Raw genomic sequence first — 121,896 nt, forward strand, 5'->3', positions numbered from 1 at the left:
ACACAGGTTGGAGGGGGTGGAGCTGGGATGGAACCCAGGCTTCTGGGTCTACCCTCATTTAACAGGCTTTTCCTGGGATTCAGTGAGCAAGGTGCTGCATTGGTTCTTGGGAGACCTGGTCTCAGTGCTGGTGACTCTGTCTGCAGTTGAGCAGCTCATCTTCATTATGTGGGACTCACTTTTCCCACCACACAGTGGGAAAGTATCCCTGCTGCATCCTGCCCACTTTACAGGGCTATCATGGACCTTAAATACCTCATGTCCATCGAGTGCAAAAGTGCCTGAATGCAGTGCTTGGGAACTGAGGCTCCAGAGACCTGCACAGCCAGGCTTCTCGGTGGGATCCTGGGCTCAGCAGTGAGGGGCTGCATCCCTCTGATCAGAATGGAGCCGTCACAAGTCTGACCCAGATCTGGGGACCTCCTCAGTCAGTCCTGGCTCCTCTTAGCTGAAGGAGTTAAAGCTCTTCTGTCATCACAGAACACGGGTGGGGGATCCTGTAATGCCACTTGAGGATCCAGCCCTGACTTTTTCATGGAGGGGTCTTTGAGGTTCAGCAAATCCCCTGGAAATTGTTTACGCAATGTTCTGCCTCTGGGAAAGAGAATTGTGTCTTTCATCAGATTCCCAAAGGGGTCCTCAGCCTGTGAGAGCTTTGGACTCTAATCTACGCCCACTCTGTTTCTGTGGCTAGGCTGAGGTGTAGAGACTGGAAGAGGTTTGCCCGGCTTTCCTGGCCCCAGGCCTGCTCAGGGAGGCAGTACCATCCAACAGCGGCGAGCCTGGCCTCTGGCGTCCAACCTGCTGCCTTCCATTGGTTGTGTGGTTTTGGACTAATCTGTGAACTTTTCTGGCCTCGAAGCCCCTCCTTCGTGGTATGGATGTGACAGTCACAAGCTACCTTCTATGGCAAGCTCTCAGTAATGACTGGGAGTGGGTACTGAATTTGGGATCAGAGGGCAGTGGCTGCCCCTTCTGAACTGGGGTGAGGTCAGCTCCTCCTTAGCCCCCTTTAGTAGCCACAGTTTGGCTCAGTTCGTTGCTCTGCTGAAGTCATGGGCTGCTTAGTTAGGGGGACTTCTAGCCTCTTGGGACCCCTGGGCAGGAGAAACCTGGTAGGCCATCTGACGTTTTCAGAGCCTGGACTTTGGAGCCAGGCCATGTTTCCAACCTCCTGAGCCTCAGTTTCACCATCTGTCCATTGGGGCTAAAGTCGCACCTGCCCTTGCCTGCACCCCAGGGTCTTGAGGATATACTCTCCTGTGGTTGTAAAAGTCTGATTGTGCCAGGTCTGTCTGCTGTTCTGTCCTCCCTGTCCTGGCTTGAGAGGCAGCGAGAGTTTTCCAGGGCGCCTGGAGCCCCAGCACCTCCCACCAGCTTGGTCTGGGCTGGGAGTTTCAGACAGAATTTCTCCCTCAGAGCTCCAAGCCCAGAGTCCCCTGCCCGGCCCCACACCCTTGGTCCTCACCCAGTCCTCACGCACTGCTGACATGGAATGATGGGGATGGGGGTGGGGGGGCGGACAGGCAGGGGGCAGGATCGGGCACCTGGGTGGCCTACCTCCTCCCATGCCCTGGTGAGGCTTGGCTCCTAAACCCCTCCAAGCTTTCCTCGTGGTATTTTACAATTTCCTGAAGAGCCCATGAGACTCTCATTCTGTGGGTTGTTGGTGCAATAAAAACTTTAAACAATGACCCTGTGATCTTTGTATTTTATTTTAAAGAAACACCCCAAACTTCATTGTCAGAAAAAATGAGCTTTTATTTTGTGACTGATCGCTCATTGCTGGAATTTCCCTCCCTTTTGTGACTCCAAGTGTGACACATGTCATGTCAGGGTGGCAGGAATGTGAAATGTAGTGGGGAAACCTGTGTTTTCCCGTTCCCTGGCTGGGCCTCAGTTTCCCCAGCTGTCATGTGAGGAGTTAGACTAGATCAGCTCTAGGGGTGGTTTCACACCGAGCCTGGCAGGGCTTTGGGTGCCCTTTGGAGACTGTTGGAGACCAGCTGGGGGATGGAGGGCCCAGAAGGTGGAGTTCCGACCCCTGTGACCCCATCAGCTTACCCTTTGTCTAAGTTTCATCTACTGAATTTCCTTGTAAGATATTATTTGGAGAAGGGGTCTTAGTGATTAGACAGACAAATAAGTTAACACCCTTTGAGTTGTACTGGGGACAGGGTTGTGTCTGCCACAGAAGTCCTCAACAAGTGTTTGCTGAGTGAATGAATTCTTCTCTTAACATTCCTTGATTCTGGATCTAAGCCACCTCCAGTCAGTCCGTGTGCTTGTCTCTCACCGTGCATGTGTGCGTGTGTGTGTGTGGTCACGAGGCGGGGATGGGGGCAGAGGCCCTGCCTTTCAAGGAGGGTAGGGAAGGGAAGTTGCTGCAACCCAGGTTCCAGTCACTGAGCTGAGAGGGTTAGTGGGGACTTGGGTTTTTATCCAACTCTGGCTCAGAGTGGTGATTCCCTGCTGGGTGGTCACTTAACCTCTCCCGAGGTGACCAGCTGGCTATTGACAGGGCATTGTCCCCTGGCCTCTCTTCCTGACTGTCTAGGGTCTGAGCCGACCCTGGCAAACCTCAGCATTCCCAGCACCCCTTCTCCACAGGAGCCTGGGCTTGGCCTGCCATCCAATGCCCAGGTGAAGGAACGGACCCCAGAAGGCAGGCACAGAGGCCTGGACTGGGCTGTACCACAGCCATGTTCTTCCCTACGTCTTGTCATCACTGTCTGATGTCGCTGCCTGTGCTTCAGTTTCCCTGTCTGGATTGGAGGGAGAAGATTAGATCAAGGGGAGACTGATGTGTGCTGAGCCTCTCTTCTGTGCTGGGTGCTGCTGGGGCTGACCTTCCCCTTTCTTATCCCACCTGCTTGAGTGTGGGGCTTGGTGCCCAGTCTGGACTATCAAATACGTATTTTCAATCCTGGAATGTCTGTGCTGAAAGGCCCCATGGAAATGGCCTGGTCCTGTGGTTCTTATTTCTAGAGTCCTGGGATTTGGTGAAGGAGTTTCAGATGAAGTTTCAGGGGGAGGTTGGAGTAAGGCCCTGGGACACCCCCCGCCCTTTGCTTCAATCAGGTTTTATCTGCTTTGGATTTGGGAAAACTGGTTTTGCCACTGAAAAGATGTGATCTTCTCCAGGTTTCCCATTGGGTGATGTAGAGTCAGAGGCAGCTTTCTCAAAGCCACAAAGACAGCCCATAGCAAATAATAACAACCACCTTTATTGAGGACGGACTCTGCTAGGCGTGGTGTGTGTATGCTCTCTTTCCCCCAATAACCACCAAGTAATAATGATTTTTATGCCCATTTGACAGATGAAAAAACTTAGGCACGAGAGTGAAAGGATTACAGACCTAGGAAATGACGGAGCAGGGCTTTGAACTTTTTTTTTTTTTTTTTTGAGATGGCATCTCACTGTGTTGCCCATGCTGGGATGCAGTGGTGCAATCATGGCTCACTGCAGCCTCAACATCCCTGGCTCAAACAATCCTCCCCGATCAGCCTTCCAAGTAGGTGGGACCACAAGCGTACCCCACCATGTCCATTCATTTTTAAATTTTTTGTAGAGATGAGGGTCTTGCTATGTTGCCCAGGCTGGTCTTGAACTCCTAGACTCAAGCAATCCGACTGCCTCAGCCTCCCAAAGTAGGAGGGATTATAGGCGTGAGCCACCGCGCCCAACCAGGGCTTTGAACTTGACTGCCTCAGTGGGCTCTTCATCCTAGACTACTGCCCCAGACCATGTACTGTCAGGCTTCCTTGTGGGGAGGTGGGGAGAGAAGTCTTCATTCCTGCCTCATTAGGTTCCGTCACCTGGGTCTGGCCTCTTCAACACAGCTCTGGGCCTCTGGTTCAGAGCCAGCCTCTTGGCTTCCGAAGCTGGGCAATTAATGAGCGAATAGTCATGGAGATGCTTTTCAAGCTGTCAAGTGCCATGTGCTGGGAGGCGCGTGTGCTTCCTGAAGGGGGTGGGTACTGAGTTGGGAAAGTGGGATGCTGTCACCTTTAACCTTATTTGGAACAAGGCAAGGTAAACATAAAAACAGATGGGGTGGAAAAGGGACTTCTCTTCTTGCTCTCACTTGCTGTGCGCGCAGGGATTCGTCAGCCCTCACTAAGTCGTTCTGCTTACCTTCTGTGCAGTGGGACTGTCCTAGGTGCTCCGCGTGTAAATTGCTTTGTGCTTCTCAGCAGCAAGGAAAGAGCCAGGTGGATGTGAGATGAATGGGGTGGTCCCAGCCCTGCACTGCAGGGAGTCCCCTACTGAATCAGGGCTGGCCACAGTGGCTTCTCCTGGCTCTATCGCTAGGCTGTGACCTTGGGCAAGTCACTTATCCTCTTTCTGCTACGTCAGTTAAACAGGGATGCAACGTCTCCTCTTTCTACCTCAAAAGGTATTTATTTTGAGAAGCAAGGTCAATAATAGATGTGAAAATGCTTTGGGGGAAAATAAGAAAGCAGGAGACAAATGTCAGCGCTTCTTGGAACTTTATCATCCTGCTTGTTATGCTCTTGTTTTCTCTCTTAACACTTCGCCTTGGCGCTAACCTCAAAGCAGTCACTCGGGAAAGCCCTAATGAATGAGCCAGGTGGCTTGTGGAGAGGAACAAGGTCAGTCTGGGGACCTGAGGCTTCTGTCGTAGACAAGCTGTGGGATTTGGGGTTAGCCCCTGGCCCTCTGGGCTTCCGTTTCCCCATATGGAAATGAGGGCTAGGCCCCGCTCATCTCTAAGGATTCTCCCAGCTCCTGTGGTCCTGAAATGGCGCGAATGAAGTGCTACCGTTCTTTCTCACTCATTAAGTCATCTCTCAAAAGTCTATTGCACATCCACTCTCAGCCAGGCATCAGAGCCTGATTTTATTTTTGTTTTCATAACTGTCCTTCAGGGTACACAGGTAGTAGCTAACCATATACCCATTGGACAGCTGAGACCATGGAAGCTCAGAGAAGAGAGATGACCCGCTCAGGGTCGCACAGTCAGCAAACCACGGGGCTGGGATTCAAACCCAGACCTAAACCCAAGGGACATCTTTATTCCACCTGCCACATAGCTTCAGTCTCCGTTTTCTCTGCTCCCTTCCTCCTCCCCGCATGGGATCTGGCTTCCCGAGGCCAGCCAATCCTTTTACACAGTTTGGAGAGGGGGCTGGACTGACTCCCCCCTCCACCAGATGTTATACCAGGAAAAAACCTCCCCCTTCTGCCTCCAGCTCCCACCCGCCGGAGTTCTAGATGGGAGGGGAGAGCTCCTTTCACTGTTGATGGGACCCCTTGCAGGGCAGCAGGATGAGCCAGGTGAGATACACCTGGGCCACCTGGATGTGTTTCCCAGCCCTGCCTCCAGCAGCTGGCATGACCTTGGGGTCATTGCCCCTCCCCGTGGTCAGGCGGCTCTGCTAAGTAAAGACGGTCTCCAGCGGAGGGCAGGTGCTGTTGGCTCCGGCGAAGATAATGAGCGCTCCTCATGCACCTTGCCCCCTCGGAGTTACCATCTGCTTGGCAGATGCGCCTCCCAGGCCTCTGGGGCTGCCCCAGTCTCCCTCCCGGCATCGAGAAGCCCGCTTCTCATCTCAGAGGCCGTAGTCTCTCCACAGGGCGCACGGCTGTTGCTGGAAGGGAGGCCCCCGAGGGCAGAGGGCGGCAGGCCCGGGACGTCCCCAGCGGAGGCAGAGGACGCCGGGAGCCAGGCATCCCGGGCGAGCCCGGCGTAATGAGGCGCTCCCTTCTCCTGCGGGAGGCGGGGCTGCCCCTTCTCTCTCCCCCTCCTCCTCCTGGAGGCCCCGCGGGAGCCGGAGTCCAGCGCCGTTGGGCGGGGGCGGTGGGGAGTGAGGCCTTCCAGGTCGGACTGAGCCAGGGCGGGAGGAGAGTGTGAGGCCCCAGTGGCTGGGCCCTCGGGGTCTGAATTGGGTAGCAAGTGCGGTGGGGAGGAGGGGCTCCCTGGTTTGCAGCTGGCGGGGGAGGCTGTGTTCGTGGGTCGCCCTGGAGCCCTCCGATCTTTGCCCCGCAGCATCTGCCCCCAGGGAGGTCAGCATGCTTCCGCCCTTCCCCGCGTGTGCGTCGTCGGTCCGCTCCCCTTCCGGCTCCCGCAACCCCCACTCCCCCCGAGGTCCCCTCAGGATGCAGAGCCGGCTGCGGGGCGGGCGCGCACCAGCTCCGGGCCCCGTAAACACCCGCGAGCGGGACGGCGGGGGCTGGGGGCGGGGGCAGGAAGCTAGCGGCTGCCCGGGCCGGCCGGCGCGGCCCCGTGACGTCGCTCCGCTCGCAGGGATCTCTCCCCGAGGCCCGCGGGTCCCCTCCTCCCCGCCTCCTCCCGCCCTCCTCCCCGCGCCTCGCCTCGGCGCCGCGGCCGGCATTTCTCCTCGCAGCTCGCTGCCTCCTCTATCCCTGCCTCCCTCTCCCCCCTCTGTCTTTCTCCCTTCCTTCCCTCTCCGACCCTCTTCCTCTCCCTCCCGATCCTTTCCCTCCTCCTCTCATCTTTCCCCTGTCTCTCCGTTCTAGCTCGTCCCCCACCACCTTTTCTTCTTTCTCCTCCTCTCCTTCCTCTCCCCCTCTCCTCTGTCTCCTTCCACCGTTTCCCCTGCCTCCCTGTCTTTCAGTCCCTGTTTTTCTCCCCGTCTCCCTCTCGGTTTCTCTCCCCCACCCTCCCTCTGGGTTTCCTCCCCCGGTGCCCTCCCTCCTCTCTCCCTCCCCTCCCCCTCCGCCCCTCGCAGCCCCGCGGCTCGCAGCTCCCAGTCTGCCTCCCCGAACCGGCGCCGCCGCCCGCACTCGCCGCAGGACCGGCCCGCCCGGCTCCCGGGGTGCGCCCTCCTCGGTCCCGCGCCCTCTGGGCTCGCAGGGACGCCTCCTCCCTCCCGGCTCGCGGCCCCGCCCGGCCCGGCCCCCGCCCAGAGCCCCAGCGCGCCGAGGATGTGAGTCCTGCTCGCCTCTGGCGGAGCAGCAGCCACTCGCGCGCGGAGCCGGAGCGCAGCGCAGCGCAGCCGCGGGCGCTCTCCGGGCCGCTCGCGCGGGTGCCGCGCTCTTGCCCTAGCGGCGTCCCCCGGCCTCTCGCCGGCGCCACCGCCGCAGCAGCCCGCGGGCCGTCCCCGGCCGGCCGCCCCCGGCCCCAGCGCCGCTGACCCTGTCCGCCGCGGGCGGGGACGCGGGCGGAGGAGGCGCCGCGGCGGAGCCCCCGGACGCGACCATGTCGGAGGTGCTGCCCTACGGCGACGAGAAGCTGAGCCCCTACGGCGACGGCGGCGACGTGGGCCAGATCTTCTCCTGCCGCCTGCAGGACACCAACAACTTCTTCGGCGCCGGGCAGAACAAGCGGCCGCCCAAGCTGGGCCAGATCGGCCGGAGCAAGCGGGGTGAGTTCTCGGCCCCCTTCCCTGACATCCCCTTTTTCCCGCGCGGCGGCCTGAACAAGGGTTGCGGAGGTCTCCCACCCGCTGGAACCGGTTCAGACCCGACGGAATCCCCTCCTGCAGAATTGGGGGATCCCGCACTGCGGGTCCGGCTGAAGCGGGTTCCAGGAACGCGTCCTCCTAAGCCCGATCCCCGGCTGGGTCACCCCGGGGGCGTGGCGGCTTCTAGCTGCAGCTGGGGGTCCTCACCCGCGGCAAAGTTTGCTTTTTGATTTGCGCCCCCCACCCCCGCCTTTTGCGCAGTGTAGTCGCAGCTGCGCTCGCTCCACAACCCTGGGGGGAGGGGGTCCCAGGGTCCCCCAGGGGACGGCGTGGGGACCTGCGTGGGGAGGATCCCATTCCTGCAGGGAAGGCTAGGGCGTTTGGGTCTCACGGGGTTTTCATTGTTACTTGGCCTGGGTGGGGGTTTGCCAGGCCTGGGCGATCCGCGCGAGAGCTGGAAAAGCCCCAGAGAGGCGGAGAGGCAGAGAGGCTCCGAGAGGAGCTCCAGAGGCGCGGGGACAATGAGGGGGACCGACGTCTGCCAAGAGAGACTGAGACGCAGGGATGGAGGGGAGGGGGTACGCGGGAGACCGAGGGTGGCAGAAACCGAGACAAAGCTCCCGAGAGGGGAGCTGAAGCGGGAGAGACAGAGCCGAGGACGCGCGTATGGGGAGAACGCAGAAGCCGCCGAAACAATAAAGGCGACTGACGCCTTAGACAGGGAGACCCAGAGACCTCGATCGGCGGCCGTCGCGCCGAGGGACTGATGGAGGGACTGAGAAAGACGAGGCTAGGTGGAGACGGTGAGAGAGGCGGAAGTTACCGCGAGTGTCCCTGCCGCAGCGGGGAGCGCGGGCGGCGGAGTCCGTCGGCCGGCGATTTGGAGAGGGCGCGCAGGAGGGGGCGCCCGCCCAGGCCAGGCCCTAACTCCCACCCGCTGCGCGTCGTGGGAACCGGCTTTGGCGTCCCCTCTTGGCTCCGCGCATCTCCACACCTAGCCTTGCCCAACGGAGCTGCGCTCGGGACTCCCCGGGGGTCCCGAGACCCAAAGACTTTGGCTCGCTCTCCTATCACAGCTCCAGACATTTCTGTCTAAATTAGTGCACCTGGTGCGGGGAGAACTCCGCCAGTGCGCGCCCCGGCTGCAGCAGGAGCGGCTGGATTGGCGCCCTCTCTGTTTCCTTTTCTCAGAATGGAGCTGGGACGCAGGCTGGAGGATAGGGGATGTTGGGGTGGTTCAGAGGAAAGCAGGGAAGGGACCCCTGGCAGAGGCGGAGGAGGATGGAGCTGTTTCACCGCGCAGTGAGCCCTGCTCCCTCCCCCTCTCCTCTCCCGACCTCCCACTCTGGGCAAAACGGGAAATGTCAGAGACCTCTGGCTAGGCCCAAGTGCGCTCACCTCTCTTTTCCCCCCTTTTTTTGCAGTTGTTATTGAAGATGATAGGATTGATGACGTGCTGAAAAATATGACCGACAAGGCACCTCCTGGTGTCTAACTCCCCCAAAGACAATGAGTTAAGGGAGAGAATAAGAACGGCGATAACAGTTACTGGCAAAAAGCATGAAAACAGAAAGCACTTTGAAATTTATTACTAGCTTGCTACCCACGATGAAATCAACAACCTGTATCTGGTATCAGGCTGGGAGACAGATGAGGCGTGAGAAGGAGGAGGAGGAGAAGGCTCTGGGCTTCTCTGCAAAAATAAAAATAAATAAATAAATAAAATTTTAAAAATAATAAAAAATCACTATATACACACATATAAAGAAATAAAAAGAAGTCTCAGTTGCAGCTATTTGTCAAAATTAATATCCATTTCTTTTTATATACGGTGAATATTGCGCAATTATAGATCTGGATTTTGAACCACTTAATGAAGCGGCAACACCAGGTATTTTGAGGTGTTGGCATTCTTCGCTGATTTGGCTGTTCCCAATGTTTACATTATTTAATCTTGCAAAAATGGTTCTGTGCACTTGGATGTGAAATGCTGTCCAGTTTTATTTTTTTTATGTTGTTATCCTTGGATGTACAAAAAATTCAGAATATGATCTCTGTAGATATTCTGTTTTATTTTGGTCATCTTTAGAAGTTATCAGGAATGTGTTTAAAACAAGAAGAGAACTTTTCTAAGGAATGATACATAGAAAAGATCCTTGTTTTATTTTAAAATGAGTTGTAAAGCTTGTGTTTCTTTGTTGCTGCAAGCTATTTGCCCAAGTTAATGCAAATGGACACATTTTTTATGTCAGAAACACACACACACACACACACACGCACACACGAAAAACAAAGAAAAAAATGCTTGAGCTTTTTCTAACCTCCCCTTGCAGTCTGTTGTGTGAGCAGCCTGTTTATTTCTCTAATATTATGTCAGTTTATTCTCTTTAATGGACTGTAAAAAAATGTAATCACAAGAGTGCCAAATATCTTGAAATGCCAAAAGGCATTTTAGTTTCTTTTCTCTGTGCTCTGAGTCCACGTACAGGAATGCTTGGAGTGTCTTTTCTGTTATTTATAGGGATTCTCTTAAGGCACACCAGCTGCCTGTTTTGCATGGTATTTGCAAAAATGCCTCTTGCGTGAGGAAATCTTTTACCATTTTTTGTTTGCAACTTTGGACCTCAAGAGGTTTCCCTTCCCTTCCCCGTTCCCTCTTTTCTTAATTCAATATTCTGTATGTTGCACCTTGAACCAGCACACAGGGCTATTTCTCCAATGTACAATAAAAGAATTGTTCCTGTGTCTCACTCCTCTCTTTCCTCTGTTTTGGCTAGGGGGTGAGGTGGGGGGGACATGCCTTGCTGTTTGTGGGCTGGCTTTGGTCTGCGAGGCAAAATGGCAATGTTGGGGGCCCCTATGGGTGGGCTCAGATGAGAGGAAAGATGGGCTGGACTGGCAAGGCTATCCCCCTAAGGTGAATTTATTCCATTTTGGATTTGCAGTTTGAGCTCTCACTGCATCCCTGAGGTTTCTGCCATCTCTGGTGGGGTGAGGGGAGAAAGGGATACTGTGCAGGGAAGCAGCCAATCTTGTTAAGAGCGACTTTGCAGGCTGGCAGAGTTGGATGCAAGTCCCAGCTCCCTGACTTCCTAGGTCTTTGGACTTGAGCCTGACCTTCTTTAAGCCTCCATTTCCTAATCTGTAAAGTGAGGATAACTCAGCCCCGGCCTCACAGGGTTATTAGGAGGATGAACACAATGCCAGCACGTGGGAACACTCAGTATCAGGCCACTCTATGCACATTTCATACTTCGCCAAGGGCCCCCTGTCCTCAGAGGCAGGGCTGAAGAGGAGTTGTGTTCTCTGCATCTTCACCTTCCAGGGCTCGCAGGTCGAGGGATGCGCTGCTCCTGGGGGTGCACGGCCTGAGAGATCTCAGGCACCTGCACTTACCAGCCTTCCTCTAATCATCAATTAGGAAGGCTTGATAGGTAGACAAATCTCAGCCCCTTGTTAGGCTTGGGGCAGTCAAAGGTGGGGGAGCAGGGTCCCGGGGGAGGAGGGTTTGGGAGAAGGATTTTGGCTGAAGAAAACTGGGAGAGGTTTTTTTTCTCCTGGGCTATCACACACCCAGAAGTGCTGGGAGGTTTTAATGTGTTTGTGGGAAAGCTGTCAGCCAGGCGTCACAACACAGCTCACGGTGACAGGAGCCTAAGTGTGACTCAGACATCAGGTAAGAGGCGAGGGAAGGGGGATGGGCAGGAGGAAGAGGGGCTCCAGAGGGCCCAGAGGGGGTGATGTCTCAACCTCCTTCCCAGGCAGTGGAGGCCCAAGGGCTCAGGAGGTCCCAGCAGAGAGCTCTCCATGCAAGCAGTTATTATTGGGAGTGGTGAGCAAGCTGGGGCTGGTGGGGCCAGCAGGAGTGCAAATGCCAGATTCATTTTCCCAGGTGCCTGACCCTCCTCCAGAACCTGTTCTCCTCCCTGCTCACCCGGGGACTCCCAGCACCTTGGAGCTGATGGGCACCATGGAGCTCAGCCATCCCCTGTGCTTTCCCTCTGATAGACTGAGGGGGACAAGGCATCAATCTGCCGAGGGGCAGAAGCCATGTGAAAAGATTCTTTCGGAAGGCACGGTTTGTGTCCGCACCCAGGAGTAATTGCCACTGACGTGATCAAAGCACTGTGTAATTACAACGTGTTTTCTCTCCTGTTTTCCCGTGCAATTGTCCCAGCACCCCTAGAAACCCACGAGTTGCTCTCTTCAGTAGGTAAGAAAATCGAGGCCCCAGAGAGGCCAAAAGGATTGCACAGCTTCTGCATTAATTGAGCTCTTACTGTATACCAGACTCACAAAGCCATATGAAATAGGCACTATTATTATCCTGATTGTACAGGAGAAACTGGGGCTCAGAAGGGTGAAGTAACTTGTATAAGGTGACTCAGCTAGTAAGTCACAGAGACAGGACCGGAACCCAGGGCCCACGCTTCAGGAGGAGGATGCAGGGTCATCTGACCCCAGGCCCAGGCTCAGTCCCAGCTGTAGTCACTGTCCTTCAGCCTTAAAGGTCCTTTGTTGGTTTGAGGCCCTGTTGGCTCTGACAGTCACTGTGTAAGGGTTTAGAAGGGGGAAGGGCTTGGATGTGGTCAGCTAAGGCCTTGGGGCTGTCCTCTGTTGGGAAGCAGGGAGTATGGGAGCCCTTGGCCAAGGCTCCAGGTCCATTTTAATAAGTGATGTATTAAAACATTGCTGCTGGAGGCCACCCCGCCAGCGAATGCCGGATCCTCTGCGTGGGAAGACAGAGTCCTCCTTTCCCAAGGACTCCATTCAGCAAAAAGGAATATAAATCTTTTAAATATAGTATAGCATCAGGTAAACATTTGTCGAGAGGGCATTTTGGGGACTGGGCAGATATCAAATTATACTGAGTGCAGGATATGTTTGAAGTGTCCGGTTAGGTAGCAATAAATATGGAAAAGGCTATTAAAAGTCTAAGGTGGGGGAGGTCTATAGGCCTCCACGCATCGATGGGAGCATGCCAGCGCTGCATTATTCAAACTTAATTAATTGAATGGTTGTAATAAGCATCCATCTCCCTGGATTCTGCTTCCGTGGCCTGTCCAGGCTGACAGCCTGAAGGAATATAAAAAAGCACCTCTAAGGGGGAAATTGGCAAATTAAGTTTTGAAAGAAAGAGACTTGAAAATTACTACTGTCTAGAGGCCACAGATGAAGGAATGAGTAAGGGGTGCCTCTGCAGAGAGCCGAGAGGGAATTCCCAGGGTCTGGGGGCCTGGTGGGAAGCTCTGGCCTAGAGGGAGGGGTCAGACATTAGGGTGGCTGGTGCATGGGCTTGGGACACAGATGTCTTGGATTTGAAACCTCTCTTCTATACTTTCTAGCTGTGACTTGGACATTTCTCAGGTTCTTTGGGCCTCTGTTTTGCCTTCTATTAAATAGGGATAATGACAATTCTCACATATCATTAGATGGGAACCCCTCCCTTCTCCCTAGCACAGGGCCTGGTGCAGAACAAATGGCAGCCATCAATAAGAACATATATGAAGTGACTACCACATGCCAGGAAATGAACTTTTAAGATCTAGCCAACCGTTTTTGTTGCACGAAGCTTCTTTGCCTATAGTTTTGGCAGTTGCCCTGAGGGTCAGTGGAGGCATCTTGGGGGTTTGAAGGGTGGGGCCTTGGGTGAGGAGGTGGGGAGTGGTTTCGGGGGATCAGCCTGCCTCTCATGATCTTCATCCAGCTCCCAAAATGCCCCAATAAATACAGTCCTAAGTAAATCCACATGCTTGCCTTCCAAAGGCAGAGTCAAGAGGAGTCTCTACCCACTTCTAACCAGACTGCCAGAAGTCTTCCTTCTCCGGATGGAGACTAAGAGGTACTGACTTCCGGCCCTGGAAAGGGAAGATCTTGACTTTCTGCTTGGATCACTTCCTTCATGAAGACCTCCTCAAGTTTCTTTCATTTGACAAATATCAATTTAGCACCTACTATGTGCTTGGTACTGTGCTAGGCTATCTGGGTATAAAATGGTGAACAAAATGGATGTTTTTCCTGGGCTTGAAAATGATGATTGTTCCTATGGAAATGAGGTTGGGATCTAGGGGCTTGGATACTCCCCACATCAGAAGCTCAAATCCTTCATAAATGGCAAAAATGGGGAATCAAAGATAGCTAGGTTTTGAGGATTACCTGAAGCCCAGACAGATGGCTCGCTGTTTAAAAAGTAAACTTTTAGAATAGTTTTAGATTTACGGAAAGTTATGCAGATATTACAGAATTGCCACGTACCCCGACCCAGTTTCTCCTATTGTTAACACCTGACATTACTGCGGTACATTTTCCACAACACTGGTATGTTACTGCTAAGTAAACTCTGTAGTTTATTTGGATTTTATTAGTTTTTACCCACCATCCTTTTTCTGTTCCACAGGGTCTCCCACATTGCATGTAGCCATCATATTTCCCTAGGCTGCTCTTGGCTGTGGTAGTTTCTCAGACTTTCCTTGTTTTTGATAGACTGTTGGTCAGGTACTTTGTAGACTGTCCCTCAAGTGGGGTCTGTCTGCTGTTTTTCTTGTGGTTCAACTGTGGTTATGGGTTTGGGGGTGATGTGCTGTTCTCATCACATCATATCAAGTGTCCATGCTATAGACACGACTGACCGCTGCTGATGTTGACCTTGGCCATCTGGCTGAGCTAGTGTTTGTCAGGTTTCTCTCCTGCAAAATTACTCTTTCTTCCTGCTTTCCATACTATACTCCATAGAAGGAAATCATTATGCACAGCCCACACTTCAGGGACAGGGATTTATGTTTCACCTCCTTGAGGAAGGAGTATCTCCATAAATTATTTGGGATTCTTCTGCACAGGCGATTTGAGTGACCCATTTTTCAGTAGTTCGAACTTCGCCCCTGTGTTGGGCAAGGCCACTGTGGTTTAGATTTAATAATGAATTCCAGGCAAATGGGAACAGTGGGGGGAAACAAAAAAATGCCCACAGGTGCTCCCTGATGACCGATAGTCTTACAAAAGAAGAGATAAAAAAATTAATAAAAGAACTTCCTGTGGAGGGGAACTGTCACCCTGGTTAGAAACTGTGCAGAATTTTTTCTTGGAAACCTTCAGGCAGCTGCTCTGGTTTATAAAGTCTGCCTATTGGAGGGAAGGAAAAGAGAAAAAAAAAAAAGGTTGTCGTTATTCCAGCAACAGAGATTCTCCCAAACCATATGCAAAAATAAATCAGAGGCGACTGGGCCGTATCCGAGGAAACCTGGCAGCTGGGCTGGAGCTTGTGGGGTGGCCCCTAAGGACAGAGATTCTGCGTCCCAAAGCCCCTGCCACCTCCGTAGTGGGATTGAGAGTCCCAGAAAGCCACTGGATCGCCCCTACCCACATCGTGGCAGTACCAGGTCCCCATCTGTTTCCCCCAGGATCGGGGATGAGGACGGTTTACTTTGTTGCCTCTCACGTTGGAGGGTTTGTCCTTAACACAGGGGAAAGGAACACCTCTGGACTTGGAGGAAGGTCCTTGACCCCAAAACAGCCATTTTGAGGACAAAGGGTCACTAAGCAGGGAGGGAAGTCAGGGAGGGCAAGCTGAAGGGAGGAGGAGGACCCAGGCAATGTGCCATGGGAAATCCAAACAGCATGGTGATGGCAGTGGGGTGGAGTGGGGGCTGATGACAGGAAGCGGTCAGGGTAAGGGGTGTCCTGTAAGGCAGACAGCTGGGTGACCAGGGGCTTCAGGAGCTTGCTCTGGGAGGGTGTTTGGGTAGAAGAGATGAACTAATTAATTTATTAAATCTATACTCATTGGATAGCTCCTCTGCCAGGCACGGGGGGAAAGCAGAGGTGCAGGAAGCGGGTTTGTGCTTGGCAGTGGGGAGACCGGGCTGGCTAAAGCAAGACCTTTTCTGGTTCAGGGACCTTACTGCCTGGTCAAGGACAATTCAATGACTGTGACTGTCAAGAGGTCAGAGAGGGGGCTTGGGTGGGTCTGCAGGAAGCACAGGTAACCCTTGGGGAATCCCAGTGTGTCCACCCTGGGTGTTTTAGGAAGAATGACAACTGCATTCCAATTCCAAATCTGCCAATAGCATGCTGTGTGACCGTCACCTTGGACAAGTATTTTGGTCCTTTGAGACTCCGTTTCCCAACATGGAAAATAATGCTTCCTCAGTGCTGGCTACAGACGTAACCCCTCTGCCCTCTTTGCATTTAGTCCATTCAATTTTCACAACCCTATAAGATAGCCACTATTGTTATCATCCCCATTTTACAGATAATGAACACCGAGGCGCAGGGTGGCCAAGTCCCCTTCCTAGGATCCCACAGCTGGAAAATGGTGGAGCAAGGCTTGCATCCAGGACGGGCAGGCCCCCAGAGTCCGTGGTCTCGACGGACCTCCCATAAAACGAGGGGGTCAGACAGGATGATTCTGTAGACTCCTGCAGCTGGAAGCTCCCAGAGAACAGAGTTGGGAGTCTAAGACGCTCAGCCTCCCGTGGGGGAGGGGAGACCGAGGATCCGGTTGGCCGTGAACCCTGGACCAGGCCAGCCGGTTGCCATGGGGACGGCTGGGCGGAGGCGGCTGGCCAGGCGTGTTGCCCCGCGGGGCAGTTCCGGGGAGCTCCCTCCCGCCAATGGCAGGGAGTGGCACCGAGCCGGCACCTGGGGACTGTGTTTTCCTGGCAGCCAGAGTCCCACGAATTTTCCCCTCTCAGACAGGGGAGACCACAAGTCCCCCCAGCCGTCTGAGCCTCCTCCGACCTGAACTCGATCCTCCACGAAGCCGCCCTTATCTCCAGTTCATCTGTGTGAATTATTTACTGCGTCTGGCGGACTCCCAGGCGGCCTCCCTGCCCCCGCAGGATGTGGAACCCACATCCAGGGTTCCGAAGCCCCCCTTTTCTCATTATCCAAGGAGTTCCAGAGTTAGACCTCAGGGGCACCTAGGGGGAAGGACCTTCCCACCCCCTCCCGCCTTCACCTAGAATTCTTTTCCGGAACCAGAGAGCCCTGAGTTGGGAGCCAGGGTACCTGCTGCTCTGCTCGGTTCCCCTGTGAACCTCAGCAGTCTCATCTGTGACCCTGGGGTGGTGATTCCTGCCCTAGGTGCTTCCAGAACTGCTGATCAAACCCCACAAGGTAATGTAGGGGAATGACCTCTGCAGCCAAGGCATTGTATGAGTGCACAGCTATTACTATCAGCATTTTAATTTTTTCCGTTATTTTAATTTTCTTAATAGCCTTCTTATCACGTGCCACAGTGCTAAGTGTTCCATGTACATTTTCTTATTTAATTCTCACAGCAGCCCTAGGAATCATGTTTATTGTGTGTGCCAGTTACAACTATATATCATACCCATTTCACATACAAAGAAACTGAGGCCCAGAGGGTCTGGGTAACTTGTCCTCAGTCAGGAAGGAGCCAGGAGTGGAAACTGAGTCTGAATCTGGCTTCCATTCTGAACTCTTTTTTTGTTTTTTTGTTTTTTTTCTTTAGAGATGAAGTCTTACTCTTGTGCCCCAGGCTGGAGTGCAATGAAACGAACTTCCGCCTCATGAGTTCAAGCCATTCTCCTGCCTCAGCCTCCCAAGTAGCTGGGACTACAGGCATGCGCCACCACACCCAGCTAATTTTTGTATTTTTAGTAGAGATGGGGTTTCACCATGTTGGCCGGGCTGGTCTTGAACTCCTGACCTCAGGTGATCCGCCCACCTCGACCTCCCAAAGTGCTGGGATTACAGGCGTGAGCCACCGCGCCTGGCCCACTCTGAACTCTTAACCACTGCTAAATTCCATGCCATGTTGCCTTCTAACCTGGGGACCCTTCACCAGCACCGAAGAGGCTGCTTGGGCACCAGTCTTATCTATAACAACCATCTGCCCAGAGTGATGACTCAGTCTGTGTGCCTGGCTCCATGCAGGGTGCCGGGGACACCAGGGGTGAGTCAGGCACAGCCCTCCCCTGGAGTTGGGGGTGGGTGTCAGGGACAGGGAACAAGGAAGCATGGACATGTTCACGATCAGATATGATACAGATTGAAATGCCCATCATGATGAGGGCTGGGCACTGACAAACAATGTGTTCTAGGGGGTGAGGAGACCATTTAATGAGTGGGTGGGATTTCAGTGGGGCCTTGGAGAAGTGGATAGGGGTGGCAAGGGCACTCTTGAGTGGAGGGACAGATGTTGGTAAGTTTGGGGTTTGCTTGAGAAAGGGCAGTCCTTTAGGGTCTGGTTGGAACAAGGCATTTGTAGTGGTGTTGGGACTGGGGGAAAGGAGGTTAGGGCTAGATCAGGAGGTTTTTGATGTAGGAGCTCAAGGCTCAGTTTACAGCAGTGCTTCTCAGCTGGGGCTGATTCGGCCCCCCAGGGGGCTTTGGCAACATCTGGAGACATTTTTGGTTGTCACAATGCTGGGGAGAGGGCTAGTGCTACTGGCACCTGGTGGGTGGAGGCCAGGGATGCTGCTAAACATCCTGCAGCGCACAGGACAGCCCCACCAGAAAGAATGATCCAGCCTCAAACAGCAATGTGCTGAGGTTAGCAAATACTAGTTTAGAGCCTGTTTAAGAGCCTTTAAAGTGAGATTTAGGGCAAGTCACTTAACTTATCATACCTCAGTTCTCTCCTCTCTAAAATGGGCTGATGTAACAGTTAACATGTAAGGGAAATCACTGTCATATATTTCACGTGTACTGCGTGCCAGTTACAACCCTAAATGCTTTATGTGTATTATCTCATCCACTCCTTACAGTCCACCGAGGAATGCTGCTACTGCCACCACTACCAAGTCTCTGTGGGCACTTATGACGTGCGAGGCCATGCACTAAGCTCTTTTTTTTTTTTTTGAGAGTCAGGGTCTCACTGTGTTGCCCAGGCTGGAGTGTATTGGCATGATCACAGTTCACTGTAGCCTCAACTTCCTAGGCTCAAGCAATCCTTCCACTTCAGCCTCCCAAGTAGCTGGGACTACAGGTGGATACCACCACACCTAGTTAATTTTTAAAATATTTATGTAGAGATGGGGTTCCCACTATGTTGCCCAGCCTGGTCTCCAACTCCTGGACTCAATCAGTCCTCTTGCCACCACCTCCCACAAGTGCTGGGGTCACAGGCGTGAGCCACCACATGCAGCGCCGCTCTAAGCTCTTATACATATTAATTTATTTAATCTTCACAACAACTCTATGAGGTAGGCACTATTATAATCTCCATTTAACAGATGGGGAAATAGGCACAAAAGGCCAGAAGCTTCCTAAGGGCAATGCCTTGCTTGCTACTCTCTCTAGAACAGTGTGTAAATAAATATTTGTCAAGAAGGAAATAAACTCTCCATGGACTTCAGTGGGCCCACCAATCTCGGGGAGTTGAGAAGAAAGTGGGGCACAGAAAGCTTGAGGGTCTTGACTGGAGTCGCACAGCAGGGTCTTCTCGACCCTTGCTTTCGGGAGGCGGTCTCGGGAAAGCTCCTGGCAGGTTTCTTTGGTCCACTGGAGCCTGGCTGTGTTCCTATCACTGGCAGAGAGAAGCTGATGTGTGTGTGGGCATTTCTGAGACGGCCAGAGGGTGGGGGTGGGGGTGGGGGTGGGGGTTGGGGGCGGGCCCTGGATTTCCCCGCAGTCCTAGCCGAGGTGGAAAGCATTAGCATCTTGAAGTGACGAAACTGGGGAGTTAAGACAGCACAACAACGTCACTAGTGCTTGGGACTGGACTGGTCCACTCCCTGGATGAATGCGGAGAGATTTCAGATTTAACTCAATCCTGGTCTTGACCTCAGGAAGGTGGGACTGTGCAGGGCACATGGGAGAGGTGGGCGTAGTCTAAGCCAGCCATTGCAGCTGCTGTGTGGTCTGCATACGCATGCGTCATGCTCTGAGTACCCATCTCGGTGAGGCCCCACAGCTGCCTGCAGAAGCAACAGCACTGTTGTTATCCCATCGGGGTCTAGAGAAGCGGTCATTTTGTCCAAGGGCACCAACGGGGAAGCTGCAGACCAGTGATTCAGCCTGGTCTCTCTGATGGCTACGTTAACCTGAATGCTCAGAGCATGATTCCTTTACTTCTCTGACCCTCATCTGTGAAATGGGGCCACGTATCAAGGCCTCAGAGGATTGCTGGAAAGGTGATAAAATGATCTATTACCCAGCACCTAGTAGGTGCTCAATAAATAGCAGATTCTTTCCCTGAGTCTCCTGGGGCTCCATCCTCAGGTCTGAGCTTTGGAGCAGTCCTTGGGGAGGCGCTTTTGTGGAGTTGATATTAGAGAAAGGTGGGGCCCAGGGGTGGCAGAAGGAAGGGGAAGGTCTCTAATGACTGCTCTGCCCCGCTCTATAAAGCAGGGTCCTGACTATCTCGGTGGGTCCCTTCCCATGATGCTGTGCTACCCTTAGGCTATACAGTGGGTCATGCTGCCCCGTCACCCACAGGTGAGCCCGGGGAGGCTGTTTTTCTGGGGATGGATTGCACAGCACCTTTCCCATTCTCTAAACAGTTCTGGGGATCACTGGCAGTTAAAAGAGCAGATGGGGTGTGGTCTACACTGCAAGCCTCATCTTCCTCCACTTCTCCATAAGCCCGCTTCAATGCCCTGGCCACTCTGTTGTTTCCAGAGTGCCATACTTGTTATGCCTCTGCACTTTTGCACATGCTCTTCTTTTAGCCTCTTACCCTTTCCATTTAGCTAAGTCCTCCAGGTTTCAGCTGAGATGTCACCTTCTCCAGGAAGCCTTCCCTGACACCCTTTAACCTGAATGGAATGAGCTCCCTCACTTAGGCTCCTGCAGTGCCGACGCTTCCTTCTGTCCAAGCCCCATCAGGGGCCTCCTCCATCAGACCATGCTCCCTCTTGGGCAGGCGCTGGAGCTCCCTCCTTGGTATCCATGTCCCCAGGGCTTTGCACAAATGCCTGGCACACAGCAGCTCCTCAGGGAATGTTAGTGAATTAATGTTATGATAATAACAATCTCTAGCATAAACAGAGCTCTTTTCCAGTTTCAAAAGCCTTTTTTACACAACTGTGTCATCTGAGTCTCACAGAAAACTCGTCATTTAAGGTAGGTAGGGTTTGAATTGGTGTTTTCATTTTAAAGGGAAGAACCTGAGGCTGGAAGAAATGAGGTGCAGTGCCAGGTGGCTGGTGGGACAGGCGTGATGCCCACATGGTCTTGCCTGAGCAGGCCTGGATGCATTTGAGAGGTATCTGGTCCACAGTGGCAGTCGTTTCAGAGTTCTGATCCTGCCTGGGGGCCAGTGAAGAGTAGGGGGCCAGAGCTTGTTGCTTTCAAGGCCTAGTGAAGAACTGGGGCCAGCTTTGTGTGGTGGTGATAGGGTGGTTATATTCTTGGGAGAGGAAACTATAGGAGGCAGTGGTTTTCTTCTGTGAAGATTTGTTCACCACGATGCTATTGATGGTACAGAATACTGAAAATTCAGGAAAAAAAATATCCCAAACAGAGGAATGACTACGTAAATTGTAGTCCAGAAACCTACGATATTTGATGGCCATTAATAATAATGTTTCTGCCAGGCACGGTGGCTCATGCCTGGAATCCCAGCACTTTGGGCGGCTGAGGCAGGTGGAACACCTGAGGTCAGGAGTTCGAGACCAGCCTGGCCAACATGGTGAAACCCCATCTCTACTAAAAATACGAAAAATTGTCCAGGCGTGGCGGCATGCGCCTGTAATCCCAGTTACTCAGGAGGCTGAGGCAGGAGAATCACTTGAACCCAGGAGGCGGAGGTTGCAGTGAGCCGAGGTCATGCTATTGCACTCCAGCTTGGCCAACAAGAGTGAAACTCCATGTTAATAACAATAACAATAATAATAATAATGTTTCTGCAGCTCATGCAAGGACAAAGGAAAGTGCACATGTGTCTGCATGAAGCTTAAGGCAGAGAGGAAAATATAAATTGTGTGATGGTAGGAGAGACGGTATCATGGAGTGGTTTGCATCCTAGCTCTGTCTGCCACTTACTGGCTGTGAACGCAGGCAAGCTAACTAACCTCTCTGTGCCTCGGTTTCCTCATCTGTAAAATAGACAAAATAATAGTCCTGCCTCAGAGAGCCATTGGTAGAATTAAATGAGTTAATACTTAGAAAACACTTAAAACATTGCCTCGCATATATTGTTAAGGTTTAGTTACTATTATTAATCATTATTGTCATCTCAGCTATGTCAAACCTGTATAAGAAAAATTAAAAAGATGGAGGAGAATGTTCAGTGTTTTCTTTGGGATGTGGGTTAACGGATGATTTTTGCTTTCTTTTTTTCTACTTCCCTGAATTCTCTAAATATTTTACAATGGGGATGTTTTACTTTTATGATCATGAAAGAATAAACTTTATTTTCCCCCAAACAACTGGAGATAAATGCAGCAGCACTTTCCTTTTGGACATAAAGGGGTGACTGCAGGGAGTCGCCTCCATAATTAACACCTGGGACACCCTGCGAACACACCCTTGCCAATATCTCTTTACCTGGAAGGTCAGCTCCCAGGTAATCTTTCTCCAAACAGATCAGGCTATGCCTACCATCTCCTCTGCCTGTTTAATATTTTTATATGATGCCTATTGAAACGAATAACCAAGCTGTTTAAATACCCATAGCCATAAACTGTCACCACCTGATGACAATGAGAATTCCCTAGGCAGGGCACATCAGAAATGAAACTAAATCATTCTGACCAGCCCTGTCATCATCACACTCTCCCTCTATCCAGTGAGACAAGGGCATTTACAGTGAAGGAAATGCCAGCTGCTCTGTGAGCTGATACGGGTCCTGTCAGTCAGCTGGCCAGGCTGGCAGCCTGCCAGAGAAAGCCAGCCGGCCAGCCAGCTGCTCAGCAAAGGACTGTGCCAAGCACATAGTAGGTGTTCAATAACCTCCTATCCTATCTGATGAGAATTTTGTTAGTTCTGGCCAATGTGTGCAACTGTATCCTGGGCAGTGTGTGCATGTCATGGCAAGGACAGGAAGATGCTGGAGGATGGTCTTCACCTTTAAGGAGCAAAGACCAATAGATCTTTTCAGACCTTTTTACTGAGAGTTTCATGAGTTCTAGGCTTTTGGGATGGTGGTTTCTGGGCTAGGGGTTTACGTTAGATCTTGACTTAATTTTTTTCCTGAACCTTCTTGGGATATGGGTTTAAATGACCATACCAACTATCATTGTTAAGAGCTTACTGTCTCTCACTTTTCCATTCCCCTATTTTTCATCCATCTATCCATTCATCCATCCATCCATCCATCCATCTATCCATCCATCCATCCATCCATCCATTTATCCACCCACTTATCCATCCATCTGTCCGTCCGTCTGTCCATCCATCCAACCATTCTTCCATCCATCCATTCATCCATCCATCCATCCATTGATCCATCCATCTGTCCATCTATCCATCTATCCATCTATCCATCCATTTGCTCCATCTGTTATGGAGCTAAAGCTTTATGTCCCCTAAAGCTCATGTGTTGGAGACTTAAGCCCAAATACAACAGTATTGAGAGGTGGGACCTTTAAGAGGTGATTCAGACACAAAGGTTCTGCCCCCATGAATGGATTAATGCCATTATCAAGGGAGTGAGTTTGTTATAAAAGTGAGTTTGGCCTCCTCTTGTGCCCTCTTGCCCTTCCACCTTGTGCCATGGGATGATGGTGCAGCAAGAAGGCCCCTGCCAGATGCCAGTCTCTCAAACCTTGGACTTCCCAGACTCCAGAACTGTAAGAAATAAATCTCTGTTCTTTATAAATTACCCAGTCTCAGGTGTTCTGTTATAGCAGCAAAAACAAACTGAGCCACCACCCAACCATCCATTCTATCTGTGCATCCAAGGTGAAACAGTATAATGGTGGATAGATAATTAGACTCTCAAGCTAGACTGTCTGGTTTAAAATCTTTTCTGGTGTGAGAGGCAGACAGATAAACAGACACTGAGGCCACAGGGCAAGTTCAGGGTGAGTGGGTGCAGAGAAGAGGGGCCTGACATCCAGTTGGAACCTCAGAGGAGGCTGCTGGAGGGGGACCCATTGTCACCATTATTATCATCAGGGGGATTTCTTTGACCCATGGTGGGGCCAAGATCAAGTGCAGTCATTCACAAAACTGGCCTGAGAGCCTCAGCCTTGTCCCTGGCGTGCGTCCTCCTCCCAGCACTATCATTGCCATGTACCTAGTAAGTGCATTTACTGTGCATAATGAAACCACCTACTCTGAACATTGTGCATTACCCAGCACAGTTTGTGTGCAATTTTTAAGTATTTTGAGCATTGACTATGTGCATTGACTGCATCATTGAACACATAATGTGTACCTTTAACTATGAATTTTCAATCGGGTCTAGGCTTTAACTTTCTTCAAAAGACAGCATGCTGGAGTGGAGAGGTGAGATCCCAGTCAGACAGGCCTGGGTTGCAATCTCACCAAACCTCTTGCTAGCTTTATGTCCACGGACAAGTCACTTACCATCTCTGAGCCTCTGCGATAGTAATACTGTACCTACCTGGCAGGGCGGTGGGGAGGGTTACTGGACAATGTGTAAAGGGTCTTTGCGAACTGTCAAGCACCATGTTAGTGTGAGAGTCATCCCAGGAGCTTTACGTGCTGGGCAGATGCTCCTCCTACAGAGGCAGAGACCCAGGTGGCTGGGGATGCAGGGGGCTTTTGGAGCAGGTTGGGTCCTCTAGGGATGTAGACCGGGCTGGCTGTGACCAGTTTCCAGGGATGTGGTATCACCACAGAGTGGCCTAAGTGATTGGCATCTGATTGTCCTCTCCTGGACCTGATTTTGCAGGTCCTTGCAGGAAGTCTTACAAGATTGCTCCCATGCCAGTGTCCTCTGGGATCTCTGGCACCATTGCTGGGTGCTCTCCCTTACCTGCTCCCCTGGGGATCCTTGTCTTCCACTGCCTGGACCTCTGCGTTCCTTGCCTGCAGAGCAAGAGTGCTTTGGCCTCCCACATCCTTCCTTGGATTTTGAATTGGCAAAAAGGATGGTTCTCCTTCCGCGAGATCCCTCTGGAGAGGCCTCATCCCTCATACACAAATTCATTCACGCATGCACTCAGCAAACATGTGTTAAGTCTTACCATGTGTTGAGCCCTGCATGTGAAACAGGGTATTGTGGGTGACTGGTGCCGAGCTTTGGAAGAGTCTCTGACGAGTGGTCTCAGACACTCCCCCGCCCTTCCCAAGGGTTTGCTGACATGAAGCAATGGGCTCAGGCTGAGCAATGGGGTTGAAAGTGGTCCTTGAGAATAAAAAGCATAAACTTACAATGGGCATGCCCACCTTGATGCTTCTGTGTCTAAAAAGTGTCAAAATGTCACAACTCTCTCAGACTGTTGGAAATGGGGGAATCAGGAGAATTGTTGGGACTGGAGATAGATCTGAGATTCTAAATTTGCAGGCAGTGGGTCAAATGATGGGGGTGTGTGTTATTGCCTGGGCTGAGGGTGGGGAATGGGGGATATATAGGGAGAAGTGAGAGGAAGAGAAGCAGAGAGGATGGGATGAGGGAGGAACTCTGGGAACAACCAGTTAAAGATGGGGATGCCAGAGGAGGTGCGTTCTGAGAGATGGGAGGAACACTGGGTGGGAGGAGAGAGCTTCAGAAAAGGCAGGGGTCAGCAGAGTCCAAGGAGACCCAGGGCTGGGGGCCGGCTGAGCATTGGTGACCTTAACATGGCCTCCTCTGTGACCATGAAGCAGAAACCAGAATGTAGGGATTAGAAGGAGATGAGGGCCTTGGCCATTCTTTGGAGGAGGTGGGACGTGAGAAGGAGAGGGTGCTCTTGGGGCTGGAGACAGCTATGGGGAGGATGCAGTTGGAGGCAGAAGGAAAGAGCCTCTTTGGTCCTGCCCATATACTAGGTATACACACAGTATACGTTGATTGGTCACTTTTTCATATCTCCAGTGACTTCTTGGTCACCAAATCTTGCCAGTTAATCATTCTAGTCAGCCCTGGGCATCTGCTGGAATACCAGATTCTGCTTTGCATTCTAGGGATGCTGCTGAGAAAAGACAGACAGGGTCCTTGCCATCGAGGCTCTTCCCATGTCATGTGGTGAGAAATGGCAAGAGCCAGTACTAAGAAGGCTGGGTACCAGTGAGGGCTAAGCCTGAGACTAATCCATCGGGCTTCAGCAGGAGAAGCTGCACTGCTACTGATGGTGAAGAACCAAGGCTTCATTATAGGGGTTAGACCTTATTCGGCAGTGGGAACATATGGGCAGTCTGTGCAGGCCGCTGTCTCTGCCTCTGGGGTTAGGCCTGAGTCACTGTAGGTCAGCCAACTGGCCTTCAGGAGGAAGAGCTGGATGGAGTCGGTGTGAGGGCAAACTGGAACCCGTGTCTGTCTCTAGTGACCTCCAACGTCGGTGCTGCTGGGGTGAGCTGCCACAGGGGCTGGCACCCTTTACCATGGAGCTGCACACACACTTGGCCCAGGACTTGGAGAGGTGGAAGTGGGGGGTCTTGTGGAGTGGAGCTCCTGCAGTCCCAGGAGCTGCCCCTCGTCAAAAGATGGGCCACGACAGTGACAATGGTGCACTCTGCCCCGACCTTCAGAGCATATTCCAAACACATAGCTGCTGCTGCTTCACTCCCACCTTCCGAGCTGCATGCGAGATGTCTCCTGCTCCCCACACCACCCCAGCACCATCCAGGGAAGGGTATTTCGGGAGCCGTCATACCAGTTTAGTTAGTTGCACGGTGTTAGCTGTGCTGACGCAGTAGGCAACGTGGTCCTGAGTGACAGGGTTGGAGTGTTGCTTTAGCTCAGGTGGGTGGGGAAAGCCCCTTGGAGGATGTGGCATTTGCAACAAGAGCCTGGAAGCTATAGTTGGGCAAGTTCCAGGGACAGGAAGAAGGGCAGGTGGCTGGGGCACAGAGGTGGGAGACGCGGGGGAGAAGAGGAGATGAAGCCGGCCAGGCAGCAGGAGCTACAGGGGGTTGCACCTCACTGGCCATGGGGGGCGGCATTGGATCTGATTCTGCTTGCAGTGGGAAGAGTTCTAAGCAGGGCAGGGACGTGGCATGATCTAAGCTTTTGAAAGCTCACTTGTGGTGCGGGGTGGATGAGGGACCGTGTGAGTGGAAGAGGCTGGAATCGAGGGGGCCCACATTTTGGGGGGCACTATTACAGTGGTCTAAAGAGATGGTGGCCACTAGAATGCGTGTGGTAGCTATGAGGAGAGAGAAGTGATTGGATTTTGGATTCATTTTGGGGATAGAGATTGGATTGAGGCGGGTTTGTGTGATGAAGGATAGAGAGGTATTAAGGTCCTTAAGAATAACAGAGTTACCCTGAGCTCCTTTGATCCTTGCTTATGGGAAAGCCCGTCCCTTCCCTAGTGGCTTTCTTGCTAGTGGCCCCTGTGCTCAATGGTTATGAGAATCCATCCCTTCCCCTCTGACATTCAAGGCTGGCCCCCATGACATCCTCTCCTCCACTCTCTAGACCCTTGGCTGTCCCCTGCTTTTGGGCTCCTGCCAGCAGTCAGCACCCCAAGCTCCTGTGCCTTTAAGATGAACAGAGAAGGTCCAAGTGAAATCTATTTCCTCAAAGTCCTGCCATAATGAGAGGCAGAGAGAGAAGATAATAAAAGCAAGAACCAGTCTGGGGGGAAAAGAGATTTTTATCCTCCCAACCCTGCAAGTTCCCCTCTGGCTCTGAGAAGTCTCAGAAGATTTCTCTCCACACATATGAGTAATACCTGGCAAAAATGCTGTCCTCAGAGCAGAGGGAGAAGATGGAATGATTCTGTTTGATTAGAATTTATTTCCAACCTGCAGCCTCCCTGGTGCCAGCCTCCTACGCTTGCCACCCCTGCAGAGCTTGGCGGCCAGAGAGGCAAGGCAAGAGGGAAAAGGAGGTGACGAAAGGAGGGAGGAGGGAAGTGGGGAGACAGAGGGATCTGGAGCTCCCCAAGAACTTTGAAGTGTCCTCTTGATGGGCAGGACAGGGAGAAGAGATGTATTGTCCACTTGCTGCTCCCACAGAGGCCAATGGGGCTGCCATTGCAGTACGACTGTGAAAAAGAGCCAGCTGGATTCACTGGGGTCGGGGAGGGATGGTTGACTGAGCAGCCAGTCAAGCTTGGCTAATAGCTTGCTGTGTGATCTTGTGTAGGTCCTGCACCCTCTCTGGGTCTTCTCTGAGGCCAGTTTTCTCCTCTGGCCTCAACAAGCTTTTAAGGACCCTTCGAGGCTATGCTTTTAGAACAACTGCAACATCCCTGTCTAAGAGCAGATTCAGTTCTCACTGGGTTGGGTTGGGAGAGGGCCCCTAGATGTCAGATTGGGGAGTGAGGTAAGGCAGAAGGGGACCAGGACAAGCTGGAGTATCCAGACTTGGGGTCAAGGACTGTCTCCTTTTGGATAATCTCTAGGAGACTTGGGTAAATAAAACCAAATGCCTCTCCTTCTTTCATCACTCCATCATCCACTCATTTAGTGATTCATTCATTTGTTCACTTTATTAATCACAGGCTGCATGCCCGATACTGTGCCAAGTGCAGTGAGGACACAGTCCCTGCCTTCATGAAGCTCTCAGTGTGGTGGGGGAGGAACAAGCTCTGGGTACAGAGGACACTGAGAAGAGGCCCCTGGACTGGGCTTTGGAGGGTAGAGAAGGCTTCCTGGGGAAGCTGATGTCTAAGCTGAGACACAAGGAGTGAGAAGGGGGAAATCAGGAGAGGAGATAGAAGGGAGCACCCAGAAGAGAGAAGGGTCTCTTCAAAGGTGCAGAGTGAGAGCGGTCAGGGTGTGTGAAGGGATTGAAACTTGGCAGTGTGATGGAAAGGAGGCCCAGGATGGAAGGTGAGATAGGGCAGTGGTGGGTTTAGCTAAGTGGGTGGGTTCAGATTTCATCTTGTCGCCGTGCGTTCATCAAGGGCTTAGAGCAGCAGCTCTCCAGGAAGGTGTCTGGCCAAGAGAATTTCAGGGCTTTGGGTGTTTATGTGACACTCAGATATTTTAAGGCCTTGGAGCCCCATTATTCTCTTGCCCTGGAGGTGGACATAGTCATGGATGAAAGGTGTGAGGGGGAGCTAGATTTCTTTAGCATAGATCTAGGGCTTCAATGGGTAAAAAGCTTTGGAGAAACAGACTTTTCGTGACTCCATAACAAAGACTTTCAGTGTTGGAGCTGGATGCCGGAGTGGGAGTGAGCTCCTGTCCATGGAGTGGGTGGGTGGCCATCTATCCAGTTCTGGAAGCAAAAGTGATTGGGATGGACAGAATTTCACATTGTAATGAAGAAGCATGAGCACTGGAATGAAGACAGATCTGGTGTCCTGGTGTTGGCTCTGCCATGCACAAGTGTGCATCCTTGGGCAAGTCAATTAACCTCTCTCTGTCCTAGTTTCTGTATTTGTAAAATGGCATTAATAGCATTCACTTTCCAAGGTGGTTTTGGGGCTAAACAAGATGATGATGATGATGATGGTGGTGGTGGTGGTGGTGGTGATGGTGGTGGTGATAATGGTAGTGGTGGTGGTGATGTGATTATGATGATAATAATGATTATGGTAGTGGTGGTGGTGGTGATGATGGTGGTGGTGGTTATCATGGTGATAGTAATGGTGATGCTGATAATGGTGATGGTTGTGATGATGATGTTGGTGATGATGCTGTTGATGGTGGTGGTGATGGTGATGGTGCTGGTGATGATGGTGATGGTGGTGATGATGACAATATTGGTAGTAGTGGTGATGATGATGGTGATGGGTGATGGTGATGATGGTGATAATTATGGTAATGATGATGATGATAGTAGTGGTGATGGTGGTGGCTATGATGGTGATAGTAGCAGTGATGCTGCTGATGATGATGATGTTGGTGATGGTGATGGTGGTGATGATGATGATGGTGGTCGTGGTGGTGATGGTAGTGATGGTGATAATCATGGTAATGATGATGATGGTAGTGATGGTGGTGGTCGTGATGATGGTGGTGGTGATTATGATGGTGATAGTAATGGTGATTCTGCTGCTGTTGATGGTGATGATGATGTTGGTGATGATGCTGTTGGTGGTAGTGGTGGTGATGGTGGTGGTGATGGTGATGGTGGTGATGATGTTGATGGTGATGATGATGTTGGTGGTAGTGGTGGTGATGGTGGTGGTGGTGACGGTGGTGATGTTGATGGTGGTGGTGGTGGTGATGATGATATTGGTGGTAATGGCGATGAGGCTGGTGGTGGTGATGGCGATGATGGTGATAATTATGGTAATGATGATGATGGTAGTGGTGATGGTGATGATGATGATGGTGTTGGTGGTGGCTATGAAGGTGATAGTAGCAGTAATGCTGATGATGGTGATGGTGGTGATAATAATGTTGGTGATGATGGTGATGGTGATGGTGGTGGTGGTGATGGTGATGGTGGTGGTGATGATGGTGATGGTGATGGTGATGGTGGTGGTAATGATGATGATGGTGATGGTGGTGATGATGTTGGTGGTGGTGATGATGATGATGGCGGTGGTAGTGGTGATGGTGACAATGATGATGATGATTAGCAGTGAATATTTATTGAATCCTAGGCCCTATTGGTGGATGATGCCATACACTACTGAAGTCCCCCTTCAGGACTGAGGCATTCATACCCCAGTTTCCAAGAGTGTTGCCTGCTGAAAGCACACTGCTGAGTGCCTCCCTGGAATTGCCTTCGGCCTAAATCAAGGCCACCCTCTTTCTCTGGGTGTAGCCCCATGGCCTCAGTGCAGGAGAATTTGAAGGGGAATCCTGCCTTAGAGCTCCAGTTTGTGGTTGCTACAGATCATTCAGTGTCTCCTTCTGCGCAGTCCTGCTTCCTTCACCTCATCAGGTGCTTTCTCAAGAGCCCTCCCAGACAAACCTCTTGCATGCAAATATTCATCTTAGAAGCTGTTTCTTAGGAATCTGACCTAAGAATCTGACAGCCCTTTGCCCACATGATCTCACGTAATCCTCCCAACATCCCTTTGAAAGGGGCTCTATGATTAAACCATTTTTACATACACAGAAACTAGAGTAAAGAGATTAAATCCCTGCTTGCAGCCACACAGGTAGTAAGTGGCAGAACTTGGATTTGAATGGAAGGCACCTGACTCCAGGACCCCAGCTCTGAGCCATGATCTGGAGCCTGGCCTGTGGCAGGCAGTTATCAAAGGGCAGTAAGTAACCCCTTCCTGTCTGGAGACTTTGGTCCCATTGCCATTTGCTCTGAGGCCTCACATCCCTCTCTCTCCCCATTGTGCAGCAGCCATGATAGTAGCAGCAGCAGCAGCAGCAGCAGCAGCAGTCTTGATGAGCCTCCCAGTGTGCCAGCATCTCACAGTGGAAAACAACACCTCCCTTGGCCACCCACTTCCCAGCTGCCGACATAACACCATTGTCACTGCTGCCAGGGTGGGTGTCTCCGCCTGTGTGCCTCCTCACATGTGGATGGTGCAGCTGCAAAAACTGCTGGGAGAAGAGATTTGGAATCTGATCTCACTTTATTCTGACATCTAAGACCTTGGAAGAACTGAGATCCCAGCAGGACCAAGGTTCTGGTCAGTGGGATCTGGACTGTGACAAGCGGTGCACTGGTTGTGATGGGATCTAGGTTCCAGTCCTAATGCTCCCATTGATTTGGGAGGGGTCCCTGTACTTCTCTGGGCTTTAGTTCCCCACCCAAAACTGGGCAGTGGCCTTCCAGAGCCAGTGTGGAGCTCACATGCACGTGGATGCCTCATAGGACTTTTGCTTCTTCCTTCCTTATACCCTCAGAATGTCCAGAAAGCCATCCCCTTATTCACTGGTTTGGAGTGTTACAGATTGTTAAGCATCTTCACAGGCATAGCCTCATTTGAACTCCACCACAAGGCTGTGAGGTTTGCATGACCACTATCCTGTGTCAGATGGTAATTAGAGACTCAGAGAGTGGAAGGAGCTTGCTTCAAGTCATGCAATCTTTGGGACACCCTTGTAATCCTTTCATTTTTAACTTACAAATAAAAATATATATGATGCTGAGTATCAGAATTCAGAGACAGCTCAGAAATCATCCCAACCTATCCATTTGATTGATTGATAGGGAGCTGAGACTCTAAGAGTCCTCTTTTCCCAAGACTGCACAATGACCAGTGGCAGAGCTGGGGCCAGGGCCAAGTCTGCGGTTTGGGTGTTTTTCAAATTTCATATCATGAATTTTGTCCCATTTAAGACTAAAACCTAAACCAGTTATAGGTAGGCAAATGCTGCACAAGCTTGTGGACATTTGGTCCCCGGCTTCTGATGGCCTGTTTTGGGGAGGGGAGCAGAGCTCTAACAGAGATGCTTGGGCTTGTCTCACCCTGTAACTCACCAGCTGTGGGTGTTCACAGCGGAGATGGGTTTGTGCTCTTATTTTTCTATCACAGTGGCATAGGCAGCCTAGGGAGGAGGTAAGGCTGAGCAGCAGAGACAAATCAATGTGTGTGTTCTGGCAAATTTGGGAAATTAACTCTGAGGTTGTTCCAGGGAGAAAATGATATTTTGAATCAGGAGTTATTATGCATCTGAGCTCACTGCCTTTTGAAGAACACCTTGCTTCCTTAACTGTTCTGTTTACAGATTTATTTATACCTGACTCCATTTCAAAAGAAATCTGAAATGGCTAATTATTTAATCAGATTGTGAGCTCCTTGAGGGCAGAACTACCTTCATTATCTCTCCTCCTCTTCTGACAAGCTAACTCCTGCTTGCCCCTACCCCCTGGCCTCCTCTAGCTGGATTTTCTACCTCTCTCTCTTATAATAATCCCTTTCAGTATCTTGGATCTCCCTTGAACTGTGAACTAAGTGAGGACAGGACTTATCTCACTGGACTTATCTCAATAATAACAGGACTTATTACATATCTCACTGTCTCATCCATCCACCTATCCATCCATCCAGCAACAATCCATTCAATTCATTCAATCATTTATCCAACCAACACACCACAATTCTATCCAACCACCTGTCTTAGTCTGTTTCATGCTGCTGCAACAGAATAGCTGAGACTAGGTAATTTATAGTGAACAGAAATTTATTTGGCTCAAGGTTCTGGAGACTGGGAAGTTCAAGATTGAGGGGCCACATTGAGTGCCTTCTTGCTGTTTCATAATATGGTGAAAGGCATCACATGGTGAGACAGTGTGAGCATGAGAGGGGCCCAAATTCATTTTTATAATAAACCTATTCTTGTGATAAGAAATCCACTACCACAATAATAGCATTGATTTATCCATTGGGGCAGAGCCCTCATGACCTAATCAACTCTTAAAGATCCCACATCTCAACACTGTTGCATTGGGGATTAAGTTTCCAACACATGAGCTTTGAAAGACACACTCAAACCATAACACAGCCCATAATCCATCCATCCAGCTATCCATCCAACCATCCATCCATCTATATATGTGTCCAACCAACAACAGTCCATCAGTTGATACATCAGTCTATTGTTCCATCCATCCACCCATCCATCCATCCATCCATCCATCCATCCATCCATCCATCCATCCATCCTTCCATATTTGTGTCCCACCAGACATCCATTCAACTATCCATGTGAACAACTATTTATGCAACCACCCATCTCTCCATCATCCATTCATTCATCCATCCATGTCTCCGTGCAACCATCCATCCATTCTTTCAAAACCCCAGAAAGTTGCACAACTGAAGCCACAAAGGATGGTTAGTTATCCTTAATCCAGTGCTCACTTTGTTCCAAGCACTATGCTAAACGTAGTACATACATGAACTAATCAAGTAAGTGAAGTTAAAATCTTCCAAACACTCCATGAAGTGGGATATTATCCTCATATTGCAGATGACAAAAGTGAGATGAAAAGAGTTTCAATGCCTTGCCCAAGGTCACATGGTCGGCAAATGACAGGCTGAGCTTTAAAGCCAGGCGTCTGACTCCAGAGCACATCTTTTGCTTCACTTTAGTGGGAAATATTTTTGGGGCAGTGATTTACACTGACCTGCACATCTTCCCCCTAACAACATAAACTTTCCCACACCCAACCTTCAATCTCCTCCAGCTCTGACCCTGCCCTCATACTCCCATCTCCAGCTCCCTCCTAATAAGGAGGGTGGTTCCTGATCTTAACCTCTGGGGAGAGAACAACAAGAAGAAGAGAGGCCTTGAGAAAGGCCTGAGTGAGCTTTCCATGCAGGTCTTGGGTGAGGAAGGAGACAAAACTCTCCACAGGCAGCCCAATACCCTTTCTCCCTTCTCCTCCCCTGGGGAGGGTCAGAGCCTCACAAAGCATGTAGGTCTGCTGTGAGTGAGCAGTGACGAGTTAGTGTGCTGGGGAGGGCCGGGGAGGCCCAGCCAATGACAAAAGCATTGGCTCCAGAAGCCCTGGAGGCTTCAAGAGAAGGATGTTCTACTGTTCCAAGGTCACAGGCAGTCAAACGGAGTTCACACAGAGGACTGCACCTGAGCCTGTGGGGCTTCTCCACTCGATGTCCTCCAGGCACCTGAAATTCCTCAGCTCCAGAGCTAAACCCAATTTCTTTTGTTCCATCTCCTCCACTTGCCTCTCCCCTGCTCTTCTCTCCCTGGAAATGACATCATATCTTTTGCCTGTCTGTTGCACTTTTCTTTCCCTCTTTCTTTGGGACCAGCACCCTCTTTCTTGGCACGATTGCTCCTCTCCCATTCTAGTTCGAAAGGGACCTGCCCATCAGCATTCTACCCTGTGGCCATGGGGGTGGGAAACATCCAAATTGGGCCAATCATAGTTCTCCAGGCCATGACACAGGGCCAGGTATAGAGATGGACACATGACCAACCCTGACCAGTGAGAGGTCTTCCTTAGGATTTTTCTAGCTGGAGCTGATAGGAAAATGTGTTTTCCTGGGTGATTACAAGGCTTTAAAGACAAGACTACTGAGCTTTTTGCAATTAGACAGAAAGAATGACACCACAACATTAAGAGGAGAGAGGGGGCCAGGCACCATGGCTCATGCCTGTAATCCCTGTACTTTGGGGAGGCCGAGGTAGGTGGATTACTTGAGGCCAGGAGTTGGGGACCAGTCTGGGTAACATGGCAAAACCCCATCTCTGCTAAAAATACAAAAATTAGCCAGGGATGGTGGCAGGTGCCTGTGATCCCAGCTACTTGGGAGGCTGAGGTAGGAGAATCACTTGAACCTGGGAGGTGGAGGTTGCAGTAAGCCGAGATTTTGCCACTGTACTCCAGCCTGGGTGACAGAGTGAGACTCCATCAAAAAAAAAAAAAAAAAAAAAAAAAAAAAAAAAAAAAAAAGAAGAGAGGGAGAGAGGGCACCCTGAAGAAGGCGCCTGAGGCCCAGGTCCTAAGCACCCCCGAGTCAACTCCACCTCTGACTTCTCTCAGTTTGTTTCGGGACAGGGACTGATGGATGGGTAATCAATTTTCCCTTTCCTTTATGGTTTGATTGGGTTTCTGTCACTTGCAATCAAAGAATGCTGTTGATTATGTTGCTCAAACCAGCAACTCAAGTGTCTTCTTTGGCTTAGCCCTCTCCTTCACCTCCTTATCCAATCAAAGCCAAATTTCTTAAACTCTACCTTCTAGTGAGCTCTCAGCTTTGCTTACTTGTCCCCATCCCTGCAGCCTTCGGGATCAGGGCAGCTCCCTTTCTGGGTCGTGGCTTACCCCCTCCAATCTCTCACTTTAGCCAGAGTAATCTTTAGAGCACACAAATCTGATCTGGTTATACCATGGCTATAAAACCTTCAATGGCTCCCCATTACCTCATGATAAACCTAGCTTTTTAAGAAAGCCTTGAACTTTGAAATCATTTTAGATTTATAGAAGAGTTATGAAGATATTACAGAATTTCTGTATTCCCTTTACCCACTTCCCCTGATGTTAACTTCTTTCTTTTTGTTTTTTGGTTTTTTTTTTTTGAGACGGAGTCTCGCTCAGTCGCCCAGGCTGGAGTGCAGTGGCGTGATCTCGGCTCACTACAAGCTCCGCCTCCCAGGTTCACAACATTCTCCTGCCTCAGCCTCCCAAGTAGCTGGGACTACAGGCACCCGCCGCCATGCCCGGCTAATTTTTTGTTTTTGCATTTTTAGTAGAGACGGGGTTTTACTGTGTTAGCCAGGATGGTCTCTATCTCCTGACCTCATGAGCTGCCCGCCTTGGCCTCCCAAAGTGCTGGGATTACAGGCGTGAGCCACCGTGCCTGGCCCCTGATGTTAACTTCTTACATAACCATGGTATGCTGGGAAAACTGAGAAATGAACACTGGTACAACATTATTAACTAAATTACAGATGTTATTCAGATTTTACCAGGTTTCCTAGTATTGTCCTTTTTTCTGTTGTAGGCTCTGATCCAGGACACCAGGTTACATTTAGAATTCTTACGTTTTGGCCGGGCGCGGTGGCTCACGCCGGTAATCCCAGCACTCTGGAAGGCCAAGGTGAGCAGATCACGAGGTCAGGAGATCGAGACCTTCCTGGCTAACACAGTGAAACCTTGTCTCTACTAAATATACAAAAAATTAGCCAGGCATGGTGGCACGCACCTGTAGTCCCAGCTACTCAGGAGGCTGAGGCAGGAGAATCGCTTGAACCTGGGAGGCGGAGGTTGCAGTGAGCTGAGATTGCACCATTGTACTCCAGCCTAGGCGACAAGAGCGAAACTCTGTCTCAAAAAACAACAACAGGCTGGGCGTGGTGGCTCACGCCTGTAATCCCAGCACTTTGGGAGGCTGAGATGGGCGGATCACGAGGTCAGGAGATCGAGACCATCCTGGCTAACGCGGTGAAACCCCGTCTCTACTAAAAAACACAAAAAACTAGCTGGGCGAGGTGGCAGGCACCTGTAGTCCCAGCTACTTGGGAGGCTGAGGCAGGAGAACGACATAAACCTGGGAGGCGGAGCTTGCAGTGAGCTGAGATCCGGCCGCTGCACTCCAGCCTGGGCGACAGAGCGTCTCAAAAAAAAAAAACCACCAACAACAAAAACCCAAAACAAAACAACAACAACAACAAAAACTCTGTTAGGGCAATGGTCCTTCTAGGAAGCCTTCCAGAGTAAGTCCTGCCAGGCCCTGGGCTTCTCCGGTCCTCTGTGTTCGTTCCATCCCTGCCCTATTTACCTTGGATTCTGTGATCCGCTTCTTTGTCTTCCCCACTGGGCTGGAGCTCCTTGGGGCCAGCACCCTGCTTTATTGATCTCTATGGGAATCCAATGAATGCTTACAAAATGGATGAAGTCAGGCAAAAGTCAAGACCCACTCAAGCGCTGCAATAGCTCAGAGGGAGAAATCAGCTGGCTGGGGAGACTTCTGGATTTGGGTCTTGCAGGATGGAATCATAAACTAACATTTGTTGAGCATGAACTATGCATCAAGCAGTCTTCTAAGGACTTTACACATTCTAATTGAATGCTCACAAAAATTCAACAAGATAGGTACTATCATTTCCCCATTTTGTAGGTGAAGGGAGGAGGAGGAGGGAGTATTCCAGGCTGGGACAACTGGCAAACCCAAAACGTTTTTGAAAGTGAGTATGCTTGACCTTGGTTCTCGAAGAGTTCCTGTTGAGAGGGACGTGTTGTTGGTTACCCCTGAGGGTAACGGGTTGGGGGGAAAACTATTTAGAAATGTGGAGCTGGGGAAGAGAAGTGATTGCATCCTCGTGGTAGAGGCCACTGGTGCGCTCTGGGGTGTAATGTAGCCCGAGGCTGACCAATTAGAAAGTTTCGAGAACTGTGAACAATCCAAGAAGAGACTGTCTCAAGGAAAGAAGAGCACAGAGTTGCAGAGAAAGTGGAGCTCCCCGGGCCAGGGTGGGCATGGAGACAGGAGGCACCTGCTAAAGTGAGGACCTCATACTAAGTTCTGGCAAGATGGGTGCTGTGGCTCAGCTGGGCACCTGGAAACTTCCACCGCCTTTCCCATTTATTTATTTTATTTATTTTGAGACAGAGTCTTGCTCTGTCGTCTAGGCTGGAGCGCAGTGGCACGCTCTTGGCTCACTTCAACCTCCACCTCCTGGGTTCAAGCGATTCTCTTGTCTCAGCCTCCTGAGTAGCACTGGGATTACAGGCATGCGCCACCACACCTGCCTAATTTTTGTATTTTTAGTAGAGACGGAGTTTCACCGTGTTGGCCAGGCTGTTCTTGAACTCCTGACCTCAGGTGATCCGCCTGCCTTGGCCTCCCAAAATGTTGGGATTACAGGCATGAGCCACTGTGCCTGGCCATCTTTCCCATTTATAGTCTGAGATATCCTCTGGCTGCAGTCATACAGCACCATACCCTACATGGAGTTGCAACCCCTTGCATTAGTAACGACTACTATTTTACAATGTTTTAAACGAAAAAAATTTCTTCATACTTTATTGTTTTTAATCCATCCCTCCAGTGGAAACAAGGCAGGCGGGCAGGTATTACTTCCGTGTCCTTTGTCCAAATTAGGAAATGGAGGCTTCATGAGGAAAATGACTTGCATAGGTGACATAGCTAGAAAGGGGCACAATAAAAGGTGAGTGAATGAATGAGTAAGAACTTGAACTAGGTGTCCTTGAGTCTTCTCTCTCTCTCTCTCTCTCTCTCTCTCTCTGGTTTCTATTCTACAGTCTCTAGGAAAGGATATTGAGTGCCTAGAACGGGAACACATGGCACATAATGGGAATTCCATAAATAGGTGTAGAATGGGTGAATGAAAGGAGTATTAGCAAGAAGTAGGAAAGAAAAGTGCTAACAACACAAAAACCTACATATATTGAACACTCCTCTTGCATTTGGAATGATGCACACTATACATCGTCCAATCAATCGTCACTTCAATTTAGCTGGCAAGAGCATCACCATCCCCTTTCCACAGGGGAGGGAAAGGAGGCTTGACGAGTTAGGCGACTTGGTGGGGAACCCACAGCCTGTGAGAGGCACAGACAGGACTGGGGCCCTGGTCTGACACAGAGCATCTGCACTGACTGTAAGCCACTAGACGGTCACATACCCTCCCAGACACACCGGTACACAGACACACACACACACACACACACACACAGACACACAGATACATATACAGACACATAGGTACACACACAGATACACACAGACACACCAGTACACACACACACAGATACACACAGACACACACAGACACACAGACACACCAGTACACACACACACAGATACACACAGACACACCAGTACACACACACACAGATACACACAGACACACACAGACACACAGACACACCAGTACACACACACAGATACACATACACACTGGTACATATGCACAGATACACATAGACACACACACACGGACATACCAGTACACACACACACAGATACACATATACACTGGTACACACACAGAGAGACACACAGGTACACAGACATACACACAGACACAGGCACACACAGATACACACACAGACACAGACAGATACAGACACACACACACATGTGCAGACACACAGATACATATACAGACACATAGGTACACACACAGACACACACACAAAGATACACACAGACACACACACATACACACCGGTACACACATACACAGACAGATACACAGGCACTAGACATACACACAGGCACACACACAGCTACACACACAAACACATAGACACACAGATACACACAGACACATAGACACACACAATCACACCAGTACACACACAGACACACAGACACATCAGTACACACACACACAGATACATAGACATACAGGTACACACACACACAGATACACAGGTACACAGACATACACACAGACACACATACAGGCACACACAGATACACATAGACACATAGGTACACACACAGATACACAGACACACTGGTATACACACACAAAGATACACACACAGGCACATAGTCGCACTGGTATGCAAACACAGATACACAGACACACAGATACACAGACAGACACATAGGTACACACAGACACACAGACTCATACATACACACAGATAAACACAGACACACGTGGGCACACAGACACACACCCAGCAGTTGTGGTCTTTGGAAAAGAATCGCTGATGCCTTGGCTGGTGTCTCCACATGAGTAAATCCTAGAGAAACTTCTTTTTTTTCTTTTTCTTTTTTTTGAGACAGAGCTGCTCTGTCACCCAGGCTGGATTGCAGTGGCGTGATCTTGGCTCACTGTAGCCTCCACCTACTGGGTTCAAGGGATTCTCCTGCTTCAGCCTCTCAAGTAGCTGGGACTACAGGCGCCCGCCACCACGCCCAGCTAATTTTTATATTTTTAGTACAGATGGGGTTTCACCATGTTAGCCAGGCTGGTCTTGAACTTCTGACCTCAAGTGATCCACCCACCTCGGCCTCCCAAAATGCTGGGATTACAGGCATGAGCCACCAAGCCCAGCTGAGAAACTTTAATGGTGTTCCCTGGTTCCGGTCCAACCCTTCCAAGGAATACAAGAAATAGGCTTCCTGGAGGGGAAACATCCCCCTCCCCTAACCCCTTCTAGCTTTTCTTCGAGGATGGTGGAAAATCCAACTGAAAAGGGACTGGAGGAGGGTGAGAGTGATAAAATCACTGGGAATTGGGATGCAAATCCCACTGAAATTAATTGCTTTGCATAGTTTTAAATTCCTTCTAAAAAAGGCAGGTATTAGCTGGTACAGTGGCACGTGCCGATGGTCCTTGCTGCTTGGGAGGCTGAAGCGGGAGAGTTGCTTGAGCCCAGAGGTTGAACTATGGTCTCACTACTGCACTCCAGCCTGGGTGACAGAATGAGACTCTGTCTCTAAAAATAATAAAAGAAGAATAATAAAAAGCAGTCAATATATGTTCCAGTTGGCCGGGCTGTGGGGCTCCTTCTGTGGAGGGCGGAGGCTTCACGCCTTCTCACTTCCACCTGCACCGCAGGAAGAGTTAGGACCCCGTTCTCGGGGACAGTGAAAAGGACCTTGGGTTTAGAGCCAGACCCAGTTCCAAATCAAGCTCAATCCCTTTCTGCCTGTGTCATCTTGAGCAACTCACTTTGCCTCTTTGAGCCTCACATCCACATCTGTGAAATGGGGAGGAGTGCTTCCCTTCTAGTTGATGGGGAGGGTTAACCAAGAAAATTTCTCTAAAGTGCCCAGCACTGAGCCTGCCTGGCACAGAGGAGACACTCAGTCAATGGTGTTCCCTTTTACCCTCCCACCAAATACTCCTTTCTCACCACTGTGTGTGGCTGGCACCTTGACATAGTAGATGATCAATAATGTGTGAAATGAATCTTTCCAAAACACAGATCCGCTCCCTGAGTCTTCAATGGAGCTTCACATCCTCAGAAGAGTAGGCTCTTTAGCCCGGCATTTGAAACTCCTTGTGATCTCGGCCCAGAATCACCACCTGCCAGCACTGCCTGTAGCTGTGAGACCTCAGCAGCTGGGGCTCCTACATGTGCTTTAAAAGGCTCTGATCTGAAGTTCCTCTGATGAGTCCCATCCTTACAGGGCAAGCAGTCTGCAAGGCCAATGGCCCAGGTCCCCCTGGAAGCCACACCTCCTTCTCTGGACTATATTTTGGGGCCTGGGCCCCCAAATTCTGGAAGAGTCCCAAGCTCTGGAACTCTTGTCCCTATGGAATTTGGGATGCGCCACTCTTGTGGCATGTGGATACTTTCACACACCAGGAAGCTATCAGAACTCAGCTGTTTAGGGTTTTTACAGAAGCTCTATTATGTAAGCATGATTGATTAGGTCATTGGCCATTGGTGATCAATTCAACCTGCTTGAATGGCACCTGACTGTTTCCAGGGCCTTGTGGGCCTCTTCCCTGGGTTCTTCTCCTGGAGTTAGACTGCACTTCCCGTGCACACATCTTTAGGCCCAAGGGATGGAGAGCAGGACAGTGGGACCCCCAGGCCTCCATTCAACTCCAGGCCTGCTGAGGGGTTGCTGGAGAGGGGTACCAGGAGTAGCCTGAGCGATGGGCTTGGCTGGGTTGCAAATACTCCCGCATGGGCTTTACTCACCTGGTTGGCAAGAGCCAAGTGTCGAGGAGGCCCAGACTCAGCCCCCAGGTTGACTCCACAACTTTGCTGAGGGGAGTGGCTTGCTCAAGGGGAAGAATGCCAGAGCTAGAACTGAAACTCAGGACTCCTCCTCTCCCCTTTTTGGTGACTTTATTGAGGTATAATTTATATACAGAAAATTTGCCAATTTCACATCTACAGTTTGATGAGTTTTGACAAATGTGTACAGTCTCATTACCACAACCGGCCACAGTCATGACGAAAGGAAAACTTTGTCTACTACTTCTAGGATCTGTTTTTCACTCAACACTTCTGGCACCAAATGTGTGTTCCGCCACCCCCCACACCAGGCAATTCTCCAGTTCCCTGTGGACACCAACTGGGTGTCCTACAATTTAGTTCAGTTCTGATACTAACTACTTGAGGTTAGCACAGAACCCACAGGTTAAAGACTCAGTCCCACAAGACTGTGCCCCACTTCAGATGCTGATCTCAAGCAGTGGGTCCCGGGGTAACCCACACTTCTGTCTGACTTGGCTACACATCAGAGGTTCCCACGCCCCTTTCTCAGCTTCGATAATTTGCAATAAGGGCTCACGGAACTCAGGACAATACTTTACTGGCTTATAATAATAATTATTATTATTTTTGAGATAGAGTCCCACTCTGTTGCCCAGGCTGGAGGGCAGTGGTGCGATCTCGGTTCACTGCAACCTCCTGGGTTCAAGCCATCCCTCTGCCTTGGCCTCCCGAGTAGCTGGGATTACAAGTGTGCACGACCATGTTCAGCTAATTTTTGTATTTTTAGTAGAGATGGGGTTTCGCCATGTTGGTCAGGCTGATCTCAAACTCTTGACCTCAAGTGATCTGCCCGCCTTGGCCTCCCAAAGTGCTGGGATTACAGATGTGAGCCACCCTGCCTGGACTTTACTGGCTTATTATAAACGATATTATAAAGGATACAAATAAACTGCCAGATGGACGGGTTCATAACGTAAGGTCTGGAAGAGTCCCAAGCTCTGGACCTCCTGTCCCTGTGGAATTTGGGGTGTGCCACTCTTGTGGCACGTGGATACTTTCACAGACCGGGAAGCTATCTGAAATTGGTTGTTTAGGGTTTTAACAGAAGCTCCATTATGTAAGCATGATTGATTAGGTCATTGGTCATTGGTGATCAATTCAACCTCCAGCCCCTCTCCTCTCTCCAGCGGTCATGGGGTGGGGCTGAAAATTCCACCCTTCTAATCACAGAATTGGTCTTCTCGGCATCCAGCCTCTATTCTGCAAGAGCCACCTCATTAGAATAAACTCAGGTATGGTTGAAAGGGGCTTGTTATGAATAATATAATAATAAGAAGTTGCCTACCCCCTTCCTGTAACCTAGGAAATTGCAAGAATTTAAGAAAACTTTTACACCAGGAAACTGGGAGGAGAACTAAATATATATTTCTTATCATATCACAATCTTGCAATCATATAGAACATGTCCATCGGCTCACGGAACCCCCTCCTGCCCCTCCTGCACCTTTGTGGTGAATCCTCTCCACCATCTCTGTCGCTATAATTTTGCCCTTTCTAGAATTTCACATAAGTGGAATTGTGTGGTTTATGTCTTTCACGTCTGGCTTCTTTCACGCATAGTCATTTTGAGATTCATCCATGTTGTCTCTTGTATCAGTAGTTCATTTCTTTTCGTTGCTAAATAGTATTCCATTGTAAAGCGGTAACAGGTATCACATGTTATCCACTCACCAGTTGATAGACATTTGGCTTCCTTCCAGTTTTTGGCTATTACAAATAAAGCTGCGTCACCAGTCACTCATGAGTCTTTGTGTGGACGTGTTTTCATTTATCTTGAGTGACTGCCTAGGAATGAAATCGCTGTGTCATTGGTAAATACATGCACACGTTTTGCAAAATGGCTCAACTATTTTGCGTCCACACCAGCAGAGTCCAAGTTCCCTCCAAATCCTTGTTACCATCAGTCTTGGCTTGCCCAGTTCCTAACCTTTCTCTGAGCCACCATTGCTCCTTCTATAAAAGGAAGACAAAAACAATCTCAAAGGGTGCATTGGGAGGATTAAGTGTCCAGAGCTTGTCCAGAAGTTAAAATATTTACCGAGCACCTACTGTGTGCCCGGCACTGTTCTTGGTGCTGAGAAGACAGCGGAGAAGAAGATAAACAGATAAACACAGTCCCTGTGCTCGTGGCGCCTATCCACAGTGGAGGAGGCAGATTACAAAGAAGGAAACAAATGCAATCAACAATTATAACTGGTGACAAGCGCCATTTGAAGGGGCCAAGTTGCCCTTTACTTTAGACAGGGTGTTCGGAGAGTCTCTCTGAAGAGGTGATATTGGAAGGGGGCCTGGTTGATGAGGAGGAGCTGACCACGTGGAGAGGCATTTCCAGGTGTGGGAGAACAGGACCTGCAAAGGTGAGGAGGTTGGAAAGGACTTACTGTATTTCAGGGCAGAAAGAAGGGCAGTGCCACCCTGCGACAGCCATCTAGGGAGAGTCATAGAGAGCGGTGGGCTGGGGTTGGCTTGTGCTGTGCCTTTTAGGAGTTCGGATTTTATACAAAGAGCAGATTTATTTTAGACACAAATGAATGTTAGTTTTTATTATTCTTCCTTTGATTTTCCATCATTCAGGGGTCTTAATTCCCAGTCAGAGCCTCTTTCCGAAAACCCACTGTGGGCAGGTGCAATGCTGGGGTCTGCAGCCAGCTGAGCCTGGGCCCCCCACCCCGACATCCCAGGCAGGCCTGGCAAGCCCAGCGGCACCAGCTGGGGAGAGGGGGGTGGGGTTCCGGGTGGGGGGTGAGCAGGTTGGGGGAGAGACCATCTGCTGTTCCCTATTGTTCATCAGCCCATTGTTTGGTCCATGCCCTCTGCTCTGGGGACAATGGGTGACAATGGAGAAATGTGATCTTCGGGCTCCTATTTCCTGGCCTGGCCTCTTGCCCCCAGGATGACACCAGGAGAATGCCCTCCTGGGCTGGGGTGGAGGCAGGGGCTGTGCCAAGTGGGAGGCAGCACTGCCTGCTTTCCTCATCATCTCCCTGGCAACTGCAGCTGCCTCGTTGTTGGTTGGAGGAATTTTTATTTGTTAGCATTCTGGTGAGGGTTTTCTCCTTGCATCCCCCTGTAGTATGGGGTGCGCTTGGGAAAGGATTTGCTTCTCCCCTCCTGAGGGTCCCCCGTCCGTGCCATGGGATTCACTGACCCCTCAAGCCCAGGGCAGGACCATTCCAAGTCAGACCAAGCGAATGCTTCAGTGCTTCCAAGTAGGAGGCACCAAAATAAACTCCAATGATATTTGAGACACAGTATCCACGTTGTCATCATCCCCAAAGTCAGCATTGTTAAAACTTCTTCGCGCTCCTTTTAGATTTTAGCATTGGTTTTATTCAGACTTAGACAGTGGGGATGGGGATGGGACCCCCTCTTCTTTTCATTGCTTAGAGTCTCTAAAAGCCTGGACCCAGTGCTCAGGGGGCACAAAGGGAGGGGAGCAGACCCCTGGTCGGCTTCTCTATCATCCCACCGACGGAGAGATCCCACTCTTGCAGGGCAGCTCTGAGCGCCGACTTGTCTGCTCTCTGGTTTTCCAGAAGCCAAAAGGGCCAGATATGGATAATAACAGCCAACGCTTATTGAACATTTACTATGGGCCAGTTATTGCTTCATATACATCAACTCATTTCATCTTCATGACCATTCCAGGAAGTGGGTACTATTAAAAACACGCCCATTTTCTAGATTGGAAAACTGAGGGGCAGGGAGTTCAAACATATCACCCAAAGTCACATAGCTAGCTGTGGCAGAACCAAGACTTGAACCTGGGCTGCTTAGCTCCACATGCTGAGCTCTTCTGCTCTCTTACATCTTTTTTTTTTTTTTTTTTTTTTTTTTTTTTTTTTTTAGACAGAATCTCACTCACTCTGTCACCCAGGCTGGAGTGCTGTGGTGCAATCTTGGCTCACTGCAACCTCTGCCTCCTGGATTCAAGTGATTCTCCTGCGTCAGCCTCCTAAGTACCTGGGACTACAGGCATGCACCACCACACCTGGCTAATTTGTGTGTGTGTGTGTGTGTGTGTGTGTGTGTGTGTGTGTGTATTTTTAGTAGAGACAGGTTTCACCATGTTGGCCAGGCTGGTCTTGAATTCCTGGCTTCAAGTGATCCACCCTACTCTGCCTCCCAAAGTGCTGGGATTACAGGCGTCTTACATCTTTTTTCTCTCTCTCTACCTAGACTCCTGGTGGGCTTACCTCTCGTATTAAAGGAGATGAGCTAAAGTTCCAGCCCTACTCTAGGCCAGAGCTCTGGGGAGATGAAACTGAAGGAACTCAGGCACCACCTCCCAGTGTGTTGGCATGGCCTGGCTTTGGAGCTAGACAAACCTAGGTTTGTGCCCTGATATTTATCAGCTATGTGAGGTTGGGTAAGCCACTCCGCCTCTCTGAACTTATTCTCCCCTTCTATAATTTGGGATAACAATGGTACCTCCTTCATTGGGTTGACATAAGCATTAAATGAGTGAATAGCAGTCAGCACCTAGAACAATGCCTGCCCCTTAGAATGTGCTCAGTAAGTGTTAAGGGTGACTATTATTACTGCTTTTACCCTTCTCATTAGGGTGATCATGGGGATACAGCAGTGTGCAAAGGCACTTTTTATGTGGAAGACAATTACACAAATGTCAGGGCTTGGTGTGACTCATATAAATAAGAGCATTCAGTTTGGATAGCAGAGAATGGCGGGGGATGAGAGGAGAACCATCTACCCGGCACTCAGTGCCAAGTGCCAGCTCAGTGGGGTGGTGGTGAGGACACTAGCGGCAAGGAGGCAGAGGGAGGCCGCTGGTCTGCACTGGTCCCCAAAACAAAGGGAAGAGCCTGAACCCAGGCCACCTGGCATGTTCCTTTCCCTCTATGGGCCTCAGTCTCCCCATCTGCAGAATGGGTAACTAGGGACTAGCTAATTTTTAAGTTCCTCTGCCGCCATCCCAGCTGTGATTTTTTGTGACTCGGATAGGATAAGATCATGTGTAAAAATGAAAGTGGGAAACAGACCCATGGTGTGGCAGATTGATTGCAAAGATGTGCCCATCCTTCCCTTTTCTCTGTAATCACACCATTTACAAAGTAATTCTGCAGCTTCTCCCTCAAGAGTCTGTTTCCCCAGCTCCGGATGTCCTCGTGATCTGCTTTGGTCACTACAAAGTGGAGGAGGTGGCAAAGTGCTAGTTTCAAGTCTAGGCCTCAAGAGGACTTGCATCTTCCTCTCTCTCTGTCTTTCTCTCTCTGTCTCTCTTTCTGTCTCTCCCTCTCTCTGTCTCTCTGCCTCTCTCTCTCTGGTTCTCTCTGTCTCTGTCTCTCTGTCTCTCTCTCTTTCTCTCTTTCTCAGACCCTTACCACTGTCATGTCATCAATTCCGGGCTAGCCTGCTAGAAGATGACAGACATGTGGCCCAGTGACTTCCATCACCCCAGCAACAGCCAGCCAATTGTCAGATATGCGAGTGGGAGCATTCTAGACCATTCAGCCCCCCTTTCACCTGCCAGCTGTCAGCAGACACCTGGGCAAGACAAGCTGAGGTCAGCTGTGCCTGGTCCAGACCCCCAAAACCACCCACTGGACCTGCAGAGCGGTGAGAGGAAATAAACTATGCATTGCTGTGTCCCATAGAGGTCGCGTGGTTGTTTGTTCCACAGTGTTCTTAAGTCAATTCATAACAGCTACACATGGTCAGTGGTGGGGCGGGGGCGGGAGGAAATGTGGCTTTTAACCAGAGTAGGACCTCGTCTGGGCATGGTCTGTTGCTTTCCTTGAGGGAGCAGGAGAGGGTGGGTTTAGCACAATGGTTAGGAGGTTAAGTTCTGGGCGGAAAGTGCCTGCTTCAGATCTCAGCTTTTCCACATTCTAGCTGTGTGGCTTTTCCGAGTTACTTAACAGACAGGCCTCTGTTTTCTCCAAAATCTAGATAATCATAGCACCCACCTTTGGAGTTGTGGGGATGAAGTGAGTTAATACGTGTAAAGAATTCACTCCAGCCTGGGCGACAGAGCGAGACTCCGTCTCAAAAAAAAAAAAAAAAAAAAAAAAGAATTTAGTAAAGCTATGCCTAAATTATCAGATACGTATGAGACTCAATCATGGTTCTGCCACTCACTGCGGGTGTGACCTTGGGTCCTTCCTCAGCTGCTGCGTCCTGGTTTGCACATTGGAGATCCCAGTGGCATCTTCCTGGTCAATGAGACTGTGTGCAGAAAGGGCTTGACCCAGCGCCTGCCTGAAGGATGCTCAGGGAATCTCAGCTTGGGAGAGGAGCCTTCCCTGGCAGATTCTCCTTTTCCCTGCTCCAGCGCAGATCACCTGCTTCAGGTGACAAGGAAGCTTACAATGGGATGTCTCGGAGACCAGTTCTAGTTCAACTTCCTCGTATTAACGATGAGGAAACTGAGGCACAAAATAGGACTTATTCAAGGTCACACAGAGTCAGTGGCTGGAACCTACACATTCTGACCTCTAGTTTGGTGCTTCTGGCGTCATGCTAGGATCGTTGTGTCCTAGCAAGGTACACGAGTTCTGGGCTTGAGCTTTGGTGGCTCAAAAGAGCAGACCAGGCAAGACCCTCCAGCCTGCACAGGCCAGATGGAAGGACTAGGCTCTCCCTGGGTGGTGAAAGCCTCTTCCTGTTCTTGTCCACAGTCCCATCCAGTGCCGCTGCTGGGGAGATCCTGTAGAGGGAGGTGTGGCATCACCCTGACCGTGGGCTCACCATCTAGTAGGGTCAGATGTCTTTTTTTTTTTTTTTTGAGATGGAGTCTCGCTCTGTCACCCATGCTGGTGTGCAGTGGCACAATCTCAGCTCACTGCAACCTCTGCCTCCCTGGTTCAAACGATTCTTGTGCCTTAGTCTCCCAAGTAGCTGGGACTACAGGCATGTACCACCACACTTGGCTAATTTTTTGTAATTTTTTTTTTTTTTTTTTTTTTAGTAGGGACAGGGTTTTACCAGACTGGTCTTGAGCTCCTGACCTCAAGTGATCCACCTGCCTTGGGATCCCAAAGTGCTGGGATTACAAGTGTGAGCCAATGTGCCTGGCCAAGGGTCAGATGTTTAGGTGACAAGGGACCCATGTGACATACACCTCAATATGAGGACAAGAAGGATCAAGGTGATTCCCTCTGGGTATCATGGGATAACTGAGGCTCAGGATGGGAAGGACCTTGTCCAGAATTCCCCGTTGCGTAGAGGCGAAGACAGGCCCAGACCCCAGACGCCTTTCTGCCCTCCAGCCCCACCTCTGTCCCAGGTGATTACAAGGCTCTTGGGCCTGGCTTAGGCCAGGATACTCCCTCCCAGGCCTCTCTTAGGAGAACAGGTCCCTGACCTCATTGTCTGTAGGGGCTGGCCCAGATGCCGAGTCAGGAATTCCCCAGGTCCCGACTTGCCTCAGCGAATGACCCTTCAGGTCTTAGCTCACCTCCAGGGAGGAAGGAAGGGATTTTCCTGCCTCTTTCTGGCATTCCCTGGGCTGACCCTGCAGAGCGGAAGATACTGTGTGTGTGTGTGTGTGTGTGCGCTCGCGCGCGCGCACGTGTGTGTGAATGCTGCTATGTATGTGTGTGCCTGTGCGGTGTGAACTTGCTCTACTGTTGCACTATATGCGCATTATTCCATGCATGCTGTATTTATACTGTATGCACTGTGTATACTGCACGTAGGCGCGTGGGTGTGTTCGCATAAGTTCTCACTGTATCCTTTTTCTGTCTGGTGTGTGGGCCTCCTAGGCGTGTGTTGTGTGCACAAGTCGTGCGCAGTGTGTGTGCGTGCACTGGTGGATAAGGGAACCCTTGGGGCAGATGCACGATGTGCTCACACCCTGAGTGCGTCCTGTATATACCGGGTGCACTACGTGTGAACTCTGTGTGTGTGCACGGTGTGAATGCATCCCGTGAATGCACGCAGTCAGTCCTCTGAAAACCAGGCTTGGTTCTGGAGGTGGATTGGGGCTGGGCTTCAAGATTCAGGGCTGTGGCTCAACTCTGATAGCCTGACCCAGATCATGGTTCGATGGCACCTGCTCTCACAGCTCAGACAGGCCCAGGGAGTGGGAATTGCCCTCAAGGAGCTGGAGGTGGGTGGATCAGCTTGGGATGGGTCCTGCACTGGCCCCGGGTGCCGCTCAGAGACTCCTGGTGGCGACAAGAGAGGCAAGTCCTAGGGGCCTCTCTTGACCAATCTGACCTTTGGCCCCCAAAGATCTTTTGCCTCTGGGACTCCTGTTGTCTTTGAGTGTCCTACACAGAATAAGTCCTTGAATTGCCAGGCAGGGAGATGCAGGCTCCTGGCAGCCCCTTGGTTGTGCTTGACCTAGCAGCTGGCCTTGCTCTAGCCAGGGATGAGGAGCAGGCCTATGCCTGGAGCCCAGGTCTATTTCTGGGTCCTGGACCTCCGACCACTGCCCCATCTGCCTGGGCATCTTTAAAGGGTCCTGCAGCCCCAGATGGGGGTGGAGGAGAGGAGGATAATGCCTGAAATTTGCATCCATCTCCCCACGTGCCCTCATGTAATCTAGGTATAAGTGTCTGTGCACACCCAGCACAGTCTCCTCAGCCCCATTCCAGGGCTGCCATGGCAACGCAGAAGTTGGCTCACCATCTGTTGTCTGTGGGGACCTCAGTCAGGCCTTTGCCATGCTAGGGATTAGTGTGGAAAGGCACCTGACTTGCCGTATTCCAGGGTAGTCATTAGCCACATCTGGCACCACTCGGCCCTGGAGGGCTTGGAGATGATACAGCCTGGAGTCCCTCTGGCTGCTGGAGAAGAGTGGACATTGAGAGAGCCTATGATTCTTTCTGGGGCTAACCTCTCCTCAGAACATCCTCTCTCAGCAAGGGGCTGGAGACTTATTCATACTAGAGTGTAAATGATTAACCCCTCCTGGGAGGGTGGTGGGTTGAGAGAGTGCAGAAACCCGGATTTTAAGAGAAATTAGAAGCTTAAATTAACACATTATCAACCCGGAAGATTTTAGGCATGGGAAAGAGGTGTAGGATATTTCAAAATTTAAAACTTAGTTGCTAAGGTAGCCCTGGGTATGCAGTGGGTGACTGCAAATCAAATTTGTCCTTGGGTGTCTTACTGAGGGTGGAGGAGGCACCCATGCCCCATCTGGCCTGGGTCTCTGAGGCCTTTGCCTCTACTGGGAAGCTGAATTTTTTCCTACTGGGTTCAGAGATTTTCCTTACTCCCACCCTGGCTCCTTTACATTTGCTTTCTTTGGAAAAATGTTCCCCCTTGGATGCTCTGTGCTTACGGTGAAAAGAGCAGGGTAGAGGAGGAGGGATTCAGTATTCCAGATGAGGCTGGGCAGGAGTGAAGCGGAATGAGGGGTAAGGAATTGGGGAGAGATGGAGAAAGAAGGGAGGCCTGCAGGAAGAAACCAGTTGCAGGGGTGGTTTGCATCCAGGATCTGTCACTTGAGAGCAGTGTGAGTGTGGATGAGTGATGTCCCCTCTCTGTGCCTCAGTTTCCTTACCTGAAAAATGGTTACAAGAACTTGCTTGTGAAGACTGGGGAAGATGCGTTCGGAGACGTGGCACAGTGAGAGCACACGGCGGCTGCTTAGGAAATGACAGTTTGCACCGTTCTTCCCTTTGACGCGGGTTCTGTGTCAGAGAGGGAGGCTTCTAGAGCTCACCCTGGGATCTCACTCTTGGAAGGAAGATACTCCGGCATCTGAGCTGGCCACCTGCTGGCCTGGGTTCCACAATCTGCCTGAGTGAGGAAGCACCTCCTGCAGGCCCTGGGCAGGTCCCATAGGCCTGCTCTTCACCAAGTGACAGGTCCACAGGCTGAGAGTAACCCACATAAATCGAGGTCGTCGTACTGAGTGGAGCCGGGATGCAGGAGTCCTCCGCCTCAGGGGCCCCCAGTCCAATCCCAGGCCCAGGAACTGGGACAAACCCAGAGATAAACAGGGGAGTCATTCCCCAAGGCAGAGCCCACCTCCTCACCACGCCTGTAGGGTTCAGCAAGGCCCTAACAGCGCCCAGCTTGGCTTGGTAGGGAAGAAAAGGGTACAGATAGGTGGGGGAAGAGCGGAGCAGGGCAGGATATCAAACCCTCTGCACCAGTGAGCTCCTTCCTGTGAAATTTTAGCATCTGCAAATTTATTTCTGCCAGCAATTTACCTTTTCTGCAAGCAAGAGAAATCTGTTCTTGTTTATGAGTCACTGCTTTATGGGGAAAATTAGAAAAAGAGGCATCTGCAGTTTGGAAATAAGACAGGGAGGTGAAGTTCGGTGGCAGGGCCAGTAAAATTGAGCCCTGGAGTAAAGTCCAATGTGGTCTCACTCCCGTTCAGCCAGAGGTGATTATTTTGTCGGCTGGAGGTATAAGGCTTTATTAGTATCCACACAGCATCCTGTTTTGATAAAGCAAACATTTTCTAAGTAAATAAACTTTGAAGCTTAAAATTGAAAGCTCCACTTGACACAATAGAATAAACTGGAAAATATGTTGTCCATAGAAAGCTGTTAGAAAATGTTAAGCCAAGAATGGTCTGGGTAGGGATTTAGTATTAGATCCACAGCTGGAGGCTGCGGAGAGGTGGCTGGACCCTGTCTTTGGGAGTATTGCCATCATTCTGTGCTCTGCAGGGGAAACTGCCACTGGGAGACCACCTGGGCATCTTTCCAGGGCTGTCCTCCCCCTCAGTGGGCACCTCGGTGAGGCATGTGAAGCCACACTACCTGGTGGTGTTAGAGTGTACCAGTTGTCCCCTAGTATTCATGGCCTTCCAGCTCAAGACTACATTTCCCAGCCTCCCCTGCAGCCAGTCTGACCATGTGACTGGGGTCCAGCCAATGGGATATGAGCAAAAGTGGCACATGCGACTTTGGGCTGTGCTCTTTAAAGAGAGTGTGTTTTACCCTTCTCTTCCTCACTTCCCGCTGCTGGAGCAGAGCCCTTGGACCCCAGGAGGGAAGCCACATGTGGAGGCTGGCAGCACTGCTCTGCCAGCCCTGGACCATGGACCTCTGGATTATCATATGAGAGAGAAGTGAACTTTTATCTTGTTTAAGCCAGTATATTTTGGGGTCTGTTATTTTGTATTGTAACTTCTTCATGTGGCAAACACAGGATTTGATAACTAGCCTAGATCTTGTGATGAGTTACTTGTAATTAGTGCAGCCGGTGCCATGATCAGTAGAGCATTGTGGTCAAAAGCCTGTTAGACCTGCCTTCAAATTCCTGTCCCTTCAGTTAGTAGATGTGTGATTCTGGACAAATTAATTAATCTCACTGCAGTAGGGTGATTTCAATAAGAAATGTCTTTTGGCCTGGCACAGTGGCTCATACCTGTAATCCTAGCACTTTGGGAGGCTGAGATGGGCAGATCATTTGAGGTCAGGGATTCGAGACCAGCCTGGCCAACTTGGTGAAACCCTGACTCTACTAAAAATACAAAAATTAGCTGGACGTGGTGGCATGCACCTGTAGTCCCAGCTACTTGAGAGGTTGAGGCAGAAGAATTGCTTGAACCCAGGAGGTGGAGGTTGCAGTGAGCAGAGATTGTGCCACTGCACTCCTGCTTGGGTGACAGAGTGAGACTCAGTCTCACAAAAAAAAAAAAAAAAAAAAAAAAAAGAAAGAAAGAAAGGAAGGAATTCCTTTCATGTGGCTACCCAGTATCCATATACATATGTAACTAAAACAAGTTTCATGGAATAAAACAGCCATATTACCTGCAGTATGGTCTGATATTTTGTATTTGCATAGTTCTCAGAGTGGGGTACCTGAACCAGCAACATCAACATCACCTGAGAACTTGTTAGAAATCCGTTTTCTTGGGCCCCACCCAGACTTTTTGAATCAGAAACTCTGGTGCAGGGCCCAGCAATCTGTGTTTTAAGAAGACTTCTGGGTGATTCTGAAGCAGCTAAAATTTGATAAGCACTGTTTTACTTTAATTTTAAAAATGCTAATTTTAAAAATCCTGGTTATCACCTAATAAATTGACCTTATAATCCACTAATATGAGTCATGACTCATGTAGATGTAACTGATGCCTCTTTATCTGTTTTCTGGCAAGCGTTTATAGCTTCTTCTTCTTCAACTTCCCAAATTTTCACTAGGGAAACTACTCTTAGTTCATGGCTACAGGGATGGGGTCAAACCTTAGGCCCGGTCAACTGAAGCAGCAATTGGTTCAGGGATGACCATGTGATCCTTGTCATCCAATGACATGCAATCCTGAGACTTTTGCTGGAACTACCAAGGAGAAGCTCTTTCTCCTGGGATTGCTAGGCTGCAGGAAGAAAGCCTGGGGCTGCCCATGGTGCTGTTGCCAGCCCTCTGGAAGAGGCTGCCTGATGCTGCAAGCATCTCAGAGGAGGGGAGTTGAGGGATGTAGGAGAGAGTGCGAATATTTTTGAGATCCTGCATTAGCTCCTTGTGCCTGAGCTCAGGTACAGCTGCAGTGGATAGTCCTGTGCACACTGGCAGGATCCACCTCAAGAGTTTCCTGAGCTGAGGAGCTCGCTAGCCTGAGCATGGGTGCAGCTCTGAAGTTCAGGGAAATTAATACCCTTGGGGACCACCCTCAACCAGTGCAGTGCAGAGCTGGTGGGTAAGTGCCCCTGGCTCCTGTTCTTCAGAAAGACATTTCTGGAGGCAGCATGCTTATCTCAATCTCCTGCCACCTTCATTCCTGCAATCACCTCTCAAATAAACCACCTGCAAGCATCCCCTTGCCTCAGGCCCTGCTCTCATATAAACCCAGACTGAGACAGAAGGAGGCCTGTGACATTTGATGGATCCAACCATACCCAAAAGAAGCTCTACTCGTGAACTTTCCAGGAGTAGATTTTGAGTCCCCCAAAATCAACCCCCTTCTTTTTTGCAATGTGTATTGGTTATCTATTACTGAGTAACAAATTATCCCCACACTGAATGGCTTTAAATAACAGCATTTATTAGCTCACAGTGTCTGTGGGTGAGAATCCAGGTGTGGCTTAGCTGGGTCCTCTGGCCTGGTTCCCCCATGAGATGGCAATGAAGGTGCCAGCTGAGGCTGCATTGTCTCAAAGTTTGCCTGGGAAAGGATCTGCTTCCAATATCCCTTCTGTTGGCAGAATTCAGTTCCTCGTGGGTTGTTGGATTGAGGTCCTCAACCTTTTGCTCTCTGCTGGCCGAAAGCCAACCTCAGTTCCTTGCCACATGGGCCTCCAAAGAGAGCAGCTCATACCATGGCAGTGGCTTCCAGCAGAGCAGGCAGAGAGGGGACAAGAGAGGGCTAGTGAGCAATAAGGAAGCCAAAGGCTTTAGAAACCCAATTTTTAAATGGTATCTCAACGTGTTTGTTGTATTCTGTTCCTTAGAAGCAAGTCTGTAGGTCCAATGCATACTGATGGGGAGACCAGTACACAAGACCATGGATACCAGGAGGTGATGACCATCGGCTGCCTAAGATAGACTGTAAGAATTACGAACTCCCAGTTCCGGGGCACAAAGCCAGAAGGGCCATGAGCATCAGAACGGAAGCCTGGATGCCCAAATCAGCCTCAACTCTGTCCCAGGGTAAGGAGAACTGACAGGCATCTTGAGGACCCTGCAGGGGTGAGGAGCCTGCAAAGGTCTTGGTGGGCAGGAGGTGGGAGGGAGATGGAAATGGAGGGTGGGGTTCCCCATTATTACCTAGGCAAACTCTGTAGAAGATCATTGCTGTTCCTGTCATCGAGACCATTCTTTGTGGTTGGTATTCACTGTGCTATCACGGTGCAAGCTAACCTTTGTTTAATATTTTTTTTTTTGTCCAACTCTGGGCTAAGAACTTCACTTACCTGCTTTCATTTAATCTTCCCTCTCTGAGGTCAGACCGGGGGGCATTTTCAAGATGAGAAAGCTTAGGTGCAGAGAGGTTGAGTAATTTGCCTAAGGACACACAGCTATTAAATGATGTCACTGCAATTCATCAGAGACTGAGTCCTTATCTGCCAGGAAATCAAAACCATCTCAGCTCAGTGAATGTAAAGTATTCAGGGAGGCTTGAACACGTTCATTCACTCACTGTTTTAATCCCTGTACCCTTTCATACAAAGCCTTAAGTTCCTCACCCTAACGTGTTCTTGGTACTGAGTTTTCATTACTGCCAGCATTTATAAACCTCCTTTGGGTCACGGAGGCGTTGGAGAAAGCATTATTATTATTATTTTTGAGACGGAGTCTCACTCTGTTGCCCAGGCTGGAGTGCAGTGGCTTGATCTCTGCTCACTGCAGCCTCCGCCTCCTGGGTTCAAGTGATTCTCCTGCCTCAGCCTCCTAAACAGCTGGGACTACAGGCACCCACCACAACGCCTGGCTAATTTTTGTATTTTTAGTAGAGATGGGGTTTCACCGTGTTGACGAGGCTGGTCTTGAACTCCTGACCTCAAATGATCCACCCACCGCGGCCTCCCAAAGTGCTGGGGTTATAGGCGTGAGCCAACATGCCCGGTCAACACATTCTTTTTCCTCCAAAATATGCACCCATGTGTTCAAACCCACGTTTGGCACGTGATTTGAGGAGGCAACCGACTTCCTGCAGGGCCCCAGGATGGACGCTCATTGGCTCAGCTTGGGTCATGCACCCACTCTGGAACCAATCACGGCAGCCTAAGGGATTTGGTGCTCTGGCTGGCCAGATCTTTAGGGATCGTGGCATCGCAGTCTTTCACTTTACAGTTTGAGGAATTGAAGACTAGAGGAGACGAGTGACTTGCTCAAGGTTATACAGCCTTGGTGGGCCCAGGTCAGACTCAAGCAGTAAGGTGTGGCTGTCTGTCAGCCTGCAGATTCCTCCCAAGCTGGGTATATCTGATTTATTGATGTATTCCCAGCCACTTGCTGTGGGCCTGACACACAGTAGGCATTTCATCGTGCTGCAACCCCCCCTGAAGGGGACTGAGAGTGAATCTATGGAAGTTACAGATAGTGTTTGCCCAAGTGACACCTTGAAATCTCACCCTGCAGGGGGTTAACAGATATTCCATGAAAAAAGGGAGGGCTCCATGAGGAAGTAAGTTGGTGAAACACTGGACAAGGTGAACTGGTTTCTCTGCATTAGAACTTCTCAGGATTCTTTATGGGCTCAGTGCAATAAGTCCTTCGAAAGGAAGATATACTATGTCGCATTTTCCAAGGTTGTTTGACCATAGACTCCTTTTTTTAAAATGGGATTTTTGAAGGATTAGTGTTCAGAGAAACTTGCTTTGGAAGGTAGGGGGGTCAGAGAAGGCTTCCTGGAGGAGGTGGCACCTCCGCTAGGTTCAAGGATAGGGGGACTGGGAGAAACAGATGAGAGCAATGAAGGCATCCCAAAGGAATCACTGGAGAAAGCAGTACATATTTTAAAGTTGAGGTCCTCAACTTTATATCACATATATGTGGAAAGAAAGACTTATACAGGTCAGGATCCCACTGGATACAAACATCAGAAATGCAGTTCAGACTGACTTAGGCAAAAAGGGGAATTTATTGTTCCATGTGACTGATTTCAGGTGTGGCTGGATCCAGGTGCTTGAGTCATACCCTCAGGGAGAAGTATCGGCTTTGTCCTCAAGCACTCTTTCTTCCGAGGTCCCCCACCACCATCTCCAGGCTCACATGCTGCTAACTAGCAACTCCTGCCAGAAGTGAGATGCTTTTATGCAATAGTTTCAACCAAGAGCCCCAGGAGGGGTGTTCATTGGCTTAACTTGGGTCGCACACCCACCTTGGTACCAATTATTGCAACCTAGGGGATTTGGTGCTCTGATTGGCCAGAGCCTTAGGCATCATTGCATCCCATTCTCTCATTTGTCAGATGGAGAAACTGGAGCCCAGAGGAGAAGAGAGAGTCGCTCAAGGTCACACAGTGAGTGAGTGGCACAGTGAAGGCAGGAACTTCCAGTTCTGGGGCTCTTGCTGCTGCAGGTGGTGCCTAAGGGCAAGTTAGACCCGCGTGGGCTGAGCAGAACGCCCACTGGTGTCTTTGAGTTGGGAGCTGTGGTGGAGCCCTGCCTAGAGAACTCTGTGGGAGATGAGGCTGGAAAGGACGAAAGTTTCAGACTTTAAAGGACCAGACAGGCTGCAGAACAGCTCCCTGACTGAGTTGGCCCTGAACACTCATGGGGTTGGCTATGGTCAGGGAAGATGAAGGGAGCAGACCAGAGGCAGAGAGGGGGACTGGCTCCCTGGTTTCCCATGGGGATGGGTATGGCAGGGAAGTATATAAGGGAAGATCTGTCAAATGGGGGTCCATTTGAGGTCTGGGGTGTCCAGCCAATTCTTCCTTCTCCCTGAGTTTCTACATTCAAGCTGTTATTAGACCTCTTGGTACTACCTTCTGATTGTGTAGAAACCATCTGCTTCTCTCTGGTTCAGCTGACCCCATCCTAATCCCAGTCACTGTCATCTCATGTCCATGCCTGACTCCTGGCAACAGTGTTTCAAATGGTGTCTGCACTTTCATTCTTGCTCTCCAACCTCAGCCTTGATCCAGTCTCTGCATAGCAACCTGAGTGTTTTTTTTTTCTTTTACATGGAATCTCGCTCTGTCCCCTAGGCTGCAGTGCAATGGCGCGATCTTCGCTCACTGCAACCTCTGCCTCCTGGGTTCAAACAATTCTCCTGCCTCAGCCCCAAGTAACTGGGATTATAAGCATGTGCCACCACCCCCAGCTATTTTTTTTGTACTTTTAGTAGAGATGGGGTTTCACCATTTTGGCCAGGCTGGTCTCAAACTCCTGACCTCAGGTGATCTGCCCACCTAGGCCTCCCAAGGTGCTGGGAGTACAGGCGTGAGCCACCGCGCCTGGCCTGGATGCTCTTTTAAAAACCCAAATCAGCTGTCCTCAGTAAAATGTTTAATGACTCTCCATAGCCTTCAAGATAAAATGCAAACTGTGGCTCCCCAGCACCTCTCTATGGGCAATCTCCCTACCGCACTCCAGGCACACAGGTTTCTCCTTTCAGCTCCTTCTTACCTCTGAGCCTAGCCTTTGCACATCACATGCTATTCCATCTGCCTGGAACACTTTTCCCTCTTCACCTAGCTAAATCCTGATATTCCCTCAAATTTCAGCTCAATGTCCCTTCCTGTCCTTTAAGAAATCTTTTTTAGTACCTTCTTAAGACTGGACGGGGTCACCTGCTACCTGACAGCACCACCTCCCTGGGAGTTGAGGAGATGAGGAAGCTGAGATGCAAAGAAGGAAGAGACTCTTCCAAAGTCACATGGCTAGTAAATGGCAGAGCTGGATTAAATTCAGCTTGACAAATGCGTATGGTGCACTTACTATAGGCCAGGCCCTGTACCAGACCCTGTGGTTACAATGACAAATCAGACCAAGTGCCCTGCCCCAGAGGAGTTCTCAGACTGGCAGAGGAGACAGACTGGAAAAAGGGGCGAGGACGGGGCCTGAGGAACTCTGGACATAATCTCAGTATATTAGTCCATTTTTACACTGCTATAAAGAAATGCCTGAGACTGGGTAATTTATAAGGAAAAGAGGTTCTGCAGGCTGTACGGGAAGCAGAGCAGGCTTCTGCCTCTGGGGAGGCCTCAGGAAACTTACAATTATGGTGGAAAGCGAAAGGGGAGCAGGCATTTCTTATGGTTGGAGCAGGAGGAAGAGAGAGAGAGGGGAGGTGTCACATTTTTTCTTTCTCTCTCTCTCTTTCTTTCTTTCTTTCTTTCTTTCTTTCTTTCTTTCTTTCTTTCTTTCTTTCTTTCTCTCTTTCTCTTTTTCTCTCTTTCTCTCTTTCTCTCTTTCCCTCTCTCTCTCTTTCTTTCTTTCTTTTTTGTTTTTAGATGGAGTTTCACTCTTGTTGCCCAGGCTGGAGTGCATTGGTGCATTCTCGGCTCACTGCAACCTCTGCTTCCCAGGTTCAAGTGATTCTGCTGCCTCAGCCTCCCGAGTAGCTGGGATTACAGGTGTGTGCCACCAAACCCGGCTAATTTTTGTATTTTTAGTAGAGACGGGGTTTCTCCATGTTGGTCAGGCTGGTCTCGAACTCCTGACCTCAGGTGATCTGCCCACCTCGGCCTCCCAAAGTGCTGGGATTACAGGCATGAGCCACTGTGCCCAGCTGACTGTGCCACACACATTGAAACGACCAGATCTCGTGAGAACTCTTATCACGAGAACAGCACCAAAGGGATGGTGCTACACCATTCATGAAGGACCCACCCTCATGATCCAGTCACCTCCCACCAGGCTCTACCTCCAACACTGGGAATTACAATCAAACATGAGATTTGGGTGGGGACACAGATGCAAACCATATCACTCGGGGAGGCAGGGAAAGCTCCAGGAGGGGGCGAAGTCTGCACTGAGACTTGGTGAAAAGATGTCCAAGCACGTGTGTGACAATTCATTTATGAATTGAATGAATGAATGAATATGCACATTTGCATCTTTGGGGATGTAGATCTCAGGGGTGTTTGAGTGAACTGATATCTACTTGTGTGCATATGAGTGTCATTTTGCACACAAAAATATGCTGTGTGTATAGACATGCATGTAAACAGGTGCATTGATGTGAGTGTACGTATGCGAGTCCAAAAACGGATTTGCATTGTATATCCAAATATATAGAGGTAGTGGAATGAGTCTGCCTGTTCAACTTTTGCCTGTCACTTACACGTTCTGGGCAAGTTAACCTCTTGGTCAGTTTCATTATTAAGTAAGGAAAATGGTAGTATTTCCCTGTCTTAGGTTGGGTTGCTGGGAAGCAGGGCCCGAGACAAGCATTCTTACTCAAGCAATTTACTGTGGGAGAAACTGCAAGCCAGTGTGGGAAATAGGATAGAGCTGGAGGAAAAGCTCAAAGCTGAGATGTGGGGTCAGCCGGTGTCTAGTCTCAGCCTGATGCCACGGGGAGCTCTGAATCATAAATGGCTTCGCAGAGGTGGCCCACCATAAGAGGAGGAGGCCAGCCCTTGCCAGCCATTAATTGGCCGTGTGTTCCTAGCCCTCACCTGGAGGAAGAAGTAGCTCCTAGGCATTTCCAGAGAAGGGCATGGGAGCACCAAGGCCTTTACTAGGCCACACTCTTGCTGCCCTTGTTTGTCAAATGAGTCCTCAGAGACAGTAGTATCAGTCTCCCCTGGAAACTTGTTAGAAATGTCGGTCAGGGATTGTGGCTCATGCCGATAATCCTAGAATTTTGGGAGGCCGAGCTGGGCAGATTACCTGAGGTCAGGAGATTGAGACCACCCTGGCCAACATGGTGAAACTCCATCTCTACTGAAAATACAAAAGTTAGCTGGGCGTGGTGGCATACACCTGTAATCCCAGCTACTCAGGAGGCTCAGGCAGAATTGCTTGAGCCCGGGAGACGGAGGTTGCAGTGAGCCGAGATTGCACCGCAGCACCTTAGCCTGGCCGACAGAGAGAGACTTTGTCTCAAAACGAAAAAAATAGAAAGAAAGAAATGCAGAGTCACAGACCTTCCCCCAGATCTGCTGATTCAGACCCTGTACTCCAGCATGATCCCCAGGCCCAGGCACCTTAACGCTGGAGAAGCCCTGTGTTAAACCACTCACAGGCTTGCTGTGAGGATGAAGGCATATACAGCACTCAGAGCAGCATCTGGCCCACAGCGGGTGCTATTATTATTATTTGCATCTAGGAGTGTTGTGCATGCTTGCTCACCCAGATACTTAATATGCATAAGTAAACGCGTGCAAGGAGGATCGGCTGGAAAATTTGCAGGATCCATTGCAAAATGAAAATGTGGGCTTCTTGTTCAAAAATTAGAAAGCAGAGTCTTCAACCAAGAAGGGACCCTTCTGAGCTGGAGGCTCTGGTGACCAGAAGATTTCTTTTCTGCAGTGACTTGGCCTCTCCTTATGGCTTTACAGGTGAGAAAAAACCTGGAGGAAGGGTGCCAGAGCTGAGTGTTGGACTCAGGTCTCCTGTCTCCGAGGGGCCCTGTCCCCACCCCACTCGGACATGCACACTTACTTCCTGGCCCTGCGTGCCTTCCTTAGTGCCGACTTTGGGGAATCATTGAGAATTCGAAGCTGAGAAATGTTCTCTTGTATTTGCACATTACAAAGAGACATCTGAGCATGTTCCCCCCATGAATCGTGAGTATCCATTCCCAGGGAGCTCTAACTGCTCGGGAGAAGGGGTGTGAAATTTAATTTGCACTAATTATCCCGAAGTGAGAGGAGCGGGGAATGAGCTGGCTCTGCACATTCGGCCTCTTCCAGCGGCTCCCTGTTCCCCAGGTTGCAGTTTATTTATGTGAAAGGGGTGGGGGTGGGGTGGGGGGTGCTGTTTCTATGGCAACCGCAGCTGCTGGGATTTTGGGGTGGCTGGAAAGGGAGGGAGAAGGGAAAGGCTGGGTAGAGCTGGGCAGTGTGTGTCCTTGTGGTCGTAGGGGGGCATCTGGAAGCCCCTACTGGCTCTGATGTGTGAGAGGAGGTGGGGAGGAGACGGACGGAGTTCTTTCCAGCCCCTTTTCAGCTGGGAGAGGGCTTTGACCAGGAGATGGACTGTCCGAATCAGCAATTCCCTGGAACAGGGATGTCCCTCTCAGGTCCCCAGGGCTAGGCCAGCTGGAGGGCAGAAACCCAGGATGGCAGCTGGCAGAGGGAGCACCAGAGAGGAGAAGGGACTCCAGGGCCCAGGACGAAGTGCCCCACTTGCCTCCTCTTGCTCCTCTCCCCCTCCCTTTCTCAGTTCCACCTTTCTCTTCCCATCTCTTATCCTCTCTCTCCTTCCTCACCTCCTCCCTCCTGCAACCTTCCTTCCCTTTCCCCTTCCTTGCCCTCCCCACAGACTCTTCCTGCCACCACTAGAGGGCGCTGGGGCGCCACAGTCACCCTGGGAAGGATTTAGCAGCCTAAGACCCTCCATGGGCACCTCGTCGGGGTTGGGTGGGCAGAAGGAGGAGGCCCCACAGCACCTGGGTCCTCTGCAGAGCGGACTGATTCTAGCCTGTTTGGAGCCTGGGACAGGTCTGGGCTGTCCCCAAGGGCTGAGGATAGATGGCACAGTGACCTTCCCCTAACAGCCTTCAGGGAAAGGCGTTTTGATGGGGAGGGTGCTTATGTGGGACCTGAATTCGCATCCCAACCCTCACACCTAGTGTGACCTGGAGCAGGTCACCTCACCACTCCAAGCTTGTTTTCTCTTCTGTGAAAGGGGGGTAACCACTCCCTGCTCAGAGGCTGTGGTGAGGACTGGATGGAATCGCATACAGGAACTGATTGCAACACTCAAGGCGGGGAGCGTTCCTTGGCCTTCGAAGTGAATCACTCAGTCAACAAATGTTTAGTGGGCACCTCCAATGTGCTAGGGGCTCTGCTAGGCACTGGGGATGGTGGGGATCAAGGTGGAGCAGGGCTTAGCATCATGGATCTTTCAACCTAACAGGGATGAAATTATTATATAAAAGGCAAAAGTCATTTAGAAATTAATAGCAAATTCTTGTTTTTGAGGTGGAGTCTTGCTGTGTCACCCAAACTAGAGTACAGTGGCATGATCGCGGCTCACTGCAACCTCAACCTCCCAGGCTGAAGCCATCCTCCCACCTCAGCCTCCCGCGTAACTGAGATGACGGGCTCACACCACCATGTCCAACTAATTTTCTATGTTAGTTAGAGATGGAGTCTCACTATGTTGCCTAGGCTGGTCTTGAACTCCTGGGCTTAAGCAGTCCTCCCACCTTGGCCTCCTAAAGTGCGGAGATTATAGACATGAGCCACTTTGCCTGGCCTGTCAATTCTTCAGTAGTTGCAAATATGTGGACTGTGTTACAAAAGAGAAGTTCTGGGTGCAGACCAGGGGATCGCCTGGGTCTCATATTTAAGCTGCCCTGAAGGGTGAGTAGGTTCCTTCTTTCCCATGAGAGAGGCAAGAAGGAAGGGCTTCCAGGCTGAAGCAAGGGCAGATGCAAAGCCAGGGTGGAGGGAGGGAGAACAAGATGGATCCCAGGCCCCAGGGGTTTGGTGGAGGGTTGAGAAAGAAGGAACAGAGAGTGAGATAAACTGGGGAGTGCTCAGGTAAGGGCCAGGCTGCCTGGAGGATATGGGAGCATGTATGGCTCTGGAGCTGTGGCACTGCAAAGTGGAAGGCCCAGCTGCCTTTTTGTGACAGACGGAGGAGGCGTTTTCAAAGTGATGACAACGTTTCTGAACAGGAAAGTGGGTCTCTTCTTCTTCCCCAACAGTCTTAGAGCATCTAAAAATAAAGCAGGCATCAAGAGAGCATCCCAGCAGTGCCATCACAACACAGGGCTCGAATGTGAACAGGAGGAGGACCTAAGTGGACCCGGAGGCTGAGCTGGCCTTGCAGCCCTGGTGGTGGGGGAGGGCTGACGCTCAGGACTCTGGGTCTTTGGCACTGCTGCCTAGGCTGTGGCTCGAGGCCTCAGTCTGCCCATCTGTGAAATGATGGGGAGCTGGTCCTGACTGCCTCCCAGGGACCCCATGAAAAGCCGCTCTGAACTCCTTGCCAGAGAGGAGGTTTGCTGGTGCCACAATCCAGGTTTGTGGGTTTCCCTATCAAGCTGGTCTTTCTGTAACAATAGGCAGAGAGACAAAGGATTTCGGAGCCCCTACTATGATGTAAACCCTGTGCTGGGTGGGGTAGGGATTCAGAAGCAGAAGTTGGGTTTTCAGCATCAGGGAGCTCTAGTGGAGAGACAAGATTTGTGCATGAAATAATTACGACTGTCGTAGAAAAAAGAAAAGCCTGTAGGTCTCCCTTCCTCCCTCCTTCTCTCTATCTCAGCATTTCCGGGGCTCACTCTGCTCTGGGTACTGTGTGAAGGACTCCACAGCCATCAGCTTCTCTTCATCCTTGCCACATCTTTGAAAGGTGAGTATTTTGAAAACTGTATTTATTTTTCTTTATTTTTATAGAGACAGGGTCTTGCTGTGTTGGTCACGCTGGTCTCAAACTCCCATCTCAGCCTCCCAAAGTGTTGGGATTACAGGTGTGAGCCACCGGGCCCAGCCCGGAAGGTGAGTATTCTTATCCCCACTTTACAGATGAAAAAACTGAGGTTCAGAAGAGTTGAGTGACTATCCCAAGGTCATGTAGTTACTAAATGTCAGATCTAGAATTAGATAGACCCCAAGTCTGCCTATCTGAGTCCAAACCTAATGATATATGTGAATCCATGACTGCCTTTCCCAGCGGTCGTTGAGGTACTTGTGTGTTGTGGAAAGAGTGGAAGAGGGAGAGGGAGAGGGAGAGGGATTCTAAGACTCTTTTAAGATATAAAGACTGGGGCCGGGCGTGGTGGTGGCTCACGCCTGTAATCCCAGCACTTTGGGAGGCTGAGGCAGGTGGATCACGAGGTCAGGAGATTGAGACCAACCTGGCTGACACGGTGAAACCCCGTCTGTACTAAAAAAAAGTACAAAAAATTAGTCGGGCACGGTGGCGGGCGCCTGTAGTCCCAGCTACTTGGGAGGCTGAGGCAGGAGAATGGTGTGAACCTGGGAGGCCGAGCTTGCAGTGAACCGAGATTGCGCCACTGCACTCCAGCCTGGGCGACAGAGTGAGACTCCATCTTAAAAAAAAAAAAAAAGACAGACTTGGGGGAAGTGAGGGCCCAACAGTCACTCTTTTTTTTTTTTTTTTTTGAGATGGAGTCTCACTCTGTCACCTAGGCTGGAGTGCAGTGGCATGACCTCGGCTCACTGCAACCTCTGCCTTCTGGGTTCAAGCGATTCTCCTGCCTCAGCCCCTCTGAGTAGCTGGGATTATAAGGGCCCACCACTGCGCCCAGCTAATTTTTTTTTTTTTTGAGACAGAATCTCACTCTGTCGCCCAGGCTGGAGTGCAGTGGCACAATCTCAGCTCACTGCAACTTCTGCCTTCCAGGTTCAAGCAATTCTCTTGCCTCAACCTCCTGAGTAGCTGAGATTACAGGGGTGTGCCATCACGCCTGGCTAATATTTGCATTTTTAGTAGAGACAGGTTTCACCATGTTGGCCAGGCTGGTCTCAAACTACTGACCTCAAGTGATCCACCCGCCTCGGCCTCCCAAAGTGCTGGGATTACAGGCGTGAGCCACCAGTGGTCATTCTTTAATGTTAATTTGTAGTTTTCCTGGTGCTGCGCTTGGGTGTATAAGGAGAAAGTAATGAGATGACTTGTGTGACTATGAAGGGAACAGGGGGCGTCCAGGTCGGGGGTGTGGCAGTGAGCGGCGGAGGGCACTGGCACTAATGGGAGGAGGAGGCAGGGAAGGCAGCATGCAGAACGCTTTGGCTGGAGAGTTGGCTGGGTGGCGAATTCGCTCCCTGTGTGACCCCGAGCAACTCCTTTCTGTTTGAGGTTTTCATCTCCCATCTGTGCGGTAAGAATAGTGGACTAGACAGTGGCTAAGGTCCCTTCCAGATTAAAAAGTCACTGCTGAATCTCACCTGAGATTTGATGTGGGGCAGCCCTAACTGGCATCAGAGGTCCAAGGGTAGTCCTGATTCTACATCTGGGTGGCCCCAAACGCAGAGGAGCAGTGACGGACGATGCCCTCTAGCGATGTGGAACTCTGCGGGGCTGGACCAGCCTGTTTTGAGCCACTGCCTGCAGCTCCTGTGGAGCCTGTGGAGTCATTTCTCCAAGTTAGAGCCTTCATTGTCTCGTGATTAATTTGGGCTTCTCACTGACTCACGTCCTGGAATGAGCTAAGCTCAAACATGGCTTCGATTGCTCAGAGAAGGGGCTCCCCTTTCTCAAGTCCCTTCCCTGCCTCCTTCTCTGCACTGGAAAGCTCTGTAGTGAATAGAGGGCTGGACTGGGGGACGGCCAGACTTGGGATCTTAACCTGGCTCTTTTTAGCTTTGTGGCTCCAGGCAAGCTGCTAAACCTCCATCAGCCTCGGTTTCCTCATCTGTAGCATGGGGATCAATCCGCCTGCCTCCCAGGGTCCTTGAGATGATTACAAGAGGATGTCTGTGGAGGTGCCTGGTACACAGTAGGTGTTCATTGAAGGCCAGTGGATTTTGGATCAGTTGGCAGTTTCTCCAGTAATGAACCTGTTTCCTCTAGACCACTGTGTACTCTGAATAATTCTCCTTTAAGACAGAGGCCCAGATTTTCAAGGCAGTGGGCAGGATCAGGCAAGATCTGCAGCCTTGGAATAACCCCACAGCCCCACCTGTTCCCTCTCTTTGGGGCCACAACCTGGCTGGCCCTTGGTTAAATGTACAAGCTTTCAGTTCTGCAAGAGCAAATTTAAGGTACCTGGCCAGATACTCTCCTTACAGCCTCCAAGCTCTGCGATGGGGTGACTCAGGACCTAAGACTAAAGGTTTTATTTATAAATCCAAAAGTTTAAATTGTAATCAAAAAGTCATACACACACACAGTTTAAATAATAGCACAGTTCTACAAGGTTTATTACAAAATTAACTCACTCCCATTTCCCCCACCCCTTTTAGCTGATTATTTTGACATTTATATTCACGTTTCTAAATAGCATGCTTGTTTCACTACTTCTTGAATTTTCTTTATTATTATTATTGTTTTGGTTAGCTAATTGACTTATTTTGCATCAGCTTTATTGAGATATAATTGACATATCATACAATTCACACATTTAACAGGTACAATTCAGCGGGTGTTAGTATATCCACAGAGTTATTTAACCATTACTACATCAATTTTAGAGCATTTTCATCACCTCCAAAGGAAAGCCTGATCCTTTTAGCTATTATCTCCTGCCTTTGTCCCCATCCCTTGGCACCTGCTAATCTACTTTCTGTCTCTATGGATTTGCCTATTCTGGACATTTAACATAAATGGATCATATAGTACATGGTCTTTTGTGACTGGCTGCTTTCACTTAGCATAGTTTTCTCAAGGGTTATCTAAGTTATAGCACATATTAGTTCCTTATTCCTTTTCATGGCTGAATAATATTTCATTGTCTAGATATACCACCGTTTGTTTATCCATTCATCAGTTGATGGACGTTGGGTAGTTTCTACCTTTTGGTTAGTATGAATGATGCTGCTGTGAACATTTGTGTGCAAGTTTTTGTGTGGACATATGCTTTTATTTTTCTTGGATATGCTGGATTATGGGGGTAACTTTATGTTTAACCTTTTGAGAAACTCCCAGGCCATTTTCTACAATGGCTGCACCATTTTCCATCCCCACCAGCAATATATGAGGATTCCATTTTCTCCACATCGTTACCAACAGTGAAGTTATTCTCTGACTTTTCAATTATAGCCATCTTAGTGAGTGTGAAGTGGTATCTAATGTGGTTTTGATTTGATGGCTAATGATGCTGATTAAATTTTCATGTATTTTTAGCCACAGGTAAATCTTCTTTGGAGAACAGTCTATTCAGATCCTTTGCCCATTTTTAATTTGGATTATTTGACTTTTTATTATGAGTTGTAAGAGTTCCTTCTATATCCAAGTCCCCTGTCAGACATATGGTTTGCAAACATTTTCTCCCATTTTGTGGGTTTTCTTTTCACTATCTTGATTGTATCTTTGGAAGCGCAAAAGTTTTAAATTTTGATGAAGTTCAACTTATCTATTTTTTTTCTTTTGTTGCTTGTGCTTTTGGTGTCACATACAAGAACCCATGGCCAAATCCAAGGTCATGAAGATTTATCCCTCTGTTTTCTTCTAAGAGTTTTATAATTTTGGCTCTTACATTTATTATCTTTGATCCATTTTGAGTTAACTTTTTGTGTATGGTGTAAGGTATGGGTCAAACATCATCTTTTGCATGAGGCTATCCAGTTACCTCAGCACCATTTATGGATGAGACTGTTCTTTCTCCCTTGAATGGTCTTGGCATCCTTGTCAAAAATCAATTGACCATAGCTGTATGACTTTATTTCTGGACCCTTAATTCTACTCCATTGACCTGTGTGTCTATCCTTATGCCAGTACTACACTGTTTTGACTTCTATACCTTTGTATTAAGTTTTAAAACTGGGAAATGTGGTTTCTCCAATTTTGTTTTTCTTTTTCAAGATTGTTTTCACTATTTGGTGTTCCTTGCAATTATATATAAATTTTGGGATTGGAATTTTCATTTCTATAAAAAATGCCATTGGGATTGCATTGATAGGCATTGCATTGAGTCTATAGGTCAGTGTAGGGAGTATGCTTATATTAACTATATAAGTTTGACAATCCATGAACATAGGACATCTTTTGATTTATTTAGGTCCTTTTTTATTTGACACAGTCTCGCTTTGTTATTCAGGTTGGAGTGCAGTGGTGCAATCACAGCTCACTGCAGGCTTGACTTCCCAGGCTCAAGTGGTTCTCCTACCTCAGCTTCCAGCAGAGACTACAGGCATGCACCACTACGTTGGCTATATTTTTGTGTTTTTTACATAGAGATGGGGTTTCACCATGTTACCCAGGCTGGTCTTGTACTCCTGGGCTCAAGTGTTCCACCTGCCTTTGCCTCCCAAAATGCTGGGATTACAGGTATGTGCCACTGTGCCTGGCCTATTTAGGTCTTATTTAATTTTTGTCAACAACATTTTGCACTTTTTAAAGTATAAGTTTTGTACGTCTTTGGTTAACCCTTTCCTAAATGTTTTATTCTTTTTGATGCTAATGCCAGTGGAACTGTTTTCTTTTCTTTTTTTTTTTTTTTGAGATGGAGTCTCGCTCAGTTGCCCAGGCTGGAGTGCAGTGGCGTGATCTCGGCTCACTGCAAGCTCTGCCTCCCGGGTTCACACCATTCTCCTGCCTCAGCCTCCCAAGTAGCTGGGACTACAGGCGCCTGCCGCCACGCCCAGCTAATTTTTTGCATTTTTAGTAGAGACGGGGTTTCACTGTGTTAGCCAGGATGGTCTCGATCTCCTAACCTCGTGATCCACCCGCCTCAGCCTCCCAAAGTGCTGGGATTACAGGCGTGAGCCACTGCACCCGGCTGGAACTGTTTTCTTAATTTCATTTTCAAATTGTTTATTGCAAATGTAAATAAATACAATTGATTTTTGTATATTATTTTTTCATTTATTCTTGCTTAACTTGTTCATTAGTTTTAATAGTTTTTAATGGATTCTGATCCCTTAGGATTTTCTATGTACATGATCATGTCATTCTTCAATAACTATATCTTACTTCTTCCTTTCTTTTTCTTGCCTAAGTTCCCTGGCTAGTGGTGAGCATGGATAGTCTTGTCTTGTCCCTGATCTTAGGGAAAAGCATCCAGTATTTCACCACTGAGTATGTTAGCTGTGGAGTTTTCATAGATGTCCATTATTGGGTTGAGGAGGTTCCCTAATACTCCTAATTTGTTGAGTTTTTTAAGCACTAAAGAGTGTTGGATTCTGTCAAATTCTTTTTCTGTGTTTATTGAGATAATAATGTGATTTTAAAAAATCTATTGATATGACATCAATTTATTTTCACGTGTTAAACCAAATTTGCATTCCTCTAATAAATCCCACTTTGTCATGGTATATAATTCTTTGAATACGTTGCTAGATTTGGTTCGCTAGCATTTTGTTGAGGATTTTGTGTCTATATTCATAAGACATAGAGTTTTTCGTGATACATTTGTCTGGATTTGGTATGAGGTTAATACTGAGAATGTCTTTATTTCTCCTTCCTTTTGGTGAGATAGTTTTTCAGGATATAATATTCTTGGTTGAGAGTTATCTTTAAGTACTTTGAATATGTTATCCCACTGCCTCTGGCCTCCATTGTTTCTAATAAGAAGTTAGCTGTTAATCTTATTCGGCTCCCTTGCAAGTGATGATTCCTGTTTTTTTTTTATTTTTTTATTTTTTTCTCTTGCTGCTTTTGAGATATTTTTCTTCTTTTTGATTTTCAGCATTTTTACTACTTTGCATTACTTCTACTTGGAGTTTTTTTGAGTTTTATAAATCTGTACATTAAAGTTTTAAAAAATCAAATCAGAAAGTTTTTTTGACATTATTTCTTTGAACTTTTCCCGGTGCTTTTCTTTGTTTCCTCTCTTTCTGGCACTCCCATTATGCATATGTTGATGCACGTAATGGTGTTCCACACTTCTCTGAGACTCTGTCGATTTTTTTCATTCTTTTTTTCTGTTTCTGTTCTTCAGATTGCATAATCTCTGTCAATCTATCTTCGAGTTTGCTAATTTTTATTTTTGTCGGTTCATATCTACTGTCAAGCCCTTTCAGTGAATTTTTCATTACAGTTATTGTACTTTTCAGCTCCAGAATTTCTATTTCAGAAAAATAATTTCCATCTCTTTATTTGTATTCTCTATTTGATGAGCCATTGTTATCATACCTTCCTTTACTTCTTTAAGCATGGTTTTCTTTAGCTCTTTGAAAATATTTATAATGACTACTTTGAATTCTTTCTCTGTTACATCTGACATGTGGTCATTCTCACAGGTAGCTTCTGTTGCCTGATTTTTTTTCATGCATGTCAAACTTTCTTGCTTCTATGCATGCCTCATAATTTCTTCTGTTGGAAATTGGACACTTAAAATAATATATTGTAGCAATTCTGACCTCCTTTGCAGTATAGTTTTTGAGGTCATTGTTTGAGATCTGCTCTGACCCCAGGAGGGCTCTTGTTAGCTCTCTCATTCCCTTGTTCTTTCTGGCAAACTAGTCAGTGGTCTAACTTATATCTCAAATGAATCTACCAGTCTCCTCTGAACTGTTTTCACCACAACCTCTGTTGTTTTTGAGAGTGCCCTTAGACTTTAACTTCCCCACATGCCATTGCAAATAAAGTCAGTTTTTTTTTTGAGACAAGCTTCAGAACTCTCTGTTTCATGGTCTGTCTCTCCCCATGGGTGAAACATCTGGAGCTAGGGATGGGGACAGTGGCATGTGTTTCTCTGATTTAGACCCTTACTTTAGGAGCTGGGTGCTTCTTGGAGTGGGGGCTGGCTGTAACCTCTGGTCTTCTCAGCTTGCCTCACCTGGTGTGGAACCTCTGCTTTATGAATGAGCCAGGGTGAGAGTAGTTGGGGCCCAGGATTTGTCAGCTTGCCACACCCAAGTTAGAGTGGCCATCTCACTGGTGAGGGCTGGGAAGAAGAAGGGATCCCCTATCTGTCAGCCATACTCACCTAAAACTTAACATCTGCAACAGTAAACTTGGACAGGATGAGAAATGCTTGTGTCCTGTTCTTCCTGAGAGGATACTGTAGGCTTCCAACTTGGAGCTAAGGGGAGAAGGAGCCCTGTGTTATGGGCTGCACCCATCCAGAGTGGAGTTTTCATAGTGCTGTGGTGGGATGAGAGAGGGAGAGAGTGGGGATCATGGTTCAAATGTCACAGACTCTTGCTATTCTTATGGAGTTTTCATAGGTTTTCCTGAATAAACGTTTCTTTATTTGCTGTATGCTCTTAGGACCATTTCCAGGGACTTTAAATAGTGTTTTAAAAATAATTTCCAGCAGTTTCACAAGGGAACAAATCTGCAGAGAGCCTCACATTTCCATGACAGAAGCAGAACTCTAGCTGTTTGACTTTGCACTGGGGAAGATGATGATTTAGCTCTCTTTGTTCTCCTTCCCAATCCTTAACTTGCTGTCTCCATTCTCCTATCCTCCCAGTAATGCGATGACTTCTTTTCTTTCTCTGTGCAGGTTTTTGTTTTTCCTCGAGTTACTAGTTGCCTTTTTAAAAAGGTATATTTGTTTGCTTGTACTTGTAACTAATTAAGTACCTCAAACTCCTGACCAATAGTGTACATTTTCTCTCAACACAATTAGATGCATCAGGTTTTCTATCAATTTCATCCTCTTGATGAAATCTTCCAGAGCCTCGTGATCTGCTTAAGGCTGGACTGGTTGCTTTTTACACCTGGCACACAGGTGTCATCCTAGGCTCTCTCTTTACTGTCAACCTGGAGGGTCCCTCTGTCTCTCTTTTGTGTTGGATGTTTAGTTTCCAGTATCTCATATCTTCCTCTTTCTTGTTTTATTCCCTTGTTTTGGTGGAGCATATCCTCCAGTACTTCCTGAGAAAAGATATATGGAACGTTGATTTTTTGAGACTTTGCACATCTGAAAATGTCTTTCTTCTATCTCTATCCTTGATTGGCTTTTAGGCTAGGTATAGAATTCTGGGCTGGAAATTATTTTCCTTTGGAATTTGAAAGCTCTACTTTATTACCTTCTGGCTTTCAGTATTGCTATCAGAAGGAAGCTGTTCTCTATTCCTAATCTTTTAAATGTGGAAGTTTAGAGAATCTTCTCTTAGTTCCCAGGGTAGTGACAATTCACAATAATGTGCCTTGGTGTGTCTATTTAATAATGAAAATAGACAATAATGTGTGTATTTTCACTTACTGTGCTGGGTCCTCTGTGAGTTCTTGAAATCTAGAAAGCTGTTCTTTGGGTCTGTAAAATTTTCTTGAATGATTTTATTGATGACTCCCTCCACTCTACTTTTAAAAAATTCTTTCTAGAAGATGAAATTCGTGGACAAATCCTAATTTAAAAACACTTCTCTTCCATTTTCCGCATCTGTCACTCTAGAAGAGCTCAACCCTGCCTTCCAACTTTCCCTTTTTAATTTCTGCCATTGTATTTTCATTTTTAAAAGCTCTTTTATTTTGTTCTTTTCCTATTTTTTATGAGAATCCTATTTCAATTTCATACATGTCTTTTATTATCTCTCTGATGATATTAAGGAGGTTTTCTCCCCCCTCTCCTTGCTATTCTCTGTTATCCTCAAGTTGGTGTTTTCTCTGTGTTTTGTTCTTTATCTTTCAGATTAGAGGCTTTCTTCTGAAGTCTAGTAAACCTCAGTTATCTTGCATGCATTTTAAAATAGGAAAGTATGGGCTGATTAGAAGCTCTGAGTACATGAGTGGGTCTTGTGGGCTGTGGGCTTCCTTGTAGGATGGTGTGACTGGGCTGTTTAATTGGAGAAACTTCATGTTGATATCTCTAGGGTTTCTCTAGGTATAATATTTTCTCCTTGGTCCATTACGTTCCCCAGAGGAGATTCTTCCAGTTGTCTGTCTGGAGGGTATAATTCTGGCCATCAGTGTCCCGAGAGTAGAGTGGTTTGTCATGGTTGGGGTCTTGGCATCCAGACTGCTCGCTTTCATGGAAACTGTGTCATCAATAGAGTGCCACAGCATGCACTGAGCCCAGTGTCCCCCAGTCTAGAGGAGTCTAGTCTGGGACAATAACAGCTTCTTAAACAGCCTTTCAAAGGCTCCTCTTTATTGTAACTTCTCCTTCACCTCAGCTTCCAGAGGTAACTGGTGCTGCCAAACCCTGAACCTTTGGGGGACTTTTCTTTCTGATGCATTTTTCTCATTCATTTATTTTCCAGCTCCTGAAATTTCGTTGTTATTGTCCTCTCTCTTCTTCTCCCATCCTGTGGGTTCATTCCCTCAGACGTTTAAAGAAATCTCATTACTGTTATTTGAGCACCCAAGGGATGACTTTAGCATTGCGGTGGCTGTGCATGTTCAAGCCGCCATCTTGATGTGGACATCCTCTCTTCTCGTTGGCTTCTGCATCCCAGCATGGCAGCTCCACGCTTCCAGTTGCTCAGGTCAAAACTCTGGTGCCATCCTTGACTCTTCATTTTCTTTTATACTTCACATTCAATGTCTCAGCAAATGTAGTGAGCTGTACCTTCAAAATCTATTTGGAATTCACCACCTCCACTGTGACCACCCAGGACCAAGCCGACATTGTCTCTTACTTGGACATCGCCACAGTCTCCTCACTGACCTCCCTCTTTCTCTCTTTGTATTTAGCACAGCAGTGTGTTCTATCTGTCATACTCTGTCACTCCTCTTCCTAAAGCTCCCCTGTGGCTCGATTTTACTCTGAATGACAGCCCAAATCCCAGTGAAGGCCAAGGCCCTGTGTGATCCAGCTCTACACACCTTCCCAGGCACACTGGCCTCCTGGCCACCTGACTGCACACAGGCAAGATCCCTCTCTCTCCGCTTTGTATGGGACACTCTTCCTCCAGATATCTGTGGGGCTCACTTCCTCATCTCCTTCAGGACGCTTGTGATGCATCCTTGACCCTCTCATCTAAAAGTAAACCCTTCCTCACTCTGGGACCTGCCTCCCTTCCTTATCCTACTTCATCTTTCTCTGTAGCAACTCTGGGTGTTAGACATATATTTTGTTCTCTGTGGTATCCCCAGCACCTAGAACAGTGCTTGGCATGCACATAGTAGGTGCTCAACAAATATGTGTTGCCTGCAGGCATGAATGAATGATTGCTTGGCCTTGGTTCAGGTTCTGGAGCTGAACTGGTTCCAGCTAGGAGCTCTGGGTCTACCAGCCCTCCCCTTAATTAATTAATTAATCCATGTTTCCATCCATGCACTATTATTGTTGTTTTGAGGATTAAGATTGCACAGCTAGAAAGTGGGAGAGAGGGGATTCGGCCTCGGCTTGTCTGACTCCAAAGCCCTGGCTGCTGCCCAGTTTGTTGAAAGGAGGACCTTTGAAAGGCCCAAGGAATAAGACCCAGTTCCCTGGCTTGGGGTCAGAAGTTAGAACAGAACCTGGCCTCAGGTGGCCCTTGCTCCTAGGGTTCCCCTTGCTGGAAAGGCATTCCCTTGACAAAGTCCTGCAAAGTCCAGCTCCAGGATGTCACCTCAGGGAAGTTCCCCAGGACCAGGGCACAGTCAGCTGCTGCTTGCATGCTGTGTCAGAGCCATGAGTGTCCTTCCGTCAGGGACACTTCCGTCAATCAGGTTTCCATCAGGTTTCTTGCAAATGGCTGCTGCTCTCTGTCCACCATTAACTGTGAGCTCTTCCAGGACAGGGACTGCGTCTTGTTCAGCTCAGTGTCCCAAGAGCCCATGCAAGGCCTGCAGCTCAGGAGGCCCTAGAGGAGCAGATGATACAGGCCAGGGGAGTGGTTCGTGTGCAGGCTTGAATGGGGAATCAAGCTCTGCTACCCACCAGCTGCGGAACCTGCGGAAGCTCCTCCATGCTGTGGGTCTCAATTCACTTATCTAAATAATGTAGAGAAAAACAGTCTGCCTTTCCATGAGGATATAATGAATTAATGGGTGTGATCATTTGCACAGTGCCAGGTGCAGAGTAGGCATGCATCAAAAATGGCTGTGACTCTGAGCCAGGCCTCCCCGGCCCTGGTCTCCTCCCTCTGTGCTCCCCCAGCAGTGGGTGCTTCCATTTGACTTCCTTCTGGTGCCCTGGGCAGCTGGGTAATGAGTTCCTGGTCCACCAGCTTAGTCCTCTGCCATTAAGGGATTGGCCTATCTACATTCAGTGTTGGCCTCTAAACAGCCTGGCCCTGACACATCGTGCCCTTGCCTGCTGGCCCAGCTGGGGACAGTCATCACTGGGGCAACTGAGGCTTCCTTGGTGCAGCCATGGGACAGTAGCCATCAAGTGAAGAGCAGCGCTTGGGGTCCTTGCAGGAAAGAGATACGGCAGGAGGCAAAGGCTGGCGGGGTGACGGGGCAGGGCTGTCGGGGGAAGAGGAGGGCTGATCGGGGGCCTGCCCTGAGGATTTGGGGGAAGTCTGTCTTTTTGTTGTGTCTTTAGAAAGTCAGAAAGAGATTTCTGTAATCAAGACACATCGATTTCCAATGCCGGTCCTCTTTGGGAGATTGTCAGCTCCAGTTAAAGTCAAGGTGGGAGGAACCCCCCCCAACTTTCTTCCTTGAAGCCTTGAGATTTGGGGCTGGAGGGCTGGAGTGGGTGCTCTGACCTGATAGATACCCCGATAGTACTTATCTTCTGCATTGTAATTAATTGTTCAACACCTGACTTTCCTCCAAGAGGATGTTAGAATTAGATTAACTCAACTTTGTGCCCTGCTTGCGTCCAGCATAGTGCCTGCTGCATAAGTATAATTATAATATTAATAATTATCTTTTAATGAGCACTTACACCAACCCTGAGGTAGATTCTATTATTATCCCTGTTTTTGAATGAAGAAACAGGCTGAGAGAGGTAAAGGGCTCCAGTCACAGTCACACCTTTAGAGATGGCACAGCTGAGCGGTGACCTCTCTAAGGCTTGTGTTCTGAACTCTGTGACCCTCTGCCATATTGAGTGAGGGTTTGCTGAATGACTGACAGTGATGACCTGTGGTGATGCGTGGTTGTGTCAACAGTAAAGGATTTGAACAGCTCACTTCTGCCAGCTGCAGCTTTTGTCAGGGACAGGAAGGGAGAGTGTGACCTGGGCCAACCCAGTGGTGGCTGGGCTCAGGCTTGGAGACCTACTAGAGATTCAGATGAGAAGGTGGAGACTAGAATGCCCAGGCTCTTTTGCAGCCTCCTTTTTGGAATGCTAAAGTCTGGTCTCCAAGGCCCCTATTTGAGCCCTTCCTGTAGTGGAGAAGCCATCCTTTTCGGGGATAGCTAACATTATTAGAAAACTCCTCCTCTCTGGGCGCGGTGGGTCACACCTGTAATTCCAGCCCTTTGGGAGGCCGAACCTCCCACTTGAGGTTGGGAATTTGAGACCAGTCTGACCAACATGGTGAAACCCTGTCTCTACTGAAAATCCAAAAATTAGCTGAGTGTGGCAGTGCGCGCCTGTAGTTCCAGCTACTTGGGAGGCTGAGGCAGGAGAATGGCTTGAACCCAGGAGGCAGAGCTTGCAGTGAGCCGAGATCACACCACTGCATTCCAGCCCGGGTGACAGAGCAAGACTCCATCTCAAAAAAGAAAAAAAGAAAACAACTCCTCCTTTCCAGTCCTTACTTTCTTGCTTTGTTCTTGTTTCTCCCCTTGGGAATCCTGTAGATTGAGTGGAGTTTACATATTTGTTGAATGGATAATATAAAGATACCGTTTTGGACCTTGGGGGAGTTTAATACACACGAACCTCACATCCCCACCGCTGCCACCAAGTTTCCCCTATTGTTAACATCATACATGACCACAGTGCATTTGTTCAGACTAAGAAACCAACATTGGCACGTCACCCTTAACTATATTCCATTATTTGGATTTTTCCAGTTTTTCCACTAATGTTTTCTGCTCCAAGGTCCAACCCGGGATCCCACATCACATTTAGTCTTCATGTCTCCTTAGTGTCCCCTGGTCTGTGACAGTTTTTCAGTCCTCCCTTGGTTTTTATGACCTTGACGGTTTTGAGTATTGGGCCACGTGTTTTGTAGAATGTCCCCCGGTTTGGGGATGTCTGATGTTTTCTTCTGACTAGATTGGGCTTATGGGCTGCTGAAAAGCGTGTCAAAGGGGTGGAGTGCCGTCTCATATGATATTGGAAATGCATGATATCACACGACATCACTGACGATGTCAACCTTGACTGCTTGGCGAAGGCGGTGTTTGCCAGTTCTCTCCACTATAAAGTTAAAGTCCTAACATTTAAGTACTTAACATGCACCAAATCCTATTATAGGCCTTAGCTCATTTAACCCTGACAACCACCTTGGGAGGAAGATACTCTTACCTTGTCCATTTCACGGTTGCGGAAACTGAGGAATGAAAAGTCAAAGTCACTTTTCTTTTGATTGTGCAGGTTGATAGAGCTGGTGAATCTTGATCCCAGCAACCTGGCTGTAGGGCCCATGTTTAACCACCACACTGTATGTCTGCCCTGGGCTAAGCACTCTCGTTGTCTACCTGGATTCCTGCAATGGTCCCCTCTTTGTCTCCCCTGTGACCTCATTTCCTACCCATCTCTCCTTGGTCACTCTGCTCCAGCCACACTGGCTGATCAGAGCAAACTATTTGTGTCTAATTACATTAAATTGCATTATATTTTTACTGCTTTCCCCAAGGGCATCACCTGATTTCTGTCTGTTTATTTCTTTCAGATCAATTAGGCCACTAAGATACTTATATGTAAAAAGATGCTGTTTACATACATGCATGCATGCCAGGTGCACTGCTCCCCCAGGGCCTTTGCACCTGCTTCCCCTTTGTTCAGAATGTTCTGTATCATCCAGGTGGTTTGTTTGGTTTGTTTATCCTCCCTTGGGGCTTGGCTGAAATATTGTCTTCTCAGCAAAGCCTTCCTTGATCATTTTCTTTAAAATCTTAACCCTTGTCTCCCAGTACTCCCTAGCACCCCCCAACTCCTTATTTTTTCCATAGCACTTACCAGCCTCTGAACATTTTCTTTGCTTAACTTATTTCTTGATTGACTGTCTGTCTTCCTTAGAATGTAAGCCCCATGGGGACAAAGATTTTGGTCCGTCTTGTTCACAGCTGTGTCCCCAGTGCCTGGCACAGAGCAGGTGTCCTGTAACATTTGTGCCCGAATGCCCTGAACTTGCTTGTCTCCAGGATTCCTCCACTGTTGTGTGCTTAATGAGAAATCCCAAAGACAGAATCCCACAGTGTGCTGTCAGAGACCTCCTCAGGCTGACATGGGTTCATTTATCAGCATCTTTTGAACTGGGTCATTTGACAGATTACAGGTCTTCTTAATAATCCACTCCCACAGCCCTGACATGTAGGCTCCAACAGGAAGGAAAGTGGGGCGGTTTTGTTCACTTTCATGAACAAAATATAGTTAATAAATACATTGCCTTGCACACACGAAATGCTCAAAAGATGTTTGTTGGAAAAACCACTGAAACGGGCCAGCAGTGAATGACATGACCTTCTCTAAAAAAAATCTACACACCATCTCATTTCCTGAGGTTGCTTGCCAATCCCCATAGCTTCTTTCTTGAGGGCAGCACAGACAGGAGTGTAACCTTGGCCTTAGGAACATCCATTTAGCAAAATGTCTCTATACATGCACAGACACACACACACACACGCACACGCACATGCACGCACATGCACACGCACACACATGCACACACATGCACACACACACACGCACACACACAAACACATGCACGCACGCACACACACGTGCACACACACACGCACGCACACACATGCACACACACACACGCACACACACGCACGCACGCGCACACACACACACGCACACACACAGAAATGAACAGAGAGAAATCAGGTGAGGCTCTTGGGGAAAGCAGTGAAAATATTATGCAATTTAATGTAATTAGACACAAATAGTTTGCCCTGATCAGAGACTCTGGGGAAACTGTGGTGAGTCTGGTGGAGTGTCGGGGGGAGTTACAAACCAGAGATCCTTCTCCCACCCCAGTAGAGGTCACACGGAAAACTGGGACTCCAGATGCCTCTAAAACCAATACTTGTTGGTATCCTCTACATGCCAGGAGCTTTACACCAAAATACCTCATTTCATCCTCACCATGGGCATTTCTTTTGCAGTAAAGGCAACTGAGGCCCACGGAGGTACAGTGAATTGCCAATATTGTAGAGCTGGTCATGGGAGAGCTGGGTCATGGATCCGGCCTGTCTGTCTTCTCCCTGTTCACCCCTCTGGCCCCTTCTCTGGCCTTAGCCTGAGCTGCCCTCTCCTGGGTTGAGGCCTGCACTCTTATGTGGAAGAGGTTAGCAAGTTCAGATCATGCCCAGGGACGGGGGATGGACTCCATGACCTCTCAGGCACCTCTCGTGTTTCCCTCTTTCCCCAGAATCCCTTCTGGGTCTTTGATTCCTGGGTCAGATGCCTCAAGATGGCTGCGTGGGAAGCCCCGTGCCATGACGTGAGCTGTGATCCCAGCCAGAGCGGCTGCATCAGAGAGAGAGGCTGGGGACGCAGGAGGACAGGTGGGTGAGAAGCCAGGGAGAGACACATTCTGGATTTGTGCATGTCAACCTTGGCTCTGGAGATGAAATGCCTTTTAATTTCATCATCCGCTTTTCTTTTTTCCCTCTGTGATGCTGTCTGGTGCCAGGAGGCCCTTGGCCACAGGATGCGTGTTTAACAAATCCATTAAAGCCTTTTATTTGTCTCTTGCTTGCTCCCTGGAGCTCGGCTGGCCTGGGAGACATTATCTCATTCACACTTCTCACCTAGGTGCAGGGTAGGGTGTGGTTGGCATCAAGAGCAGGGCTGGCTGAGTGGCTGGGAAAGTCAAGGGCCAGGGAGGCCTGCCCTGGGTGACCTGCTCATAAGGAGTGACAGATGGTGCCCGGGGCAGCATCCTGAGACCTGGGCACCGGTCCCAGCTCGCCACCAGCTCTCAGCTGGATCTTAGGCAATCCTTGGACATGCTGGATCTTCATTTTTCTTCTGTGAAGTAGCAGGATTAGACTAGGTCATTGGGTTCTGTCTGTATGTCTGTCTGTCTGTCTAATGTTTTTTGGCAGAAAAATCCAATTCTCCAAGTGGGATTGGCTACAAAAGTCTCATCTTGGACAGCTCTGCCAATGCTCTCTGCCCTCTGTGATTTTAAAGATGACAGGCTTGTTTCTGCCTCGAGGCCTCTGCACTGGTCTTTTCTTTGTCGTGATTATCCTTCCCTTAGCATGTGCTGTGCATCGCTGGCCCTCATCTTGCCATTCAGGGGTCAGCTGAGCTGTTACTTTTTCAGGGAGCCTTTCCCAGCCAGACCATCTAATGGTATCATGAGCACTCCACCGCATTCTGTATCTTACTGCCTTCCTACTGTGTCCTCAGCACTTACCAGCTTTTGACATTTTCTTGTGTCTTTATTTGTTAGTATGTTTCTTGTCTATTTTCCCCAGTAGCTTGCAAGTTTCATGAGGCTAGAGGTTTAGTTTCTTTGTTCACTGTCTTATTGATAGAAGCTGATACAGTGAAGGTGCTCGGTAAACAGCTGATGAATGGATGCATGCATGAATGAATGAATGGCCGACTAAGACAGATCAAGGTGAGGCTGCTCTGAGCTGGAGCAGGTGTAGAGGGCTGTGGCCCTGCTGGCTGGACCATCCCTCAGGACCACCCTCCTCCTTTAGTCTTTAAGGCCCCACACTCATCAGGGTGTCACAAAACCAAGTTTGAAAACCACTGGTTTGAAAAACTACCTTTTGGGTAACCATGCTCACTACCTGGGTGACAGGATCAATCATATCTGAAACCTCAGCATCACGCAATATACTCATATAACGAACCTGCACATGTACCCCTTGAATCTAAAATAAAAGTTGAAATTAAAAAAGAAAAAACAACGCTAGACTTAATCACCTCTAAGACTCCTTGCAGCTCTGACAACCCACAGCTAACTCTAAAAACAGTGGCACAGACAAGAAGTTCTGGGGTTTCAGAGAAGGGCAAGGTCAGTAATGGCTTCAGTAGTCTCCAAATAGGTGGCCCCTAAACTGGCTTGGAGATTTAGAGATGGGGCCAAGAGCCCTTGAGGAGGAAGAGAGGAGAAGCAAAGGTTTGGGAGGGCAGGAATTTGGGACAATTTCGCACAACCGTCAGGAGTCGGGGGAAACTGAGTGTTGGACAAAGCCAGATATCAGGGGGCCTTGAATGCTCAGGTGAGATGACTGTGCCTGATGGGCAGCACGTGGGAGCAGGCACGGATGCTTTGGGCAGAGCAGTGAAGTCACCAGGGCCTTGCATTTGGACAATGAGGTGGAGAGGGCAGGAGTGGAGGCTGAGTGATAACGAGGCCTGGACCCGGGCAGTGGGGACAGTGGGAGGGATGGGATCCAGGTGAGAAAAACGAAGAATGGAGCCAACTGGGCAGCGAATTAACGTGGTGGGGAAGGAAAAGAGAAGAATCTAAGATAGTGCTGAGGTTTCCTACCCAGGTTGGGGGACGGTGCCCTTGGTCAGGAGTTGTTGAGTGACTGCCATCAGGGATGATCGGGGAAGGGTGGACTTGCAGACAGGAAGCTCCTCCAGCCCCAGGCAGGGAGGGCGAGGCTTCCCAACTCAGCCACGTCCCACCTCGGGCTGCTTGGGTAAAGAGGAGCTTTCGCTGAGCGCCAGGAGGTCCTCCAGTTTCACCCCCTCCCAAGGGCCCCAGGATTGATGTGCTAGTGGTCACACAGGAGCCTTGGCAGAGAGCAGGGATGAGTCAGGGGCAAGTCATCCCCACTGCAGAGAATAAGACACAGCATGGAGTGCCGCAGGGATGCCTGGGCCAGGGGAGCCACCCTTGGCTCTGAGGCCCAGCATGTGATGAGACACATCTGTGATGCTCTGCGTTTCCAAGGGATCAGGACAAGGCCTTCATCTGCTCACTCCGCAGGTCATCCCCGCTGACTGTTTTCTCCAACACAAGCCCTGAGCACTCCTTAATCCTTGCGGTTCAGACAGAAAGCCAGTTCCCAGGAAGAATCAATTCAAGAGGGAGAGAAGAATTTAAGGGCCTGCTCTCGCTATCCAGGGGCACGTTTTAGGATTTGGAGGTGCATGCCTGGGGAGACTGACAGGAATGGAGGGGAGTCTTTGGATCTCTGGGGTGTGCCCTGGACCTTGGGGAAAGTATTCTGGAATTTGAGGACAGATTTTGGAATTCCAGGCTTGTTGCAGCCCTCTGGGCTGGGTTTCAGAATTCTCAGGGATGTTTGGGAAGCCCAGAGTGTATTCTAGCTTTCTGAGACATATTTTAGAACACTTGGGGGCCTGCTGGAGTCCTGGGCTGGCTCCCCATCGTTCACCTCCTTGGGCTTGTCTTGTCAGCTGTGATCTGCTGGCACACATGGTTACAGGGAGGCAGTTACTATGGCAACAGTAACCATGAGGTGTATCAACTCCCAGAATTTACTCTGAGCCTGTGACATTTTAGCTGGTGAAGAATCGCAATTAGCTCCTGAGAGTCTGATGAACAGGGATTCCTGCCAACCCTTTCCCCCAGCCTTAAATAACCTCCTTTAGACCCATAGATTCTGGCTACCCAATTCTCCCTTGGGCAAATGAATATTCAAAAGCAGCCAAAAAGCATATTCAAATCTTATAAACTTCCACCTGCCTCACTCCATTTAAATGCAACTGCATCTTCTGTTTTGCCCCATTTATCTGCCAGGAAAGTAAAGGGTAATTCCAGGAGCTGAGAATAAATGCTTTTCTCAAGTTGCTTTACCATCCTAAGTGGGGTAAGGGAGGGGTGAGGCTGGCCTCCTCTCTCCTATAAATCAGGCCCCTCAGACAAATCTCACAGAATCCTAAAATGCTGGAGTGAATCTGCTGGAACTGTGGACCAGGGAAGGGAAGTGACACCAGGTACGTTCAGAGCCAGGCCTGGGCTCGCCTCCTCTTCTCCCCAGTGGCGGTTTTCTTAGCCAGGAGGACAGGGCCCCTCCTACCGGCTTCCCCTGGCAGAAAAGAAAGAGTAGGCTTTCTTGCCTGAGCCCCTGTATCTGTCTACAAAGAAGTGTGAAGAACTGTCCAGAATCACCAGGGCTTTACAGATGAGGAAACTGAGGCCCAGAGGTGTCCCTCCGATGGTTGGTTAGTGGCAGGGCAGGGACCTGAACTTCAGACTCCCGGTTCTGAGCGCAGATCCCCTTTTATAATACTCACATTTTCTACCATGTACTATTTGTTAATGTATTCTATTCATGTATTCATGTATTCATTCACTCTATTCATGTATTCATACATGACTAGAGATCTGTCCATCCATCCATCCGTCCGTCCATCCGTCCATCCATCCATCCATCCACCCACCCGTCCATCCATCCATCCACCCACCCAGAAGGATGTTAAGTATCTGCTGAATGGCCTGCACCACCTTGGGCCTGAGCATGGTAAGAAGCTCATAGTCGTGTCTCCTGGGCCTCTTATTTATGCTCCAGGCAATCTGGTCCACCCAACCTCATTCATCTCCCTTTCTGCCAAACAGACAATCTCCCATCCAGTCTACACATGCCCACCTCCCTACCCCACTCCCACCACACTGAGTTCCTTCTGGTCTCTGCCGTTTTGCTCATAATGTCTCCCTGCAGAGAATGCCCCTGTACCCCACAACTTATCCAAACCCTACGTATTCGCTAAGGCTCCCAGAAAAAGCTCCCCATCCTCTGGGAGCCTTCCTACCCACCCAGGCCGTGGGAACCCTCCTTTTCTGTGACTCTTTGACTAGGAACCGCACACACCAGCCCCTGTTTCTGACTGGTTTTGTGCCAGTACACTCCCCGAGAGCAGGCCCCGTGCTATTTTATTATGAGCATCGCTGTTGGTATATTTTGTAGGAGCTTTTCTTCAACCCTCATAGGTTCTTGGAAAGAACTGCTGTTACAAAAGACAGCTTAACAAGAGAAAACAAACCAAAGTTTATTAACATGGATATTTCATATCCATATGGGAGACAGCCAGGGAATGAGTAGTTCTCAGAGAGCTGGTTTGAATTCCAGCTCATAGAACATCTTCAATAAAGAGCAGTCAATTTCTAGAGAAGTGACAAGACAGAGGAAAAGAACTTTGAGTCTCCAGGGGCCGCAACTTGGGGGAAGGTAATAGTTGGCAGATCAAGGTTAGTAAAGCACGTTAGTGTCCATCCCTCTGGTATCACCTCCAGGTGATAGGCATCTACAGTTGTCTTCAATAGTTAACCTTTGTCCTTCCTGGTAGAAGGGGGTCAGGATACCTTTTGTCTTTGTAAATCTGTGTTCTGCTTTTGGGCCAATGGAGGGAGGGCTGAGAGTGTGCCAAGAGTTTTCCTATATCTGCTTTTCTTTTTAAGACAGGGTCTCACTCTGTTGCTCAGGCTGGAGTGCAGTGGCATCATCACAGTTCACTGCAGCCTCCGCCTTGCTTAAGGAAACCTCCTCTCTTAGCCTCTCAAATCACAGGTGTGCATCATCATGCTTGGCTTATTTATTTCTTTTTCCATTTTTTTTCTTTAAGTTTTACGTTCAGGGGTATTACGTGTGCAGGATGTGCAGGTTTGTTACATAGGTAAACGTGTGCCATGGTGGTTTGCTGCCCAGATCATCCCATCACCTGGGTATAAAGCCCAGCATCCATGAGCTATTCTTCCTGATGCTCTCCCTCTCCCCACACCCTACCCTCCGACAGGCCCCAGTGTGTGTTGTTCCCCTCCTTGTGGCCATGTGACCTCCCACATATAAGTGAGAACATGTGGTGTTTGGTTTTGTGTCCCTGCATTAGTTTTCTGAGGATAATGGCTTCCAACCAACTCCATCCATGTCTCTGCAAAGGATATGATCTCATTCCTTTTTATGGCTGCATAGTATTCCACGGGGTATATGTACCACATTTTCTTTATCCAGTCTACCATTGATGGGCATTTAGGTTGATTCCATGTCTTTGCTATTGTGAATAGTGCTGCAGTGAACATACACGTGCATGTATCTTTATAATAGAATGATTTCTATTCCTTTGGGTATATACCCAGTAATGGGATTGCTGGGTCAAAGAGTATTTTGGCCTCTAGGTCTATCAGGAATCTCCACACTGTTTTCCATAATGGTTGAATTAATTTACACTCCCACCAACAGTGTAAAAATAATCCTTTTTCTCTGCAACCTCACCAGCATCTGTTGTTTTTTGACTTTTTAATAATAGCCATTCTGACTGGCGTGAGACAGTGTCTCATTTTGGTTTTGATTTGCATTCTCTAATGATCAGTGATGTTGAGCTTTTTAAAAATGTTTCTTGGCAGCATGAATGTCTTCTTTTGAGAAGTGTCTGTTCATGTCCTTTGCCCACTTTTTAATGAGGTTGTTTTTTTCTTGTAAATTTGTTTAAATTCCTTGTAGACTCTGGGTATTAGACCTTTGTCAGATGGATAGATTGCAAACATTTTCTCCTATTCTGTGGGCTGTCTGTTCACTCTGATGAGAGTTTCTTTTGCTGTGTAGAAGCTCTTCAGTTTAATTAGATCTCGTTTGTCAATTTTTGCTTTTGTTGCAGTTGCTGTTGGTGTTTTCATCATGGAATCTTTGCCTGTGCCTATGTCCTGAATGGTATTACCTAGACTTACTTCGATGATTTTTATAGTTTTGGGTTTTACATTGAAGTCTTTTTTTTTTTTTTTTTTTTTTTGAGACGGAGTCTCGCTCTGTCGCCCAGGCTGGAGTGCAGTGGCCGGATCTCAGCTCACTGCAAGCTCCGCCCCCCGGGTTTACACCATTCTACTGCCTCAGCCTCCCGAGTAGCTGGGACTACAGGCGCCCGCCACCTTGCCCGGCTAGTTTTTTGTATTTTTTAGTAGAGGCGGGGTTTCACTGTGTTAGCCAGGATGGTCTCGATCTCCTGACCTCGTGATCCGCCCGTCTCGGCCTCCCAAAGTGCTGGGATTACAGGCTTGAGCCACCGCACCCAGCCCATTGAAGTCTTTAATCCATCTTGAGTTAATTTTTGTATATGGGCAATGAAGGGGTCCAGTTTCAATTTTTGTATAGGGCTAGCCAGTTCTGCCAGCACCATTTATTAAATAGGTAATCTTTTCCCCATTGCTTGTTTGTCAGGTTTGTCGAAGATCAGCGGGTTGTTAGTGTGTGGTCTTATTTCTGAGTTCTCCATTCTGTTCCATTGGTCTATATGTCTGTTCTTTTACTGGTACCATGCTGTTTTGGTTACTGTAGGCTTGTAGTATAGCTTGAAGTCAGGTAATGAGATGCCTCCAGTTTTGTTCTTTTTGCTTAGGATTGTCTTGCATGCCTGGCTAATTATTATTATTATTTTTTTTATTTTTATTTTTTGTAGAGATAGGGTCTCCCTATGTTGCCCGGACTGGTCTCAAACTTCTGGGCTCAGTTGATTCTCCTGCCTCAGCCTCCCAAAGTGCTGGGATTATAGGTTTGAGCCATCGTGCCTGGTGTGCTGCTTCTTATTGCCTTCAGCTCAACAATCCTTCATTTTTTGGGGTGGCGTATACTGGTCCCCGCAATTACATTTGGGCAGTGCCGTGATGTAAAGAAAATGACACCAGAAGTGGAATCGGACAAGGGGTGGAGTCTTAGCTTTACTGATGAAAGGTTGTGTGATCTCAAGCAAGGAACTGAGTCTCGGGGCGTGTGCTGCACATTCACCAGGTGATACCTTGGAAAACCCTCCAGCGCTAAATGAGCAGGAGGGGGCTTCTCGTTCCAGGGTCTGCTTTCCTCCTTGCTACTCGGGTGTGTGGTCTTGTGTAACTGCTGATAGCTTGGGGCACAGATACCTTCCTGGGGAGGAGAAAGGGCGGGTCTTATTTCAGGGCAATCTCTCAAGCAGTCTTTTCTTTCCAGTCCCTTCCCTCCAAGTAAGATCCAAGGTGATGGTGGGGAAAGCGGCGTTTGTTTTTCTCCCAAGAAGACTCATCTTCTCAACTGGCTGGGGAAGGCTGGGGCCCAGACAGGCTTTTCAGTGTTTTCCAAGGGGTCATGGCTTCCTCCGGGAAGCCTCCTTTCTGGGAAAACAGGAAAGCCCTTGGCTGGCTTGGCTCCTGCTCTGTGGACTCCTGACTTCAATCTTAATCATGTTTCTCTTTCCTGAACTGTGGCTTTAACACTCCCTGGGGGCCTGTGGTAGGAGGTTTAAGCCTTAAGCACTTTTTTTTTCCCCTACTGATTGATCTTTTGTTTTGCAGAGCTGAGATTTCTTTACATCACAGTGATTCAAGGAGAAAAACACAGCCAGATCCTTCCTCATCTCCACATAAATTAAAACACATGTCTGTAACGCTTCAACCTCAGATCACATATCCTCATCCTCACCCCCCCGCCGCCCAACCCCCACCAATATACAGGCCCAGGTGCACGCACAGGAAGGCACATATTCTCTGGGGATGGGCGTGCCCGTACCCTCCCTCCCTGCAGACACCTGTGGGTGCTTGTGCTTACTGGCACCTTCCTGTTTACCCCTCCGTAGCTAGTGTCCATTCAAGCCCACCCAAGGAAGTAGCTTTACACATATACTGGCGAGACAGGCGGGTGCTGTCATGGGTGTGCACTCACTGTGTGCTTGGGCTTGTACACCCGCACACATGTATCTGTGTAAAAATGCAGATCCGTGTGCATCCATGTGCTACAAAGATAATTACGGCTCACAGTTACTCACCCTCTGTGCCAAGTACTGTGAACTTTGCAGATGTCGGTTCATCCAGCCCTTGCAACAACGCTGTGATATACACAGGACTGATTATTCTCTGCATTTTCAGAGGCAGTGGGCACCACAGTCCACACTCATAACCATGACACTCTCCTGGAAATAAAGGTATTTCTGTGCAGGTGCTGTGAAGACTAAGCCCTGCCGTACTCTGAGTCTCTCCTCCTCACAGGTACGTAGGTACAGGGCGTTGCTGCCCAAGGGTGTGAAGACGGGCAGGCAGTGGAGTGTGTGCACACCTGTCCCAACCGGCTCCCTTGGAAGCCTCCGGAGGCATTTCAGCCTTTTCAGGAGGCCCGTGCCTTGTAGCTGCTGTGTCCCTCTTCAGCACTGGCTACCTGGATTGTATCTTCTTTTCCCAAGTCATGTGTCCCAAGGCCTTAGTGGAGTCTCACCAGGCAGGGAGTGGAGGACAAGGCCAATCACCCGAACACTGAGTGATTAGCAGCTCTCAGAGCCCCCGCTCCACCATGCTCCTGTCTCCACCCTCCTTTCCTCTTCCTGAGATCACTTTAGATGACAGATACCTTCCCTGGGAAAGCCTCCTGGGCCACATGATGGAGTCAGGGTCGCTTCAGTGAATACCTACAGAGTGGCTCAGAGTCTCCCTGTCTCCAGGTTCTGGCTCTGCCTCTTCTCAGCTGTGTGACCTAGGGCAAGCTTCTCCACCTCTCTGAGGCCTTAGTTTCCTCATCTGTCATATGGGGATTCTACTGATACCTAACCCAAAAGTTAATGGGAGAAGTAAATGCGTGAATCCATGGGAAGGGCTCCGAACTGTCCTGGCCCTGAGTTGCTGGCGTCGTTGCTGTGCTCCTCGGCCTCACAGGCAGGCTGGTGGCTATCTGTCAGCTTCCCCAGTGAATCAGTGTGCTTTACGAGGGCAGGGACCAAGGCTTATTTTTCCTCTTGTCCCAGGGCCTGGCTCAGTCTCTGGGACGGTGTTGGTGCTGCTAAACATTGATTGAATGTCTGAATGAGGGAGACCAGTTCTTTTTCCAGTGGGACCTGTTCTTGCAGCGAGTGGGATAAATCCCATCTCTCTGTCTCAGGGGTGTGGGGTGAGGCTGCCCGCCCTATGCCAGGGACGCAAAGTAGGGCAGGCCTCCCCAGGGGGGTTGCCGTGGCAACAGGAAAGTTCTACTCAGCAGCCGACACACAGGGCTGCTTGGGAAGCGATGGTGGTGTCGCCTGCCCAGTGTGAGCAGACACAGTATGGAAATGGCATTCGGAGCCTCAGTGACTCACCTGTAAAATGGGGGCTAAACTCGCAGCTCATGATTCGGGGCAGATTTGGAGAGATCATGCCTGGGGAAAGCTGTTGGGAGCTGCGGAAGGCCCTGCTGTTCCTGGCTGTTTATTGACTGTCTTCGGTGTATTACTGCTGCACCCTGGCACCTAAAACAGTGCCTGGCACATAGTGGGGGCTGATAAACATCTGCTAAATGAAGAATTACTCAAGCAAGAAGGCTGAGACTTCTCAAGGTCTCGCCCCAATTCAAAGTCTAGAATTCTAACAGAGCAGTGGTCTGCAACAGAGACCCCTGGATGCCATCTCTGACCTACCCCAGAGCCTCGCAGGCCCCTGAGTCCACCTCCCATCCCAGCTATGAACTCTGTGAAGGCAGGCAGGGGACTGGGTTCCATCTGGCACTGGGAAAATTGTCCTATATTGGGAGTCTTGACTTGGCTGATCGCAGAAGCTTGGGGTCGGGGGCTGTGAGCTGAGGTCGTGCTGGATAAAAACAACGTAGGTTTTCAGGTCCCTCGTTCAGACATTCTAGGGGTGCAGCCCAACACTGGGAGTGTAAGCATGTTCCCAGGGAATTCTGGTGATCAGCCAGGCTTGGGGATTTCTGCTCAGGCCACAACCTCCTGGAGTTAGAGGGGCTTTAACGGGTCTACTCAACCAAGCCAGGGTCCGGCACTTCCTGTACACCTGGGGAGACTGAGGTCCAGAGAGGGGACATGAGTTGGCCCAGTTCTCACACTGGCAGTCCTTGCCCTGGGACTTAGGCAGACTTCTAGGTCTGTCTGGCTTCAGCTTCTCCATCAACAATGATGGTGTCCACCTGCCTGGCTTCTCTGTCGGGGTGGATGTCACAGGTCTCATCTGTGCATTCTGGTCAAGACATCCAGCTGCAGGGAGGAACACGGGCATGGTAGCAGGCAGCAGATCTGAGTTGCCAGCCTGGCCCTTCCTTTTCCTGGCTTCTCAGACAAAGTGTCTTCAGCTTCCTGAACATCAGTCTCTTCTTCTGCCAAATGGGCACAAGACCCCTTTCCTGAGAAGTGGGTTAGTGAGGCCATTAAGGGCATGGGGACCTAGTTTGAATTCTGGCTCCACTGGGTTGACAGCTGTGTGACTCCAGGCCAGTGACTTCACTTCTCTGAGCTATAGCTTCTCATCTGTAAAATGGGGGAGATGAAACCCAGCTTCATGGAGGTAATCACGAGGATTAGGTGTGAGGGTGCCCATGAAACATGTAGCAGGGTCTCAGCTAAAACGAATGCCCTGTTGAGGGAAGGCAGGAAGGCTGTGACTCAACTGTCCAGCCTGGTCTGCCCCAGCCCCAGAGGAAGGCTGGGAGCTTTGCCTCTGTACCCAAAGGGCAGCCCAGGGGAGGGGCAGTGAGGGGAGAGGTGTTTGTTTGAACAGCCAGAGGCGCTGAGAGGCCCCTGGTGTCCATTAGCTGGTTCCTGCTGAGTTGGAGGGAGTTGGAGGCCAGGAAAGTGATGAGCCATCGCAGCTGTGTGATACTTTCTCAGCTGAAAAGCGGTTTACAACTCGTTATCTTAATGTGTCCTCACAATAACCCTGGTAATTGTTAGCCTAGGGATCAGCCTCCTTGTTTCATATGGGGAGATGAGAGCCCAGAGAGGTTAAGTGGCCCAGCCGAGGTCACACAGCACAGCAGCAGCCAAAGAGAGGTAAGGTGGAAGGTGACTGGGATTGGAAAGAATGGTGGGAAGCTGAAGAGGCATGCTTCCTGACTTGCATCTAGCTTAACTCCTGCTTACTGCAGTCTCAGTCTATTGGTCCTGGTTGTTTTGTAGGTGTGGCAAAGAACTCGGACTCTGAAGCCAGATGCCTGGGTTCAAATCCTGGCTCTGCCACTTCCCAAGTGTGTGCCTTAAGAAAGTCACTTAGCCCCTTTAAAATGAGTTCTTCATCTGTCAGATGGGGATAATAATAGCACCTCCGCATAAGGCTGTTTTGGGGAGAAGCTCAGTCCACATATGTGTAGCATGTGCCCAGCGCATGGTGAGTTTGCCGTCTTGTGTATAGCTTTGCTGCTGTTAGATGATGTGTACCCCTAAAGTCACATCACCTGTCCCAGCCTCAGTTTTTTCATCTGCTAAATGGGGCTGCTGACTACTGAGCCATTATTTTAGGCCAGGCACCTGCCAGTCAGAATTTCATTTAATATTCCCAGCAACCAATGAGATTGGTCCTCATTTAGTCCCATTCTCCAGATAAGGAAATGAAGACACAGAGAAGTGAACTGACGTGTCTGTAATTACTTGGCCAGAGACCAGGATGCTCCAACTCCAGCTCAACCCTGAGAGCCCATGGCCTCCCCAGTGTGCCTGCCTGCAGGCCTCTCTCCAGGGAACTCTTTAGGGCTGATACGCTTGCCTGGGTCTTTGGAGTCTGGGGGCTGGTCCCTGCCTTGGATGCCAGAGCAGCAGAGAATCCATCCCCGTCCCAAGATGGCGATCTCCCTCTGTGCCCTGCCCTGGCATGGAGTGCCAGTCCTACCTGGGCCTCCTCTTTCCCTGGGCCTGGGGGGAGGCTGAGAGGCCCTAGGCCATGAGAGAAGGCCATTAGCTGGCACTGGAGCCCAAGTGCTGGTAATAACCCTATTTTCATAGGGAGGCAGCTCATGTCTCCCTGTGTTCCAATCTGCTCCCGGAGCTCCCACTCCAGAAGGAAGCAGCAGTGGGTTATGAAAGCAGGAGCGGGTTACATAAGGATGCAGCAGGCTCCAGTGGGATTGGGGGAGCAGAGCAGCCCCCAGCCCCAGCAGAGCAGGGCTAGGCTCCTGCTCCTGCCTTGCCCAGCTGCCCTCCCTGGGTCTGAGAACTGCAGGCAGGGCTGGGGCAGGAGTGAGCAGGGCGAGGTGGCAGGACGGAATGAGAGAGCCCTGGTCAGGGAGCTGGGAATCCTGGCTTGGGTCCTAGCTCTCTCATGACTTGAACAAATCCCTTTCCCTCTTTGGGCCTCAGTTTCCCTTTCTGGAAAAAGGAGGGGAAATCTTTAGGGGCCCTCCCAGTTTCGGGGGTGTTATATTTTTCTCACCTTGGAGAGGGTTGTACAAATTTCTAGCTTCTGACTCTTACCCGCTGCCAGCTTGCTTGAGCAGGGCACAGTCCCTCTCTGGGTCCCCATATCCCTGTTTATCTAACAAACAGAAGGAACCCCATTGTCAGCTTCATGGGTGCCAGATGTGCCTGGACTTTGGGGGGTCTGGATGTGACAAGACAGTGGAACAAGGATATCCCATTTCCTACTCTCTCCTTTGCTCCTTGGTCGAGTTCTAGCAAAGACCAGCTATACCACATCATGATAACAGTAACAGCAAAGACAACTACCGCTGATCAAGTCCTTACTAGGGTTAGACCCTGTGTTAAGCCCCTTTGCAGGCATTGTCTCATCAAATTCTCATAAGAACCCTATGAAGTAGGTACTTTTATTATCTGTTTGACAGATGGGGGCTGAGGCTCAGAGAGGGCAAGTGACCTGCCCAAACTCACACAGCCGTTAAGTGGCCAACTCAGGATTCGATTCCAGGCTCGTTAGACTCCACTTCCTATGACACTGTGAGTCTGAACAGAATTGGTTATTTCCAGAGACCAAAGAAGTGGGTATGACCAGATGGTGTAAACAGCCCTGTTCTGTGGTCTAGGCTCTGAGGAATGTCCGTCCCCCTCACTAGCCACCCCCGGGCCTCTCTGGACTCACCACCCCCCCACCACATTCCCTTTGTGCCACCCACAGTGGCCATGGTGACATCTGGGAAGTGGGCAGCGCAGCCTGCAGGCTGTGTGGGCAGTTGGCACTGAGGGTACTTGAGCTCTCATATTTTTAAACCCAGCTCTGGCCACCTCTGCAGTTGGCTCAGACAGAGCTGAGGGGTTTTCCTTTGGGCCCCGCTGACTCTGAGTGGGAGGGCCCAGGCATCACTGTGTCAGAAGGCACTGTGCCCACAGCAGCCAGGGGGATGCTCACAGCTGGGGTGGGATCTGTGTCCCTCGGACCCTGGGAGCCCCAGGCAGCTCAAGCAAAGCTTATGGGAACCGTGGGTAGGTCTGAGGCTGTGGCTTGGAGGGAGAAAACCAGGAAGGGGAAGCTGAGGTCCTGAAAAGGAAAATATCCAGATTCCACTGCGAGTTAATGGCAGAGCTGGGATTTGAACTCAGAGCTCCTGATACCCAAGCAAGAGTAATTTGGGGGCTCACTGTTCATCCTGGTCCCCAGAAAGTCCTGTTTGTGGACACTCTGCCCCTGGGTAGGGGAATTTTATCTGCCCTGTAGGAAGGCAGGGGAGGAGGAGGAGGACAAGCCATTCATGCCCATGAATGACTCCCTGGGAAAGGAGCCAGAGGAGAGTTTCATAGCCAGGGGAGGTCGGATGATGGCAGGGGAGACACAGGAGTTTGAGGGTGCGGCTGGGGAGTGAAGAATAATTCACTAAACCCCTGTGGCTGCCGTTGCTTCTCCCTTCTGATACTCCACGTATCTGCCAACTTCCCTGCCCTGACCCCTGGCTCCAGGAGGGTCCCTCATACATTGTGCAGAGCAGGGAAGGGAGGGGCCAGGAGGCCATTTACAGGAGAAACATGACGAAGGTGAAGGGCAAGGAGTGGCAGGAGCTGCCCTCCATGGCTTTGTCACAGCCCCTTTCTGGGGCCTTTGTTTCTTCATTTATAAAATGGGGATAATCATTAGCATTTGCCAAGTACCAATTTTATGCCAGCCCTGGGCTAATCCCTTTTATGTGTGATTTTATTCAATTTTGCGACGACTCATTGCTCAGGTGAGGAAACTGAGGCTCAGAGAGGGTCCGTGGCATGTCCAAGGTCACTCCGCTGGTAAGTGGCAGAACCTGGGTCAGTCTTCAGGGCCCAGGTGCTTAGCCAGTGTCTGCACCCTCCACTCCGGGGTGTCAGGTTGCTCCAGTGAAAGACAAGTAGTGGGAGAAAGGACATTGGAGAGGATGACCGAGATAGACACCACTGGGGTGTCAGCCCCCTTCTCTGGCCTCCTCCCAGGGAAACGGGGTCCGGACCCATTCCTAGTGCCTCTCCAAATTCCTTTTTGTCCACCACTGCCTATTCCATTCCCTGCACCACTGCCACCAGTGCCAGCCTTCGAAAACACAAACCTGATTATCTCACTCCCCGATTCAGCCCCTTTCCATGGCTCTGCACTGCCCTTGGGGACATCCAAACTGCATAACTTGGCATTCAGCAGGTCGTTTTGTAATCCACCCCTTACCGCCTCTCCATGGACCCTCTACTCTGCTTGATACCCAGGCAACAGCGATTTTGGACTCTCCCTCCACAGCACTCCCTGGCCGGATTTTCTTCCCTTTCCCCGTGCCTGAGCTCAGACAGTTCCCTCCGCCATTTTCACCTTGTCCTCAAACTCCTATTCATCCCTTAAAACCCACCCAAAGTCGCTTCTTCTGTGAAGCCTTCTGAGCCTGCTCCTGGTGGACTGTCACTCCCTCTTGGTGTTCCCATTGCCTTAAGGGTGGTTCTCATTGCCTTGTTTTGTAGTTAATTGTTTTCGTGGCACTCTCTCCCTGCTCACCTGTGACTACCTGAGTGTCCCCAGAGGAAAGGAGCTATGTGAGCCACTCTGGTGTTCCCAGCTCCAAGGCCAGGCACAGTGGACATTTATTGCTGAATGAGTGAATGGAGAGAGGATCAGAAAGCTACAGAGGATGGTAGATCTGCAAACTTCTCCCTGGGTGAGGCCCAGGCTCAGGTTCCAGACAGCTCCATGTATCTCCCACTCACTGAGATTGGATGTCCCGCAGTTGGACAGACCTGAAATTGAGCTATGTGATCCTGGGTAAGTCAGTTAACTTCTGGGTCTGGTACCTCATTTGCGAAATGGGTTAACAAGATGGCCATTAGGAGGATTCAGTAAGATATTGCATGAGAAACTTCTAGAACAGAGCCTTCAGTAAGGTAGGTATTTAGTAAAGCTTTCTTCTGTCATCTTGCTATCATCCCCATCATTATCACCTTCATCACCATCATCATCATCATCACCATTGCCATCCTCATTATCATTCCTGGGGTCTCTTTTTTTCTTTCCCAAATACCTGCCCCTCTGCTGGAGATTCTGCATGTCTGAGGTACCAGCCATTGCCAGAGACTGGGCTGTGTTCTGTCCTTTCATCGTGCCATTTCATTCTCACCCCAAAATAAAAACACACACAAAAAATCACTTTCTTCCCAAAGAGAATCCTCTCATTCACCATATGGTTGCTACAATGATCCCCATTTTACAGATAGATGAACTGAGGCCCTGAGCAGTGACGTAACTTGCTAAGATCATACCACAACTGGTAAACAGTGGAAGACAATTCAAACCCTGGTCAGCCCTTTTGGCAACGCTGAGCTGCTTAGGGCTCTGGAGCTCACGGACCCTTAGGGTTCTCCTGATACACCTCCCGCGGCAAACACTCCCCGCAAAGGGTCAGTGTGAGTTTTTAGCTCTTTCCTGAGTCTCCTGGGCCCAGCAGAAAAACACTGAAAGATTTACTGAGAATCTAGGGAGACAAAATGGGACAGGCACAAAGACACCAGGAAGCTGGATAAAGTCTGGTAGGCTCCGAAGCCAGGGTGTTGGCCCTCCCTGGCTAGCTCACTTGGGCACAAACCAGCTCACTCTGGACTCACAGGGCCTGGCCTGGGTCTCCTGCCTGAGGATCTGGTCCACAGGATCCACTTCAGAGAAACTCCACCCCTACTCCCATCCATTTCCAGTCCCCTTCTTCTCCTTGTCTTCCTTCCTTCTGGGAGGGGCTTCACTGGCATCTCTGAAGCTGAAATAACAACTCCCATGTTGGCTTTTTTTTTTTTTTTTAAAGATGGAGTCTCACTCTGTCACCTAGGCTGGAGTACAATGGCGTGATTTTGGCTCACTGCAACCTCTGCCTCCTGGGTTCAAGCGATTCTCCTGCCTTAGCCTCCCAAGTAGCTGGGATTCCAGGCACATACCTCCATGCCTGGCCGCCTGGCTAATTTTATTATTATTATATTTTTATATTTTTAGTAGAGACGGGGTTTCACCATGTTGGCCAGGCTGGTCTCGAACTCCTGGCCTCAAGTGATCCACTTGCCTCAGCCTCCCAAAATGCTGGGATTACAAGCATGAGCCACTGCACCTGACCCTATGTTGGCTTTTTAAGGGGAGGTTTAGTGAGAGGCTCAAAGGAGAGAATTTTGGGTTCATTCATTCTTCAAATCTGTATTGAGTATCTACTGTGTGCTACAATTGTGCTGGGCAGGGGGACCTGGAGATAACCTGAACTCAGTCCCTCCCTGGAGAAGCCTCAGTCCCATGCCTCAGTCCCATTTTTATCTCTAAGAGTAGCCAAGACCCTTCCCACTTCTTTGGCATTAGTTCTGGGAGTGCCCAAGGGCAGGGGACCATCTTTATCCCACGGAGCTGGGCACAGAGGAGCTTTGAGAGAGCATTTGTAGTACGGACCTGAACTGAGCGAAATGAGAATAAAGCACTGCATACACTTCTCTGATTTCAGACATGGGCCTGGGGAACCTCAGCCCTGACCCTTTCCCATGGGTCCAACCCCTCTGTATGCACCCCTTTACTACAAAGCTTCTTATATTCTGTCATTGTCTATACCTTGCTTTCTACCCTGAGGTTGAGTCCCTACTATGTGCCAGGCATAGTGTTGACCAGACACTGCTGTATCCTTATAGAGATTGATGATCACACACACACAGACACCCACCCATCCCCTGCAGCTTCCCCCCATCCCCCAGCACACACCCTAAGACAGTATTAAAGGTTTATTACTCATACAATGAGGCTCTTAAGAAAGAGCAGAGAAGCTCCCAAGCAGGCAAAAATGGCTTGAGAGACTAGGAAAGGGAGATTGGCTTTCAGTTTTTATAGATGGATTGACTACAAGGATATTATGGAGTTTTAAAAATAGACCTCAAGAATTGGGATGAGTTTTTAATAGACCTCAATGGTTCCTGGCACGTGGGCTGGCCTTTGTGGTTTGAATTTACCGTTAGTGCCAAAAGAAGGGGCACTCAGGTTTTATTATCTTGCCTAGATGTGGGACAGAAGGGGAAGGGGGAATGGTGGGTGTGGCTAGTGTCAGATATCAAACATCAAACATAGAGCCAGATGGATCACTTGAGGTCAGGGGTTCGAGACCAGCCTGACCAACATGGTGAAACCCCATCTCTTCTAAAAATACAATAATTAGCTGAGTGTGGTGGTGCATGCCTGTAATCCCAGCTACTCAGGAGGATGAGGCAGGAGAATTGCTTGAACCTGGGAGGTGGAGGTTGCAGTGAGCTGAGATGGCCCCATTGCACTCCAGCCTGGGTGACAGAGTGAGACTCTGTCTCAAAGAAAAAAATATATAAAACAATAGAGCTGACTCCTTATTACATAGTCACACCCACCCCTGCCCCTCTTCCCTACTGTACCTAAACCTTGGCAACCATTAATCTGTTCCCTGGCTCAATGATTTTATCATTTTGAGAATATTATATAAGTGAATTAATACAGTGTGTGGCCTTTTGAGATGTTTCTCCCCTGCTCAGCATGATGTCCTTGAGGTTCATCCAAGTTGTTATATGTACCAATAGTTAGTTACTTTTTATTGCTGAGTGATATTTGGTGTTATGAATGTACCACAGTTTGTTTAATCATTTGCCTATTGAAAGATATTGTGGTTGTTTCCAGTTTTTGGTTATTACAAATAAAGCTCCTATGCTTTTTCTGATGTTATTGTAACTATTCCTGCTTTCTTTTGATCATTGTTTGCATGATACATCATTTTCTAGTCTTTTCTCTCATCTTATCTATATCATTATATTTGAAGTAAGTTTCTTATAAATAGTATACAGTTAGATCATGTTTTTTAAAATCCACTCTGTCAATCTGTCTTTTAATTGATGTATTTAGATCATTTACATTTAATGTAATCAATATGTTAGGGCTTAAGTCTGATATTGTACTTTTTGCTGTTTGTTCCTTCTGTGTTTATTTCTGTTTTATTTTTCTTGCCTTCCTATGGTTTGTTTGAGCATTTTAAAAATAATTCTATTTTGATTCATTTAGAGTATATTTGAGTAGATCTCTTTGTATATAGATCTTTTAAAGTGGTTTTACTAGGTACTGCATTATACTTACATAACATCACAGTCTACTGATGTTAATAGTTTACCAGTTTGAGTGAAATATAGAAACCTTACCTCCTTTAAATTTCCCTTTCCTCCTCATTTAAAATATAATTGTCTTAATTATTTTCTTTACATACTTTGAGAACCACATCTGACAATTTATTATTTTTGCTTCAATGATCAAATATAACTTAGACCAACCTGGGCAGCATGGTGAAACTCCACCTCTACCAAACAAAAACAAAAGACACAAAAATTAGCTGAGCGTGTTGACATGCACCTGCAGTCCTAGCTACTTGGGAGGCTGAGGCAGGAGAATTGGGAGGTTGAGGCTGCAATGAGCCATGATAACGCCACTGTACTCTAGCCTGGGTGACAGAACGAGACCCTGTATATATAAATATAAATATATATAAAAATAAAAATAAATATAAATATATATAAATATAAATATATATACATTTATCTTAGAAAACTCTACAGGGGAAGGTAAATGTATTATATATATAATCTCTATTTTTCTGCTCTTTCTGTTATTTTTCCTTTCTGATGTTCCAAGATTCATTTCTTTACTATTAATATTTCAATAACTTCTTTTAGCCATTCTTTTAGGGTAGATCTGCTGGTGACAAAGTCTCTCATTTTTCCTTTGTCTGATATTGTCTCGACTTTTCCTTGATTCCTGAAGGATAGTCTCATCAGATACAGAATTAAGGGTTGACAGTTTTGTTTTTTTTAATACTTGAAAAGTTTTGTGCTGCTTTCTTCTGGCCACCATGATTTCTGATAAACCATTGTTGCCCAAGCTATTTCCTCCCCCCATAGATAAGGTGTTTTTTCTCTCACCGCTCTCAATATTTTTTCTTTGGTTTTAGCTTATTGAAGTTTGGTTGTGATGTGTCTTAATGTGAGTTTATTTAGGTTTATCCTATTTGAGTTTTACTTGGCTTCTTTAATCTGTAGGTTTATGTCTTTGGCAAAATTTGGGAAATTTTCAGTCATTTTTTTCTTTGAATACTTCTTCAGCTCCATCCTCTTTCTCCTTTTGTAGGATTCTGACTATTTGAATGTTGGATCTTTTGGTATAGTTCCATAGGTCCATGAGGCCCATTTGTTTTCAGTCTATCTTCTCTCTTGTTCAGATTGGGTAATTTCTATTGTTCTACCTTCAAATTCATTGCTTATTTCTTCTTTATTCTCCATTTTGCTGCTGAGCCCATTCGTTGTATTTTTAAAAAATTATTTATTATATTTTTCAATTCTAAAATTTTCCATTTGGCTCTTCTTTGTATCTTTTGTTTCCCGAGACTTTCTATTTTTTCACTTGTCTCAAATGTTTTGGAATTGCTTGTTCAATGGTTTTATTTTTTTTTTAAATGATGGCTGCTTTAAAATTTGTTAGATAATTCCAACATCTGTGTCTTCTCAGTGTTGGCATCTGTTGATTGTTTTTTCTCATTCAAATTGAGATTTTTCTGGTTTTTGGTATGATGAATGATTTTTAGTTACATCTTGAACATTTTTGGTGTTATGAGATTCTAGATCTTGTTTAAATCTGACACTATGCCCATGGGGGAAGGGAAATGACTTCTCATTACTGCCAGGCAAATGAGAGCTCAGGTTTCCCACTCATCCTCATTTGACACCCCAAGGGAGAGACATGGCTTGCTACTGTGGGGAAGAGATGGGATTTCAGGCTCTTCACTAGATCTCTATTGACACAGCCCTGGCTGGGAGGGGAGGGGTGCCTCATGATTGCTCCCCACATAGTCTCCACTGATACTGGAGCTGGAGAAAGCTTCATGACTATGAGATGGTAGGAAAGGTTATGGTTTCCACTCAGTCTCCTCTAATATCACACCAGTAGGGAGGGTAGGGGGTGCCTCATTACCAATGAGCAGAGGTGGAAGTCCACAATTCTAATGTGGCCTCCACTGACATCAGGATTGGGGTGAGAGATAGGGGTACTACTACCTGGCAGGCATGAAAGCCCTGGCTCTCCATTGAGTCTTCTCTGATACCACTTTGATAGGGGTAGAGGCTTAGGCTCTCTACTTGGCCTTTGCTGAAGGGGTTTTAGATTGGGCCACATTTCTTCCCTTTGATGTTTGGCTAGGGTGGAGTGGTAATCATCTAGAAGTTTTCTATGTACTAGGTTCTTGCTCTTTCTGGTCCTTTGACTAGGGATAACAAAATTTCCTTGGGGCTTTTAAATCTGCTTTCAGTGGCATTTCTAGGTTGCTGGCTTCTCCAGCATTCAGCCTGAGAGCTATGAAATAATCAGAGAACTCAAGGAACTCACCACTGTGTCATCCTTTAGCTTCAGAGGTTCCTAGTCAGTCTTCCTTCTTCTCTCCATCTTTCAGAGTCTACTTATGCTTGTTTTAGACACAATGTCCAAGATTTTTAGCTGTACTTAGCATGAGGAGTCGGGAGACATGAATCTACTCCATCCTGGTTCAGAACCAGATGGTTCTGGAACGTGTCTTGGTTCAGAACCAAGAGAACTTGGTTCTCTATAGTGTTTAACAAAATAGGTAGAGCTAAGCCAAGAGAAACAAGGTTTGGTTAGAAAGTAAAAAGAGATAGATCAGTTGAATATAATTTGGCATCTGTAGGATGAAACAAGAAAGTAAATGTTTGATTGTTTGCAAGGTTTTGATCAGCAAAGCATACTATGGTTGGCATGCCCTTGGTATTAGGGTTATTACCATAAGAGCAAAGCAGCTCAGCACAGCACATCCACCACTGCACATGTGATAATAGTAATAAATAGGAGGCAATGAGTGCACAAGCTTAATTTAGGCCTGGAAGAAGACTTCCCTGTGATACTACCTAGAGATAGTATAGACAACCCCAAGGAAGATACCATCCTTGGGGTTGGGTTGAGGGAAGGTCTAAGAGGGATGGGAGAAGGGGAAGGGGGTTTAGGCGTTTGATTGTATAAATCCAAACCTGTATATATGAGAATGTGGAGGAATGCAGGCCTTTTGTTTTTCCTGCAGATCCTGTTCAGGTTCCTGAAGCCACTAAGTAGTTGGTTTATCACTCCATGCCTAACAGAGTGCCTGGCGCATAGTAAGTGCTCAATACATATTTGTTGAAAGAAAGAATGAATGAATGAGTGAATGAATGTTTTTCTGTGTTACATCACTTATTTCAATAGCTGTTATGGACTAGAGATTCCCCAAGAATGAGGAAATGTTGGAGGCTTACCTTTCTGGGGCTCTGGATAAGTAACCTGTAGGGAACCCTCAAGACAGTGGTGCATAAGTTTTCATGCTCAAAGGGGTAGGCTCACCAAGGAGAAAGAAGAGATCTTGGAGTCAACAGTTCATCTACTGACCCATCAACCCATCTGTCCATCCACTAACCCACCCATCCACCTACCCATCTGCCCATGCATCCAGGGGTAGGGGCAGATTGTGCAGGTTTTCATGCCCAGAGGGTGGACCCATTGAGAGGGGAGAGAGAGAGATAGAGTCAACAGTTCATTTGTCCATCCATCCACCTACCTATCCAGTCATCCATCTTTCATCTCAGCCACGCCTCTGGCACCTCCCTTCCACCGCCATGCTTGATTTCTCTCTGTGCCCGCAGCGTCTGGATCTGGGTAAATGTATCCCTTAGTCAACAAATATTTATTGAGTGCCTACTATGTGCCAGGCATTGTTCTAGAAGCTAAGGTAAAACAGTAGATAGGACAAATGCTCTGTCCTCATGGATCTCAGTTTAGTGCTCAAAGTGTTTTAAAAACACAAAAGTGAGTCATACCTCTCATAGTTGATACACTACTGCTGTTGTTTCCCGAGGTCTATGCCAAGTGAAGCTGGCAGGTGCCAATGGGTGATGGTGTCTTGGGGCCAAGACTTGGTGATAGTTTCTGGGAAGGAGGGGTGAAGAGAGGACAGTACCCACTGAAGAGCCAAGACTGGTGAGGATCCTAGCTACTGTTTCCTGAGCCCTTGTATATGCCCGTGCATACACAGTGTATGTTTATCTCTCTGTTCTCCAATCACCCTATGAGGCAGGCTTTTTTTTTTTTTTTTTTTTTTTTGGAGACACAGTCTCACTCTGATGCCAGGCTGGAGTGCAGTGGCACGATCTTGGCTCACTGCAATCTCTACCTCCCAGGTTCAAGCCATTCTCCTGCCTTGGCCTCCAGAGTAGCTGGGATTACAGGCGCACGCCACCACACCTAGCTATTTTTTGTATTTTTAGTAGAGACAGGGTTTCACCATGTTGGCTACGATGGTCTCAATCTCCTGACCTCATGGTCCGCCCACCTCGGCCTCCCAAAGTACTGGGATTACCGGTGTGAGCCACCGCACCCAACCGAGGCAGGCTCTTTTATCTGCTCTGCTTCCCCAAGGATGCACTGAGGACCCAGGAGCTGATGTGACTTACCCAAGGCCATGCGGGGAGGAAGTAGTAGAGCCAGGATTTGAATCCTGGTTTGTTTGGTTCCAAAGCCTGGGTTCTTAACTACTTGGCTCAAGTGCCGGGGAGGGTGGAAAGGGGTGGCAGGAGGGGTCTGCAGGAACTGGAGCCTGGCTTTAGGAGGGCTTTGGAGGGCTGTCCTGCATGCCACCTTGTTCCTAACACCTGCTTGTCCTTGAATGTGGAGCTGCCGTTGATGACTTCAGGCAGACCTACCAAGCCAGGTTCCCTGTTTCCTGCGCACAGAGAAGGCCATTTGGCAATGCAAATCATGTCTGCCCACACCCGCTATGGATCCTATAAGTTTACACAAATCACTGAGTAAAAATCACATATTGCTGTAATTTACAAACACCACCCCGTCATTCATAGCTGCAGAGGGAGATGGTGAGTGCTTGCAGAAAGCTGTCAACAGCTCTTGGACCCGCTGTGTGTGCTGCAGCTCTGGTATGGTGGCAGCCACTCAGTGCTGCTGTGGCCTCCACTGCTTCAGTGGTAGTTGGGGACCTGGTTCTGTGGTGGCTTTGAGGGTTGACCCAGTCCTGGCCAGTTTTCTAAACATGCATTGATTCCTGCCCACATCTGGAGGCCACTCCAAAAACCAGAGATGATTGTCATAATAAAACAATAATCACAGCTAACTCTTGCTGAGCACTTTCTATAGCCCCATGGCACAAAGGAATTTACCCTATGAATTCTCACAACCACAAGGAGTGGGTACTTCATCATCCTCATTTTCTGAAGGTGGAAACAGGCTCAGAGAGGTTAAACGACTCACTGAAAATCAACCAGCTAGTAACTGGTGGAAACAATCCTAAACCTAACTGTCTGATTTAAACATCTGGTCTGGCTCTTAGAAAGGATGCTGCCCTGCTCCAGCCCTGCCTCCTCCTCCTGATATTCATCAAAGAGAGCTTATTCGGGGGAGCAGACAGTGGCAGTGGACTCAGAGGATCTGGGAGAACAAACTCAGGTCAGCTTACTGTGTGTTCAAAGGCTTTTGAGCGTGTAACCATTTGTGTGTTCACAGGTGGGTCCTTATATGTGTTTGAGATTTTGCACATGACCACATGCCCAAAGTTGTGTTGTGTGTGTCTTGCCTATGTTTGCCTCCTCATGTGTGTGTTCGCAAGCGAGTGGCTGGGTGCCTTTGTGTTCTTGTATATGTGTGTGTTCATGCTAATGTACATTAAGTGCATATCCAATTTTTACTGGGTACTTACTGTGTTCCAGGGACTACTGTAAGTGCTTCACAAGTATCAACTAATTTCATCTTCACAACAATCCTATGAGGAAGTACTATTAATAGCCTTATATCATAGATAAGGAAATCAAAGCACAGTGAGGGTGCCAAGTTGCTCAAGCATCCCTTCTGATTACAGAACACGTTTTCTGCCTTTACGTCCACCCTCCCTCATTTTTGGGCCATATGGCTTAGGTATTGATTCCCCACCTCCCCCATACCTGGCTGACCATGGGACCCAGGTGTGGCGAATCAGAGTCACTGCGATTGGCACAAGCAGCTGAACCAAGCAGCTGCTTATGAGAAGTGCCTGAGGGTAGTTCAGAGTCACTCAAAGCATGGTCTGCAGATAGCATCAAATACCTAGGTCCCACCGCTGAGCTCCAGAATCAGAAGCTCCAGAACTGGGACCCAGGAGTCTGTGCTGTCACAAGCCCTCCAGGTGACCCTTGTGTACTTGAGAGCCTGGATCATGAAGCCACACCATTTGGGTTGGGTTGGAATTCTAGCTTCACCACTCATTAGCTATGGACAAGTTATATAAGCTTTCTGTGCTTCAATCTCCTCATCCATGAAATGTAAATAACAGTAGTCCTGACCTTTTTAAGGATTAAGTGGGTTAAGGCATACAAGTGCCTAGAGCAGTCCCTGGCATATGACTTGTTGCAGCAGGGCTCACTGTCACTGTCACTCTGCAGGGATGAGCATGAGATCCAACCCTGCCCCATGAGCAGTCCTGCGGCTTTTGCTGGTACCATTAGGAACAAAGTGGTTCCTTCTGCTCGGGTAGGGTATAAGCCTGGAGCTGCTGGTGACCGCGTGCCTCCTCAGGGGGAGAGCTCGCCTGAGAATAAAATGACCAAGAAGGAAGTCAAGGGGCAAGGGGTCCCTGAGGACATTTTTGGAGCTCCTGGATCCATGCCTGGAATCACTGGACTTGTCAATTTCATGAGCAAATTCTTTTCCCTTTGGCTTCAGCCACTCTGAGTTGGGCTCCTGACAGTTGCATGTGGACAGCTCCTGCCAGGTGCCTCATCTGACTTAAACAAAGGAGTGACTGCAGGTGAGTCCAAGGCCATCAATGAGTTGAAGCAGTGCTGGAATTCCTAATCCCCAGTCTGTCACCTCTTATTGGCTGCCTTTTCCAGACAAGGCAACCCCAAACAGCATCTCCCAGGCCTCAACAGTCGGTTCTCTGGGGCGGGCATCTGTAGGCTGACCCTGCACATTGAATGTGCCGTTGCGTTTCTTTGTCAGCGTCACCGTTTGCTTGGGAGGGGTGGTAGAGATTCCTCCTGGAGTCCAAGCTCTGCATTATTCAGTCTCATCATGATCAGAGGCACCTTAGGGGCTTTTTGATGAGGCTCCTTGGCCTTTAGAATGTCAAACAGACAGTTCTCTGCCAGGCTCTATCATGGCGATGCCAAGGCACCAAGCCTAGAGATGGGCTGAGGTTGGAGGCTTCGTAGGCAGTGATTCTGTCCGCCTCCTTTCCTGATTTGTGTGTCGTGTGGGGCAGGGTCAGAGACCGTTTTCTACCTTAGTTTCCCCAGCTTGCAGGCCTCTGGTTTCCTGCTTCTGTCTCAGCCCGACCAGGCCGTCTCTGCCTTCTGCCCTCATCCCCTTTGGTCTTGGTCTGCCCTACCTCTTGCCCAGTTTCCCGTGGCTCTCTAGACCCCTCCCTCCACTCCCATGGTCCCCATATTGCCCCATTTCAAGTTCCCACCTTCTCCCCGTCTCCCAAGCTCCCAGCCTCCTTGAGCCTCCTCCATCTGACCTCTCTCCATCTCTCCCAGGCCCTGCAGCTCCCCCACTCATGTCAGTGTCCCTGTAACTCCTGTTCTTCTCTCCCCAGGGTTCTTTGAGTTTCTCTATCCTCTCTGCCTCTCCCTTCCTCCTCTCCCTCAGCCCTGCCTCAGGCAGCCACCCCACACCTGTCTGCCTCTCCTCCCCTCCTCCCCCCACCTCCTCCAGATGGCCCGCTGCCAGTCTGGTACCAGCCGGGTTGCCATGGGAACCACTGAGCGGCTTAGGAAGCTGCCATAGATCTAATCACAGGCTGTGAGGTTTCAAGGAACAGCTCTTTTCGGTGCTGACAGCCGATTAGGCTGATGCTGGGAGGTGGGGGGTAGGGGGAACAGGAGCCAGGGAAGATGTCAGCCCAGGCAGGGCTGGCCCTCGAGGCACCTGGGAGCAGGAGGCCAGATCTGTCCAGCCCATGCTGTCTGTGCCTCACTGGCACTCTCAGACCCTCTGGAATTTTCCTGAGGAGATCATTGATGCTACATGTATTCTCTCCTTGCTTCCCTTTCACTCACATTCATTCATTGGTTTGTTGATTCATTCATTCACTCACCAAACCCTTCCTATTGGTCGTGTACCTTCGAGGCCTTTCCAGTGCAGTGGGAGAGACAAACCCCTACACAAACTCCTGCCCCCGGTGGGCCCAGTGTTCTGACTGCGGGTATCCAGGGCTGTGGGATCCCCAAGGAAGGCAGGAGGCCCGTGCTACTTGGGGAGAGTGAGGGGGCCTGAGGATGCGCTTCACAGGGCAGTTAGATCTGCATCTCCATGAGGGAGGAACAGGAGTTTGTCAGCCAAGAAGGGGAAGGCTCTCCCGAACCTGCAAGTTCCACCTCTGAAGGTGACCACGGAATCTGTTTTTGAGTTTCTCTCCCAGGCAATTCAGACACAGACCAAAGAGTGAGGCCATGTGGAGTCACTACTGATGGAGACATTTCTGTGGGGGCTGTGGAGTGCCCCCAGAGCAGACCCTTTCACAGCTGTGCTGAGGACGGCCTGGGGAGTAACCCCACTTCAGGAAACATAGCCCAAAGTTCACAGCAGCCAAGTCCCCTGGGGTTGATGGCCTGTGTTTCTGGAAGGCAGAAGGTGGGGGATTCTCTGGGGGAGTTGTTCCCACCTGCTTACACCTCCTGCACCCCATTTTAGTTGTGTAGCCAGCAGGGCTGTGCCAGAGCTTTGCGGGCCAGAAGGGCCTGCCAGCTTGGTCTAGTCTTAGATGGCTCCCCTGGTACCAGGCTTTTGGTTTTTCTCATCTAAACCAGAGACTGTGTTTGCACATAATTTGCATACATTTGCATATGGTGTCGGTGGGGCCCAGCATAACATGCAGAAAACACATTTTTCTCGCCAGGGTGCTTTGCAGCCTGGATTAGAGCCCAGGTGCGCAGAGACCAGGGGCTATAAAACTCTTCCCTCCTTTGGCCCTTGATGCTCCTCCAACGCACTCCTTCCCGCACCCCTCCCCACGGCGGAGCTTAGACCCCAAGTCAGCGGGTCTGGGAAAGCCATTCCAGTAAGGAAACCTGGATTGCTGTGGGTCTGCTTCAATTATACTTGCTGTGTGACTTGGGAAGGTCACTTTTAGTGTCTCTGCCTGCCTTTGTGTGAGTCTAGGTTTTACTGAAGATCGGAGGAGGAGGGTACAGAAGCGTCACTTCATTCCTTCCTTCCCTCCTTTATTCATTCATCTGATTCTGTTCATTGTGTGCTTATAATGTACCAGGCCCTTGGTTCTAGAAGGAGCCAAACTAGCCATGTTCTCTGCCCTCTGGGGGTTTCGGGGAGACTGGCTTCAGTCAAATGACCACACCAGTAAATGTACAATCAGTCTTTATAAGTGCTACACAGAGACGTATGTGGTGCTACGTGGAAGCCCAGAATTGGTCTGGAAGGTCATGGATGACTTCCTAGAGAAAGCATCCTTCCACTGAGATGTTATGTAGATAAACAGGGCCAAGAAGAGCTTTCCACTTAGAAGGAACAGCACTTGCAAAGGCCCTGGGGTGGGAAGGAGCAGGATGAATGTGCAGAGGGAGAGGAAGGCAGTGTGACTGAGTGGAGAGGGGTGTGACGTGAGAATACGCAGGAAGGTAGGGCAGACTCCTCAGGACTTTTCTGGCCCATTAAGGAAGGTTGTCTTTGAGACAGTGGTGCCTTTATTCTGAGAGCAGTGGGAACCACAAAGCGAGGAAGTGACATTAACAGGTGTGGAGAAGGGGTGGAGTGGAAATGAGAACACCGGTCGGGAGGCTGTGGTGGTTGTCCAGGTGACACAAAGCAAGGGCTTGAGTTAGGGTCATGAGAGTGGAGATGGAGAGGAGGGGAAAAAGTCTTGAGATCATCAGGCAGTAACAGAAGCAAGGCTTGGTGGGAGATGGAGGACAGGGGTGTGAGGAGGTGTTGACAATGACCTCTAGACTTCTGGACAGACTTCTGGACGAGAAGATGAGCCATTGACTGAAGTGGTGAACGTGGGGTTGGGAGAACCCAGGTTTGGGGGTGAGGAAAGGAACTGAATATGGTTAAGTTTGCATTTCCGTTCAAGCATCCTACTGGTAGCTGGGTAGAAGGGAAGAGGCAGATAGAGGTGCTATGTCCTTTTCCCCCCAAGTCCCCCAGCCACAGGAAGGGGGGCTCCCTGCATCCTGCACCTTCCAGAAGCACCCAGCCTCATCTGTCTATAGATTAGTGTTTTAGACTTATTTCTAATCTAAGAGTAAGCAGAACATTGGGGAATGCAATGAGCACCTTCCTTTACTATGTGTACTGCATCCTCCCTATATGGGAGTTGTATTTTCTGAATTCCAAGACAGCACCCACAAAGGATTCTCAGGCTTGTTCCAGGAGTAATGTGCATTATGATTTGCATGCTGTATAGGAACTGGGAAAACCAGAAGGGAAAGGAGGAGAAAGGAAAAAGGGACTTATTTTTAATGAACATCTACTGGATGCCAGACCTTAGGTGAACTTTTTCTCTTTTACCAGCATTACACTGTTTAATTCTCACAAAAGTAAGGTATGTATTATTGAGCCCGTTTTACAGACGAGAACACTGAGGCTCAGAGAGGTTAGATACATTGTCCCAATTGCATAGGTAGTATGGGTCGTGTGTGGAATTTTAACCCCGGCCTGCCTATGTCTAAAGCTCATGTTCTTTTCACCACACTAGTCCTATCTGAAGGTGGAGTTCTAATCTGGGGCCCAGGAAGGATTTGGCTTTCTTCAGGGCCGGGGAGCTGGAGGGCAGAGTCTACTTGGTTTATACACTGCCTGTCTAGCGGGAGCCCAGAGCTGAGCTCTCTCAGTCCAGTTGTCTGCACCTGGCTCTCGCTCCTAATTTAGCAGCTTCAACTCCTCCTTCACCTTTCCGCTGCAGCCACTTTGGTCTTCTCACTGTCTGTGGGAGTGCCAAAGGCTTTCTCACCTCTGCCCCATTGCTTCTGCTGCTGCCCCTCTTAGAATGTCTTGTTCTGCCCAAGCCCTGCCCACCCTCCACATCCCAGCTTCCAGCACACCCCTTCTTGTCCTCTGTGACCAGCTCAGGGGTCTCCTCTGTGAACCCTCCCCATGATTCTCTGGGCAGAGTTGAGCCCTCCCTCTCCTGGACCAGCAGGGTGCCTAAGAGTCTCCCAAGGCCAGGTTCAAATCCTGACTCTTCCACTTAGGAGCTCAGTGATCTGCGGCAAATTACTTAACCTCTCTGGGTCTCAGTTTGCTGCTCTATAAAGTGGGGATTGTAATGGCACCGACTTTACAGGCTCATGGTGAGACTAACGTAATGAGATGAGTGAGACGACACCTGGCAGACTGTGAGGCCTGAATGGGTGATGGACCCAGGTGGCCTGCAGCCCACTGTTAGGTGCATATTTTTTTACTCATTTGTCTTCCCCTCCAGGCTGGGAGCTCCTTGAGGATGGAGCCTTTCTTTTATTTCAGTATTCCCAGTGCCTGCCACAAGGCTGATACAGACTAGGTATTTAGTGTGCATTTATTGAATGAATGGACAGGTGCCAGAGTTTTTATTCTATATATTTTGTCTTCCCTTCCCTGTGTTTAGCTTTTCAGAGGTTACAGCTGGGTTTCATGCTTAGCCGTGCCCTTCACAGAAGCAGACCTACACACAGTAGGTTCCCAATAAAGGTTTGTGGTTTATTTCTGCGGGCGGTCCCTTCCCAAACAAACAGCATCCAGCCTCTGATCCACACGAGCATCCGCCGCCCTCCTGGGTGTAATGGATACATATTTATTATTGCCCACGTGCCTCTCCTCCCCTGCCGAGCACTGTATTAAATGGCTGTTCCTCAGCTCAAGTGCACAAATATTCCTTTCAAAATTATTACATTCACCTTTTGTTGGCAGAACATGCCATATGAAACATCCCAACCTCTTATTGAGTGTGGGTGTCTGCTTTCTGCTTCCGCCTCAACAGCAGTACTGAGGCCAGAAGGCCTTGTCAGTGTTCCAAGTGCCTGCCTGGCCAGCTATTGGCTGGACCCAAGGAGCCAGTGTGGGACCTGATTCTGGGTTAACCTGAGCTGACCTAGTCAAGGCTATCATCGTGACATCATCGTCTTCATCACTGACACCGTTGCCAGCATTACCACCATCACACGGCCATAATCACCATCACCACTACCACTATCATCACCGCCATCACTACCATCATGACTGTAACCACCACCATCATCACCACTATAACCACCACCATCACTACAATCATTACCACCATCACTACCCCCACCACCACCACTACCACCACCATCATACCATCACCACTACCGTCACCACCATCACCACAATCATTACCACCATCACAACCCCCACCACCACCACCACCACCATCACCACCCACATCACCACCACCATCACCACAATCATTACCACCATCACTACCCCCCCCACCACCACTACCACCACCACCATCACCAACATCACCACTACCAGCACCACCATCACCACGATCATTACCACCATCACTACCCTACCGCCACCACTACTACCACCATCACCACCATCACCACCATCATCTCCACGACCACCATCACCACAATCATTACTACCATCACTACCTCACCACCACCACTACCACCACCACCATCACCAACATCACCACTACCATTACCACCATCACCACAATCATTACCACCATCACTACCCCACCACCACCACTACCACCACCACCATCACCACCACCACCACCACCGGCACCACCATCACCACAATCATTACCACCATCACTACCCCCACCACCACCATCACCACCACCACCAGCACCACCATCACCACAATCATTACCACCATCACTACCCCCACCACCACCATCACCAACATCATCTCTACAACCACCATCACCACAATCATTACCACCATCACTACCCCCACCTCCACCACCACCACCATCACCACAATCATTACCACTATCACCACCCCCACCACTACCATCACCAACATCACCACTACCATCACCACCACCATCACCATCACCACCATCACCACAATCATTACCACCGTCACTACCCCCACCACCACTATCACCATCATTGTCACTACCATCACCACCATCACCACCACCATCACCAGCATTACTACCAACTTCACTGCCATGATTACCACTGCCATCTGCACAGCCACCATCATTACCTCCATTATCAACATTGCCACATCATAACTGTCATTTTCACCATCACCACATTCATTCCTATTACAATTAATACTATTAATTACTAACATTTATTGAGAGCTTTATGATAGATGTAGAACTAAGCCCCTTATGTGTGTGACTTTACTAATCCTCCAAATGACCTTAGAGGCAGGTACATTTTAAATTCTTGTTTTACAGATGAGAAAACTGAAACTCAGAGAGGTTAAGAAACTTGCTCAATATCACACAGTCAGCAAGTTTTTTTTTTTTTTTTAGCTCAAGTCAGCAGACATTTAATGAGTGTTCATTGGCACGTAGGATACGGTACCTCCCATTACCAGGGACACAAAAATGAGTATTTCCTGGCTACAGGGATCTTTACAGCTTTCTCAAGGAGATCAGACATATAATTAATACAATGAAGCCTACAGGTGTGTCTTCAAGAGATAAGATAAACTACCCTGAGGGTATGGGGGGAAGATCATTTTTGGTTAAGACCTAGACCTAGAGGCATTCCTATAACATGGACATTTTGATAAAATCTGTCCTAAGCTTTTTGGTCATGTAAGAGCCTTCTTGGCCAGGCATGGTGGCTCATGCCTGTAATCCCAACAGTTTGGGAGGGCGAGGCGGGTGGATCACCAGAGGTCAGGAGTTCGAGACCAGCCTGGCCAACATAGCGAAACCTCGTCTCTACTAAAAATACAAAAATTAGCCAGATGTGGTGGTGCACACCTGCAATCCTAGCTACTCGGGAGACTGAGGCAGGAGAATCACTTGAACCCAGGAGGCGAAGGTTGCAGTGAGCCAAGATCGTGCCACCACACTCCAGCCTGGGCAACAGAGTGAGATTCCATCTCAAAAAAAAAAAAAAAAAAAAGCCTGCTTGTCTCTCTGAACAACTCAAAGGAAGACTTGGCTGTCTTGGCTGTCTCTCTAACTCCTCCTGCCTACGCCCTAGGCCAAGTGTTCTTGCTGTGCCACGTTTGCCGAGACTGCCATCTTGGTTTCCCGCTGGAAGGACGTTTAGCAGCCCTTTTACAGATGGAGAAGACTGAGGCTCAGAGAAGGGAAGAAACTTATGGAACGGAGAGAGTAAACTCTTCTTTTTCAGTTCCCTGACAGTGCAGTCATTCTGTGAGGCCCGTTTGGATGCTGAGTTTATCAAGAATGAGAGGGGAAGTGCCCATATTGGGACCTTCTTTCCTCACCAGCTGGTTTATGTGGTATATGGTGGTGGGGGGCCTGGGGGTCTCTGGCCCCCTGTTGCTTCTCCTGTTTTGGTCTCTTCCAAGGGGACCTTAGGACAGCTGGGTGGGCCTGTGCGAGTGGGCTCAGAGCTCTTGTTCATCTTCAAGGGTTCATATTCTCCATGGCTGGCCAGGGAATCCTTTCCTCCCTGAGTGACCCCCCGGCGTGGCCTCCAGAGCCTCATCTGAACACCGCATGGACACCACTTCAGTCTGCGTGTTCTCTTGGAGTAGCAGACTGGCCCTTTTCCCGAGAGGCTGGAGCAGGCAAGAGCGAGAGTGGAAGGATTTTGAGATGTTTCCTGAGCGATGAATGCAACCCCACCTTCTGGCATTCTCTCAAGAGACTGCGGAAAAGCCTTCACTGGTCTTTTGATGATCTCTGGGTATGAGACGAATGTTTCTGTGAATGTGACTCACGCTGAGGTTGACTTCAAGGAGGAGGTGAAATGGCCTGGCTCTAAGAGGGTTACATTTGATTCCTTCATTTATTTGCTCTTTCAACAAATAGTTTTTGGCCTCCCACGAAGTGTCAGGCATTGCGCTGGGAAGGGGGGTGGCAGGGGTGAGGACAGAGTAGATGTGGTTTCTGCCCTTATGGGGAAGAAGGGAAGACAGATGTGACTCCAGTAGTTACACGAATGGAAACAATTACACACAGTTTTAAGCTCTACCCCCAAAGAAGCAAGGGCTGCTGAGAGAATGTGGAACAGGACTGGCCAGTGGGCTTTGGGCATCACGATGATAATACTTAAGGAGTGCTAATGGCGCTGGGTGGGCTGGGCTGCAGCTGCAGCACTGGTTGGTAACTTGGTTAGCCGGCTGTAACCTGTGTTGTATCAGTTCTTCAATATTCTATCATCCGCAGGGCCACGTGCTGTTCCCAGCGCTTCACTCGTACATATTTACTAATTTCATCCTTACCCCTATGGGACAAGAACTCTTGTTATTTTACAGATTGGGAAACCGAGGCACCGAAAGATTGAGTACATTTTCCGATAATATACAGCTAATAAGTAGCAGGGTGAGGGTCTGAACGCAGGCTCTCTGGCTTCAGAATCCAGCCTTTCTCTATTCCACTCCTAATGCTTCTGGTGGATGAGTGAGTTTAACGAGGTAAACATGGGGCAGGTGTGGGGTTGGGGTGGGTTTCAAGCCCAGAGCTGTGTAAAATGCCTGGTAGTAGGAAGGGCACAGGACACTCAAGGAAGCAGGTGAGGCGGGTGCAGCTGGCATTAGGGGCCAAGGGGCTAGGGCATGGGGAAAGAGGGCAGGTGGCAAGGAGAGGAAATGGACAGGGCAGGATTACGTGGAACCTGGGAGCATTACGGTTCCGGCCAGGATCCCAGCAGAGTGAGCTCCACAGGAGTGGGCACTGTGCCTCTTTTCTTCATTCATGTATACCCAGCTCTGAGCACACTGCCTGGCACATAGGAGATGCCCAATAGTGATCTAGTGAATGACAAAGGAGGGAGCCAACTCCCTTCTCTCCAGCCCTCACCCAGCTCTGGCTTCCCCAGTTCCGACTGTCTATTAAAATTCTAATTGCTGGGGCTCCAGCCCTGGAAAATGCAGTTTAGTAATGCTTGGAGGGCTTGGGGATCTGTATTTTCAGTAAGCTCCCAAGATGATTCTGAGCTCCCAAGATGATTTTCCTGGTCGCCTCTGGACACTCCTGGAAGCTGGTGGTTCTGCTTGTAAGGGGCAGCATGGGGGTGGGATGCTGCCCTGCAGACAGTTACTGGGGGACACGCCTTGAGCTCACAGCCCCCCATCTCAATGTTTATCTACAGCACTGTGGAAAGAAACACTCTTGGTGGGCTTTCCAGTGCTGGTTTCCTGGCAGCCCTCTCCTCTTCTGGGGTTGTGGTCGTTAGCTCCGGGCTGACCCTGGCCACCTGAAAACCTGGACTGGATCATCGTTGATATGGTGGCTATGGCTGTGTCCCCACTCAAATCTCATCTTGAATTGTAGCTCCCATAATTCTCACACGTTGTGGGAGGGACCTGGTGGGAGATAATTGAATTATGGGGGCAATTTCCTGTATACCGTTCTCGTGGTAGTGAATAAGTCTTAAGAGAGCTGATGGTCTTCTAAGGGGAAGCCCCTTTTGCTTGTCTCTCATTTCTCTCCTGCCTGCCACCACATAAGACGTGCCTTTTGCCTTCCGCAGTGATTGTGAGGCCTCCCAAGTCACGTGGAACTGTGAGTCCATTAAACCTCTTTTTCTTTATAGATCACCCAGTCTTGGGTAGTCTTTATGAGCAGCGTGAAAACGGACTAATACAATAGTTGACCTTGAGTTTTAGGCATTCTGTAAACAACCTAGAAATCTGTTGGGAACCGAGAGAGAGAGAAATCAGTTATTCAATCAATCATCCAACAAACTAATTAGTCAATCTAGAGAAGAGAAGGGGAAGAGGAGTGGGGTGGAGACAAGGGAAGAAGGTAAAATAGAAGAGATGGAGGAGAGAATGAGAATGGAGACGAGGAGTGAGAAGAGAAAGGGGCGAGAACAGACAGTGAGAGAGAGGGGAGAGACTGCTGAACATGGGGATGGGGTGGCTCTCGGGGGACAGCCCTGAGCAACAGCATTGTAGGCATTTGACAGAAAGGGCCTAGTGGCCAGGCGCGGTGGCTCAAGCCTGTAATCCTAGCACTTTGGGAGGCCGAGACGGGCGGATCACGAGGTCAGGAGATCGAGACCATCCTGGCTAAAACGGTGAAACCCCGTCTCTACTAAAAAATACAAAAAACTAGCCGGGTGAGGCGGCGGGCGCCTGTAGTCCCAGCTACTCGGGAGGCTGAGGCCGGAGAATGGCCTGAACCCGGGAGGCGGAGCTTGCAGTGAGCTGAGATCCGGCCACTGCACTCCAGCCTGGGCAACAGAACAAGACTCCGTCTCAAAAAAAAAAAAAAAAAAAAAAAAAAAAAAAAAAAAAAGAAAGGGCCTAGTTGTCCCAGCTGTTCTTGGAGAGGGCCTGAGTGGTCACACATGAGCACAGCTTACAGGTGGTACAAGTGTTGAGAGAGGTGGCCATTCCCCTGATAGCCATAATCTTACAGTTTGTTGTTGTTGTTTAAGTTGGGGTCTCAGTATGTTGCCCAGGCTGGAGTGCGGTGGTGCCAACATGGCTCATTGTAGCTCTGAACACCCAGGCTCAAGTGATTCTCCCACCTCCACCTCCCAGGTAGCTGGGACTACAGGTGAACACCAACAACACTTGGCTAATTTTTGTATTGTTTTGTAGAGATAGGCTTCTGCTGTGTTGCCCAGGCTGGTCTCAAACTCCTGGCCTCAAGCGATCCTCCTGCCTCAGCCTCCTAAACTGTTGAGATGACAGGTGTGAGCCACCACACCCAGCCATCTTACAGTTTTAAAGCAGGTGAAACTGGCAGAGCTGGAGGTGGCTGGGAAAGGCGGCTGTGCCAGGCCTAGTGGAGCCTGGGGCTCCACTTATCTCATTCAGAACTGAAGACCTGAGCTGTGACGGCACAGGGGCCCTCAGCATCTGGGTCATTAGCAAAGGGACTGGCAGTTGCACAGGCCAGAAAGGAGCCCACCTGTAGGAAAAAGATAAGTCTGATGGGCCAACCTCAGTTTCTCCAGCTAGAAAATGAGGGCATGGGACCAGAAGATCATACCCACAGCTACTAATATTAACCTCCTGCTATGTGTCACACTCCTTTCTTGGGCCTTCTGGGAACCCGTCCTGAGCTGACTGGACTCACCATTCCAACCTCAGTCCCTGCTACTCTCCCCATACCCTCCCGCCATCTTTCAACCTCACCAGGCTCAAGTACGCCAAGCCTGTTCCTGCCTCAGGGCCTTTATACGTGCTGTTCCCTCCGCAGAATGTCTTCCTGTGGTCTTTGCCTAACTGGCTCCTTGCTATCCACCTCTTCAGAGAAGCCCTCCATCATCACCCTGCCTCAAATAGCTTCCCAGTCACTTGCCTTTACATTACCCAGTTATGTTCTTTGCCACTCCATTCCCCTTCCAGCATGGGTGCTCTGTTAAATCAGGAACCTTGTTCCTTCTGGTCTCTGTGGTGTCCCATCCCTACCCCCATGTGAGTGCCTGGCACATACAGACACTTGATACCTGCTTGCTGAATAAATGAATAAGTGCAACTTGGTAAGCTGTTGCTTCATTTGTGTTATTTCAAGTAGGTGTCATAAATATTTGCTTTTGTTAGGTATTGAGGGAGATGTTATCATCAGGGTCCTACACAAGAGGAAACTGAGGTTCCCAGAGGTGAGGTCACAACAGCTGGGACCTGGACTCAAGGCTCTGCCTCCAAAGCCCTCTCCCCCAGGGTGCCCCACCTTTTGTCGAGCAAAGAGGAGACACCAGCCACCAGGAGCTGGGGATAATCTTTGTGCTTTAGAGATGAGGAGGGGATGGCTGTGGGTGAAGTTGCTCAGCACTGCCACCCTCAGTCCTGTGGTGGTAATGCCTTTAGGCTCGTTCGTGGGGCACACTGCCTGCAACTGTGATTCTCAAGAGACCCAGGGCAGGGCTGGGAGCAAGTGGCAGCTGTGTGGTTCACACACCACCTGAAGCAGCTGGCTCCTAGAGGTGCCCAGTCAGAACAACACACAGGGATTTCCGGAGAGAGTGCTGTCCTTCAAATTATTCAGGCTCATTTCCCAGACAGGCCCAGCACAATGCCACAGATTTCCCCAGTGGCATAGTGTGCTGCGAAGCCTCCTACCCACAGGACAGGTGCCCCTTGCCTCTGTGGGTAACAGAGAAGTGCCTCATGTGCCCGAAGACTGCAGAAGTCTGCTTCATTGGCCACCTGTCTGTCGGCAGTGGTCTACACCTCTTCAAACCCCTGAGCTGAGGTTTATTGTGGTCAAGGGGCAAGATCATGGCTATTAGAGCCACCTTGATCTGGATTGAAGTCCCAGCTATGCAACTTACTGGCTGAGTGATGCTGGACCTGTCACATAACTCTCCAAGCCTCAGTTTCCCTGTCTGTAAAAGGGAGATACTTATTAAAGTGCTTGGTCCAGAATTAAGTCAACAAGTGGCATATCTGCCATCTGGCATATCAGCCCCTTGCCATCTGGCCACAGTTTCACCTCTGGCCACTCCTGCCCAGTTCCTCTGCCATGCTTTGCACACGCTGTTCTCTGCCTAGATGCTCACCCTGCCTTGCCTGCTGGGCCAAGGTCTCTTCCTTCTACATGGCAGGCACCTCCTCCAGGAAGCCTTCCCAGACACCCTCAGAGCGTTGGTCTATCCTGGGTTCTCTGAGCCTCCATACTGTTAGAGTGGTGAGGTCTGTAATGGTCAGTGTGTGTGGACCAGGGTTGTGTCGTTTTCGTCCCAATGTCCCCAGCACAGGACTCAGCAGGAGGAATATCAGTTGAATACATAGATGAAAGAAGCACTCGAAAATAGAAATGAATTAATGAGTAGAGAAAGGAATGAAGAAAGCATGGAGGAAGGAAAAAGACAAAATGAAGGAAAAGGAGAAGAAAGCAAGGGAGTGGGAGAAAACAGAAGGTAAAAAGAAAAGAAATGAGAGAGAAAAGGCAGAGAAGGAAGTGGGCCCTCCTAGGGTCCCTCCCGCCATGCTGATGTCTCAAGTCCCAGCTCTGCAACTTACTTACCCCCCTGTCCTGCCTGCTTCTGTCTGCCTGTCACTCCACAGAGGTCCTCAGTTGCCTCCAGCTCCCACAAAATATTCATTGTTCTCTTGCCTGCTCCACTCCGCCTCTCCCTGCTTGTTAGGTGCCAAAATGGTGGAATGATCAGAGGTAAAGCACGTCTGTCACCAGGCATGGTGGGGCTGATTCATCGAAAGACGCTCCTCTCCCCCAGGCTCTGCTGCAGAGGCTGAGTCAGCCCTGGCTGCTTCTCTCCTAAGGTCACAGCTATGTCTTCCCCAGAGGGTCCAGGAAATGTAGCACAGGCTTCGAAAAGGGCACAGCCCCTGGAGCTAGAGAATTTCTTTTTGAGCAATTGGGATCAGAGAACCCTTGGCTTGAATGTGGTGGGGCAGACTCTAAGGATGCTGGAAGGGGCTGGGAGGTGGTTCAGCCTGTGCTGGAGCTAGGGGAGCCCCAGTTCCACTTGGCGTTCTGGAACAACCTCGTGGGCAATTCCTTGAGCATGATCCAGGAAGGCTGGTATCTGGGGATGGACTTGGGCTGGTAGGGGAGTGGGTAGCCTTTCCAGATGGGACTGGAGACAGGGCTGAGGGAGCACGGGGGAGTCAACACTCTGCAGGCCGAGAGGCAGAGGCCAAGATTCAGAAAGGCTGCCAGAGCCCACCCAGCTCCAGTCTGCGATGACAGCCACTGAGAGCCCAGCCAATAGCTACTTTATCTGTGCACCTACTATGTGCCAGATCTCCACCATGTACTCAGGGCTCCTGGGACCTTGTTTCATTCCATCCTCACAGCAGCCTTCTGGCATAGGTGTCATTGTCATCTCCATGTGAGGAAACCACAGCTTGGAGAGGTCGGAAATCCTTAAGCCCATGGCTGTAGAATGTCAGAGTCCCAATCTGAACCAAGAACAGCCAAGCCCTGTTGCCTTCTTGTCCAGTTACCCTTTAGAAACGACTTACTAATTTTTCTAGAATATAATAATACACGCTAGCTGTAGAAATGTAGAGAAGTAGAGTTCAAAAAAGAAAATGGACTTTACCCCAAACCCAGCATTGTTTTCTCTATGCCCTTAAAAAAAAACCACAGCAGGCACCATGTGGCTTCTTGTTATTCCTACTTAACATTAGAGCAGAAGCATTGTCCTAGGAGAATACAACTTTTGGCAAGTATAATTTTTACTGGCTGTCATAGTATTGGGGTTGGGAATATGCGCCCTAATTTCCTTAGCCATTCCCCTATACCTGGACGTTTGGATGGACTCCAAAGTTTCACTGTTATAAACAAGACTGCTATGTGTTTCTTTGTGTTCAGGCTTTTTCTATGTTTCAGGCTTTTTCTATGTTCCAGATTTCTGGAAGGGGAATGATTGGGTTAAAGGCAGGGTTGCTTTGGGGAGTGGGTGGATTGGAAGAGGACCAAGGAATCCTGGCAGTCATCCCCAAGAAAGGTGCTTTTTTTTCTAAGAGAGACCAGCTCATTGAGGGAGGCTGCCTTCCTTTGGACTAACTGGCCTAAGTTAGACTAACATCAGAACTTTTGATGATACCTTTTTGACCTTCTGACTGTTTCTTTACCCTCTTATAAGCACTGTGGGTGTGTGTTGAGGGGCCCTTCATACATTCACCTACTGGGTTCCTGGAGGCAGCTGCGGATTCAGAGAACTTGGGGATAATCTTATTCAACCCTCCTCATATGCACACAGGTGTACCATTTGACAGGTGCAGTGACTGAGTCCCAGTAAGGACAGGTAAGTTGTTTAATCTGCCTGAGAGTAACTTTGCTGAGAGCAGATGGAGGCTCCCTGACTCCATGGCTCCCTCCACTGTGTTAGCTGCCTTGCATTTTTTTTTGATTCCAGATCATATAATTCTATCCCCAAGCATAATGAAGAACAATTGCTGGTATCATGGTTGCCATGGCAACACTGGCTCCAAATTTCCTGCTAGAGGTGCTGGGAGTGAGGGCTTGGACTATGAGGGTCCTGAGGCTGGGATGGGGGTGCTGACTGGAATGTGGCTGGAGTCCACTAAGCTCATGCCAGTGCAGTGACATCACCCTGATGCCCTCAAGGAAGCCTCAGGGCTGAGCCCAGAGCATGGACTGTCACCAACAGTGCTCCAATTTGGTGCTGATGTTCCCTGTGCAAAGAGAAGCAGGATCCATGTTTCACTTTTTTTTTTTAAGACTGGAAGATGAGAAGCACGGCTGAGTCCCGGAGCAGACTGAGCCACCTAAGAGGGGAGGAACCACTGCAGAGAAACCGTGTCAAGCCTTTTTGAAGTTCCAGGGGGAGAACAAGAGAGCAGAGGCTCCTGGTGGCTGGTGACAGGTGCTGATTTGTTCTGGGGAAACAGCACAGAAAAGTGACTGGAGAGGAGGCTGGGCCAGAATGGGATGCAGGCAATGGGAAGGACTCTCAAGACACAGTCCTGGGCTCGCAGGCAGGACCAACCCCCAAACCTGTCCCCCCAGGAGCCTGCAGAGCCTCTGCCCTGACAGGGGACACCTCACCTCCTCTCCTTGCAGCTGCTCTTGGCTGGGAGAGCAGAGAACAGGGGACAGGAGAGAAGGCCCCAGAGTACTGAAGCTGAGGCTGGGATAGTCTTCATTTGCCTCTTTCCTCAGCCCTTTTCCTGTTCTCTTGTCTTTTCTCTCTTTCTCTACTTCCCTTCTCCCTAGCCCAGTCTCTCACCTTTCTTCATCCTCTGGGCCTTTTCTTCTTCCTCTCTTGCCATGATTCTTCCTTCTCTGTCCCTCTTGTCTTCTCTTTTACTTCCTCTCTTCTTCTCTCCTTCCTGCAGCTATGCCCTCTTCCCTCCTTTTTCCTGTCCCCAACCAGGGCATTAGAAATGCATCCCAGTCAGCCTGATCTGATCACTGCATATTGTATGCATGAATCAAAATATCACATGTACCCCAGAAATATGTAAATTACTGCATATCAATGAAAAGAAATCTAGCTTCTTTGCCTCACGTAGAGAAAAGCCAATCTCAAGTATAAATAAACAAGCAAATAAAACAAACCACACTGGCCCCCCCGCCTCCCTGCCATCATCTGGGCCTGCCACCATTTGCTCAGGGTATCTAAACATCAGCCAAAATCAAAGAAAAGGTTTTAAAAATCTATTGTTGAAAATTTCCAAAATTAAGTAGACATGCCTGTACAATAGCATTTCCCAAAGTGTGACTTAATATACTCCAGGCCTTTAAGTTGGGAGAGGTGGTTCCGTGATACAGTTAAAAGCACAGACTCAAGCCCATCTGCCTGGGTTTAAATCCTTGCTCTGCAGCACGATAGTTATGTGACATCGGGCAAGGGCTTAAGTC

At 49.2% G+C, this 121,896-nt stretch overlaps 1 protein-coding gene and 1 long non-coding RNA gene across 5 annotated transcripts; both read left to right on the top strand.

Annotated features, from left to right (window-relative positions):
• Nucleotides 1-6,737: 6,737 nt before the first annotated feature.
• Nucleotides 6,738-10,142, top strand: CAMK2N1 (calcium/calmodulin dependent protein kinase II inhibitor 1). Its single transcript, XM_005544554.4, has 2 exons — nt 6,738-7,353; nt 8,817-10,142. The coding sequence occupies exons 1-2, from the start codon at nt 7,188-7,190 to the stop codon at nt 8,885-8,887; spliced, it is 237 nt and encodes a 78-aa protein (XP_005544611.1). The 5' UTR covers nt 6,738-7,187; the 3' UTR covers nt 8,888-10,142.
• A 51,229-nt stretch (nt 10,143-61,371) lies between these two features.
• LOC141408738 (uncharacterized) lies at nt 61,372-121,601 on the top strand. 4 transcript variants are annotated; one of them, XR_012425078.1, is made up of 4 exons: nt 61,372-61,472; nt 64,257-64,358; nt 79,809-79,944; nt 120,754-121,601. It is a non-coding gene; the product is annotated as an uncharacterized lncRNA (long non-coding RNA). The 4 variants fall into 4 exon arrangements; XR_012425081.1 differs by lacking the exon at nt 61,372-61,472 and adding an exon at nt 61,528-61,616; XR_012425076.1 differs by lacking the exons at nt 61,372-61,472; nt 64,257-64,358 and adding exons at nt 63,732-63,879; nt 64,126-64,212.
• Nucleotides 121,602-121,896: the final 295 nt, after the last annotated feature.

Source organism: Macaca fascicularis, chromosome 1 (genome assembly GCF_037993035.2).
Source record: "Macaca fascicularis isolate 582-1 chromosome 1, T2T-MFA8v1.1".
In the NCBI taxonomy this organism is placed as follows: domain Eukaryota; kingdom Metazoa; phylum Chordata; class Mammalia; order Primates; family Cercopithecidae; genus Macaca; species Macaca fascicularis.

What these genes read in the sequence shown, in the direction of transcription:
- CAMK2N1 (XM_005544554.4), top strand. Translation starts at nt 7,188, where the DNA reads ATGTCGGAGGTGCTGCCCTACGGCGACGAGAAGCTGAGCCCCTACGGC. An exon ending in GATCGGCCGGAGCAAGCGGG is followed by an intron (nt 7,354 to 8,816) that starts GTGAGTTCTCGG and finishes CTTTTTTTGCAG; the next exon opens with TTGTTATTGAAGATGATAGG.